Consider the following 138027-nt stretch of genomic DNA (forward strand, 5'->3'; position numbering starts at 1 on the left):
TTGATGGGAAAAAAGTCATTGACAGGAAAGAATCTGCATTTTTATCTCTGTCCCATCATTTTAAGTGGTCCAGCCTGTTTGAATCTACCCTAAGGGAACAATTAACTTCCTTTTAGTTCTCATCCACATACGCATGCCTGCCAAATCCCCATCAGATCCCTGCACGGAAACACACATGCAAGCAAACACACACACACACACACACTCTACAATAGCTCTCTATTCAATTGAGGATTTAATGAAGATGGGACAAAGTTCAAGGAAAAGGTGAGTGTTGTGCATTGATCTGGGAGGCATGCACTGGAGTTGTAGTAACAGAAAATGATCTAATAACCGGTAGATTCACAGAGAAAGAAAATGGAAAAATAGTGTGTTTGAGCTTGCATGCGTGTGAACAGTATGTGACAGTGAAAAAATGATTTAAGCCCACAAGGATGGTTCCAGAGCTACTACCTCCAGAGCAGGTCTTGGTTAAAGACCTCCAGACAGGAAATGATGTCTGTGTACAGCATGCAGAGAACACTGGGAAAAAGCCCCTGAAAGATGAGGGGAGTACTGGGAGAGATTAAAGGAAAGGTGCTAGTGTAGAAAGAGAGAGGTTGTGAGGGGGGGTGGGCTTGTGGTGAAGCGAGGGAGAGGAGGGGGGATGGAACCAGGGAGAGGTGGAGGAGAGGGAAGACAGGAGGGAGACAGGAGGCAACAGAAGGAGAGATGAATATGTAGAGCCGTGTGTGTGTTGTCTCCCCGGCTCCATCTGACTCCACTAATCATGCACATGTGCTGAGCGAGGCAGGAGGAGGAGGAGGAGGAGGAGGAGGAGGAGGAGGAGGAGGAGGGGAGAGGAGGAGGAGAACTGAGGAGGGGGGGTAGAAGAGGATGGAGGAGAAGAGCAGAGCAAGAGAGGGAGTAAATGAAAAGGAGAAAAGAAAAGAGGAGAGAATGAGCAAGACGCACTGGGAAAGCAAACAGGGAGAATCCGGGTGAAAAGATCAGAGGTGAAAGATGGAGGAAGATTGAGAGAAAGAGAAGAGCAGAATGAGGGAGGACTGGAAACTAGTATTTCTGTGAGTAAGGAGAGAAGAGGTAAACCGAATGAGATGCCTCTCTCTGTATCTTAAGTGGTGCATTTACTTTGGACCACTTAAGCTGTCAACAGGCCTGGTGCCCTGTACACTGCTCTGAATCAGAACACTGCACTGATGCTTATCTACATACACCATGTAAACACATCCCTGCACACAGACACGCTTAGCACAAAGCCTTCCTAACAACAAACATGGTACGTTTTCAAACCCCTCATGGTTGAGATTGAAATACTGATGACAAAAAGAAAAAAAAGATCAACGTGGTACGTGAAGGGGCCGCGAGGGGGCCGCTAGTGGAAGACAGAGAGGGAACTGGGAGGGGGAGGGACACCGGGAGAGGAAAAATGCATCTAATAAACACGTCTCTATAGTAACCATGAGGTAAATTGCTTGGTGTGGGAGCGGCAAAGATGGAGAGCGAGGGAGAGAGATGGAGAGAGTGAAAAAGAAAAGCATTTACCATCTCTGCTTGAGTCCAGGACTGTAATTACGGAACAGAGAGGAAAAGAGAGAGAGAAAGGAAAAGAGAGAGAGAGTAAGGGAAGAAAATAAAGAGGTATACACAAAAAAGAACCTCATGCAATGTACCAGAGAAAAGGTAAAGAAGCAATGGCAGAGGAGGGAAGACCATTTTTCAAATAGAACCAGGAAATAAATAGAAGCAGGCTTGATGTTCTAAACTAATTGAGAAAGAAAGAGAACTCCAACAGAGCCAACAGAGTGAAGCAAAAGTGTGTGTGTGTGTGTGTGTGTGTGTGCATGTGTGTGTGCGTGTGTGTGTGTGTGTGTGCATGTGTGTGTGTGTATGTGTGTGCGTGTGTGTGCGTGTGTGTGCATGTGTGTGTGTGTGTGTGTGTGTGTGACAGCGTCCCCCGGGCCTGCATACAGTGACATGGACAGTTGAGCATATTTCTCTGGAGTTTCATCATTTCATCTGCCCTCTGTAAAACAAGACTTTGTCATTTCATATGATCTCTCCATCTTTGAGGTCACTGGAACCCAAGAAAACTGAACTGGAATGAGCATGAGGGGAGTGAGAGAGAGGAGAGGATAATATTGAAAGTTGTGCTACTGCAAAGAAAGGAGAGAATGGGGGTCAGAATGGAGAGAGATACAGGGCTTAGGAGGAGCAGGGAACATGCATATAGCCTGGAGACTGGCAGCTGTATCAAGATAGACGACACAGACCATAAGAGAAGGATTACAGGAAGAAGAGAGAGGCCAGACCAAGTGAATGGGTGTCCATGTGTGTGTGTGTGTGTGTGTGTGTGTTCAGGGTAGTTGTGGTTGATCACAGCTCTGGCGAGTGGCTTGGTGTGGGTCTGTATGTGTGGAGATAACAGGATTAAGAAGCTCCTGACATCACTCCACAACAGTACTGGAGAGAGAGAGAGAGAGAGAGAGAGAGAGAGAGAGAGAGAGAGAGGGAGAGAGAGAGAGAGAGAGTAACACAAATAAAGGATAGGAAGAAGGGTTGAAGCACGAGGGAGAGAAGGAGCAGAGACATGTTGTCAGGGACCTGCTCGCTCTGTTGTTGATCTGGGCGGCCAGGTCACTGCACGCTGAGACACTTTGTGCAATCAAGATGAGATCACAAGACGCTCCTCAGCATCGCTCCTTATTAAGTGTGTCATAATTGTGGGCTCTGAAACAGGGTTGTTCAATTACAGTCCTGTTGGGAAAATCACTTGGTGTTCAACCAGTCTGACATGTGCCACAAGTTGGGTATCACATTGGCCAATCAATGATCTTAATTAAACAATTTAGTGGAAGAGTAACGAGACCCTGCCCACAAGGACCCACGGTCTCCACAGCAACAGAATTACCCCTGCTTGGTGTACAGTACTGAGGAGAGAGAGAGAGAGAGAGAGAGAGAGAGAGAGAGAGAGAGAGAGAGAGAGAGAGAGAGAGAGAGAGAGAGAGAGAGAGAGAGAGAGAGAGAGAGAGAGAGAGAGAGAGAGAGAGAGAGAGAGAGAGAGAGAGGTACAGTGAGTGAGAAAGAGAGAAAGAGAGAGAAAAAAAGGGAGAGAGAGGGAGAGGGGTAGCAAAAGGGAGAGGGGTGGGGAGAGGGAGAGGAGAGAGGAGGGGGAGAGAGGGAGAGGAGAGAGGAGGGGAGAGAGGGAGAGGAGAAAGGAGGAGAGAGGAGAGAGAGGAGGGGAGAGAGGGAGAGGAGGAGAGAGGAGAGAGAGGAGGGGAGAGAGGGAGAGGAGGAGAGAGGAGGGGAGAGAGGGGAGCCCTTGTGTGTCCCAGCATGCTCCTCTGCGATCCCTCCATGTTGCTGAGGGAGCTACATCTCACCAGGGACAAATTAACCACGCAGGACCACAGAGGCATCATGGGAAATTAATGATCTGGACCTCCAGGAAGTGAGCTAATGAGTCCTGGTGACACACACACGCACACACACACACACACACACACACAACACACACATGCACACACACACAAAACACAAAACACACACATGTACACACACACACAAAGAAGGACAGGAACCTCTCAGAGAGGAATTCTCCAGAAGTGCAGTCTGAACTAATAACACTGAGCCTGCCGTGTAACGTTCTGCAGGTGAGGGATGATGCTTGCTCAGAGACGGAGGGTTGTAATCACCCACACACACACACACACCCACACACACAAACACCCCGTATACAGATAATTATACAGGACCGCCGGTGGCTCTCGCCCATGGAGGTAGAGGTGATTACTGTCACCAGCCCATCCCCCTGGGGTGGCTGACTACAACCAGAGAATTAATACTAACACACACACACACACTAACTACACAAGGCTCAGCATAAATGAGGAGGGACAAAATGAAAGCCTCGGTTGTGACAGCCCGAGGGAGGAGACAAGGAAACAGGGACATGGATAAAACATGGTGTTGTCTGGAACCTGCTGCTGGAAACAGTATCCAACCTCACGCTGGGTTGTGTGGTGCATGTGTGTGCATCTTTGGTGTCACTTGTGTGTAAGTGTGTTTGTGTGTACATGTGGGTGTGTGTGGTTTGAGTTAGTCTGTTCACTCAACATCTGCAAGTTATCTGCTAATGCTGTAACACGTGGATGGACAGTCCGGTTCAGTTTGTACAGCAGCAACAGTGTCTTGCTTTGTCTTAAAGAGTGTCTTATTTCATAGTTGGCACATTGTGTGTGCTTGTCTTTTCTTTGGCAAGCTACAACCTATATTATCTCTCATATACATTTATTACAAGTATTTATTATTTTACGACCTTAACTAGTCCGTTAATTTTTGTGCGTCTTGGTCCCGATTGTGTTGCTTGTATCTCTGCGAAGGGTCCGTTTTACGGTTCATACATAATTTAAATTTGTGTGGTCCAAAGTGTTGGCAAACAGTAGCTTAACCCCATAGCTAACTAGCTACCCTTACAAAAAAGAAGTATATTAAAGTATACTATAAGTATACTAAAATATGGATAGTACACTTTTAGTTCACTTTTGATATACTTTTAAGAAGTATGCTTAGAAAATAGTTCACTTTTAATATACTTTTAAGAAGTATTCTTAGAACATAGTTTACTTTTAATATACTTTTAAGTATGCTTTGAAACTAGTTCACTTTTGAATACTGCAAAGTAGCCTGTGTAGTGCACTTTCAGTTCATCAAGTATACTTCCTCAAGTACTTCAAAGTATACTTTGGAATACTCTAAAGTAGCCTGTGTAGTGCACTTTCAGTTCATCAAGTATACTTCCTAAAGTACTTCAAAGTATACTTTGGAATACTCTAAAGTAGCCTGTGTAGTGCACTTTCATTTCATCAAGTATACTTATACAAGTACTTCAAAGTATACTTTGGAATACTTTCAAGTGCACTTTCATTTAATGTAGCTACGTCATCAAGTAAACTTCTATATGTAATTTTACTATTATTTACTAATGTATTAAAATGTTTATGGGCCCCTCAAACGCCTCAGATCTTGAGTCACTTGGTGAGAACGGGGCCCTCATAATAGTTTACTGCAGATTCGTAGCTCTTCACTACGTACTCAATAACGTACTTTTAAGAAGTATGCTTAGAAACAGAAAATTGTATGATTTTTTTCTGGAGTAGGATGGATGTTTTCTATTATTATACAGCAAAAACAGTCAAAATAATTTTTAAGTACATTACAGGTTACATGTTTTAGATCCATCTCATTCTAATTATTCATGTCTATGAAAATCTAATGCATTGCACATTGAATCTTTTTTTGTTACTGAAGCTGTAACCTTAATTACTGCTAAAACATTCTGAAACCCTATACTCTTATACTAATAATTATCAATTGGAGTATTAATGGAAAAAAACGAAAAAGCTACTTGAGAATTTGAAGGTTATACTGTCAAACTGACTGAAGAACGAAATAACGACGTGAAATAATGAAGATAGTGTGGCATATAAAGTATATAAATAAGTACACTGCTAGTATACTTTAAGTAACATGATAATAGTATTCTTTTTATACTAAGTATACTTACTAAATAAACTTGAAGTATACTTCTTTTTTGTAAGGGTAGCCACAGTCACAAACATCACTAACGTCACAACGTCACAAACCTGTGCGCAACTACCTACAACATCACTTCAGTAGCTTGTTACGTTAGCTTCTAGGAGATAGCTAGCTAGCACTTAAAAAAGACAGCTGCAGAAACAAAGTTACTTACCGGCCCGGTGGTCAGGTCTGAAGCTAGGAGCAAAACGGAGCACAGCCGGCTTCTCAAGTGAGCAAAATGGTACATTTAGATCATGGCAAAATACAGATTAAAACTAACCCGTAAAGTAACAAGCCTGGCTTGAAAATGTAAGAAGTAGAAAATACATATATTTTTGGAGAAAAAAAATTGGGAGTGAGTAAAAACGTAAATTACTGATACCAGAAAAATCTACTTAAGTACAGTAATAAAGTATTTATACCAGAAATGGTACCCTGTATGCTGTTTTTTTTTTCTTCATTTTGATCTGTAGGTAGGTATGTAAAATGCAAGATGTAAATCAGTGATTTCCAAAAGATGCAAGGATGATTCAGACCTCAGACCTCACTTCGACACACCTACTGAAAGAGGAACGTTATTCCCCCCAGAATATTCGCTGATTGGTCTAAAGTTTGCCTGGCACCTCCCCCGCCCTAGGCCCTCTCGCCCTCTGCTCCGCCCATCCCAAATCCCAGCGTGTGCGCTTCAGGCAGGACGGGACGCGTTGACAACCACAACTAATAATTTGAAGTATCATGGAGACTGCTTAAACTTTTAATGGGTGAAAAGTTAGTGACTTTGGGTTGCGCCTGTTGCGGGGATACAGCAAGCCACGCAATAAGTTAGCTCAGTCAAAATGTTGGTTTAACTTCCAAAAGTTGATGGTGGGAGTTTTCAAGAATGAAATACGTTGCACCTGAAGTTGCAACGCAGCAAATTAACGTAGGCGATAACTGCTGAACAGGCAATTTTGACTTTACTTCGTGCTCTACCTGTGTATCATAAATGAACACGACGCTGTCCCTGTAGTAGGATACAGCTGTTCCAACGTTTTCGCTTCAATGTGGAAAAGGACTTATTTTATTCGAGAATTTCTAAGCGAGTTGAGTTTGTAAGGATTACACACCAATCGATTCCTGGCCTTTGAACCCGTTTCCAAGTTGTATCACCGCTGTCGGTACAACCGATCCTCCGCACACCCTCTGTGGCTCGTCTGGTCCGCTCCCCCGCCCGTTGCAGTGATGGGTCGCTCTTGGACCTCAAGCTCATTATTCAGAGCCATCGTTTTCCTGCTCAGTGTCGTCTCAGCGTTGGCCAAGAGACACGCAGTCTACTGGAACTCCACTAACGCCAGGTGAGGAGTGTTAAGAACTGCGGATGCTTCTCCTCCGTCTACCAGTATTATGTCAGCTATGCAGCTAGTTCCTTGCATTGTAAACCAAACAACAATTTACTCTCCGTTGACTTGCGCACTGCTGCACATCATGTAGCCTATAGTTAAGCCTGGAACTAGTCTAAAGCCTGTGTAATAAAAAAATAAATAATCAGTATAAAAAATATATGTTCAGCACATGAATGTGTCATGAATGTGCTCAGAAAGAACACCTCTGTCCTTGCAGGAATGTAGTTGTGTTGAAACTTTGACAAGACAGATGTACAACAGCAGGTTAAACAACCAGAGCTGGTCCAAACTTGAACCCACACGTACAGTTGCACGTTAGGTAACCCTGTAGTGTACCTGAACCAGACTTGTTCAATGCTGACACAAAATGTAAGTTAAGTCTGCCTAAGGATATATGCCCACATTTTGGCACAGGATTGGTCATGAATCTGGTCTCTATCTCTGGAGAGTTGTCCAGATCGGGTCATGTGACCAACCTGGGTGGAGCCACGGCCTGGCCAGTGACAGGTGGGCCTAGTGGACTTCCTTGTTAGCATGAACTGGGCAGTTTAATGCTGCTTTCTGTTATCCAGCACCTTAATCATGAGACTTGATCTATGTAAACCATAGTAGTCCTTGTGTTCCCTAACCCAAGCAGGGTGATGTATAGGTCAGACCAGCTCTTGAAGGAAGGACGGGGGGGTTAAAGTGCCCTAGATAGCATCAGCCAACGCAGGTGTATATTACTGAGGTCTAAAGTGCTTACGTGTGTAAACGTTTAGTTGGGTAATGGAAGCATACTCCACTCTTTGTGTGTGTGACTGAGAAAGTGTATGTGAATGGGCATGAGGGAGAGTTTGTGTGTGTGTGTGTGTGTGTGAGAGGGAGAGAGAGAGACACAGAGTGTGTGTGTGTGTGGGAGGGAGAGAGAGAGACACAGAGTGTGTGTGTGTGTGTGTGGGAGGGAGAGAGACACAGTGTGTGTGTGTGTGTGTGGGAGGGAGAGAGAGAGAGAGACACAGAGTGTGTGTGTGTGGGTGTTGTGTAATGGGCTGATTGGGGTTATTAGTCATCCAGAGATGGGCTCACCGCTGATCCAGGTGTTCTTAATTGAAAGGTTCAGTTTTGAGAGCTGGAGGGACAAAACAGGGTCTCCAACACTCTAACCCTAACACCCTAACCCTCTCTCACACTTCCATAAGCTCTGCTACAACCTGAGGCCCAGCCTTGGGTCCCAACCTGCAGTTGAGGATAAAAAAGCAACCATAGACCTTCAACCAAGCACAGTTTAGGTCTAGTAGATGAGATTGTTTTACCAGCAAGCCACTTGCTATTTAGGGCTTAGTCCAGTTCTCTTTCATGACAGAGGTAAAGGATGCAAGTCAGAAGGTTTGGACTGAAGCCAGGGTGGGGGCTGTCAGGGCTCAAACAAACTGTTTCATTGGAATGAGGCCAGGCAGCAGTGTGTCCATGCTGTTCAAGCACAGTCCTGCAGATTGTGCTGAGCATGAACCATGTTAGGGAATCACCAGCCGTCCTTCTGGGGCCCTGGGACAGTCAGCCCTCACACGGCATGTCAGGGAAACACTGGCCGCCACCACCCAATCCCATCAGCGTTTCCGTGGAGGGTAACGCACTGTGACCGGGGGGGCGCTTTGTTCTGCCACACTGCCCAATCAGAAAGCTATTAGTGTGCCCGTGATGGAGCGCCCATACCAGGGTCCCAAAGGGCCAAGACCGGGGCGTACTCTCATTCCTCCCCCTCCCCCTCCCCCTCCCCCTGAACAACCCCTCCCCCTCTCTCTGAACACCCCCTCCTCTCTCTGACCCCCCCTCCCCCTATCTGAGCCCCCTTCCCCCTCGTTTCTCCCTCCCATCATCTCTCCCTCAACTCGCTTCACCCCATCTCTTCTCATTTCTCCCCTTGTCCCTCTCTCACCTCCCTCCCCTCCCTCCCAGGGTAGGATATTGGCTGTGTGATTAGTTTAGGTTCAGTCATTTTCCTGTGGTGGTCCAGGGGAGTCCAGCTCGTTCCCCAGGCCCATAAAGCGGGTGGAGAAGGTGGACTACAGCTCAGCTCTGCCCTGACTGCAGAAACACTGCAGCGTCAGCCCTGATGGGCAGGAGAAACGCAACTCTTTCACCACCTCAGAAGGCTAAGCAGAGATAGAAACCCTGTAACTACAACCCGTAGCTCAGATTTCATCCTAATAATCCAATTTTTTTTTAATTACACAAAACTGCTGATTCCTAATAATCCTGCATTACCTTCCTGTCTTTGCTGGCTATGTTGTGGCTAGCTAGCTGTTGCCTGGCAGTTACCCGGCGTCTGAGAGCTAGCTTTCGGCGGCTAACGCCACACACAGGGCTTAGTTTATCTAGCTTAGCTGTAACACGCTGGCTGAGGACACTGTCATCGCTACCTTTCCTTTGGAAATCAGGATTTATGATTTTAATGAAATAGGTTCAGTGGCGCGTAGAGACCGTAGCCTCGTCGTTACCGCTCCTCAGCGTGTTGAAAAGGTTTTAACGGGCTGGGAGAGAGTTTTACTGGACCTCATTTAGCTCGGCGCAGATTGAAAATCGGAGCACTAAAATGAAGTGAAAGACGTGACGCTGACCGGGTGTTGTACATGTTAAGGTCATACATTACGCATGTGGGGTTTCGGTTTTCATTCAGGCCTGCCTGAGTGCTTTAATTTAGTTTTACTGCTTATTGCGGAGAGTTTATGATTCAGCTCAATCCTGCAATCACCTTGGGGTTTCTCTCCCTGTTGAACTTGCTGGTTTTGATAAGGGTTCATTTAAATAGTCTGTAGTTGTAAACCAAAGAGCATTCAGTGGCGAACTGAATGCTGACTGTACACAGGCCCTCCCTGTCAGTAAAACACTGAGCATACAGTCATGGCCAAAATTACTGGCACTGACAGAAATCAGTGTTTTCCATTCTGCTTCAGTATAGTAGATGGTTTTTCACGTTTCTGTGGCAGGCTATACAGAAAAACAATGACAAGCATTTCACAAGTTTTAAAGGCTTTTAATGGCAAAAACATTCAATATATCTTGAGTCCCTCCTTTCATAGCAATCAGTCTGCTCTTATAATCCAATCAGAATGAGAGTGATTTCACCTGACTAGAACTCGTTCACTTTTCCCCCCAATATGCAGCTGATATGACTCAGTGAATGAAGTTAGCGGCTCATTTAATGCAAGGGCCTAATGATGAAGTTCTTCTTTCTTTTGCCCAATTAGTGTAAAATACATCTGATTACTCGGAATCATCACCATAACAACTAAAGCAGCAAACTTCACGAAATACAAAATCTATGTCACTGCCAATACTTGTGGTCATGACTGTACTTGTGTGCTGGTGGACCCTCCCTGTTCCCTCCCTTCCACCTCCGAGATGTTTTCGTCTGGAAGCCGCTCCACCCAGGTTCTAGAGCAGAGCCGGTAGTGTGAGCTAACTGTGCCCTTGGACACCAGAGTGAAGTGATCCAGCTGGTCCACATTCTTCATGACTTGAGAGATGAACAGAAGCACCAGCTGGATGTTCATCTTGGTAGTTACGCAGCACACTGACTCCATCAGGGCTTAAGAACAGTTTCAGATGATGAATTGTGTGGCCTTAGTTTAGTTTAGTTTTGGGAACCTGGTTGGAAGCTTTCTGCTCTATTCTGGTAGCAGCTTTCTCCCCTGTCTCCACAGCTCCTCTGGTTGGTCTCTCTCTCTCTCTCTCTCTCTCTCTCTCTCTCTCTCTCTCTCTCTCTCTCTCTATGTCTCTCTCTCTCTCTATGTCGCTCTCTCTCTCTCTCTCTCTCTCTCTCTCTCTCTCTCTCTGTGTCTCTCTCCTTGTCTCTCTCTGTCCCTGCAGCAGTGCAGGCTAGCAGAGCTCTTACAGAAGATAACACCTGTTACACACAGAGACATGAGGAACCTCCATGTCTCAGACTCCATCTAGACCCCTCCTTCCTGTGGGACTCTCTCTCTCTCTCTCTCTCTCTCTCTTTCTCTCTTTCTCTCTTTCTCTCTCTCTAACTCAAGTAACTCAAGTTTAGACACGTAACTTATGAGTAACAAATACCAGAGATCCCAACAGTCTCCTTAGTCTCCACCCTCTCTCTCTCTCTCTCTCTCTCTCTCTCTCTCTCTCTCTCTCTCTCTCTCTCTCTCTCTCTCTCTCTCTCTCTCTCACTCCATGTCTCTCTGTTTCTCTCACTCTGTCTCCCTCTCTCCCTCTCTGTCTCTCCCTCTGTGGGGTAAGGCGCTGATGAGGCATGTAGAGACAGAGCAGTAGGAGAGTGTTGGCTCTCTGAATCTTTATTGAAATGATTCATAACAAGTCTTGTGTAATCTGTGCAGCGTGTATGCATGACTTACCTCTGTGCTCTCTCAAACAAATTATCCTGCATAAACACCAAGGATAAGGAAATCATCCCCCTCTCTCTCACACACACGGGGGAGTTGTGATTGCACTTCGAGACAGATTTTTTTTCTCTGTCCCTCTTTTCAGTTTGTGTGAAATTTCACCCCCCTGCGTTTCTCTTTCCTATCTGTCTCCCTCTTCTAATCTTTGTCGTCTCCTGGTAAATGATTAACATGGAGAACCTGTGAACTATAATCAACAAACCCACAGTCAGGTAATTACAACTCTATTCCCTGCACTGCAAACACAACCTAAAGAAAACAATCTCTCTCTATCTCTCTCTCTCTCCCCCCATCTTATTTTCTCCCATTTCTCTCCTGTGCCTCTCTCTCTCTCTTCTTTGTCTCCCTTTCTCTCCTCTGAGTAGATACCCATTGTCTCGTCTGCCGAAATGAAGCACGCTGTTGAAGTTATGTCTCTACAGAGACAAATACAATATGAGTGTCTGCAATAGTTTTTTTATTTGTGTGTGTGCGTGTCTCCAGTAGGTGTTGTTGCTGCGTGTCCTCCTTTCTTTAGGTGAACGATGTGAAGGACTTTCAGTGATTTGTTGGTGAATCAATGTTTGTCACTGTTGTGGCGGCTAAAGTTCATTTCAGTGGAACAATGGCCTTATCGGTAGAGGAGTTTAAATGTGAGTGTGTGTGTGTGTGTGTGCGTGTGTGTGTGTGCCAGAATGGTTTTGTGGGTGTGTGTTCAAGGGAATGTGTGTTTCCTTTAACAAAGGCTGAGTGCCAAACTGCAGTTAACAGGAAACACAAGCCTGTGATTTAACACTAACTAACACACACACACACACACACACAGGAAACACAAGCCTGTGATTTAACCAGCACGTCTTTGTGGCACACAGTCAAATAAATCAAGTTCTGGTCATATTTATTGATAAATATAATATGAGTGATAGTCACACTTAGTAGTGTACTGTAGTTAGTTAACTTCCTCAACAATTTCCCCCTACACTGAGCAGGCATTGTGCCCCTGCTGGACAGAGGGTGTGTGTGTGCGCGCATTGTGTGCCCCCTCACTTGTTTACAAGTGTTGCGTGTGCCCCTGTGTGGGAACGCTTTCTCTTCTAAATGCTTCATTGTTTAGGTTCCTGGGCAGCTCATTTAGGTGTAGCAGGGTGTGGAGGAGAGGAGGAGGTGGGGGAGGAGAGGAGGGGGAGGAGGTGGGGGTGGTTTGAGGGTCGTTTCACCCAGGGAAACCCACTGTTTCTCTGGGAAACAGTGGCTGGTGTTGAACAATCAAATCTCACTTTGTGAACATTACCTGGCCCTGTTCACGATAAAGGTGTGTGTGTGTGTGTGTGTGTGTGTGTGTGTGTGTGTGTGTGTGTGTGTGTGTGTGTGTGTGTGTGTGTGTGGGTGTACAATCAGTAATCACAACAAGGGCCCTGGCAGCTCAATAGGATACTGGTATACTTAGCCTCTCAAAATCTTGTTAGCAAATACTGCACAATAACAAGAAAATATCATCCTACTATTGCTGAGGTGTCTGCTCTCACAGACATGTACATTTATATACACACACACACACACACATTCATTCAGGCAGACACACACACACACACACACACACGCAGGCAGACACACAAAAACACAGACTGTAGAAAATGAGTTTTTAGCAGAGCGAGAGGCCAAGCATTCTGGATGTCTGTATTAGAGCATCTGGTCACGCTGCTAAACGCACTGAGAGAACGAAGGCAGGGGATCAGACTGAGATGTAGAAAGAGGACTGCCTGTCTGCCTGCCTGCCTGCCTGCCTGCCTGCCTGCCTGCCTGCCTGCCTGCCTGCCTGCCTGCCTGCCTGCCTGCCTGCCTGCCTGCCTGCCTGCCTGCCTGCCTGCCTGCCTGCCTGCCTGCCTGCCTGCCTGCCTGTCTGTCTTCTCTATCCTGCTCCTGGTATTCTCCTGGTCAGGCTAGTTAGACGATCAATACCAATTTAACACCTAGATATTATCAGCGGCGGCTCACAGTATCTCCATGCTGCATATGGTCTCACCTCTCTGTCACCGCTGACACACACACGGCACAGTGTAGATACATCAGTATTATGGATTCCTGCAGCTCTAAGTACTGGTGTGTAAATGCAAAAGCTCTGTGGAAACAGATATACTGGAACTGGCAGAGTTCACGTCTGTCGCCATGGACGCTGTCTGGACTGGGCACAAGATGGCAGCGGGGGCGGGAGGGGGGGCGGGGGGCGGGGGGAGGGGTGTGTGGACGTGGAACAGCAGGGCTGCCTGCTAGCTGAGCCACAGGAACAGACTCGGGCTAGGGAACGGTGGTACTGGACTGTAGGACGGGTGGTGTGGGGGGGGGGGGGTCTGATCAGGGTGAGGACAGGAGAGTGTCTGCAGACTGAGGTGAACAACCCAGCCCAGCAACCTGCAGGTGAACAACCCAGCCCTCCACACCCAATCAATGACCCAATCTGACCCACTGTTTAACCACTGTGCTGCTCAACACACACACACACACTGTAGGCAACGCTCCCTTCCTCATCTCAGAAATCCTGCCAAGAGGTAGCCAGGGAATTCCGTCCGACTGAAATTGAATTAGTATGACCCAGGTGGAGCGGGTCACTGTGGGGGGGTTACAGTACAGAACACAACATGGTAGTGCACATGCACTCCAGGGGACTGCAGCAACAATCCCCTGGTCTCAGGAACACCACACCACTTCCTCCAGGCCAGATTACACACCCTCAGCCACGCGTAACCACCACGAAATACTACTGATCATTTTCTTGAGGGAAGGCGGGTTTGGAGCGGGGCGACTGTCATTCAGAACTTGGCTGTGTCGTGATCGTCAGCGGAGATGGTTGCTGTGACAACCCGTGTCCGGTGTGCTCTCTCTGGACTGAGTCCAGACTGCCTTAGTGAAATAGTTCCAGAGGAACGTTCAATGAGATGGACATGTTACTGTGTCGTACAACTTCTAGTTTTGTGAACAGCGGGCACTCTTCATCCTGTTTTGTTCAACCTGAAGTGAGACACTCACACACACACACTCCTGACTGCATAGGCCAGATGATATTTCGGTGACATTCATTAAAGATGCATGCTAAGGCAATATTGCAATCCTCGCCTATTATCCAGAAACAACCAACCAGTCTCAGTGTGTCTTCCAGAGAAAGTTGACACAGGTCATCTTCTCTGCTACTCTGCATCATCAGACTGCAGTATAGCACATCCTGGAGTGTGTATAACAGCATCACATCCTGGAGTGTATAACAGCATCACATCCTGGAGTGTATAACAGCATCACATCCTGGAGTGTGTATAACAGCATCACATCCTGGAGTGTGTATAACAGCATCACATCCTGGAGTGTATAACAGCATCACATCCTGGAGTGTATAACAGCATCACATCCTGGAGTGTATAACAGCATCACCATGGTTCCTGAGATACAGACATGTGGATTCATGGATATCTGAGGCGGGGTCTTGGTGAGGTTTGGCAGTAGTGATGTCGTTCACGCCACGGGTTGGCATAGCCTCTCTGAACGGCTGGAGCCTACTGCTCAGCTCCTACTGCTCAGCCCCTACTGCTCAGCTCCTACTGCTCAGCCCCTACTGCTCAGCCCCTACTGCTCAGCTCCTACTGCTCAGCCCCTACTGCTCAGCTCCTACTGCTCAGCTCCTACTGCTCAGCCCCTACTGCTCAGCCCCTACTGCTCAGCCCCTACTGCTCAGCCCCTACTGCTCAGCTCCTGCTGCTCAGCTTCTACTGCTCAGCCCCTACTGCTCAGCTCCTACTGCTCAGCCCCTACTGCTCAGCTCCTACTGCTCAGCCCCTACTGCTCAGCCCCTACTGCTCAGCTCCTACTGCTCAGCTCCTACTGCTCAGCTCCTACTGCTCAGCTCCTACTGCTCAGCCCCTACTGCTCAGCTCCTACTGCTCAGCCCCTACTGCTCAGCTTCTACTGCTCAGCCCCTACTGCTCAGCTCCTACTGCTCAGCCCCTACTGCTCAGCTCCTACTGCTCAGCCCCTACTGCTCAGCTCCTACTGCTCAGCCCCTACTGCTCAGCTCCTACTGCTCTGCTCCTACTGCTCAGCCCCTACTGCTCAGCTCCTACTGCTCAGCCCCTACTGCTCAGCTCCTACTGCTCAGCCCCTACTGCTCAGCTCCTACTGCTCAGCCCCTGCTGCTCAGCTCCTACTGCTCAGCCCCTACTGCTCAGCTCCTACTGCTCAGCTCCTACTGCTCAGCCCCTACTGCTCAGCTCCTACTGCTCAGCCCCTACTGCTCAGCTCCTACTGCTCAGCCCCTACTGCTCAGCTCCTACTGCTCAGCCCCTACTGCTCAGCCCCTACTGCTCAGCTCCTACTGCTCAGCCCCTACTGCTCAGCTCCTACTGCTCAGCCCCTACTGCTCAGCTCCTACTGCTCAGCTCCTACTGCTCAGCCCCTACTGCTCAGCCCCTACTGCTCAGCCCCTACTGCTCAGCTCCTACTGCTCAGCTCCTACTGCTCAGCTCCTACTGCTCAGCCCCTACTGCTCAGCCCCTACTGCTCAGCCCCTACTGCTCAGCTCCTACTGCTCAGCCCCTACTGCTCAGCCCCTGAGAGGGAAAACTCACTTTGTGTGTGTGTGTGTGTGTGTGTGTGAGAGACAGAGAGAGAGAGAGAGAGAGAGCGAGTGATGGAGAGAGGGAGAGAGAGACACACACTTTTTTCTTGTCACCCACCCACATACCCGCTCGCTCGCACACACAACAGCACAGGCGCACACACACACACACACACACACTCACACACACACACACAATCACCTCCCCCATCCCCCAGAGATGTTAAAGCATTAGACCAGCCATAGACTGAGCAGGAGATGGAGAATGCGTTAGCAGAGGAGGGTAGGAGAGGAGGGTAGGAGAGGAGGGTAGGATAGGGAAAGAGTCAACAGATTTCAACTCCCAAAACGGCAAGGGAAGGCCCCCAGGGAGCGAGGGAGCGAGGCAGCGAGGGAAGAAAGGATGTCAGCAGGTATTACTATCACTGTCAGGGCCTAGCGTACTGAAGCCCCCCACACACACACTCCTGTCTCTCTGACACACAGACACCCCTGTCTCTCTCTCTGACACACACACACCCCTGTCTCTCCCTCTGACACAGACACACACACACACCTGTCTCTCTCTCTCTGACACACACACACACACACACCTGTCTCTCTCTCTCTGACACACACACACACACACACCTGTCTCTCTCTCTCTGACACACACACACACACACCTGTCTCTCTCTCTCTGACACACACACACACACGTCTCTCTCTCTCTGACACACACACACACACCTGTCTCTCTCTCTCTGACACACACACACACACACACACACACACCTGTCTGTGGAGCCTCTGGGGGATGTCAGTGAGAATCACACCCCCCTTTAGGACTGACAGTGTTTCAGCGCATCACTGCGTGTGTGTGTGTGTGTGTGGGGGGGGGGGGGAAGCACACACCTTGGCCTTGTCCCGTGTGTGTGTGTGTGTGTGTGCTCCAAGCCTGTGTGTGGACTGGAGCTGTTTCAACAGACTTCTTGTATGAAATATGAATGGAATGTTGTGTACTTACCCAAACACTACACCCTGTCTCACTAGGCAGCTTGGATTCTTTCAGGTTGAAAATTAGTGATGGTATTGGTACGTTGGGGTGTGTGTGCATTCAACATTTATTTAGGTGTGTTATTTGTGTAGACTGAACCGGTACCACATGAATTTCGAGTTTATTCTGGAAGGTTTTCAGATCCTTTAGTGTTTCTTCTTTCTGCCCTCGCCTCACCTCAGTTCACAATATCCCTCTCTTTCTCTATCTCTTTCTCTCTCCCTCTCTCGTTATCTCTCCCTCTCTCTTTCTCTCTGTCCCTCTCTGTCTCTCTCTCTTTCTCTCTGTCCCTCTCTGTCTCTCTCTCTTTCTGTCTCTTGCTTTATTTCGTTCTCACACTCAGTTCAAAGGGCTTTATTGGCATGAAAACAACAATTGTTCATATTGCCAAAGCAATGGTGGAATTACAGAAATTATCATCAATATAAATCACAGCCTTATATATACCTATATTTCATACCCTCACGTACAGAGAGACATGCACCTCTTCCTTCCCAATCTGCCCGTTACAAGGTTTCATATCCCATCATCTGCCCGTTAGCAGGTTTCATATCCCGGCTGCAGCCGAGTCGTGTGGAGGCTGGAGTCGTGGCGAGGCGCCGTTCTGCTCGCTCCAAATCTCCCCAGTCCTGTTCTCCTCAGTCCTGTTCTCCCCAGTCCTGTTCTCCTCAGTCCTGTTCTCCTCAGTCCTGTTCTCCTCAGTCCTGTTCTCCCCAGTCCTGTTCTCCTCAGTCCTGTTCTCCCCAGTCCTGTTCTCCTCAGTCCTGTTCTCCTCAGTCCTGTTCTCCTCAGTCCTGTTCTCCTCAGTCCTGTTCTCCCCAGTCCTGTTCTCCTCAGTCCTGTTCTCCTCAGTCCTGTTCTCCCCAGTCCTGTTCTCCCCAGTCCTGGCCTTGAAGCCGGAGAACTCATGAATCTCATTTTAGTGTAGTACTCTCCTCTCCTCGTCAAAATACTGCTGGAGAAGCGCTTCCATTAGAATCACACTACTAATCTGCAAGCCCACACAAAATCCGATGTTTTGCCTTACACGTCAGGAAAACCTTATGGAGAGGGGAGAACTCCCATCTGAGCTGCTTATGGATTAACGCTGGGGCGAGGAAGTGAACGTGTGCGTGTGTGTGTGTGCGTGTTCTATTTTGTGTCATTACAGCGAGAATCAGTAGTTACACATTTGTATTTATTCTGAGTACACTAACCACACCTGTACTAAAACACAAACTCCTCCCGGGCAGTTAATCTAAGAATTGCTGTTAATTTCATCTAGTAGCAGTCGGTCATCTCTAATCCCAAAATAGTCTGATCATTTCAGTTCCCTGTGAGTCAGGAGGCTGGAGTCTCTCTCTGCAAACACAACCTAAAGAAAACAATCTCTATCGCTCTCTCTCTCTCTCTCTCTAGTGTCTGTGGTAATGTTGTTCTGTCATTGGTTTAAGTTTATTTCTGTTGTTTGTTTTAGATTTTTGTGGGTCATGATTATGTTTTATGGAGCGTAGTGTAATGTCCAGCCTACCTTATGGCAGTGTTTCTCAATCCTGGTCCTCGGGACCCCCTGCCCTGCATGTTTTAAAAGTTTCCCTCCTCAAACACACCTGATTTAAATTAATGTTTTTTTATCAGGCCCATGTATTTGAATCAGGTGTGTTGGAGCAGGGAAATATCTAAAACATGCAGGGCAGGGGGTCCCGAGGACCGGGATTGAGACCACTGCCTTATGGGACCAATAAAGATGTGTAAATGCTGTCTCTCTGGTGATGGGTCTAGACTGGGCAGAAATGATGTCCAGGTCCTGTTAAAGCTTTTGTGTCAGATTTCTGTCTTCAAACCAAAGTACAAGACAAACGCAGGCCCAGCAGTGCCCTTTCTGCTAGCCCCTACCTCAGCAGGGATTCAGAGAGCAGAGTATCGTTCCTCCACTCAACTCTTACTTCCGTCACTCCTAAAACGTTTGATATTTAATATTATTTGTGAGGTTGAACCAACTTTCTGACCAAGTTTTCTTAATTTGACCATCCACGCTTATTCTTTACCGGGAACAGTCGTAGACAAATGTGTGTGTGTGTGTGTGTGTGCGTGCTATCGAGGGTGGGGGGGGCCTGTGCGTGACTAGAGCAGGACACAGCGTGCTGCCTGGGGGGGCGGGGGCTCCATACCCCCAGTGCACCAGGCGATATGAACCTGACCCATTCTGACGGAGCAAGATGGAGCGAGCGAGGGCAGCGTGGACAGGCTGGGAGGGAGAGAGAGAGGGGCAGGAGCGGAGCGAGAGAAGGGCCAGGGGAGTCTCCTGGGACACCAGAGCAGTGACCGTGAAAGTGCTTAGATAAACAGAGGAGAAAGGAGGAGGGGGGAGGAGTGAGGGAGGAGGGGGGGTGAGAGAACCTTGACGGGGAGGAAATGAGCCCCAGTGAAGATGGAGAGAGGGAGGGAGGGAGGGAGGGAGGGAGGGAGGGAGGGAGGGAGGGAGGGAGGGAGGGAGGGAGGGAGGGAGGGAGGGAGGGGGAGGGAGGGAGGGAGGGAGGGAGGGAGGGAGGGAGGGAGGGAGGGAGGGAGGGAGGGAGGGAGGGAGGGAGGGAGGGAGGGAGGGAGGGAGGGAGGGAGGGAGGGAGGGAGGGAGGGAACATTCTTACTCACGCTGAGAGAGAAAAGAAAGGGAATAACTTTTTAAATAAGCTCACTGAGTGAAACAGGGAAGTTCACTCACTCCTTCCTCCCCCTCTCTCCCTCCTCTTACTCCCCCTCTCTCCCTCCTCTTTCTCTCCTTTTGGCACGTAAATTATTCAGACCTGTCGGCCATACTGGGGCAGGATCCTAGTCGTCTAAACGAGTGTGTGTGTGTGTGTGCGTGCTACCTAAGCCCAAACCATGTGTCTGTTGCTTGGTTCCTACACTAACAACCTCAGAGGCGTCAGACGAGGAAAGGAAAAAGAAGCAGGAAGACACACCTGGGCTGATAACACTGCTTAACTAACCCTGACCTTCGTACCAGAGAGGGAGAGGGAGAAGGAGAGGGAGAGGGGGTAGGTAGTGGAGAGGGGGTAGAGCAGAGGGGTTAGGATGGAGCAGAGGGGGTAGGAAGGAGCAGAGGGGGTGGGAAGGAGGAGAGGGGGTGGGGAGGAGGAGAGGGGGTGGGGAGGAGGAGAGGGGGTGGGGAGGAGGAGAGGGGGTTAGGGAGGAGGAGAGGGGGTGGGGAGGGGGAGAGGGGGTAAAGAGGAAAAGAGGGGGTAAGGAGGAGGAGAGGGGGTATGGAGGAGGAGAGGGGGTGTGGAGGAGGAGAGGGGGTGGGGGAGGAGGAGAGGGGGTTAGGGAGGAGGAGAGGGGGTGTGGAGGGGGAGAGGGGGTAAAGAGGAAAAGAGGGGGTAAGGAGGAGGAGAGGGGGTGTGGAGGAGGAGATGGGGTATGGAGGAGGAGAGGGGGTAGAGCAGAGGGGTCAGGGAGGAGGAGAGGGGTTAGGATGGAGCAGAGGGGGTAGGATGGAGCAGAGGGGTAAGGAGGAGGAGAGGGGGTGTGGAGGAGGAGAGGGGGTGTGGAGGAGGAGAGGGGGTAAGGAGGAGGAGAGGGGTTGGGGAGGAGGAGAGGGGGTGTGGAGGAGGAGAGGGGGTGTGGAGGAGGAGAGGGGGTGTGGAGGAGGAGGACTGAGACAGTGTGCCCCATCAGAAGTGTGACCCAGTTTGTAAATGATGGATTCTCAAAGCCGGCCCTGATTTATTGGTTTTAGCGTATTTGCTTAGCGAGCGCCCTTTTCACCGTGGTGAAGAGTGTCTCTGGGCCTGTGTGTTTGTGTGAGATTATGAGTGTGTGTGTGTGTGTGTCCTCCCTAACCCAGTTTCACAGGTGGGCTTGGATGTGTGTCCAGGGGCACAGCGGAGCAGAGTAGTGCTTGTCACACACTGATGAGCAAACCTGAGTTTGAAACCCCTTCTGCTTGTTTCTGGGATAATGTGTGTGTGTGTGTGTGATGGAGGAAGCTACAACATCAGACGCCAGCCAATTGCATGATGTGATGGACTTTGAATGAGCTCATGCACCACTCAGAAAATGAGCATGTCTAGTACTTGTGCGTACTTCTATGTGCTTGTGTATTTGAAGAACTATAAAATATATAAACGAGGCTATATGCAGGTTTGGCTCCAGCACACCAGTATTTAGGCTCAGAAGCACAGAAAGCCCTCATTACTCTGAGGTCGGGTGAACGGAGGGAGGGAAGGAGGAAAGGATGGATGGATGGATGAGAGGATTGAGGAATGGATGAGTGGGTGGGGCAGAGGCAAGGGCTTGGCTCAAATCCCAGGTCTGGATTGGCTGTCTCCCCGGCAACAGCACGACTGACCTTATTTCACCCCTACATACCCTTTACCCACACACAGACACAGCTCTCATGTGATATGCTGTGTGTTTAGGACAGTGCTGGGAGAGTCTATATTAGCACCTTCTGTCTGGCGTGTGGAGGAATCTTCTAGAAAACGACTGTGCTGTCACATGCAGGGTGCAGGGTGTATTTGACCCTGCAGTATGGAAAGGCCTTCTGACGGAGTGTCCAGAGCACAGAGACAGGGGGTGGGCTTCCAGGCAGCAGGAATATTGGACTAGTTGGGTTGGTTCTCATGGTGACAGCACAGAACTGCACATCCCTGCTGCTACGGCTGACCCCTGCAGAACACACACACACACCCTCACACACGCACCCTCACATACACACCCTCACATACAGGGGCCGGACCCTAACAGGCAGAAAATAGGCTCTGCACTGTCACCAACTCTGTTAGAGATCGCTCACTGCCTGAGGTCTGCAGAAAGGCAGACAGTGATGGTCCAGAGGCTCAAGGTCGTTTAGCATCTCCTGCGGAGTAGAAGTGGAACCAATCGCTTCAGTGAAGCTGTGGACCCTCCCCTGGCCAGCTCGCCTCTCTCTCACACACAAACACACACACACAATCTCAAAACTTCTATATTGCTGTGGGAAGTAGCATCCATGTGTGTGTGTGTGTGTGTGTGTTTGAGTGTGAAAGCAAATAGGATTTCCACATTATGGAGAGAATATGAAAGATTGGAACGCACACACACACACACACACACACACACACACACACACACATGATGCTACTTCGCACAGCAATATTGAAGTGTTTAGCAGCAGGGGAAGGCAGAAGGTCTGGCGTGGGAGGAAATCAGAGTAGGGTCAAAACAGAGATGTACTTCCTGTTATCCCTGAAGGAAGTGTGGGAAGTACCACACAAACTCTGTCACACACACACACACACACGCTAACAGATAGCAGCATTGTGACCCTTTCCTGTAAGAGAGGGGCTGACGGCTGTGTGGCAGTATTAAGGGCCTGAGAGGGGTGAGAGAAGGTCTGAGATGGGACCTGGTGGGGGTGGGCGGTGGGCGGTGGAAGGACTTATCAGCCAGCTGGGGAGGGAGGAGGTGGGGGGCCCAGATGGTTGGAGGTGGGGGGTAAGTCCTTGTTTGTGCGCATGGAGGACAGTAAGAAGCAGGTTAGTCACAACACGTCTGTCTGAGCTAGGGGCACGGTGAGGGGGGCAGATCCAGCCCTTCACATTGTTGTTCAGCAGGGTTACAGAGGGATGGGTGGTGCGAGGAGAGGGAGAGGGAGGGGGAGGGGGGATGAGCGATGGCTGGAGGAAGAAACCAAGCCAGTGAGGCTGTCTGATGAGGTGGTGATTGAGAGAGAGGGCCAGATATAAAATCACTTGAGATCGACAGATCCAGAGGGAAGATGGGTGAGGATGTCGGAAACATTGATGAGACTTTGAGGGCTGATGAGAAGTGATCATTTGGCATTGAATTTTCTGTTTCTCTCAAACTCTCCATGTCTTGGTTTCTCTCTCTCTCTCTGTGTCTCTCTCTGTCTCTCTCTGTCTCTCTCTCTTTGTCTCTGTCTCTCTCTATCTCAGTGGGGCAGGAAGGTTCTTTTTCTCCCCGTGATGGAGGGATGGCCTGTGGAGGGAGAGGTCGTTGAAGCGATGGAGACCTTTAGGAAAGAATGTTCTCTCTCTCTTTTGTTCTTTCCCCCCTCCCTCCCCCCTCCCTCCCCCCTTCATCTCCTCTGTTCTCTCCCTCTTTATTTTTTCTCTCGCTCCCTTTTTACCCCTCTCTGCATGAAGTCTGTGTTGCAGATTTCTCCCACATTATTCACCGGCCCCTCCCCTCCCGCCAGCTCTCTGCTGTGATTGGCTGCCAGAGCTGGGCGATAATTAACATTCTAGGAGTTCACCCCTTTACATCAGAAGATCAGCTCACTCAGTCCAAACCCAGAGGTGCCCCCCCCCCCCCCCATGTGGCCCCGTACAGCTACCCAGAACCCCACAGGCCCTGAGCGTGACGTGTGTGTGTGTGTGTGTGTACAGGGGCTGGGTGTGGAGCGGGCTCATGCAGGGGGCTGTGATCCTGGTTTACATGTTAGCATATCAGGGCTTCACCAGGATGTAAGGAGCTCCACCCTGGGGGGGGTGTCCATCTGGGCCGAGCTACACCCAACCAAGGTGGAGTGTTTCCTGCCTCCTGGGTGGGGCCGAGGGGGGTGGGGCTGTGACCAGCCATGGAAGACTCAGGACTCCACCAAGCCCTCCAACCCCCCAGCCCCTGAGACACACAGCCCCCTCCCTCCTCTGGAACACACGACTGGGCTCAGACTGAAACTCCACAGTGCCCAGGACAGGAAGGGGGCTTTGCTTCCTGCTAGTGTGGAACTAAGTGTGTTACTCCTGCCTGCTCTGGGTTCTCATGCAGCCACGCGTCTGCTGTGCCTGAACAGGAGAGAGCCCTGACTACAACTGTGTGTGTTGTTGGTGTGTGTGTGTGTGTGTGTGTGTGTTGGTATGCAGAGCGAGCAGCAAAAGTGTGTGTGTGTGTGTCTGCTCTGTATTCCTGCCGTTGTGTTGGGGAATTGTTGGTTCTTTAATTATTCTCTCATATTAAGGATCAAAGGTCCTGCCGGAGTCAAGCCCCTGCATGTGATTAACACTACACACACACACACACACACACACACACACACACACACACACACGCTCGCTCTCTTGAATGAGCTTCACGCACAACTTTTCCACAAACACACTCACACACCGCACTAATCAATTTTGCCCAATTTAGGATTTAGAAGTGATTCAGGGTCATTGTCAAACACATGTATCCTTTTAACCACCTTGCATGTGCACCTTGTATGTGGTTTAACGCTGGAAAAACTATATTCTTATATAGCGTACCATATAAATGCAGCGTGTGTGTGTGTGTGTGTGCATGCCCCTTGACACATGCCCTACCCCTCTCCAGTGTTCTGACAAATTGGATCTTCTTCCTGTTTTCCTTTGTGCTTTCTTCCTGATTGGCTGTCCTGACATTGTTCTAGAATGTTCCGGAATGTTCTAGAGTAGTCCCCCAGTGCCCAGCTCTGTCATCTCTGCTTTGCGTGGTGGTCGGCTGGCGAGAGAGGAGGATTCTGGGTATAATTAGGGCGTTCCTCAACCCACCAGGGCATGAGAGGGAGTGGGAGAGACGCTGGGGAGGAGGGAGCCAGGTGGCAGGAGGACAGATGAGACGACCCAGAGAAGGAGAAGGGGATGACACACTGACACTTTCTCTGTAATTGCCTCCAGAGCTCATGGGTTTGACCGAGGTTGGGGGAGAGGAGGGTGTGGGGGTGGAGGGTGTGAGGGGGGGGAGAAGGTGGAGGAGAGGGGGCAGTGAGGGGCAGACTGGAGACCTGAGGAAAGTTGAGGATTCGAAGAAAGAAGAGGTTGTGGAGAGGGGGGGAGAGAGAGGGGTTGTGATGAGTGACCCACTCTCCAGGTGGTGTACCATGTCAACATATCCGTTACCATGTCAACATATCCCTCATCACACACATACATGCACACACACACACCTAAATATATCACCGCCTCTGACTCCAACACAGGTAGAAAAATAACAAAACCGTGGCGAAAACTGCTGTGTGTCTCTGTGTGTGTGTGTGTGTTCATGTCTGTCACTCCGACACATAGAGAAAATGTCATACGGCTACATATGGTTGCCTGAAGGGGCATGAACACACACACACACACACACACACTGTATTGATCACTTATGGCTGTGTTGGTGTGTGTGTGTGTTTGCCCAGCATGTGTTTGTGTCCAGAATGAGTGATCCGGGGTCGATGCTGTTCCCTTCTGTTGATAGATCACCGATATAGTGAGGCAGCTATGGATTAGCAGGCCTGTCTGAAGACTGTTCCACTATCACCTCCCTGTGTTCTACTATCACCTCCCTGTGTTCCACTATCACCTCCCTGTGTTCCACTATCACCTCCCTGTGTTCTACTATCACCTCCCTGTGTTCCACTATCACCTCCCTGTGTTCCACTATCACCTCCCTGTGTTCCACTATCACCTCCCTGTGTTCCACTATCACCTCCCTGTGTTCTACTGTCACCTCCCTGTGTTCCACTATCACCTCCCTGTGTTCCCCTATCACCTCCCTGTGTTCTACTATCACCTCCCTGTGTTCCACTATCACCTCCCTGTGTTCCACTATCACCTCCCTGTGTTCTACTATCACCTCCCTGTGTTCCACTATCACCTCCCTGTGTTCTACTATCACCTCCCTGTGTTCTACTATCACCTCCCTGTGTTCCACTATCACCTCCCTGTGTTCCACTATCACCTCCCTGTGTTCTACTATCACCTCCCTGTGTTCCACTATCACCTCCCTGTGTTCTACTATCACCTCCCTGTGTTCCACTATCACCTCCCTGTGTTCCCCTATCACCTCCCTGTGTTCTACTGTCACCTCCCTGTGTTCCACTATCACCTCCCTGTGTTCCCCTATCACCTCCCTGTGTTCTACTGTCACCTCCCTGTGTTCCCCTATCACCTCCCTGTGTTGTAGTACTTCTACTCTACTCTACTGCACCGTACTCTACTAGTGTCCAATCTTCCCTCCTGTTCATCATGTATTGTCCTCCCTCTTTCCCTTCCTCTCCATCTGTGATACACTCCTCTGTTAATCCCTCTTGTTCTCTCTGTTCTTGTCATGTTTTTCTGTACATTTCCTTCCATCTCCTCTGATGTCCTGTGCATTCTACTTTATTCTTTTTTTCATTTGGTCTTCTTTTCTTTGTCCACCGACTAAACTGAAGCCCAGTCCCTCCCCTCATCTCTCCATGCTAGTCCCCCCCATCTTTCCCTCCTTTATCCTTCACTGGCTCCCTGCCCTCCTCCTCCTGCCCTCCCTCGCTCGGTCGCTCCTCTATAAAGACTCCCACTGACAGACCTGAACTTGAACGAGACAGCCATCCTGTCTTTTCTCCCCCCTCTGTCTCTCCCTCTGTCTGTCCCCCACCACGTCCTCTCTCTCCCTCACCTCTCTCTGTCTCCCCCGCCTCTCTGTGCAGCCTCCCATTCTCCTCTCTCCTGTGCTCAGTGTGGTGGAGAGACCAATTAAAGTCCATCTCTCCTCTCTTTCTACTCCTCTCTTCCTCTCCTCGTCTCTCTCTTCTTACTAAGTTTGTATTCAGACTCTCCAGGGTCACTAATTAAAACATAAACCCCTTGTTCTTCTTCATAACTCTCCCTCTGTTTCTCTCCCTCACCTTTCACTTCTCCCTCTCTCTATCCCCAAATTACAATCTCTGTCTCAACACGTGCTTCAGTCCTCCTTCTGTCTCCTGGATGCCTAAAATGTCACTGTCCTCGATGCTTCTCTCTCCTGTCTCACTGTCCTCGATGCTTGTCTCCTGTCTCACTGTCCTCGATGCTTCTCTCCTGTCTGTCTGTCTGTCTGTCTGTCTGTCTGTCTGTCTGTCTGGGGAGCTGGGACAAAGAAACACTGGACAGGAGCAGTCATGAGGCAGTCGTCTAGACATATGACCTGTGTGTCTCTGTCTCTGTGTGTGTGTGTGTGTGTGTGTGTGTGTGTGTGTGTGTGTCTGTTTTGTTCTCTTGCAGATCCTTAATTAGCATATATGAAGAATTACTGTTGTCCTGTGTCTTCACATTTCTCCCTCCCTCCCTCCCTCCCTCCGTCTCTCTCTCTCTCTCTCTCTCTCTCTCTCTCTCTCTCTCTCTCTCTCGCTCTCTCTCTCTCTCTCTCGCTCTCTCTCTCTCGCTCGCTCGCTTTGCTTGGCAGTGTCACTGTATCGTTTCTGAGTATCAGATCTCAAAACAAATAACACACACACACTGCTACTTCATCATACCTTGGAATCGTTAGGTGGAATATTGATGGGCCATCCATCCATCTCTTCCTGTCTCCCCCCCCTCCAGGCCCGTAGTAAAATAGAGCACCTATAAATCTCACTCCCTCTTTCCCTCCCTTTCTGGGAATCTGACAGAGATTATGTGGGATCGTTCTGATGTGTATTAATCATTAATGTCTCTCTCTCTTCCTCTCTCTCCCCTTTCTTTCTCTCTCTCTCCCCTGTCTCTGTCTCGCTACCGCACACTCTTTATCTTTCCCTCTCTCAGGTTAACAGAAGGCGATCTGTCCATCCAGGTGAATCTGAATGACTACCTGGACATCTACTGTCCCCACTACCCCAGCCAGGAGGGGGGCGCTGCAGGCCAGCCCCAGATGCTGGCGCTGTACCTGGTGGCGGAGGCAGGCTTCCAGGGCTGCGTGGAGACGAGGGGAGCCATCAAGCGCTGGGAGTGTAACTCCCCCCACGCCCCCTTTGGACCGCTGCGCTTTTCAGAGAAGGTCCAGCGCTTCACCCCCTTCTCCCTCGGCTTTGAGTTCCTGCCGGGCCACCACTACTACTACAGCTGTGAGTGTATGTGTGTGTGTGAACGCTTGACTGACACTTTTTATTTATGAAGACTAGGCTTTGAGCGTTCCCAGTAAGCAAGCATGTGTTTTCTATATCCGCGTGTGGGATTATATCAGTGAGATATGTTTTGAAGTCTCTAAACCCGTAGAATTACAGAGACACTCGAAAGGAGAACAGGGTCCCTTTGCTGGCCCCCCGCCCCCCTCAGCCCCTCTCATCTCTTTCCAACCACCAGGGGGAGGAGGAGGGGGGAGGAGGGAGGAGGGGTGGTGGGTCTTTTTGGCCGTAAAATCAGTTGACAGTTTTTCTTTCTTTTTCTACTTCAACTTCTGGTCTACGTCCAGACAAGAAGGAGACACACCCAAACATCAGAGAGGGAACGAATGCGAGTCAGGGGGAAGGGGGGGGGGGGAACAAAGAGGCAAACAAAGGGACACCAAAGAGTTGGTGGAAAAAAATGGAGATCAATAAGGAACGACAGAAGGAAGGAGAGAGAGAAGCAGACGGATGTTGAGGAGAGAGAGAGGGAGGATGAATGGACACAGTCCGATAGTCGAGGGAGGACGAGTGAGAGGAATACACGTTGGACATGGAAAAGAGGGAGCGACCAGAGAAAGGGAGGAGACGGAGGGAAAGAAAGAAAGAATCTTTACATAAATTACTGTTGCAGTCGGCTGGACAATGGTGCATTGTCAAAGCAGGAGAGAGCTCTCTCACACACACGCAAACACACACACAAACACATACACACACATTGGGCCATTGTGGTTGTGCAGTGCCAGGCATGGGAACATAACAATAGTACTCTCCCCCACATTCTGCCACAATGAGCTACGTGTGTATGTGTGTGTGTGTGTAAATACATATGAGTGTGTGTGTGTGTGTGTGTCCCTGTTGAGTCCACAACTGAGATAATGCGTAGAGTAGGCTTGATCCAAATGTGCGTCTGGGCTGATCTGAATGGGCCTGCACCACTGGGGAACGGTAATGGCTTCAGACTAGGGGATGGAACAGGGCTGTTAGAGACTGTAATAGTATTAGCAGTCTCAGACTCACACTAGCAAACAATGTTAAGTCTCCCTGGATGGATTATTATGTCTGAATTGTAGTCCCAAAACTGTAGTCCCATTACCCTAGTCCCTAATCCCTAACTTTAGACAAGGTCTGAACCTAGGTCTGGACTGAGGCACCCAGTCTGGCTACATTTCTTTTACTAATGTTGTATTCAGAGTGTGTTTACCTATTGACTTATTTATTTCTCTCCCTCTCTGTCTCTCTCTCTCTCTGTCTTTCTCTCTCTCTCTCTCTGTCTCTCTGTCTCTCTGTCTCTCTCTCTGTCTCTCTCTCTGTCTCTCTCTCTCTAGCTCTGCCGACAGATGAAGGCCCCCCCCTCCCCTGTATGAAGCTGCGTGTCAGTGTGTGCTGTGAACCCAGTGAGTCTCCTCCTCGCAGGGGTCGTATCCCCTCTTCCTCTTCCCTTCTTCCCCTCTTCCTGTCATCCTTCTCTACACCATCACCCCCCCCCCCTCTCTCTTTTTGAAACTCTTCGTTTTGGGGGCAGTTGCAGGATCTCCATCCGAGTCTTCCTGTGAAGCAGCAGCTCACAGTGCAGCCATGCAGTCATGCAGCAGTCGTTCTAGAGCTGCCGCTCTCACATGCCAACTCATTGTACACACACACCATGTCACCGCTGTCTCACCCTGTGGCTTTATCCAGGGGTTCTTGTCCGGAGACCTCAACAGCTTCAAGATGGTGCTGTCTAAAGACACCTCCTTTCCTCTCCTCCCCCCTTCCCTTCCCATCCCTGCTCTCTCATTCTCTCTCCTGTGTGAATTTGCAGAGTTGATTTAACCCAGGGCCCGCCTGCAGTAATGTTAGTCTTCCGGTTCAGTGAACTGCCCATTCCGGTTGGGAATGTTGCCCGGTCGCTGTGGGAATCCTTGTACAGACAGGGGGGGGGGGAGAGAGACAGAGAGAGGGAGGGAGAGAGAGAGAGGGGTTGAGGGAACGATGTAGAGAGAAAGAGAGAGGGGGAAAGGGAGCGAGTGCGTGCTAGCTCGAGGAAGTGCGTGTCTTTTAGCGACTGTCCCAATTCCCATCAGTTCCCTGTGAAGCCTTCAGGGGTCTGGCCTGCAGCAGTTCCCTGTGAAGCCTTCAGGGGTCTGGCCTGCAGCAGTTCCCCAGCTTAGTGTCAGCTCTGTGGGACGGAGCAGGACAGGAGTTTGATGTCAGTTTGTACTTTGGAAGTACACCTGAGGTAGAGTATTTTTCCGCTTGAGAGAGTAGGATAAGAATTATGAGCGTGTTGTTGAATCTCAAAGCAAACATCCTCAGACTCCAGTCCCCACTCTCTCTTGTTTACACGCGCTCCTGTTGCTCTGTTGGAACTGGAACATCTCAAATGCCAACATTACTCCGGTGAGAGTCGAGGACCAGAATCCCTCCGCTACAGCAACGACGAGGACGGCGTTGTTGCATGTTAATGGTCCCCTTGTCGTTAATTAGAACTACCACAGATACCGTAGATATCAGTTGGGAAAAAGCAACACAATGCTGACCTCTACACAGGGCGTTCTGCCAAGGTCTAGCTCAAACACATTGAGACATGCTAAGCCTTTCCTATCAATGGAAATTACATTCAGAACACACACAAACTCAAACATCAACAAATTAATAGTTTGTGTTCTTTCCTCTGTGTGTTCTACAGTTCCCAGATCAAACCAGGGAAACTCGTCCCTCTTCTTGCACCTCATTCTCTTCATTCTGTCTCTTCTCCTTCCCCCCCTTTTTCTCACCAATGCTAATCCCAACTAAATTTCCAGAATCCTCTTTTCTCTTAGTCTTTTACCCCCCTCTATCTCTCTCTTTCTAGTCTTCTGTCGTTCCTGAAGTGGCACTAATCCTGCCTTCTCTCTGTCTCCTCTCCTCTGCCATCCTGCTTCTTTATGATCTGTCGCTAGCGGAGCAGGACTAATCTAGGCTCTGTCCTCAACAGGCTCTCCCTCCTTCCTGACATCCCCCTGCCTGTCTTTCTCTGTGTCACTCTCTCTTTCCTTCTCCTGTTACTATCCCTCCCTCCCTCCCTATCCTCTCTGATCCCTCTCTGGCAGAGATGTATAAATACTAATAATTAAATAGTAATAATTACTGTACTTAAGTAGATTTTTCTGGTATCAGTACTTTACTTCAACATTTTTCGGAATTGTTTTTACTTTCACTTCTTAATTTTTTCGACATGAATATCAATACTTTCTACTTATATTTCCAAAAATTATAAAAAAATAATAATAATTTGAAAGGTTGCAAAAATATTTTCGGAAAGGTTTTGACCTTTTTTTTTTACCTTTTTCGAAAGGTAAAAAACTAAAATTCCTTTTTTTGTTGGGAAAGTTTGATTAGTTTGACTATTTTTTCAAAAGAAATGTTTGCAAGGTTGCAAAAATATTTCTTTTTTTTTTCACGTAGAAACAATATTTTTTTCTCCTGCTCCCCAACTCTCCCACTGTTTTCGCTGCAGTGTGTGCGTGCTGTTTCTCTGCGGTGTGTGCGTGCTGTTCTGACAATGTGTTTAGATGAGGACGCATGAATCTGAGGGAAGAGAATGAGATGGATGAAAGGAGAGATGAAGGAGAGTTAGGTGATCTCTCTTTCTCTCTCTCTCTGCCTGTCCATTAGTGGTTGTTTAGCGCAGCTGTTGTTGTGTTCCCTGTGGTAACGCCTCACACACACTCTAGTTCCTTCCTGTTGAGGTTCCCTTTTATCTGACAGGCAGCGAGCGTGTGTGTGTGTGTGTGTGTGTGTGTGTGTGTGTGTGAGGGCCTGGTGTTGGTAGCTGTTGTCCTTCAGGTAGAGCAGGTCTCTGCCAGCCTGGTTGGGGATTCTGGGTTTAAACTCCAAACTAAGTCACTGTCCACAGTCTCTCTCTCCATCCCAGTTCTCTTCCTCTACTGCCCAAACAACATCGTAATTAAAGGTAGTTGGGGTACACACACACACACACACGGAGCCACACAGGGTTGCTTGTAGGACATCGGTGACAGAGAGTCCGTCAGGAACGTTGTCTTTGTAGCAAGGTCGTCCAGAATGCAGCACTCCCACAGTCTTGTCTCCAGTGTGACAGTGTGTTTGTCCAACTCAAATTAACCCAAACCACCACGGAGGGCAGAGGAACCAGAACAGCTAGGAAATTGTTTTATCATGTTACTGGTCAGGTAGGACAGTGTTTCTCATGTTACTGGTCAGGTAGGACAGTGTTTCTCATGTTACTGGTCAGGTAGGACAGTGTTTCTCATGTTACTGGTCAGGTAGGACAGTGTTTCTCATGTTACTGGTCAGGTAGGACAGTGTTTCTCATGTTATTGGTCAGGTAGGACAGTGTTTCTCGTGTTACTGGTCAGGTAGGACAGTGTTTCTCGTGTTACTGGTCAGGTAGGACAGTGTTTCTCGTGTTACTGGTCAGGTAGGACAGTGTTTCTCATGTTACTGGTCAGGTAGGACAGTGTTTCTCATGTTACTGGTCAGGTAGGACAGTGTTTCTCGTGTTACTGGTCAGGTAGGACAGTGTTTCTCATGTTACTGGTCAGGTAGGACAGTGTTTCTCATGTTACTGGTCAGGTAGGACAGTGTTTCTCATGTTACTGGTCAGGTAGGACAGTGTTTCTCGTGGCACTGGTCAGGTAGGACAGTGTTTCTCGTGACACTAGACAGGAAGGACAGTGTTTTCACGCTGCACAAGGGAGGCTGTTAACGGGAAATGTGATTGACGGTTCAGTTGTTTCTCTTGACATTCTTCTTTCTAGCTCGTATTAATGACTGGGACAGAGCAGCCTATCTGTGGTCGTCACGACGACCCCCCCCCCCCCCCCCCCCCGGGTCTGACTGACACCACTTCAACAGCATTGCATCAGCAATGACACTCCATCCAAATGTGCATCGCCAGACAGATGGGTGTCACGTTCAAACAGCTCCCCACCCTTCTTCCTGCAGCCCTGGCTTGTGTTCCTCCTCCGCCCCCTCCCTTCACACATCCACCATCCTTTGACGGGAACCTCCTCCCAAGATTCATTTCACTCTTCTTCTTCGTGTCCCCTGTTCATCCGTTCCTCCTTCCCATCCTCTCACTGTGAGGACCTACAATAGACTGACTATTCCCTCCATCTCTCCCTCTCTCCATCCCTCCATCTCTCCATCCCTCTCTCTCTCCCTCTCTCCCTCCCTCCTTCTCTCTTTCCCTCTACCGCTCTCTCTCTTTACCTCTGTCTTTCTCTCTCTGTCTCTCTCCCTCTCTTTCTCTCTCTCTCTCTCCCTCTCTCTTTCCCTGCCTCCCTCTCTCTCTGTCTCTCTGTCTGTCTCTACCTCTCTGTCTGTCTCTCTCTCTCTCTCTCTAATTGAGTCCCTATTTTTCTTTGCTTCCATTTTAGTTTTTGCTCCCGCTGTGAGCAGTCCATTGCGGTCATTTCAGGCTGCGTTACCTCTCTACCTCTCGCCTTTTTTCTACTTCTTTTATTCTTTTTCTCAACTTTTACCCCCCCCCCTTACATTCATACACACTCCAGTTAATACCTTTTGTACTCATTCTGCGCACACTCCTTCGCGCACACACACACACACACTCACAAACGGCTAGTGTAACCCACTTCTCTCTAAGATTACGAACTCGATTTCGAAAGTCTAACTTCATCATCGTAAATACCTTTTTCGCCGTAATTAGTTGAGGGTTTTTTCCGTCGTTTTTTTTTCCTCAGCAATTTCCTTTTCGTTTCCAGTTTACTGCCGAGTGTGAAATGGCGGCGCGGGGAAGGATGTGTGTCTGCAGTTTCTGTCGTCCAGACACACACACAGACACACACGCACATGCACACACAGACACACACACAGTCTCTCTGCACTGCAGGGCTGTGCTGAAAGTCGTGCCACCACCGTGGCCATGACCAAAAACAACAACAGCACTTCAACAAACCTGCAAGCTTCACACACGTGAACTAGCCAAGCCAACTTCCAAAACTCCCAAACACTAAAATGCTGTTCTCCGTCGAATAGTTGAGAAGAAATATTAAAACTGTAGTTATTTAAACTCAAGACTGGGTTTGCAGTATAATACACTACATTAAGCATGTTTGTTACTGTAGGTGTCATTCTACGTTAACAGCAGTTGAAATGGTGTTTACACTCACAGTTGCAGCATGATTACATGAAACGTTTTTGACCTGCAGTCTGTGAACTCTCAAGATCAGAATTTAGAATTGTTTAAATTAATTCTTTTTTTTTTTTTTTTTTGGGGGGGGGGGGCTTGTTTTTGTTTGCTGGCTTTGATGTAAATAGTGTGGTATGTTAAGTTGTGTTCAGTGAATTACCTGATAAAACACCTTTTCCAACTTGCTTATTTGGGTTCTGTTTTATCCGTTCAATTAGGACATGAAAGGAGAGTTGAATCATCGTACTTCTGCAACTTCTTAGCATTTTGGAATTAAATTCTAGATTATGATGCATGGGACATAAGTTTGTACGTTCGTTTTTAATCATTTTCAATCAGGATTAAGTTTTTAAAAGAGAAACAATTTCGCTTGTTATTTTCCATTCTCTTCTTGTTGTGTTTTTCAACAAGAAGAGCCTAGCAGCACACACACACACGCACGCACGCACACACACACACACACACACACACACACACACACACACACACACACACACACCATCTTAGAGGCCTGGACACAGCATGCTATTTAGCGCTTCGTTAACTCTTGGATGGATGTTATTTTAGCAGAACTCAGAGCATTGTGATGGTTGTAACCCTGACCTCTGACCCCTGACCTCTGACCCCTTACCCTGGTGGTTTGGTTGCTCAGCAGACAGATGCCTTCATTATCCTGAGGTTCGGTCTGTTTGAGTCACTGTCAGAGACTTGCAGTTCACATGAGTTTGAATTGGTCCATTTCCCCTCAGCTAATCTCAGTCAATCACTGTGGTTTGAAGATCAGTGCTAGTATTCCAAAGGAGATCAATACCTGTGTGTGTGTGTGTGTGTGTGTTTCCGAGAGGCTCAAGGCCACAGACTGGGTCGATTCCGCGAGCTCACACACACACTTACAGCAGAGAGCCCTCTACGACAGTTCAATCAGCTGACAGTCTGGTGGAAATACAGTTGGGGGTGTTTGGTCTCAAGAAAAGCTTCAACTGAGTAACTGTCACAATTCTGCAGTGTCATCCCTACTTCAGCTCTCTCCATCCCACACTGTCTCTCTGGCCTCTCCCATACTCCCTCCATCCCTCCCTGAATACCTCCTCCATTCCTCCCTGAATATCTCCCCCTCCCTCCCTGAATACCTCCCCCCTCCCTCCCTGAATACCTCCTCCATTCCTCCCTGAATACCTCCTCCCTCCCTCCCTGAATACCTCCTCCCTCCCTCCCTGAATACCTCCTCCCTCCCTCCATCCTTTGTACAGTACTTTAACAGCCAGAGCTCCTTTGCATCTTCAGCCCTCCCGCCCTCTCCACCTCTCCATAACCCCCGTGCCCCTCCTTCATCACCCCATCTCTCTACCTCCATTATTTCCTTTTAGTCAGCCCCCCTCTGAGAGAGTGACACCCAGACACAAACACCGCCCCCCCTCTTTCTCCCTGACCTTTTTTTAAATCCTTTCTTTCCTCTCAGATTTCTGCCCTTGTTCTTCCACCTTGTCTGCTTTCGTTCTCCAGTCCTCTTCTCCGTTTCGCTCTGTCGTCCTGACTTTTGTCGTCTGTTCTCCGGTTTAACTATTTTTCCCCCTCTCCTTCTAATCTCTCTCCCTGTTCCTCCTCTTTATCCTTTACTCTACATTATCTTCCTCTCGCCACACATTTCCTGCTTTTTTTGCATTCGACCTTTAAGAGAATTTGCATCGGGGACATATTTTAGGGTTGTGCAGTCAGTAGTCATTTTTCATGGCACTTGGCTGTGAGAAATGGTAAATACCTTCCTCTGGTCATTTGTCTGTTTTCTGAGGGGTTCTGCAGTGCTGATGTTGTTTGGGGAAAAACGGAAAAAAGCCTAATGTCTCCTTTTCTTACTCTCTTTTCTCTCTCTCGCTCTCTCTCTCTCTCTCAGCAACAGAGGGCTCCAAGCAAGAGCAAGGTACGATGCAGCTTTGGTGTCTGTGTGCGTCTGCCTTATGTGGTTTTGTGTGTCTGCAAGTATGTGCATGTCTGAGAGTGTGTGTGTGTGTGTGTCAATGAAAATTGTTGACCTGCCCGGATTCTGATTCTAATTCCGGACTATGTCTCCTCTCCTCTATGTCTCTCTCTCTCTCTGTCTGTCTCTCTCTGTCTGTCTCTCTCTATGTCTCTCTCTCTCTCTCTCTGTCTCTCTCTATGTCTCTCTCTCTCTGTCTCTCTCTCTCTGTCTCTCTCTCAGGTACCCCAGCCTCTCGCAGCCGAGCGGTGTCTCTGAGGCCAGCTCCTTTCTTCCTCCTCCTCCCCCTCTTCCTCTTGCTGGCTGTTCTGAGAGGCCTCTGTTCTGCGCTGACCTCATTACTGTCCCCCGTGTTTCCTACACATAGCACTGCTTCAGAACCTGTCGCCTCACATCTCCTAGCGGGCCGAGGTCCACCCCTCACACACACACACACACCAGCCTGCTGAGGTCCACCCCTCACACACACACACACACACACACACACACACCAGCCTGCTGAGGTCCACCCCTCACACACACACACACACACACACACACACACCAGCCTGCTGAGGTCCACCCCTCACACACACACACACACACACACACCAGCCTGCTGAGGTCCACCCCTCACACACACACACACACACACACACCAGCCTGCTGAGGTCCACCCCTCACACACACACACACACACACACACCAGCCTGCCGAGGTCCACCCCTCACACACACACACACACCAGCCTGCCGAGGTCCACCCCTCACACACACACACACACCAGCCTGCTGAGGTCCACCCCTCACACACCAGCTGGGGACTAGACGGCAACTCGACGGTCATCACCCTCCGTACTGGTCCATTGATTCTTATCTTAAATCTGACACCGATTCGAGTCTCGGTGATTATTAAGTCACAGAATGATTTGATGATTCGCTATTCATGAAACGATTCCATCTCAAACTTTTAATCAGGCAGGAAATTGAACTGGAAATGGAATTAGGTTTTATATAATTTTTTATGCCATGGTCATTAAAAACAGGATTCATGGATACATACATAGGGCAGAGTCCTGGCCTGAATCATTACCTCATTACCTCAACAGTGCGTCCATTGTTTGAAATGCACTGTTATCTACATCACATCTCATGTCCATTTAAAACTCCTAATTGGATCAACACTTTAAGGGCACAGGTATTTGTTCTTATGTACACGCGTGCACACACACACACACACACACTCATTGCAGGGACACACGTGTAGAAACACAGTTGAGTGCATTTTCTCTGTCCTTTTCTGGAGTGGCACTAATCTTTCTTCTTTCTTCTCTTCCCCTCTTTTTTTCCTGTGTCCATTCCCTCCTCTCTTCCGCCCCTCGTTCCTGATCGGAGCCCCCCCCCCCACTCTAGCACTAATCTACCATCAAAGCTCTCATTCCTCATTTCACACCTATTCTCTTCACCATCAACCTCTCTCCACCAGTCCTCCTCCCCTCCCTCTCTCCCATCTAAACATAAGCACTGAGCCAAAGTGGAGCGACGAAGCCTGACGTGTTGACGTGGCCCTGGGCTGAAGCCCTGGGCTGCATGTCAACAGGACGACATGGAATCCACACACACCGTCTGGTCTCGTCTGACTGATTTGCATCCAAAACGGGTCCAATCACAAACACTTCTACGGCCAATCACAAACACTTCTACGGCTGAATCTGGCTGCTGTATTGCCTGTCGAGAAGGAAAGGAGACCTGGGAATAATCTGGAGTAGTCTGGATTAAATCAAACATATGCGCCCCCTACTTGGATTAAACTGGAGTTTTGACTTGGTCTGGGGTACAGCTGCCCCAGCCTCTTCCTGGTCTGGGGTACAGCTGCCCCAGCCTCCTCCTGGTCTGGTGTACAGCTGCCCCAGCCTCCTCCTGGTCTGGTGTACAGCTGCCCCAGCCTCCTCCTGGTCTGGTGTACAGCTGCCCCAGCCTCTTCCTGGTCTAGGGTACAGCTGCCCCAGCCTCTTCCTGGTCTGGGGTACAGCTGCCCCAGCCTCCTGCTGTTTCTCCATCCAGGTCACAGCCTGAGAAAGGGGGATGTGGGGCGCATGGGCTGAGCCTCGCCTCGCCCCACTGAGCGCGCTCCACACGGACGAGGATGATTGGTTGATGCTGCTGACCAACCCACTGTGCAGGTATTTACTGCAGAGCCCGGGGAGGCCCGCTCCAATGACAGGAGGCTTGGAGCGGGTGTGCTGACAACTATGTGTCATAATTTTTATATAAAAACTGGGAAAAGGCCGAAGTCAGTTTAGGTTTTGTGTAAGGGGTTTTGTGTAAAGTTAGCAGCCCTTATCTGTTTTTTTCCCCCCAAAATGGTTAGAGTGATAATTAAGTCAAATACAGTATATTTTGTACTTGATTGTAAATGATTTGAGACTTGTTCATGTCTACATGGAGTCCTAGGTTTACTTAGTTTTATTTTAATTTGTCACAATTAATGTGTTACTGTGACAAAAAGTTTGAATATCATTGCAGGAAATTTGCATTTAATGCAATCAAAATTACCTCAATTAATTCAAATACTTCATCAATGCAAATGTTTAATTTAGGACAGATATTGTGTACATTTTTCACTTGATTAATAGTCATTTTTATGAAAATGTACACAGTTTTTCATTTTAAATATGAAATGATTAAATAACAATGAATAGCTTATAGTTATATCATGAACAATCTGGAAGGAATGCAGAGTTATAATTGTTTTCCCTAAATAAAACTCAACCTAATTTAGAATACATTTTTACCATTGTGTAAATGTAGATTTTCCCCATTTTAATTATTTGTTGTTTTGTGTCGCCCAATACAAAAATAGTTTGTATAGGGAGAGGATATGTGCCTGTTAACACTTAAGAAACTAGCAATGTGCTTCAATCTTGGTTCTAAATCTATAAATTTGAAGCAGATGTATTCAGTAATGTTTACTGTTATGATCTCAAGTCAGGTGGGAACTAGGGTTTAGAATCTTGTGTCGATCTGGTATTACAGTCAATTAATAGAAAACATTTTGGGTTTAAAAAAAATATATATTTGTTAATTTGTTCCTGTTTTGTTTTCACATTTTAGTGAAGAATGTTCCATCTTCTGTGAAGACACTTGCAGTCTTTTTTTTTTACAAGGCGAGGCTAAATAAATGATTGCAAAATGCCGGTGGTTTTATTCAGTGAGAAAAGTGTTTATTTTCTTCTCAACCTATCATGATTCATAAACCTTCATGTAAATCAGTCCAAATGCATTCAGTACACAAACTGTGTTACTTGTGGAACAGAGCGTCATCATGTACAACTTCACAGGGTTATGGTGATAATAGGACTTGGGACTAGAAGTGACCTTGAGGTTTAAGAGGCCATCTTAACAGGAGAAACCCATCAGAATATTGAGCAAGAGTTTATATTTGATCAACTCTCGCCCGACTAAGACAGGGATATCCCATACGCTCCATTATACCACAGACATCATCACCAGTACAGTATTAGCACAACTATACATAACTAACATTTACATTAACTTGTAACATCAGGACTTAGCATACTGAGCCTGTGTTGATGCACTAGTCCCCTACCATCCTATTAGTTGATGACTGTACAAAACAATGGCTTCCTCTCCACAGATTTCAATATAAACGTATTTTCTGAATTCTTGCTCAAAAAGAAATACATGGATCATTGAAAAATCTACTTTATACAGATTTAGCTGAAGATTGCTAAAATAAAATAAATTGAACATTTATGTAAATAATTCAACAGTCCATACATAAGTCAATGTTATCATAAACATTTACAACAAAGACCCTTCTTGTCCTTCAACACTGGAGACGGGTAATGTACACAATTTCATATATCAAATGTAATCCTATTTACGAGAACACAACAACCCAGAAGGTTCCTATCCTTTCTGTATTGGCCCCTTTAAGCGACAGGCAATAAACATCCCGCACTTCATGCTGTTTACCATCCAAAATGACTAGAGGGCCAGATCTCTGGAGCTCTTTGGGCCTTATAATAGTTTATAATAATACTTCTTTACTTCAGTGTCCCCTGCATGGCCACCGCTACAAAGGAGGACGTTTTCAGACTGAGCCACGTTAACTCTGACCTTCCTTGAATTCATGAAGCACCTTGTTGACACCCATGGATTTTTACAAGACATGCAGATATTTTCTCTGTCTGAAAACAGTGGCCAATTTAACGTTTCCTGGATTCTGCAGGCAATTGGGTTTACGAGAGAGATGGGGAGTTTGTGGTGAAAGGGGAAATTGTGAGAAAGGTTTTTAGAACGTGCTGTTTTCTCATAATTTGGAAGCACTTCCCACAAGATGCAAAAATCTGCAGGGGTGGAAAACATGTTAATTGATGTCTGTGTTAATTAAAATAAAAGTGTGTTTTCTTTTAATCTATTTCACCATTCGTAAAAGAAGCTTCATGTTTACCCTGTAAATAGGACAGAGAGGGATTTGGTGTTTGACATGAGTGGACCAAAGTATCTATTTTGATCAATTTCTACATTATTTCAAAATACTGCTACTTATAAATAACTGCTATTTTCTCATGTTTATATGTCTATACAATATATAATATTTGTTCTTGTCTTGTTTTGGTTTGGTCAATTAAGTGGATACTATTAGATCACTGGCCAAGTTCTCAGACCAGATATTATTTTATCCTATACAAACAACCTGCAGTCGTTTTTTCGGTCTAAGGTTAGCTCTTGACAAGGACTAGACATTATGTATAAAGCAAATGTATAAATGTATATAATATATATAAAATACATTTGTATTAGTTCAGTTTGTTACTGAGTCAGTGTCATATAATTATACTTTTGATGAATCGAGATACCAACCATGAGAGAGACTACAAAGCGACCCAGGATCTTATCGTCCTGAAGTCCGTTTAAGAAAATATATGTAAATACATGACTATAGAGACGTCCCTAGGACACTAAAAGTAAAACTAATTTAAATCTCTTTTTATGTTTGAACACCGAGACTACAAGACACATCTTCCAACAGCAGTCACGCAGAATTCCCAGTGAACTCTCATCAGGTTTAGTAAGAACGTGTTTCCATGGTAGCCTACATTTGCCCTGAGTGAACCTACTGATGTATTGTTTGAAAGGCGTTTCTAAAACCACCGCATGTACTCAGGTACGAGCAGGGGGTCTCGCCGTTATGATGTGAACTCAAAACTGTGACGAACCTGTAACATTTATGAGTCTGCCTTCATGTGAGGAAAACCAAGTCGAGACACAAAGCAGCTCACTCGGTCACACCAAACACTCGCCCTCCTTTCCTTTTCTCCCTCCTTTTTCCTCTCTCATCCACTTTTAATGTATGACACTTTGATACTGAACATCCTATTCCCCTTGTTATGGTTGGTTGACTTGACATGCAGATGGATAATTTGCATAGACTCAAAGGACCCTTTCCTCTCCAGATAATGTCTGACAACTGAGAGAAGATTCACGTGCTCTCTCCGGTATCTCTACCAAGAAACGCGGCTAAATTGCTGTCTCATGCCGTCACCGTCTCGTTTTACTCTGCTGGAGCCAGTCCAGAATTGGATTGGACACATCCAACATTTTAAATACACCATAATTTGCTAAAGCAGCCTTACATCAGGACATGTTTAATGGTAGTTCACTCCAAAATCAGGATCTGTCAGATGTTTCCCCACTTTGCGCGTGGTCTAACGTCAAGCTGAGCCCAATATTATCACACTTGCGATTGAAGATGGACAAAGTGAAAAATAGAGAGTTGCTTGTAAGAAAATATTGATGGGGGAGAAAATGGAAAATAAATCGAGGAGGGGGCAGAGAGAGATGGAGAGAAAGAAGGACACTATGTTCTCAAAGACCCATCAACTTTGCCTGAATAGAAATAGTAAAGATCTCTATCACCTTCTGTCAGAAATATAGGTGGGCCTACATCCATTTCACAACGCTGACACGGGTTTACAAGCATCTGATGAAATAGAACTGGAACTTAAACAGAATTCACATCGTATTCGAGGCAATTTCTTATTGATTCTACCATTCAAACACACCATTACTTTGGCTATGATTATAAAGCTTCTCTTATTGCTTTCCTTATTGTTGTTATTAATAATAATTCCAGCATGCTTCAACAGCGTAACCAGACAAGTTGAGGGCAGTGAGACACCGAGGGCGGAGATGGTAATTGGAGGTGTAACAGTCTGTGAGGCCCGGGGCGGCCTCGTAAGCGACCCGCCTTATTAGATCGGCCGGTATTGATCCACACAGCCTCGGCGTTGACTAATCTCCAGGCGCGGAGAAGGAGATCGATAAACCGAGATTCAATCATCCCTGAAAACAGAAAAGGTAATTTATTGTAATCACGAGGCTGTGGAAAACATGAGAATAACGCGCTCTTGAGGTCACATGACAGAACTGCATCTACTCATGATGCGGCCACCTCGCGAGGATGCAAATTATTTTGTTATCTGTTTTGTCACAAAACAACCTATTAAATAAATACAACCTGACCCTCCAAGCATAGGAAATTAGGTTTAGGAAAAAGAAAACGTGTTAGTTTGTTTGAGTAAACGTATCAATAAAGTATTCTTCTTGACCTTTCTAGCCTACTATAGATCCAGAGGTTTACACTCTTACCTCTAGAGGCAACAGAGGAGGGAGGAAGCGGGGATTATAATTAATTGAAGCTAGCCTAGTGTAGTACTATTGCATATTAGGCCTAGTTTAACATAGGCCTAGCACAACACTGAACAGAGTGTTCACAGCCCCCTCGTTAACTGTGGAGGTAGCGGTGGTTCCTGTGCTGGGTGTCGCACTGGTCCACTTTATGACAGTAACAAAGGATGAGCCAATCAAATCTCGCAACTGATTAATGCTTTATTGCAAACCATAGGATTTGACCTTTGCACTGAGGCACACACACACTAACACTCATAGATTCACATTCACAAACATACACACACACACACTCACTCACACAACATTCAGGCACACACTAACACTCATAGATTCACACACACAGCCTTCTGTCAGTCCGCTCCCCTCTCCTCGTGACCCTTTGCCGTGTCCGGGCACAGGACTCACTGCCTCTGTGGGTTTCTCAGCTTGGTGTTGTGATTGGTTCATTTCCAGATCAGCAGTATTGTGATTGGTTCATTTCCAGATCTGCAGTATTGTGATTGGTTCATTTCCAGATCTGCAGTGGAGGTGAAGCACATCCATGCCCACGGGCAACCTCCGCCTCAGAGCTCTGCTCCAGGAAGTGACATCATATCCTGTTCACGCACGGGAGTTGCGTTCCTCGTCCTCGTTCTCCAGCTGGTAGGCGGGCTTGTAGTGGGCCACGCCCCTGCCGTCCAGCACCTGGAGGGAGGAGTTCCTGCAGGTGTTGTCCATGCTGCCCAGAGACGTGTAGCTGTCAGGAGACAGACAGGCGGGGTTACAGGAAGAGGTCACCACACAGAACAGAACAAAAAAAACACTGTACTCTCACTGTAGTGACCTCACTTCCTCTAGTGACACCCACAGAGCTGCTACATGTGACCCCTGCTACATGTGACCCCTGCTACATGGAGCCCTGCTACATGTGACCCCTGCTACATGTGACCCCTGCTACATGTGACCCCTGCTACATGGAGCCCTGCTACATGTGACCCCTGCTACATGTGACCCCTGCTACATGGAGCCCTGCTACATGTGACCCCTGCTACATGTGACCCCTGCTACATGGAGCCCTGCTACATGTGACCCCTGCTACATGTGACCCCTGCTACATGGAGCCCTGCTACATGTGACCCCTGCTACATGTGACCCCTGCTACATGGAGCCCTGCTACATGTGACCCCTGCTACATGTGACCCCTGCTACATGGAGCCCTGCTACATGTGACCCCTGCTACATGTGACCCCTGCTACATGTGACCCCTGCTACATGTGACCCCTGCTACATGTGACCCCTGCTACATGGAGCCCTGCTACATGTGACCCCTGCTACATGTGACCCCTGCTACATGGAGCCCTGCTACATGTGACCCCTGCTACATGTGACCCCTGCTACATGGAGCCCTGCTACATGGAGCCCTGCTACATGTGATCCCTGCTACATGTGACCCCTGCTACATGGAGCCCTGCTACATGGAGCCCTGCTACATGTGACCCCTGCTACATGGAGCCCTGCTACATGTGACCCCTGCTACATGTGATCCCTGCTACATGTGACCCCTGCTACATGGAGCCCTGCTACATGTGATCCCTGCTACATGTGACCCCTGCTACATGTGATCCCTGCTACATGTGACCCCTGCTACATGTGACCCCTGCTACATGTGACCCCTGCTACATGGAGCCCTGCTACATGTGACCCCTGCTACATGTGACCCCTGCTACATGGAGCCCTGCTACATGTGACCCCTGCTACATGTGACCCCTGCTACATGTGACCCCTGCTACATGTGACCCCTGCTACATGGAGCCCTGGTACATGTGACCCCTGCTACATGGAGCCCTGCTACATGGAGCCCTGGCATCAGAGGGATCTTACCCTTTATCATAGAGAATACAGTATGGTACATAGAGAGTCCTCAGGAACGACCAGATGTCATGATACGTCCAGTCCTGAGAGACACAGAGAGAGACACAGACAGAAAGACAGAGAGAGGCACAGACAGAAAGACAGAGAGAGACACAGACAGAAAGACAGAGAGAGGCACAGACAGAAAGACAGAGAGAGACACAGACAGAAAGACAGAGAGAGGCACAGAGAGAGACACAGACAGAAAGACAGAGAGAGACACAGACAGAAAGACAGAGAGAGGCACAGACAGAAAGACAGAGAGAGGCACAGAGAGAAAGACAGAGAGAGACACAGACAGAAAGACAGAGAGAGGCACAGAGAGAGACACAGACAGAAAGACAGAGAGACACACAGACAGACAGACAGACAGAGAGAGGCACAGACAGAAAGACAGAGAGAGGCACAGAGAGAGACACAGACAGAAAGACAGAGAGAGGCACAGAGAGAGACACAGACAGAAAGACAGAGAGAGGCACAGAGAGAGACACAGACAGAAAGACAGAGAGAGACACAGAGAGAGACACAGACAGAAAGACAGAGAGAGGCACAGAGAGAGAGCGAGATGGGGAACAGATATAAATATTACAAATCCCATTAGCAGAATACGAACACAGCAAAGGAGGTTGACACAACTGGGATGCATTTTTGTGTGTGTGCTATCTCACCAGTAGAGGGTTCACCCTCATGTAGGTGGGCCAGCCAGGGTCAGTGAGGCACATGGGGGTCAGGGTGTGGGAGTAGGGGTCAGTCCTGCGGGTCCCCATCAGCACGGCTCTCAGCTCCGCTCTCCTCTCCTGAACCTCACTCAGAGCCTGCCGAATACTGCCCTCCACTGAGAACAAGTCCAGGTCGTATCTACAGAGAACAGATGCTAAATACTGAGCTGTTTTCTCGTAATATTGATTGTAATACTGCTGAGAGTGAGGGAGGAGCATTGCTAGATAAGGAGCCCCAGCTGAAGGTGGGGAGGTCAGGCTGGAGGGAGGGATGGAGGGAGGGAGGGATGGAGGTCAGGCTGGATGGAGGTCAGGCTGGAGGGAGGGATGGAGGGAGGGAGGTCAGGCTGGAGGGAGGGATGGAGGGATGGAGGGAGGGAGGGATGGAGGGATGGAGGTCAGGCTGGATGGAGGTCAGGCTGGAGGGAGGGATGGAGGGAGGGAGGTCAGGCTGGAGGGAGGGATGGAGGGAGGGCTGGAGGGAGGGATGGAGGGAGGGCGGTCAGACTGGAGGGATGGAGGGGTAGCTCACCTTTTGATGGTGTCTTGGAGAAATCTCTCCATCTCTGGGAACGGAGATACAATGCGAATGTAGAGCGCCTTCACCTTGTCTTTCCCGTCTGGGTAGCGCCTGAGAGAGAGAGAGAGACAGAGAGAGAGACAGACAGGGAGAGAGAGAGAGAGACAGAGAGAGAGACACGGAGAGAGAGAGAGAGAGAGAGAGAGAGAGACAGGGAGAGAGACAGAGAGAGACAGGGAGAGAGAGAGAGACAGAGAGAGAGAGAGAGAGAGAGAGAGAGAGAGACAGGGAGACAGGGAGAGAGAGAGAGACAGAGACAACATTCTTACTCACGCTGTCCGCTCTCGAGCTACGGACAGAACACAGAGGAAGAGAAGAATGACCCCTCCGCACCACTCCTCTGTTCCTTCTGGCCTGTTATCAGTCTACCAACATCACTCCTCTTTAGACTTCTTTGTTTCCTTATCTCTCTCTCGCCTTCTCCTCCTGTCCTCCTTCAGTCCCTTTCCCCGAGACGACCTCGGGCTCACCTTTTCAATGCTGCGTAGTACAAGTGCAACAGTGCTGTGCAGTCCTTGCCTCCGTTGAAACCAACACAGACCTCGTCAGAGGAGTACTGCTCCAGAGCGCCCTCTATGGTCTTCAGGGCAGATGCCACCTTGTCACCCAGTGGGGTACCTGCAGGAGATCACACAGGTGAGGCTCTCAATAGGAAGCCATCATACAGGGTTCCCACACCTTTTGACAATTTGATTTCAATGTCTGTTCCCAGGGCTTGAAAACCTAATTTGCGTGACCAAAACAGCATGTGCATTCTAAACGGTGAGCATAAAAATATGGCGACACAAAGCCAGCCATTTTTGAAAGTCATGAATGACTGAAGGTACAAAAAGCTTATTTAATAACCTTCATTCTATCCTTCCCTCGCCCCCTTCTTCCCTTCCTTCTCCCTCCTCCATCTCTCACCGCTCTTGGCCAGGGTGTACACCTCCTCGGTAGCGATGGACACGGGGTCTGTGACCAGCGGCACCACGCTTCCCTTAGGCAGCTGCTCCAGCAGCTTGGCCCGGGCCTGGTTCACCTCCTCCTGGCTGTCTGAGTCCAGCACCAGTTTGACCCGGTGGTAGTTACTCAGCCAGTCAGGGTAGGAGCCCAGGGCCACCTTCCGACCCAGGCCCATCTGCACCTTGGTCAGAACCGGAGCAATCTGAGTCTCATCTGCATCCACAAACACCTGCAGCACAGAGGAGATGGGGTCACACGTGTCCTACAGCCACCGGGGTCTGCTGGACCCAGGGATTTGAGATGAGATCCAATCCATGGGTATAGTTTCACCTCGTGTGTGTGAAAGGTGGTCCCTGAACCAGCAAACAGGTGCTCCAGACCCTTAAAGGCCCTCTCCAGCAGAGACGGGATTCCGGGGAAGATATAGACGTTACGCACACTAACCTTGGGAGACAGGAAGGAGGACCAGGAAATTACATCATCTCAGAATGATGTTGTGACTCACACAGTGGATGAGGATAGGCTAATAACAGAGTCATGAATATATGAAACCTCATTGTAGAACACCATATATGGTATGTATTTCATACATGTATGTAATCCAGGAGTACTACGGTACACAGGAATGATTTGCTTGACCTGATGTTAGTTTCCTCCAAGAACACAATGACTCTTATTGAGGGACTTTAACTTCTTGTACTCACTGTGAATTATATTATTGTTGCTTGCGTTTCTACAGGTACACTCTTGCACTTTTTGAGGTTCATGTTGTTTAATTGTAACTTGTTTAACTACATGCTCTTATGGTTCTTCCCATTGGCACTTATTTGGTTTCCACAATGTATGCTTCATGTTTTGGTTACCCGCAATGTTTGGGGCTATCTCGTTGTTATGTCAGCGACATATGCACTTTTGTAAAACTCTCTCTTGGAAGTTGCTTTGGATAAACGTGTCTCTGCTAAATGAATACATGTAATGTAATCCAAGTGTACAGTGTGAAATACAGTCAGAATTACGCACTTCTAACCCTTCATCTCCTGCTCTACATCCACTATTTGTACATCGCTCTCAGTAAAACTGCTACTACATAAATCAGGTGTGTTGTGCATTGTAATGCAGAGCCCCCTACCAGCGGGTAGCGTAAGAGCTTTCCAGTCTGAGGATCAGTGCCATAGTTGAGTCTGGAGGAGCGAGGGACCCTGGCCAGCTTCATGGCTGGGCTGTCTTCATCCACCACCCCGAAGAACTCCTGCACCAGCTGGCTCAGCTCCGGGTGTGGGTACAGCTCCTCCTGGAACGCCATGGCAACGCTCTCGAAGGTGACATCGTCGTGGGTGGGGCCGATGCCCCCGGAGGTGAGGAGGTGCGTGTACTGGGCAGAGAGGAGGGACACCTCCTTGGCGATGGTCTCCTGCCGGTCGGGGATGACGGTGATTCGCTCCACAGACACGCCCAGCTTCCTCAACGACCGAGTCAGGAAGGCACTGTTAGTGTCCACTGTGTGACCCTGAGAGAGGGGGGAGAGAGAGAGAGAGAGAGAGAGAGAGAGAGAGAGAGAGAGAGAGAGAGAGAGAGAGAGAGAGAGAGAGAGAGAGAGAGAGAGAGAGAGAGAGAGAGAGAGAGAGAGAGAGAGAGAGAGAGAGAGAGAGAGAGAGAGAGAGAGAGAGAGAGAGAGAGAGAGAGAGAGAGAGAGAGAGAGAGAGAGAGAGAGAGAGAGAGAGAGAGAGAGAGAGAGAGAGAGAGAGAGAGAGAGAGAGAGAGAGAGAGAGAGAGAGAGAGAGAGAGAGAGAGAGAGAGAGAGAGAGAGAGAGAGAGAGAGAGAGAGAGAGAGAGAGAGAGAGAGAGAGAGAGAGAGAGAGAGAGAGAGAGAGAGAGAGAGAGAAGTCAAACCCACAGGATAGTGTTAATTTTGTACAAAGAAAGCGAGTGACACATAGCACTCCCTACACCACCTCTGATCGCACCTTCAGTATCTCGTCTCCAATGATGAGGATGGCCGCGGTGGTAGCGCCCCCCTCAGCCTGGGCTGAGACACTGCAGTCCCTGTGGATCTGAGACATGGTTGCCTTGGTGACCTGAGCCGTCACTCTCCTCACGCGCACCGCTGCTCTACTCAGTCTGGGAAGAGACAGCAGCATCCAGAGCTGCAGGAGCACAGCACTGAGAGACTACTAACAAAATGTGTGTGTGTGAGGGTGTGTGAGTGAGGTGAGAGGGTGTGTGTGAGAGAGAGAGAGAGAGAGAGAGAGAGAGAGAGAGAGAGAGAGAGAGAGAGAGAGAGAGAGAGAGCGGAGCATGCTGCAGTAAAAACATGGATGTTTAAGCTTGATAATGTGGTTAATGAGCAATATTAGACTAATTTGGTAGATTTACTCTGTCCAGCAAACCCTAAGCACGTGTGCATTGTGTCTGTTTAAGTGTGTGTGTCAGCCGATTTATATAAATTGCTCTTACAAGTTGATTTCTATTTACTTTACTATAACACGCTGGTGGCTGCAGTTAGCACGTAACTGATCTAGGAAGGAAAGTATTTCTGTCGGACTACTACAGTTTATTGCGCTGACAAGCTGAAAGGCAGTTCTTGATCACCTTTAGCCCAGACTCGATTTCGCCATGGTCAAGAAACCCGGCTTTTTCTGCTTCCTCCCTTGAACATGACAGTTGCTTAAATCTGACTATTGGCTAGCTACATTTGATATGAAATATATTGCTGGGTTACGCCGTTTCAATAGAGCTGTCAAAGAAGATACTAAGACTACTTTAGGTGGCAACTATGAAGGATTTGATAACGAGTTGCTAGTCAACAAAACGCTTACCCCGGGATCGCGTATGTCCTCGTTATGTATTCGTTAATGAAACGAATGTCACTCACACGCAGAAGAACACAACCCAACCAATCATATACTGCAAAGTGATACTTCAGAATGCACGGAACCAATGAGATTACAGAAGGCGGGTCGTATCACCACGCGCTTTACAAGGCGGAAGTACAGTATGGGTGTTGTGTCGCACTAAAATTGTACCCCAGAATGTATCCTTGTCCGGTGGTGGTGCAGCGTTGTTTAGGAGGATTAGAGACAGCATTATTCTAGTTTAGTATTATTGATGTCACATATGTTTTTGTTGTTGTTAAAGTTACGGAGAAAAGCACAATTATCTGTATCTCTTTTCTCTCGCGCTGCTTCCCTCGCTTACCAGCAGAGGACAGTGTTCCGTTAAAGTAGAATGCCATTTATGTATGCCTTCTGTTCTGTATAAAACTGTATCACGTCAAATAAAGACTTTTTTGCATAAAAAATACGCTAATATAATAAAATATGTAATGCCATATGCTAACATGCTAAACACGTCTAAATAAAACATTTACATTGATTTAGTGGCATGTAATTAACGGGAATCTTTTCCCTTTTCCCCACAATCATGACTGTCGAGCAATGAGCTCACAAGCCAGGTGCAAACTGCGTTTAGCGGCAGAGGCCAGATGACGCTGCCATTTGTTCGCGGAAGTGGCTTCTTTCGTGGCCGTAGAAAGGGGGCGGCGGGGGGAAGAGAGGAAGGAAAAGAAAGAAAAGTTTCAGCCCCATTACTTATTGAGTTCATGTGAATACTAAAAGGTAGCGACCGAGCTGAACCTTCGAACTTGTTCTAGCAGGCTATATGTAGGCTAAATAAAACTTTAGGGACAAATAATAGCTTTTCGACTGGAATAGGGACGGCAGGAACTGGAGGACGAGAGCTGGTAAGTTCCTCGTAAAAGCTGAACCCTTCTGGGGCATGGTCTGGGATGTGTACGGAACGTGTCACCACAGGACAGTTGGATTGTATTATTATGTAGTCTATGTTCTTATTAGAAAATGAACTGTGTTGGCCAACAAAGTTAATAAGCGTGATGTCAGTTTGGGGAAACTCATCGTGTTCCACCGTATCAGTTGTTGCCTGGCTATCATAGCCGAGACGGCACAATGTATCAAGTAACTAAGTTTACATGAACGTTGACGGTGGGTTACAGGCCCGCACACAATCAACTGTGCGCTGTCGTACTGCAGAATACGACTTCAGCAGATTCGCAGTGTTTAACTGTTTTGGAGAGCACAAGTCATAAAGTCCGTACAATAAAATAGGGAACCTATCTATAAACAAAGTAGCATAGGCTGAACACTTAACGGTGACTCTCTATTCCCAGTACCCTGTGTGTACGACAGGAAAGTTATTCACAACAGACTATTGCCTCTAAAAGTCAAACTAGTAATTGGCCATGTGCTAAAGCCTACTAAGTTAATATTGAACAAGCAGTGGCAGTGAATCCCCAGTGGGAAACGACTCTTGGATCCCTGTATGTGCAGCCTACACTATAGTTACTGATTAATGAGGCAGATTTGGTTTGAAGGGGTGTGCAGGCTTCTAAACAGACACCTGATAGACAATTGCCAGACAGACACAGTTACTGACACAGGTACTGACACAGTTACTGACACCATGCCAAACAAAGGGTTCTGCAGGTTTCAGTGGTGCTGTTTCTAAGCAAGAAGGAAGCAGATGAAAGAGAAGCACAACTTCAATTGCACTCAAATAAACTGGCAAACGTCAATTCAAAAGATGGAATGTTGTTGAACAGTCACTCTGCAGCAGAGGCCTATTTTTCATCAACAGAGGTCAAAAGACAGGTTGATCCTTGCGGTACAGGAGGGAGGGAAAAGGCACAGACTGGTTAGAAGTTGAGAGACATAGTGGTGACTGCAGGTGACAACAGGTGTGCTCAGGTAAACAGGGAGACCAGAGGGTGGGGCTTCTGGGTGAGAGAGACAAATCCTGCATTGGGTTTCCCAGTACAGGGCATGGATGGAGAGATAGATGAAAGAGCAGAGCTAGGGGTCTGAAGGATAATGATTTCTCTGAAGGGAATGATCTCTGACTAGCCAGCTTCCCCATCAGGCTGTCACACAAGTCCCACACGTCACTGTGACATGATATGCTGTATGGCCATAAGGCAATATTATCTGTTCTGGTGGGGAAGTTGATGAGAAGAAAAGGGATGGTCTCTGAATGCTGCAAGAGGTGGGTTTGTAAGGACACAAAACACACACACACACACACACAACACACACACAGACACACAACACACACACACACACAACACACACACACACACGACCGATTCATAAATCAATCTATCCATCAAACCAGAGCTCCTCTCTCAATCTGGCGCACAGCAATTCCCTCAAACTCAAACCCTCTCAATCAAAATCCGGTTCAGCCAATTTGATTCCAACCTTATCTGTCACCAGCAGAGCAGGTAAGTGTGGACGGCAGGTGTGTGTGTGTCACTCATAAAGCCCTGAGACAGGCTGGTATCTCTGAAGATCACAAATCAGAAATACTAAGAAAACACTGTTTGAGAGGGAAAGTCTTGATTGGGATCTGTAATTATAGGATTATAAGTGCTCTTGGGTCTTAGCGAAACCCTTCCTGCAGTGTGTGGGTGTGTGTGTGTGGGTGTGTTGGTTAGTGTGTTTCTGTTTTTGCAGCGGAAGCAGCCGGCAGTGGTAGTTATCTGGGTCCTGCTGCGTGGTTGACTTGACCGTGTCTTACAACACCAGAAAACACAGGCTGGCCTCGTGTTCACTTCCTGTCAGGCAGGGAACATGCTGTGCATTGAGCAGGCTCTGTGTAGCATGTAAGAAGTCACATGCACAATCAAGCTGTTTGCTGTTTATGAACCCATGAGGATGAGTGCAGCTAGATGGATAATAAGCAGGTTAGTAATCTTCGAGTAGCTTAGCAGTAAACCATGTGCAAGCATGAATTAGCCATAATCCATAATGTCCTAAACTGGTGCAGTATGGTTGGGTTCCTGAAATGTCCAGATTCTTTTGCAAGGAGGATATGATAGATGAAATGGTCTCTGTACAGGTACATTTATACAGCTACAATTGATTTAGCTTAGGTTCTGTAGGTGGCACCTTGCCTTTAAGTGGCAGCTCAGCCTGTGGAGTGTGGATCTGCCAGTGCCCCAGAGGCCCCTCCATTCACCACGTTATGGTACACCAGAAGAAGGAACTGTTCTCTCCCTGGAGGATGGTTGAACTGTGTCAGGAGAGGTCAGAGAGAGGTCATGGATCCTAGAAGCTGGTTTTACTTAGTTTAACCTTCCCCTGGCCCTCTGTTGTCTGGCCAGTAAGAGCATAGGCCCTGGCCCCTGTAGAGATCATGTTTACCTCTGTCCCTGACTGGACCTGAAGGGGGAAGGTGGACCTCACAGAACCATCCAGGTCCTCTGTTCCCCTGCTCACTGACATGTCCTCCGTGAGTAGGGGAGAACACGGCTGGCCAGCGGCTCCTCGTGACTAACCCTGCCTTGTTCCTGGCTTACCTGCAGGTCTGTTCATGTAGCCAGACGGATGGAGAGAGGGGACTGAGTCATAGGAATGTGTAGCGTAGAGAAATAGGAGAATGTTGAAGAGACTAAAGGACAGGAACAAGAGAGAAGTGGAGGAAGAGCAGCTGTGGTAGTTGGAACAGGATGGGAGAGAGACTGAGAGAGACCCAAAATAGCCCGCTCACATGTTTGCTGAGAGCATGGTAAACGGTTCAAGAGGCTGCACTGCTAAATGAGTAATCTAATGTCCAGGATCACCCACTAATCACATTGATTTAACCCCAATTGAATTCACTCTCTATTTCTGGACCTGTCCCATCACGTTTGGTCTGGCTTGATTGTTATACAGGTCCACTTAGCCTACAGACGTGTTGTTCTACAGCACTGGGCGTCTGTCTTGAGTAATAGGACTGCAGCCAACATAGGTTCACTTGTGGGGGATACGTGTAGCTCAGTGGTTAGAGCAGTTGACTGCAGATCATGAGGTTGCATGATCAGATCCCTCTCTGTACATAGTTTTGGAGAAAAGCATCTGCTAAATAAAAGACACTATTAAGACATGATTATCTGATCTGTCCTGAGGACTGGCCAGATCAGATACTATTACACACTGGGCAAGTTGAGACTGACACACAGCACTGGGAAATCAGTCCTTTCATTCCAGTGTGTTTTTCTAACACTGGAAGATGGTGCACACACACACACACACACACACGCACACGCACACGCACACACACACACACACACACACACGCACACACACACACGCACACACACACACACAGGTCTGTGTACGCACCTGAGACTCGAAAACACACGTCACGTGACTTTCTCCACAGCTGAGCCTGGGAGCCAGGTTGGCGAGGGCGACAGGAACGCTTTGGGTGATGGGCTGTGTGATTATGTACAACGCTCAGTGATTGGTTGAGTGTGTTGATCTGCGCTTTGGTGTTTTTAGGGTTACAGACACAGGCAGGCTGAGGGTTGTCCAATGGAATATGTGGTAAGAACTTGAGATAACACTCAACACACAGTTACACTCAGCAATGTGGGACTCTCGCTGCTTCACTTAACCTGCATGTTAAGTCAATACTTCCTGTTTGCCAGCCCATCCTACCCTGTTAGATACCACCAGTCCATCCTATCCTGTAAGATACTACCAGTCCATCCTACCCTGTTAGATACCACCAGTCCATCCTACCCTGTTAGATACCACCAGTCCATCCTACCCTGTTAGATACCACCAGTCCATCCTACCCTGTTAGATACCACCAGTCCATCCTACCCTGTTAGATACCACCAGTCCATCCTACCCTGTTAGATACTACCAGTCCATCCTACCCTGTTAGATACTACCAGTCCATCCTACCCTGTTAGATACCACCAGTCCATCCTACCCTGTTAGATACCACCAGTCCATCCTACCCTGTTAGATACCACCAGTCTATCCTACCCTGTTAGATACTACCAGTCCATCCTACCCTGTTAGATACCACCAGTCCATCCTACCCTGTTAGATACTACCAGTCCATCCTACCCTGTTAGATACTACCAGTCCATCCTACCCTGTTAGATACTACCAGTCCATCCTACCCTGTTAGATACTACCAGTCCATCCTACCCTGTTAGATAGTACCAGTCCATCCTACCCTGTTAGATACTACCAGTCCATCCTACCCTGTTAGATACTACCAGTCCATCCTACCCTGTTAGATACTACCAGTCCATCCTACCCTGTTAGATACCACCAGTCCATCCTACCCTGTTAGATACTACCAGTCCATCCTACCCTGTTAGATACCACCAGTCCATCCTACCCTGTTAGATACCACCAGTCCATCCTACCCTGTTAGATACTACCAGTCCATCCTACCCTGTTAGATACTACCAGTCCATCCTACCCTGTTAGATACTACCAGTCCATCCTACCCTGTTAGATACTACCAGTCCATCCTACCCTGTTAGATACTACCAGTCCATCCTACCCTGTTAGATACTACCAGTCCATCCTACCCTGTTAGATACTACCAGTCCATCCTACCCTGTTAGATACTACCAGTCCATCCTACCCTGTTAGATACCACCAGTCCATCCTACCCTGTTAGATACTACCAGTCCATCCTATCCTGTTAGATACCACCAGTCCATCCTACCCTGTTAGATACTACCAGTCCATCCTACCCTGTTAGATACTACCAGTCCATCCTACCCTGTTAGATACCACCAGTCCATCCTACCCTGTTAGATACCACCAGTCCATCCTATCCTGTTAGATACCACCAGTCCATCCTACCCTGTTAGATACTACCAGTCCATCCTACCCTGTTAGATACTACCACTCCATCCTACCCTGTTAGATACCACCAGTCCATCCTACCCTGTTAGATACTACCAGTCCATCCTACCCTGTTAAATACCACCAGTCCATCCTATCCTGTTAGATACCACCAGTCCATCCTACCCTGTTAGATACTACCAGTCCATCCTACCCTGTTAGATACCACCAGTCCATCCTACCCTGTTAGATACCACCAGTCCATCCTACCCTGTTAGATACCACCAGTCCATCCTGTCAATCATGCTCCCTCTGGTTAGTATTTCAGGATGTAGACCAAGCCACAAGCACCCCTGTGTAACTGGTCTCTGTCTGTTTAGGGGCTGGTGTGTGTGTGTGTGTGTGGTTAGGGGCTGGTGAGAGAACCTCCTACAGATCTCCTCTGTGGAGCCGTGTTCTGTTGGGTGTGTAAGCCTCACTGGGAGGTTCTCTCTGGGTTCCCCGCTCCTCTGGTGGATCCCACACGGGTACAAGGTTCCTCTCTCTCCTCCACGGGTTCAGCTTGGGTCTGCTGGTCACTAAGAAACACAATCTGGCTTTAATTAAGTTTTCTGTTGTTATTCTTATTGTATTATGACCTATTTTCCCCATCGGCTTGCTGAGTTGATCGAGCGGCGGCTTTGTGCTGTGTGAATGGCAGACGTCCTTATTTCTCTGTTTGCATCAAGGTTATTCACAATGTCCACCAATCAGACTTCATCTGTGTAGGTCAGGAGGGAGGGGGAGGAAGGAAAAGACCCCCCCTCCCTCCCCTGCTTCCTCTGTCTGTCTCTATCCTCCTTTCCTCTGTCTCTCCCTCTTTCTCAGGTTACTAAACAAGAATACGGGAGGAGCTTCTGGGCAGCCTACATGAACTGCTTTCTCCCCATGCTCCCTTCCCCCCCCTCTTCCTCCCTCCCTCCCGCCCCCTTCCTCCCTCTCTTTCCCTATCCCCATGGACTGTGTGCATTAATGTGTGAGCGCACAGAGCGATGCATATACTGTTAAATGATTGAGGCTGCAGAGGAGGAAAGGGAGGGAGGGAGGGAGGGAGGGAGGGAGGGAGGGAGGGAGGGAGGGAGGGAGGGAGGGAGGGAGGGAGGGAGGGAGGGAGGGAGGGAGGGAGGGAGGGAGGGAGGGAGGGAGGGAGGGAGGGAGGGAGGGAGGGAGGGAGGGAGGGAGGGAGGGAGGGAGGGAGGGAGGGAGGGAAAAGAGGAAAGGGGAAAGCAGCAGTAACGTGCTTGTGTGAGCGAGTGAGGCAGAGCCAGAGAAAGAGAGGGAGAGAGCGAGTGAGGCAGAGCCAGAGAAAGAGAGGGAGAGAGCGAGGAGAGCTGCATCACGAGCCAGACAGGAAGGAGGGGAGGACAGTGTGCTCGTGTGACACAGACGGGGGAAGGAAAGGGGAGAGGGAGCGAGACGAGACGAGAGGAGGAGAGGAACACAATGAAGGAGAGCCATTGTTCAGCCCTGCCAGTCTATCCTTTCACTGCCTACTGAGAGGAGACGAAGAAGAGGAAGAGGAGGAGGAGGAGGAAGAGGACAAACAGGAGAGGACAGATGGAGAATATGAGGACCTGATAATGACTTTGAAATTCCAACGCGTGGAAGAGGGGATCCAATAAGGAGCGCGCTTTTAAGGGAGTGGACAGAGAGAGAGAGAGAGAGAGAGAGAGACATAGAGAGAGACAGAGAGAGAGAGAGAGACATAGAGAGACAGAGACAGAGAGACATAGAGAGAGAGACATAGAGAGACAGAGAGAGAGACAGAGAGAGAGACATAGAGAGAGAGAGAGAGAGAGAGAGAGAGAGAGAGAGAGAGGAACAGTTCTGGTGTGAGACATGAGGATGGTGCTGATGTGAATGAGGAGTCCTACGCTGCCCTTCCTGGATAATCAACTCTGCTGTTTGCCCTCAAGAGACTGCTCTTGCTTTTCTACTCATTCCTCATTCATCCTTTCCACAAAGGAGTTTTGAAGAAATAGACTTGACGCTTTCTTTTATACAGAAACACCAACATGGATTTGGTGGAATTGCTCATGTTTTTCTCTCATAATTGTATTTTTATTTCTATAAGTCAACATTTCACATGTTCTTAGTTGATATACATTACTATACAACTATTCTGGTTCTGTTATGCAAACGTCTTAACATCGATGCTGTAGCCTATGGTAGCTATGAGTTATAAGTTATGTATTTCAACATTGTTTGTGACAGGTTACGCAAAAGTATGTGTCTCTGAAGCAATTCTCAGCGCTCCATAGTGGCGGGCGAGTTAACCGACACGGGATGTCAATATTGAGTGGATTTTATAGTTGGCGCGACGTGGACCAAACTTTGATCATTTCCTGAAGGTTATTGATATTTTGAGGAGTTGCTCATTTCAGCCTGCCTGCTTGATGCTCTCGGTTGTGTGGAGCCTCTGATTTAGACCCACTGAGCTCCGGTTTGTGGAAGCAGTTATCTCTTTGTCTGAAGGTTTCTGCTGTTGTCAGGAGTTCTGAATATAGATCCTCCGCAGGCTTCTCTTTTTAAATGTCTGTTGCCATAGCAACCGGCCGCGGCTGCAGCTGTCGTCACGGTTAGAGACAAACGGGCAAACAGACGGAGACTTGTAAAGTTCCTTTTTCTGTTCTTCCCCCCCGGTGCCGTTAAGAACTTGTGTGTTTGTGTGTTCTATGGTCTTAGGTGCTGATTCGCCACTTGTGTGAGGAGGACTGATTTGTGTGTGTGGGTGCTGTGTGTGTTTGTGTGTGTGGGTGCTGTGTGTGTTTGTGTGTGTGGGTGCTGTGTGTGTTTGTGTGTGTGGGTGCTGTGTGTGTTTGTGTGTGTGGGTGCTGTGTGTGTTGATCTGAACACAGCCAAGGGAAACTGAGGTGAGGTATCCGTCTCTCCCTCTGTCTGGCTTGTGCGATGCAGTATTAGCCAAATCCACCGGCAGCAGCCATCCGCACTAGGTATCAGCCTACCGGTGTGCCAGGATTTACATGGCACACGTCACCTACATATCACTCAGTTCTGCTGTGTAACAGTGTACTTCTAAGTAGGACCTGTTTGCTGGTCTTGTTTCTTGTTCATGTTAAGGTGCATATTTATGGATGTGTGTTGTTTTTTTTACCTGTGACTTGTAGACTCAGGATCGCTCCTCTGGTTGAGGGTCAGTTTCTGCTCTCATCTGAACAACACTGTGTCCTATCCCGCAAGCAAAGCTTTCCTACGAGGGGAAAAAGTGCCCTTTCATGGTTGCACACTAACATTCGTTTGTTTCCGTTACTTATTGACAGACAGGCTCTCTTGACCTTTCAACTGTTCGTTGAGCCCGGTGTCTTATCAACGTTTGTGTCTCGTGTGAACGTTGTTGTTCCTGATCTGTATTACCTTAAGTCGTTGTGGTCTCTGTGGACCTGATGCAAATTCCCACTCTCTGCAATTACATTGTTGAGACATTCCTAGCCATAGGTAGTGTCTCAGCTGTCTGCATATAGACGCTGGCTGTCTTCGCTAGGCCTGTCAGCCTGGCTTGGGGGCGTCTTTACTGTGGCTGAAAGGAGGCGGATGACTAGCTAGCTAGCTAGCTGCCGTGGTGGCAGACTTTGTAGACAATCCTTCTGTGGTGCTAGACTTGTGTAGGCGGTGTTCATGTGCTGCTATGCATCGTCCCAAGCATGTTGAGACGTTAGCGCTCTGAACCACCAGCAGCTGCGGTGTTAACTGTGGGCATTGCTCAAGTTTTCACTGGCGTGTTTAGAAGTTTACCTTTCTCTGGTATAAAACTATCAAACATGTGGTGCCAAATGAACATCCTCCCTTGAGTGGGTTTCTTGAAAGGGTGCTTGAACGATTCTGCGGTGTTTGGACCTGAATGCTGACCTGCGACTGGTGCTAACTGCTACTTTTGAAGTCCTGCCCAGAGAGGTAAAGAAGCTGGCCCCTATCAGACTGGTTCTGTTCTTCTCTCAGGTAACTTGTCAGCCCGTCTTGAAATCAGACTGTTGTCAGTGTTGATAAGGGGATAAGAGAGGGGGGGGGGGGGCGAGGGAGAAAAGAAAGCGTGAGAATCGAGGTGTAGTGTTCTGGGTGATCACGGAGCCTCTAAGGAGCCTGCAGTACCATTCAGGGATCCCTACTTGGGAGTTGGACCAATCAGGTCTCATTACCGTCACAACAACCCCGCCAGTGGTCGTCATCAACCAATGACCTACATTCTCCACTGTTACATCACCGGCGTGCTTCCGCAGTGTGTGTCACTGTATCGGACAAAGACTCTCAGACTCAACCTTAACTGATTTTTCTAACTCAACGGTGCTTTATTCTCAATCCCTTCTGACCTAGGCAGCCATACCAGAGAGCAGGGTGTTACTGCCGCTACAGACCCTGTCTGGAACATCCTGCCATTCTACTCTTATCTTCTGCCGTCTAATTAGGTTACTATGAGTAGCCTGTAGGTGCAGATAGGAAGACAGACGGAGAGATAGAGAGACTCTTTCTAAGGCTGAGGCACTCGCACACGGGCCAGCCTGGATAACGGGCGGGGCGACGAGGGAGGGGGAGAGGGGGAGAGAGAGATCATCTGGAAGAGGAGAGAGGAGGTGCTGGAGCGAGAGAGGGAGGAGGCGCTGGAGCGTCAGAGGCAGGCAGAGTACACAGTGTGGAGGAAGAGAGAGGGCTTCCAGGAGAGGAGAGGAGACCGGGAGAAGGACGACAGGAGCTCAGAGAACGGGAGAGAGACGGTCCCTGAGGTGATCTGGATGAAGAGAGGACAAGGGGAGGCAGAGAGAGAGAGAACAAGGGCTCTCCAGAGGGGACAGGAAACCGTCTGGAGAAAGAGAGAGAGGGAGTGATCAAAGTACAAAAGGGACAGGGGAAGTACAGACGAGGGTGAATGAGAGAGACAGTGTCTCCTACCGAGAATCTGTTTCTGCTGTATAGCTCATCTTCAGTAGAACTGTAGTGTGTGTGTGTGTGTGTGTGTGTGTGTGTGTGTGTGTGTGTGTGTGTGGTATTGACCCATCTGAGCAGCATTGGTGTGTGGTTGGGTGTGGGGGTGGCATCACCCTCCTTGGAAGCTAATAGGATTTTTATGAGCTTGTGTCAGGAGAGAGCTGCCAGACTGAGCTACAGCACACACACACACACACACACATATATATACACATATACACATACATATACACACATATATATACACATACATATACACATACATATACACACACATATACACACACACACACACGCAGATTCAAAGCCTAGGGGTTAAGAGTTATGCTCTAACATTTGCTAATACATGTGACGTGAGGTCTCTGGATGCAGTGAGTAGGCTTCACTTGTTTGTGTGTGTACGAGAAAGAGGGAGGGTGTGCAGACACATCACTTGTGTTGATGTGATCTGGTGCTCCAGAGAGTTAGATGTCTCTTGGTGAGAGAGTCCTTTCGAGGAAATGAGCAAAAAACGAAACGAGTACTGTGTAACCATAAGAAGACTCAGCTCAACCTCAGACATGAAACCTGTGTTTTTCCTCAGACCATGAGAAGGTTGTAAAAGGAAACTGAGACTCTTCCATCTGTGTTCCGTGTCCGAGGGAGAGAACCCTGTGTGATGTTCTGCTGTTCCTCTCTGCTCTCCGTGGTTCTCTGCTGGGCGGAGCTGTCGGGGGCTCCTGCTCGTCTGCCTAGGATGAAGGCAGGACAGACCAACACACTCAAGCTGAGAGAGAAACAAAGACCTTCAACAGAGAGACTTTCAACATTGAGGAAAAGCATTTGCTACTCAGACTAAACTATAGTCACCTGTGTGGACTTGTTTCTGAGCAGTCATGGCGTTCGTTCCTCAAACAAAGTACACTCACTTTCGGAGTGAATCTCTAAGCTCAACAGAGGACCCCTCCTCCCCTCTCACCCCACCAGGGTTACCCTCCTCCCTCTCCTCCTCCTCTCTCACGCCAATCTTACCCCCCTCCTCCCCACGGCCGACTGAAGACAGCCCCACCACTCTCTGCTCCTTCTTCCCCAGTATGGGAGCCCTCCGCCTGGGTGTTTCTGCTACCCTGCTCCCAGGCCTGAAGGCCTCCATTAGGCCTGGGCAGGCTCAGCCCTCTGTCCTGGCCCCCAGGGGTGAGAGGTCATGGTCCAGTTCCCCTCCTCCCCTTCCCTCTCTAATTCCCCCCTCTCCACCCCCTCGCCCCCCCCTGCAGGACATGAACCGGCTGGGAGGGGCGTCCAGGCGGGCGCGGGTGGAAGGGGGGCAGCTTGGGGGCGATGAGTGGACCAGACATGGATCCTTCGTCAACAAGCCCAGCCGGGGCTGGCTGCACTCTGACAGTCTGGTCAGCACCTCCGGAGTGGCCTACACCGTACGGGTGAGTGTGTGTGTGTGTGTGTGTGTGTGTGTGTGTGTGTGTGTGTGTGTGTGTGTGTGTGTGTGTGTGTGTGTGTGTGTGTGTGTGTGTGTGTGTGTGTGTGTGTGTGTGTGTGTGTGTGTCCACACTATACATTTAGCTGTGATCAGTCCTGTCTCGGTACAGAATGTGTCTTGTGTGTCCTTGGCTCTTGTTTCTCTCCCATTGGGATTGCTATCCTTGTGTTCCCAGCGTTGCCGTTTGTCTGCCTCACTCTCTATGTCTCTCTGTCTCTCTGTCATTGATTGAACGTCTCTCTGCCATCTATTGTCTTCAGTCTTCCCTCTCCCCCTCCATTCCTCAGCCCTCCTTCGTTAACATGTGCTCCTTCCTGTTTCCTGCGCAGTACATGGGCTGTGTGGAGGTCCTGCAGTCGATGAGGGCGCTGGACTTCAGCACCAGGACACAGGTAACCAGGTAAGCCTGTCCCCAGAACAGCTCCCTCTGCTGGGCACACACAGGAACAGCAGTAACTGTGGCTCCGACTCCTACACAGGAGAGACAGTGCAACTGGCAAGGCAGAGCTCATCAAACACACCTCTCTCTCTCTCTCTCTCTCTCTCTCTCTCTCTCTCTCTCTCTCTCTCTGTCTCTTTCTCTCTCTCTGCCTTTCTTACTCTCTCTGTCTCTCTCGCTTTCTGTCTCTCTCTCTCTCTCTCTCTCTCTGTCTCTTTCTCTCTCTCTGCCTTTCTTACTCTCTCTGTCTCTCTCGCTTTCTCTCTCTCTCTCTCTCTCTCTCTCTCTCTCTCTCTCTCTCTCTCTCTCTCTCTCTCTCTCTCTCTCTCTCTCTCTCTCTCTCTCTCTCTCTCCCTCTGTCTCTCCCTCTGTCTCTCTCTCTCTCCCTCTGTCTCTCCCTCTGTCTCTCTCTCTCTCCCTCTGTCTCTCTCTTCTCTGTTTAAGGAGCGTGTGTTGCTCCTGTCAGCTGCTACACTCCCAGACCCTAAATTAGAATCTTCTGGAATCTTGGTGGTTTCCGTCTGGTTTCCGTAGCGATGTTGGTCTCCATGGCTCAGAAGTGATCTTCCCGTAGTCACATGACGCCAGATCGTATCTAATCTGCTGCACAAGGGTGAAATCCAGGAAATGGTGTGTTTTCATGTGAGAGCATGTTCCACAGACCGAGTGATGAGTCAGACAGATTGAAGTGTGTGTGTGTGTGTGTGTGTTGTTTCAGAGAGGCCATCTCCGTGGTGTGTGACGCCGTGCCTGGAGCTAAAGGAGCTCAACGCAGGAGGAAGGTACAAAGAGTACACACACACACACCGCACATGCACACACACATAGCAGCATTATTTATTGATGTGTTAAGTGTCTGCCAGTGGGAGGGGCTCTTGGTACTGGAGAGAAACTTGATTTTACTGGATGGTCCACTCTGGATGATCAGGAAGCACTCACAGACTCACTCCAGATGATGGTCCATACACTGTGGTCAGTCAGCTGTGGTCAAAACTCTGTGGTCAGCCAGCTGTGGTCAACACGCTGTGGTCAACACTCTGTGGTCAACACTCTGTGGTCAACACGCTGTGGTCAAAACTCTGTGGTCAAAACTCTGTGGTCAGTCAGCTGTGGTCAGTCAGCTGTGGTCAACACTCTGTCTCTGTCTACGTCCGTCTGTCCCATAGGCAGGAGGGGTGGAGGCAGGGCAGACAGCTGCCTCTCCAGACTGCCCCAGTTTGACTCAGATCTGATCTGGAGGGCAGGAGGAGGAGGGCGGCAGGAGGAGGGCAGGAGGAGGAGGGCAGGAGGAGGAGGGCAGGAGGAGGAGAGGAGGGAGAGGAGGAGAGGAGGGAGAGGAGAGGAGGAGAAGGGGGAGCGGGAGGGGAGGAGGGGGAGTGGGCGGGGAGGCAGGCAGGAGGGAGCTGACAGGAGGGAGCTGACAGGAGGGAGCTGACAGGAGGGAGCTGACAGGAGGGAGCTGGCAGGAGGGAGCTGACAGGAGGGAGCTGGCAGGAGGGAGCTGACAGGAGGGAGCTGGCAGGAGGGAGCTGACAGGAGGGAGCTGGCAGGAGGGAGCTGACAGGAGGGAGCTGGCAGGAGGGAGCTGACAGGACCCTGTGCTAGCCATGCCAGTGTGGGGGTAGTGTTGGCTCTGCTCCTGGGGTGTTGGTCATGGTTGGTGCAGCCTGGTCTGCTCCTGGTCTGCTCCTGGTCTGCTCCTGGTCTGCTCCTGGTCTGCTCCTGGTCTGCTCCTGGTCTGCTCCTGGTCTGCTCCTGGTCTGCTCCTGGTCTGCTCCTGGTCTGCTCCTGGTCTGCTCCTGGTCTGGATCAGTTTCTCCCTGCAGCTGTCCTCACACCCACACAGCCCAGACATTCACACACACTCTACTGCAGCACACACACACACACACACACGCCAACCATTCTGTCTCACAAACCTTGTCTTTCTCTCTCTCCACCTCTCCATCCATCTCTCTGTGTCTTGTCCAGCCCTCTCCTCGCTGTCTGTCATCCATCCTAGGGAAGAGTAACCTCCAGTTTGCAGGCATGACCATCACCCTGACAGTGTCAACAAGCAGCCTCAACCTGCTGGCCTCTGACTGCAAACAGGTAGGAAACAGCACCTGGGGCTCTGCACGCGCTCAGACAGCACCTGGGGCTCTGCACGCGCTCAGACAGCACCTGGGGCTCTGCACGCGCTCAGACAGCACCTGGGGCTCTGCACGCGCTCAGACAGCACCTGGGGCTCTGCACGCGCTCAGACAGCACCTGGGGCTCTGCACGCGCTCAGACAGCACCTGGGGCTCTGCACGCGCTCAGACAGCACCTGGGGCTCTGCACGCGCTCAGACAGCACCTGGGGGCTCTGCACATGCTCAGACAGCACCTGGGGCTCTGCACGCGCTCAGATAGCACCTGGGGCTCTGCACGCGCTCAGACAGCACCTGGGGGCTCTGCACGCGCTCAGACAGCACCTGGGGCTCTGCACACGCTCAGACACGACCCTGGCCCCCCTCAGAGCTCTGGTCCCCCCAGTTAGCCAGTTGACCTTAATTGCTTACTGATAACTGTGGGAAGATAAACACACATAAACACACTGTTTACACACACACACACACAGTGCAAGTAGCCTTTACAAATGCTAATGCTATCGATCTGAAACTGGCTTGTTATTGCAGACTCCTAAACTGGTGTTACAGCTGACCTCATTAGTAGTTTTTTTGTTAGTGGAGGAAGTCAAAGCTGCTTAACTCTGCTGCCCAGCAGAGAGAACAGTGTGTTAACACACTTTGTGTCTGGTCTCTCCTCCTCCTCCCTCCATCTCAACTCTGCTATCCACCATCTCTCACATGCTGACACCTCTCTCTCTCATCCTCTCTCTCATCCTCTCTCATCCTCTCTCATCCTCTCTCATCCTCTCTCATCCTCTCTCATCCTCTCTCTCATCCTCTCTCTCATCCTCTCTCTCTCATCCTCTCTCTCTCATCCTCTCTCTCATCCTCTCTCTCATCCTCTCTCTCTCATCCTCTCTCTCTCATCCTCTCTCTCTCATCCTCTCTCATCCTCTCTCATCCTCTCTCTCATCCTCTCTCTCTCATCCTCTCTCTCTCATCCTCTCTCTCATCCTCTCTCTCTCATCCTCTCTCTCTCATCCTCTCTCTCTCATCCTCTCTCTCTCATCCTCTCTCTCATCCTCTCTCTCTCTGTCTCCACAGATCATCGCCAATCATCACATGCAGTCCATATCTTTTGCCTCTGGAGGAGACCCTGTGAGTCACCCACAACACAACTCGTGTCTCTCCCTCCCTCCTTCTCTCTCTGTCTTTCTCTGTCTCTCTCTGTCTTTCTCTGTCTTTCTCAGTCTTTCTCTCTCTCTCTGTCTTTCTCTGTCTTTCTCTGTCTTTCTCTCTCTCTCTGTCTTTCTCAGTCTTTCTCTCTCTCTCTCATCCATCAAAAGGCCACCTTGTTGGGTCCGCCCTCTCTCCTCCCTGCCTGATCAGCCCTTCAGCCTGTCATTATCAGTGCTTATCAGAGTGAGCACATCTATCCCTCGCTTGTTCCCCTCCCTCCTCAGCTCTCCTTTCCTTCCTCTCATCGTTCATCGTAGGCTGATATGACCTCTGACTAAACGGTTTCCTCCTCTTCTCCTCCCCCACCCTTTCAACTTCACCCTCCTTTCAACTTCACCCTCCATCATGTGTCCACCCCCGGGACTCTCCTCCCCCTCCTCCCTCTCTCTTCCCCCTCCTCCCTCTCTCCTCCCCTCCTCCCTCTCTCCTCCCCCTCCTCCCTCTCTCCTCCCCCTCCTCCCTCTCTCCTCCCCCTCCTCCAGGACACAGCAGAGTACGTAGCGTACGTAGCCAAGGATCCAGTCAACCAGAGAGGTGACATTCAACAGCCTTTCATTCTCTCTTAGTCACTGTGTTTTTATCGTCGTTTTTTAATATTTGCCAAAAGGTGTAAAAGTGGGGTTACAACTTTCAACACTCCCTGTTGTCTATCCCCCTCTCTACTTCCTACTTCCTGTCCCCCAGCATGTCACATCCTGGAGTGTCCCGAGGGCCTGGCCCAGGAGGTCATCAGCACCATCGGCCAGGCCTTCGAACTGCGCTTCAAACAATACCTGAAGAACCCCCCCAAACTAGTGACCCCCCACGACCGGATGGCCCCGTTCGACGGCTCTGCCTGGGAGGAGGAGGAGGAGGAGGGGGCCCAGACCCCCGAGGTGCCCCAGACCCCCGAGGTGCCCTACTATAATAACTTCCCTGGGAAGCAGCCACCTCCAGGGGGGCTGGTGGACATGAGGACCCGCCCCGGGGCCACGCTGGTGAGACACACACACACACACACACACAGGGGGTAAAGGTGGTGAGAGAGGATACACAGGCCACTTCATCTGAGACATGACAGGACAGGAACTCCATGGAGCTGATTAAAGCTCATTTCTGTCTATAATCACAACTCACTTCCTCTGATCCTGGGACAGTGCTACCTCACTTCCTCTGATCCTGGGACAGTGCTACCTCACTTCCTCTGATCCGGGGACAGTGCTACCTCACTTCCTCTGATCCTGGGACAGTGCTACCTCACTTCCTCTGATCCTGGGACAGTGTTAACTTACTTCCTCTGATCCTGGGACAGTGCTACCTCACTTCCTCTGATCCTGGGACAGTGCTAACTTACTTCCTCTGATCCTGGGACAGTGCCACCTCACTTCCTTCTGATCCTGGGACAGTGCTACCTCACTTCCTTCTGATTCTGGGACAGTGCTACCTCACTTCCTTCTGATTCTGGGACAGTGCTAACTAGCCAGTTACAGTTACTTTAGTACAGTTAAAGTACAAATACTTTGTTACTGTACTTAAGTAGATTTTTTTTCACACAGAGGGAAGAGAGAAGGCGAACAGAGAAGCCTAAAACAGATAAAATCAGAGCAGACTACAAATAGAGTATAGTAGTCCTCATCAAGTACTCATCAATGATGCGTATGGCAGCCAATCATTGACATCATGTTTTGAATTCAAAAAAGCATTGAATACCTAATATTGAAATTTAAACTTCAATTGTTGGTTTTGAATTCACCTCCTCAAAATTGAAATATGAATTTATTTCAATGTAAAAAAAAAAAAAAAATCAGATCCTCTGAAAAAGGTTTGACCAAAATCTTTCTAAAGGTTTCTTAAAAAAAAAAAAAGAGTTAAAATATAAAAAGTTGCATCATTGATGAGGACTATTGTGCTCTGCTTTAATCTACTCGGTTTTAGGCTTCTCTGTTCTCCTTTCACTGTATGTAGGGAAAAAGGTACGTTATGGATGACACAAAGGGGGAGCGATGTCGACTGAGAATAGAGACGTATTTAGAGACTGATCACCCATGGCCATATATGAGGGACTTTGTGTGTGTAACACTATGTTACTGTAAGTTATACTCAACTTGTCTTTCTGTGTGTCTCTGCAGCCGTATGGACAGAATGACATCCACAAGCAGCCACTGCCGCCCTTACCGGGTGGGTCATTCCCTCCACACACACACACGCACACACACACACACACACACACACACACACACACACACACACACACACACACACACACACACAGTGTGTTGCCTCGTCTGTCAATCGAGTCTCCCCCTCTGTCACGCTGACTCTGCCTTTGGATGTATCTGAGATTCCCCCTCATCTAAATCCATCATCTTCAGTGAGCCAGACGCCTCCTTGAAATGTTCTCTCTGAAACACGCACACGCACGCACACACGCACACGCGCACACGCACACACACGCACGCACACGCACACTTACTCTGCATTGTGTTGAGGAGACCATCTCAGTGGGTGTTTGAGGGCAGCTTCGTCATCAACAGTCTGTCACCCGACATCTGACAGGACTGGCAGGGAAATGTCACAGTCGTGTTTGTCGTGATGCTGCTGCGTCTGTGAGTGGTGTGGAGAGGTAAAGCTGTTGTCTCTGATCTCCAGTGGGAGCCAAGGAGGGAGGGAGGGACCTTTTTGACGATCCCTCGTACGTCAACGTGGACAAGCCCCGCCCCCTAGCAGCTGCAGCCAATGGGAACGCTCACAGAGACGCTTTTGACATGAGTGAGTTCTCCACTGGTGATGGTTACCATAGTGATACTAAGCAGCGTCTATATTATTTCTCTGTGTGGCTGTGTTCAGCCGAGCCGTACCTTGTAACATGTAGCGCATGGAGGTGCTGTGTTCAGGTGTGTCCTCATGTAAAGCTGCTGCTGCTAATCAGTAAGTGTCTCTCAGAGCCGTTTGACGACGCCCTGGGCGTGGCAGGCCCCGGGGCCCCTGCGGCGGGCAGCGTGTCTGCAGCGCCCCCTCTGGTGGAGCAGCTGCAGTACGAGGCCTGGTTCCACGGCAGTCTGAGCCGCCGGCAGGCAGAGAGGATGCTGGGACGCGACGGAGACTTCCTGGTGAGGGAGTCAGGGACCACCCCGGGGCAGTACGTCCTCACCGGCCAGCAGGGGGGGCAGCCCAAACACCTGCTGCTGGTGGACCCTGAGGGAGTGGTGAGTAACCAGGGAGGGGGTGATGGGGGTTATGGGGTGATGGGGGTTATGGGGTGATGGGGGTTAGGGGGTGATGGGGGTTAGGGGGTGATGGGGGTTAGGGGGTGATGGGGGTTAGGGGGTGATGGGGGTGATGAGGGTTAGGGGTAATGGGGGTTAGGGGGTGATGGGGGTTAGGGGGTGATGGGGGTTAGGGGTAATGGGGGTGATGAGGGTTAGGGGGTGATGAGGGTTAGGGGGTGATGGGGGTTAGGGGGTGATGAGGGTTAGGGGGTGATGAGGGTTAGGGGTAATGGGGGTGATGAGGGTTAGGGGGTGATGAGGGTTAGGGGTAATGGAGGTGATGAGGGTTAGGGGGTGATGAGGGTTAGGGGTAATGGGGGTGATGAGGGTTAGGGGTAATGGAGGTGATGAGGGTTAGGGGGTGATGAGGGTTAGGGGTAATGGGGGTGATGAGGGTTAGGGGTAATGGAGGTGATGAGGGTTAGGGGGTGATGAGGGTTAGGGGTAATGGGGGTGATGAGGGTTAGGGGTAATGGAGGTGATGAGGGTTAGGGGGTGATGAGGGTTAGGGGTAATGGGGGTGATGAGGGTTAGGGGTAATGGAGGTGATGAGGGTTAGGGGGTGATGAGGGTTAGGGGTAATGGGGGTGATGAGGGTTAGGGGTAATGGAGGTGATGAGGGTTAGGGGTAATGGGGGTGATGAGGGTTAGGGGTAATGGAGGTGATGAGGGTTAGGGGTAATGGAGGTGATGAGGGTTAGGGGTAATGGGGGTGATGAGGGTTAGGGGTAATGGAGGTGATGAGGGTTAGGGGGTGATGAGGGTTAGGGGTGATGGGGGTTAGGGGGTGATGGGGGTTACGGGGTGATGGGGGTTAGGGGTAATGGGGGTGATGAGGGTTAGGGGGTGATGAGGGTTAGGGGGTGATGGGGGTTAGGGGGTGATGGGGGTTACGGGGTGATGGGGGTTAGGGGTAATGGGGGTGATGAGGGTTAGGGGGTGATGAGGGTTAGGGGGTGATGGGGGTTAGGGGTGATGGGGGTTAGGGGGTGATGGGGGTTAGGGGGTGATGAGGGTTAGGGGTAATGGGGGTGATGAGGGTTAGGGGGTGATGAGGGTTAGGGGTAATGGAGGTGATGAGGGTTAGGGGGTGATGAGGGTTAGGGGTAATGGGGGTGATGAGGGTTAGGGGTAATGGAGGTGATGAGGGTTAGGGGGTGATGAGGGTTAGGGGTAATGGGGGTGATGAGGGTTAGGGGTAATGGAGGTGATGAGGGTTAGGGGGTGATGAGGGTTAGGGGTAATGGGGGTGATGAGGGTTAGGGGTAATGGAGGTGATGAGGGTTAGGGGGTGATGAGGGTTAGGGGTAATGGGGGTGATGAGGGTTAGGGGTAATGGAGGTGATGAGGGTTAGGGGGTGATGAGGGTTAGGGGTAATGGGGGTGATGAGGGTTAGGGGTAATGGAGGTGATGAGGGTTAGGGGTAATGGGGGTGATGAGGGTTAGGGGTAATGGAGGTGATGAGGGTTAGGGGTAATGGAGGTGATGAGGGTTAGGGGTAATGGGGGTGATGAGGGTTAGGGGTAATGGGGGTGATGAGGGTTAGGGGTAATGGAGGTGATGAGGGTTAGGGGGTGATGAGGGTTAGGGGTGATGGAGGTGATGAAGGTTAGGGGGTTCAGTCAGAAGGTTATGAACATGACTGGTAAACGAGGCTCTTGGGACTGGTCAGCTGTAAGTGTTAACTTTCTTTCTCTTTCACCATTTATCTCTCACACACTAATTTCTGTCTGTCTCTCTCTCTGTCTCTCTCTCTCTGTCTCTCTCTCTGTCTCTCTCTGTGTCTCTCTGTCTCTCTCTCTCTCTCTCTCTCTCTCTCTCTCTCTCTCTCTCTCTCTCTCTCTCTCTCTCTCTCTCTCTGTCTCTTTCTCTCTCTGTCTCTTTCTCTCTCTGTCTCTTTCTCTCTCTCTCTCTCTCTCTCTCTCTCTCTCTCTCTGTCTCTCTCTCTCTCTACCCCCTCTCTCTCTCTCTCTCTCTCTCTCTCTCTCTCTCTCTCTCTCTCTGTCTCTCTCTCTCTCTCTCTCTCTCTCTCTCTGTCTCTGTCTCTGTCTCTCTCTCTCTCTCAGGTTCGTACCAAAGACCATCGTTTTGAGAGTGTAAGCCACCTGATCAGCTACCACATGGACAACAGACTGCCCATAGTGTCAGCGGGGAGTGAGGTGTGTCTGCAGCAGCCTGTGGAGCACAGGGCCTGAGCACACACACACACACACACACACGCGCGTGCGCATACACACACCACTGCAGAGAAAGCCAAAATACACGTGTCTCTTTGCCAAATCACCTGCTTGTTGCTGTTGCTTAAACTCCTCTCCTTCTTGGGCGCCACACTGTGACCCCCTCCATCCCTCATCTCTCTCTTCCTCCACTGTCTCTCAACCAGCGAGCAGATGGAACACAATGCAAGTTTTTTACCAGTTAAAAAATACAAAGTACAGTACTGTTGTTAATGAAATCATGCCAATAGCTGCATTGTGAAGCGATGCAGGCAGGAGAGAGGTAGTGGCAGAGCTGCAGCACCAGAGATCTGCAGCAGATCCACACTGGGAGAAGCACTGCTTCTCTGAAGCACTGCTCTCCTTTCCCAGAAGCACTCCAACATGCAAAGCCAGATCACAATCACAAGAATAACAAAGAGATTTTCATCTTAAAGACTTGATGTCATCGGACAATAGCAACGGCCAATCGCAACTCTTGAGGTCAGGCCTCCTGTTGAATATGCAGAAATGTTTTTCGTATCTAATCCAATCAGGATCAATCTAACCCCTCCAGTCCCTCCCCTCTAATCTCCTTTTGAACTGTAACCTCTGGAATGATACCCGGTAATGTCAAGGAGGACACTGTATGCAAAACAGGGGGATCTTTGCCACGACCATCATCTCCTGTCGCCCAAGAGGCAGGTGCTGGAGGGAGCTGTCGTCTGCCAGGTAGCATGAGCCCAGCTCTCACTGAACACTCAGGATCAGGACCGTGCTCTCAGCTGGAGAGCTGTATCCCTCCTCATCTACACTCGCACCCTGCCCTCCTCCACCCCCACCCTGCCCTCCTCCACCCCCACCCCACTCTGCCCTCCTCCACCCCCACCCTGCCCTCCTCCTCCTCCACCCCCACCCTGCCCTCCTCCACCCCACCCTGCCCTCCTCCACCCCCACCCTGCCCTCCTCCACCCCCACCCTGCCCTCCTCCTCCTCCACCCCCACCCTGCCCTCCTCCACCACACCACCACTCCTACACCCCCTCCCTGCTCCTCTCATCATGCCAAAGATGGTGGACTTGATTATCAGGGGCAGAGGAAGCCTTGGAAATGACAAACGTTAATGGCAACTGTACATCTCTTTATCTATATTAATATGTGCTTACAATAGGACTATGCTGTACACCTGTGTACTAAGGGGTGGGGGTAACTAAAGAGCTTCCTGGAGGGGGAGGTGGTGCAATGTCATCTTAGAGATCCAAGCTGATACAAAAATGATGTCATCTTAAAGCGCAGCTGATGTTGACTGCGTACACACCAATCTAGATAGAATGTTCTATCGCTTTTCAGTGGCTGTTGTATCTAGAAGGTGCTGCATTGACAATCTATGGCCTTGCCCTTGCATGGACTGTTAGGAGGAAGTGAGGAGAGAAGTGGGAAACAGGCCCTCCCCCCTCAGAGACCAGCTGAAAAGATTTTAAAGTGTGTTATCAGTCAAAGCAGTGGATTCTCTCCAGAATGCGCTGCCCAGTATGTCATAGTGATGTGTATAGTTGTAGTATAGTATGTTCTGATCACCCAGGGAAAGGCTACCCACTTTCTAAACACTTGTTTCAAAGGAAAGAGAGAGACTGATGGAAAGTGTGGAGACATTGATGACAGGGAGCTTTGGTTGTGTGAATGAAGCGTTTCAGCTAACTCCTGCTGTAGGCTTGGCTCTCTCTCCTTCACCCTTCCTTCCTCTACTGTTTGATGTTTGTTTTCTCTAAATCTTTTAACTGTGCCTTGTTTCTGGGATGCAGTCACCTTATGTACTTATATACAAAAATGCAGTGGACAAACAGGACTTTTACACACCTTCTCAGCTCAACATAAACTCTGCAAAAAGGACCTTGACACCGGTCCAGTGATGGCAATCTGATCCTCGGATGCACATTCTTACCCTCACCACCTGTAAATAACATCTGACTGAATTGGTTCATTTTGTTTTTTCTATTTGTTGTTTTCTGGAATTCAGGTCAAAGTTGTTTTTCAGACAGTCTGGTGAAAGCCAGACACATTACTGTAGGAACTACAGCCAACAAGTCTTGTCAGTGTGCTTAGAATTCAAACCAAACTGTCAAAACAAGGGATATGTTAACCTAAACCTTCATCTCAACCAGGTTTATCTCACACACATGGACAAACACATTATGTACACATAATCTGTGTTCACCCCCCCCCCCCCCCCCACACTCATTGTAGGGACGGTTGGGTTGATTAGACACTCAGTTCAGGTGATCTGTATGTGTGTGGGTGAATGAAAAGCACCCAGCTGGACTCAACATCATTAGTAAAGCATTCTAGCATTATCATTGTTCATCACAGTTGCCTTTGTTGCATGGAAATCCTTTCTAAAATGTTCTATATTGTTGTTGTTGTTGTTGTTGTTGTTGATGATGCTGTTGTATTTTTTAATTTGTGTTTTTGAAGCCAAAGGTTGTTTTAAATTAGCACAAATATTGCTTTTTACTTTTTATGTTTCTATTTGACTACTCTGTTCTTATGGGGAAAATATGTCTGTTTACACCTGTATCTGAAAATATAAGATTGCATTATATAAAACATTGGTGAGTTTGGTTTTAAATACAGTTTCTGTATCTGACTATGGTCTCCTGTGTTTTATTGGTTCAGTTCACCTTCTTTAATACCAAACAGAACATACTTCTCTCACAGCCCAGTGCACACAGGTTCACGTGATTGTGTTAGGGTCACTGCAGCACAGTAAACAGATTTACCAGAAGACCGCAACAATAGAGGGACCAGAACAAAGAGAACTCCAGCTGTAAGTCACGCGTGATGTCAGCGCTACAGGGAGGAGTGTCCGTGTTGCTGCTGTGTGTCACATCAGTGTCCAGTAGCGGCGCTGGATCATTCCTACTTCAATAGTGGGGGGATGCTACAGACACATGGAGGCCTGGACTAGTGTGTTCTGCTGGAGGGTTAAAGCCAGGAAGGGACCGCAGTGGAACAAGCGCCAGGGCCGGAGATCTGTGTGGAAGGGTTGATAACCTGGTGGAACGCGTGGGTTTAAAGCACCTGAGAGGGGTGGGGGCAGAAGGTCGGAGAAACAGCAGTGTGGAGAGAAGGCCCTGGTGAGGATGATGACGCCTCTATGGGAGGTTATAAATGGACGAGCCCTCCTCTGAGCACAGACCCAGTACAGACACGACCTTCACCTCTCCACCAGCCAGCTCATCTGGAACTTCCTCTCCTAACGAGTACACCTGCTTCTCTTCTTCCTCCTGTAAACCTACCCCTACCTTCTCCTCATCGCTCCATCTCCCAGCTGTCCTCCAGCAGAGCCATGCACCCCCAGCGCCCTCTCCCCCAGGCCATGCCCTCCTCGTTTGGGCAGAGCCTGCGTGACATGGCCATGGGCCTCGGCCGGGGCAAGAACTTCCTGGGAGGGAACATCGCCTACGGCTTCATCCAATCCTTCAAGGAGTGCCTGTATTTCCTCCTCTGCTGCTGGTGCATCAAAGAGATCCTGGACTGAGAGAAAGGAGAGAAGAGAGAGGGGCGTTCTCCTTCAACTTTTTACTCTGCTGGTCTGCTTGGCCTGTTTTTCTCCCAGTGGGCATGGCGTGTTAGTCCGGTGGTGTGGGACTGAAGACGGATGGTCGTTGCAGAAAGACGCCACTGCGAACGCTCAACCTTGATCTCCCATCTCCTCATCATGCCTCCTCTGCTGCCCATCTGTCATCTGGACATTAGAGAAGGAAGAGTGCACTGACCGCTGTACTCTGAGATGGCTGTTTACCCAGCTGCGCTCAGCTACGCTCAGCTGCGCTCAGCTGCGCTCAGCTGCGCTCAGCTGCGCTCAGCTGCGCCCAGCTGCGCCCAGCTACGCCCAGCTACGCCCAGCTACGCTCAGCTACGCCCAGCTACGCTCAGCTCTGCTCTCTGTGCACTGAAGACGGCTGTTTACCCAATGTATACTTACTGAACAAGGAACAGTCCTTCTCTCTCCGGGGTCTGGAAGCTGCTCTTCTGTTCCGACCTGTGTAAATGACAAACAGGCCTGGTTGTGATGCACTGCACTGCTGACTGGGTAGAACTGGTGTGGAGATGGAAAGATCTGAGATAAGCAAGGAAGAATATGCAAAGCTGGTTGTTATGGTACAACAATATTTTTTTTTTAAGTTTGACGTTTGAATATGTTCCATGTTGCATTGAGCTCTCATAACTATATTGATTGCAATTTTTCGTTCTAGTGAAAATGTGTAAAATGATAACCATGTGAATCTTATGTTCAGTAAAAGTAAATTCGACTCTGACCACCGATTTGTGTGTACAATTATTTTCCCTGGTGATATGATCTCTTCAACCCGTACTGCGTTACAGCATAGGTTGAATCAGCATTTTCTTATGGAATTGAGTGTTAACTATCGCTGAAGTCACTGTCATGAAACCCAGTGCCTATGTAAGCATACAGTCCATATAGGCTACATGCATACATACATACCCTCTGTCACCTGCGTGTGTCACTCATTCAGCAGGTTTTAATTGAAGAACACGGGACCGCATTTGTATTGGTGGATAGTCGTAGTGGGCGGGACCGCGGGGAGTGACGCGAGCCTGGAAGTGAGAGCGTGGGTAGTCCTGTTAGTGTGAATTCAAAGCGACCGTCCTGAAGTTCTCAAGTGGAATGGAAAGATCCATTTAATTGGCGATAAGTGGTTGACAAACAATCGTGAATTTGTGAAAAGACGCAACTTCAGGTAAGTGTTACATATCATTACAACGTAGCAGCAAAGCCATCAAACATGACGACACATTGAAAGTTTTCTTCATAGTTTTCTCACGCTTGGACGTAAACTTTATCCTTATTTCCGGTCAAAGGGTCGTTAGTTTACTAAAAGTAGCCTAAACTATCAGGGTTTTCCTTCTTAACATGCCGTTTAAATATTATACAGTATTGTGCTGGTTGTCTCCAGTTTTAGGCTGTTCCATCCGTTTGTATTTTTTTCCATTGTGGGGTGATGTTATGACAGTTCAGATCCTGATAAAAGCCGCGCACGCCTCTTGGGTCAACATGGAACATGAATACAAATATCGGCTCGGGGTAATATTGAGACGGTATGCATATTAGGTGATGAGCCGAGATTATATAGTTTGAAGTTCAGTTCACACAGAATGGCCTACTGACATCAGTGTAGTCGCCGTCCTGACCAATTTAGGTCATTTTCTCTTCGAAGAGAAAGAGATTGTAGACTCCAAGCACAAACGACAAACCGGTGACCACGTTACGTTATAATGCAGTTTATACAAGTTGAGAAGAACATTGCACATCGTTACTTATTAGGAACATTAAAAGGGTTCTCTACCTTCGCGTTTGTCTGTGGAACATTTGTCAGCTCGTGGAGCTGAGGTCAACAGTGAGATTCTCGGTATGGCTGCCAAAACTAATGGACGTAGGATAAGCTCGAACCTACTTTTCAGTCCAGAAATGTTCTCAAGCAAGGAAATCTTGCTTTTAGGGTGTTCAGTGTCTGCGGTTCATTTCTTATGTAGTCTATAAGACATCTTAAAAATTGTGTTTATATGTCTGCGTATTTTCTGTTCCATTATAGGCATTGGCACACCATCGCTCTCTTTCTCTCTCTCTTTCTCTCTCTCTTAGTCTTCTCATCTGTGCTATATATAACTAGTATCTATTTTTAAGTCATTCCACTATATACTCCACAATGCTCCTTGGGCCCAGGGCTACATTCACCAGCCCTCCGCTGGGAAGAACACGTTTAGAAGACCTAAATTGCTGTGCTGGAAGATAATTGAGTTTATGGAGTGAAGTGTGTCATTATACAGCCACACTTCAGAAGTGGCATGAAAGTAATGGTTAGCTAAACTCTCATTGGACAGAAGCTAATGCACACTCTTGTAGATTAACTTCAAACTACGTTAGAGATACATTTATCCAGATGAAGGTTATTGTTTTTCAGTATGGTGAGTCTTTATGCTTTGTGTGTGTGTTGCTGGTGAGGGACCAGTCTCTGCTCTGTTAGTCTCTGCTCTGTTAGTCTCTGCTCTGTTAGTCTCTGCTCTGTTAGTCTCTGCTCTGTTAGTCTCTGCTCTGTTAGTCTCTGCTCTGTTAGTCTCTGCTCTGTTAGTCTCTGCTCTGTTAGTCTCTGCTCTGTTAGTCTCTGCTTGTTGCTTCAGTGAGTTGATATGGCAGCACAGCGCCAGCTGTAGAACTACACTGGGTAAAAGGGACACAAGTCATTAGTGTTTTAATCGGGTTAGAATGCAGCATAATTAGACATTATCGTTTGTGTACAACACTCAATAATGTTTTTTCAAAGACGTAACACGAATCAGTTAATCTACACAATACATTCAACAGGAATACCATAACTAATCCTAACCGTAAGCCTACCTACCAACCAGCACACTTGTTAGCAGAATATTCTCTTACTCTTCTGGATCTAAAATGGGTACAGTCTTGGTTACCCCTGTTTCTGCCAAAACATTTCCCAGCCAGTCAAGCCTCAGGCCACACACACCCCAACTACTAATGAAGGACTGAATGCTCATTGGGGAAGTTTACTTCCTGTTCACACACACACACACACACACACACAGCAGGCATCATCTGTATCTCCCTCTCTCTCACACACACACACACACACACACACACACACACACACACACACACACACAGTCACACTCGTGGTTTACCTTAGTGAGAAGCCTGTCCTAGACAAGCCTATTCAAATGCAGTGCCTGTGCAAACAGGGCACGTACATGTCTTGGAACGGCTGAATGAGGAGTAGGATTGTAGCACATGGAGATAAACAACACTGTACAATAGGCCAGTCCTGAATCACCTCTGCACTGTTTCAGCACTGTAACCTATCACCTCTGCACTGTTTCAGCACTGTAACCTATCACCTCTGCACTGTTTCAGCACTGTAACCTATCACCTCTGCACTGTTTCAGCACTGTAACCTATCACCTCTGCACTGTTTCAGCACTGTAACCTATCACCTCTGCACTGTTTCAGCACTGTAACCTATCACCTCTGCACTGTTTCAGCACTGTAACCTCTCTACTCATCCTGGAAGCAGTGAGTTATTGGTGCTCATTTGTTACTTCCTGTGAAATAAGTCTCACACACCCGAAGCCCACCATGCTTACCAACACTTCTCTCAGCCTGTCAGGTTTCTGGAGGCGCCTCCAGGAGCAGCGTCTGGATGTGGTGTGTTTAGACCCAGGTTAATGCTGCTGTGTTGCAGGTGCTGGACAGAGCCACTAGGGGGCAATGTCTGACAGCAGCAGTGCCAACAGCAACAGCTGGACCCTCCTCGCAACAGAGGTAATGTCTGGGGGATGAGCAAGAACAAAGCAAAACTCAAGCTTAGAAGTCCAATCAAAATAAGAAGCAGGTATAAGTCTATTTTAGTATACATTTCTGCCTGGTTATTGGTTACGTGTGTGTGTGTGTGTGTGTGTGTGTGTGTGTGTGTTAGGAGAATGTTGCTGAAACCCTGAGGCCTGTAGCAGAGGGGATAGAGAACCAAACAGACATACTTGATCCTGCTACAGTGGAGCCTACAGGTATGTACCTCCACAACACTCACAGTGAGCTCAGCTGTCAGGAAGTGTGTATCCTCAGCGTGTGTGTGTGTGTGTGCGTAGGAGAGCGGGGAGATGGGAAGGGTGCTGTGCCTGCGGAGAGGGAGCGGTCTGAGGAGAGCTGGCAGGTACTGCACCACGACTTCCTGTAATCACACCCAGCCTAGAATAGCTTTTCTAGAAAAAAACAACTCTGAATAATACCTGTTTCCTGTCTTTGTCCAGGCACCACAGGAAGTGACAGGATCACAGGAAGTAGATCTTGAGAGAGTGGAGGATGCTATCTCTCATGTGCAGCACAACACCTCTGATGCTACCGACATCCCCAACCTGACCCCTGACCCTGCCCACGACTCCCACATGACCCCTGACCCAACCTCTGTCAAAAACGACCACCTTCCCTCCTCCCTAGAAATCCCTGCCCCCTCCCACCCTGATGTCAACGCGGCCAGCCAATTAGCAGGCTCCTCTGAGGGCCAAGCCCATCCCAGCCCTGACCCTGATTCGTTCTCTGAATCCTACACCCATATCAGCCCATCTGTGGAGGACGGCCCTGGTTTTCTGCTCACTGAGACCCTGGGAGCAGAGGAAGAGGTGAAGCTTATACAGGAAGGAGAAGCTGTCCATCAGCTTAATGGGGAGGGGCTTGAGCAGGAAGAGGAGGAGTCTGAGCTGTCTCAGAGAGTGACTGAGGATGGGAAACAGGCAGGTGAGAAGATCACACCAAACCATCCGTGTTACAGTTCCAGCTGAGTGATGTTTGAAGGGACAGCACCTTTAATCGTACAGTATGTGCCTCTTAAGCTACCCAAGTCTTAGGATAACACTGTATGCGTGTCTGTGTGTGTGTTTGTGTGTGTTGAAGACTAAAGGGTGTGTATGTTTGTGTTTGAAGTGAAGTTGGTGGACCAGCTGGTCAGGGACTTGTTCCATATCTGGGCAAGGAAGTTGTCAGGACAGGTTGTGTCCGGTACGAGCATGTCAGCACGATGTGACCAGAGTAAAGCTGCACGTGTCCTGCTGATCAGGAGTCCTCCCTGCCGACAGGACGACCTTTGACCTCTAGCCTGTTGGTGCTTGTGTTCTTTGACCTGTGCTGTGATCGCAGCCAGCCTTACTAAACACAGGAAAGGGGAGCTTCCAAATGACATGACATGTATTCATTTAGCAGAGACCCTTTTATCCAAAGCGACTTCCAAGAGAGAGCTTTACAAAAGTGCATAGGTCACTGATCATAACAACAAGATAGCCCCAAAAATTGCGGGTAACCAAAACATGAAGCATACATTGTAAAAATTAAATAAGTCCCAAAGGGAAGAACCATAAGAGCATGTAGTTAAACAAAATACAATTAAACACCAAAATACTCCGATAGCGCCGTTTGTTGGGGGGTCTGACGGACTCCAATGTGCCAAACAGGGTTTGTGCCGCTGCACCTCAGGGAAGCATTAGCGCTCCTTAAGAGGTCTCCTTTCTCGATTGGTTGAGTTGCGCTTGTGGAGGCCAGGTCAGCTGACTAGCCCAGGTGCTGGGCTGAGCAGTCTGCTGCTGCTGGGCTGAGCAGTCTGCTGCTGGGCTGAGCAGTGTGGTGCTGCTGGGCTGAGCAGTGTGGTGCTGCTGGGCTGAGCAGTGTGCTGCTGCTGGGCTGAGCAGTCTGCTGCTGCTGGGCTGAGCAGTGTGCTGCTGCTGGGCTGAGCAGTCTGCTGCTGGGCTGAGCAGTGTGCTGCTGCTGGGCTGAGCAGTGTGCTGCTGCTGGGCTGAGCAGTGTGCTGCTGCTGGGCTGAGCAGTCTGCTGCTGGGCTGAGCAGTCTGCTGCTGCTGGGCTGAGCAGTCTGCTGCTGGGCTGAGCAGTGTGCTGCTGCTGGGCTGAGCAGTGTGCTGCTGCTGGGCTGAGCAGTCTGCTGCTGGGCTGAGCAGTCTGCTGCTGCTGGGCTGAGCAGTCTGCTGCTGGGCTGAGCAGTCTGCTGCTGCTGGGCTGAGCAGTCTGCTGCTGCTGGGCTGAGCAGTCTGCTGCTGCTGGGCTGAGCAGTCTGCTGCTGGGCTGAGCAGTCTGCTGCTGCTGGGCTGAGCAGTCTGCTGCTGCTGGGCTGAGCAGTCTGCTGCTGCTGGGCTGAGCAGTCTGCTGCTGCTGGGCTGAGCAGTCTGCTGCTGCTGGGCTGAGCAGTCTGACTCCACCTGGACTGCTAAAGCTACTGCAGCTAATACACCCTCTCCACACACACAGCCGCAAGTGTGTGTGTGTGTGTGTGTGTGTGTGTGTGTGTGTGTGTCTCGATGTTCATGACAAAGGGATACTTCACCTCTAACTGGGTTTATAAATACCTGAAAAACAGACAGAGGACAGAATGTTTAGTTTTAAACGACCCTGTCCCTGCCCTCTCAGTGTGGGTGAACTATCCCTTTTAAATAGCAAGAGAGAGAAGGGGGGGGGGTTATACCTTAAGTCTGATTCTCTGTCTTCCTCTTGATCCCCCAGTACCATCTGAAGTCGGGGAGGAGTGGCCAGGTGACTGGAGGGAGGAGTCATCTGGGGTGAGGAGGAGGAGGGGCTCTCTCCTGGCAGCTCTGGAGCGGATTGGACGGAGGGATGAGGAAGAGGAGGAGCCTGAAGCCTTCCATCTGCCTCAGAGGGAGGAGGAGACCGGCTTCTCTCTGAACAAGTGCATCCTGGGAGCCATCATCTTGCTAGGGCTCGGAACCATCTTCTTCTCAGGTAGACCACGCCTCGGTTACAGTCGTCATGCCAACCCCATGTCTTCCTGTATCTACGGGGCGTGGCCCCTTGTATGACCTGTGCTCTCCTGTTTATCACCTGTGTCCACGTCAGACTGTAAACCTTGACAGACTTTTACAAATGTATTATTTTGATTCATCGGATTTCAGACCTAAAGTTGGCTGTTGCACACGACAGTGATGGGTATTTCCGGAATAAGTATAGTCTGACATTATTGGTCGATTTTTTTTTAAGCGAGAAGCCGGAACAATCTCTGAGTGTAGGGCTAAGAGAGCAGTAACTAAGGGTTAACACAACCTATTCTGGTTATCAAAAGTCACATTTCTAAGTTCACCAGAAGTTCTATACCTGGCCTATATTTCATCTGGAAATACACACTATCGTGTGCATATAGCCAATATAGCCCATATTAGGTCTGAAATCCGATTGATCAAAATAAGTCATCTATTTGCAATAGTCTTTCAAGGTTTACTGTCAGAGACACATGGATCACTGTCGTGTGCATAGCCAATTGTCATTTTGGGAAAATCACACAAACTCTTCATAAAAAAATAAAAATAAAAAAAATAAAAAAAACTTTGTGTGAGAGAGCTAACATAACTGCTAGCTAGCAGAAGTTGTTGACCTGGTTTATGGAATATATGCAGGCATTACTCCAGCATAGTGAGGTAGGTTTAGATCAAGCAGTTTCTTAGTGTCCCAGGTAAAGGTGTGTCTGAGACTGAGGAGGTGTATTTTACCTACAGGTGTCTTCATGGACCTGGATGAGGGTAGGTAGTGTGTGTGTGTGTCTTCTACTGGCTATTTGCATGCTTGTGTGCTCGCTCAAATGAGGATGTTTTGCATGTGATACTGCCTGATACCGAGGCCGATTACTTCCTGATGTGACTTTGCACTTTGACAGCAAACCTCAAACACATACTTTTTCTTCTGTACTTGGTTGTGATGCAACAGATTCTGTCACCAATTGTAGCTCTATGTTGGTGTGTGTGCTCTTGTGCAGGTGTGTGTGTGTGTGTGGAGGTGTGTGTCCTTGTGCAGGTGTTGGTGTGTGTTGTAGTGTGAGAAGAGGCCTTTTAGCAGGAGCGTTAGCCTTAACCTTATTGGATGTCAGAATGTGATGCACAAGGATTTACCAAGCCTGCCTCGTGTGTCGTGTGTCGTCCAGCTCGGTCGTCACTGTGTGACGGTGCCTGTCTGTGCTGAGCCCTAACCAGTGCCACACTGTGATGATGCACTGTGACATGAGTTTCTGATTTTCCACCCAGAGGGAGAGTATGATGTCAGAGAGATGAGAGACGCAGAGGTCACCGGGAAACATGTAAGAGGCTCCCTTCCTCTCCTGCCATCGCCTTTAACCCTGTTTCTGTCTGGTCCCCTTACCTCCCTTTGGCCCTCAACGTGTGCGTGTGTGTGCGTGCACGTGTGTGTGTCGTCATCACAGGAATGGTTGAACCCTGAGGTCCCTCCTCCGCCTGTAGATGTTGACAACCCAGAGCTCCTGAATAAACCATGTGAAGAGAACCAGCACATCTCTGTGCTGCAAGCCCAACTGCAGGTAGCCCAGGAGGGGCTTACACACGTGTGTGTGTGTGTGTCTGGCTCATGTCGCTGGGGATGTGCAGTGTTCTCATGAGGTCCTCTCTGTTCTTTTTAATCAGGCACAGAAAGAGGAGCTAAAAGTAGCCCAGGGACAAGCAGCCGAGGGAGCGAAGGAGCGAGTGAGGAGGGAGGAGGTGGAGAAGGAGAATGGTAGGCTGAAGAAAGACGCGTTGTCTCTCCCCGTGCTTCTGAAAGAGAACGAGAAGATGAAGAGAGACCTGGCATCTGTTCCCGCCCTACAGAGAGAAGTAGAAAGACTCAGAGCCACAGTGACTGAACTAAAACACATCCCAGGTACTGAGGGAGAGAGGGAGGAGTAGGCAGGGAGGGAGGGAGGGAGGAGGAGTGATGCTGAGGACTGCTGAGGACTGGTGGTGCCGTGGGCTAGACCAGGAATTCTGCATGACAAACCAGGGATTTTAAGAGGAGAGGTTGTATAGTTACGGAAGACAATCAGAAGGGGCTTTATTCACCATGTAAGTTAACACAAACAAGGAATGTTCTGTGGCAGGAAGGTGCATGAAGAGTTAGCTTGACAAGGAACATTTCTCTCTGTTTCCTACTTTTCAACAATGGCTTCCTTCTGGAGTAAGTGATGTTTTGCTCCTTCCACAGCCTGTGACACCACCCCACCGCCAGTTACTCCTGCTGCAGCGCCCCCACCTGGCCCGGTGGAGGACGGCAGCCTGAAAACAGACAGCCCTGCAGAGGAGGAGGTCAGGACCTTGAGGGTGGGAGAGGGGAAGGAGAAGAAGAAGAAAGAGTGGAAGAAGGATGAGCCTGGGCAGGGAGAACAAGGAAAGGAAAGATGGAAGGAGCAGGGGGAGAAGAAACTGAGGGAAGGTGGGAAAGAAGACTGGAAACCAGAAAAGGAGTGGAAAAAAGGAAAACGTGATAAGGAGAGTGACGGTCAGGGCGGGAAGAAAAGGGAGGAGAAGAAAGGGTGGAAAGGGAAAGAAGAGAAAACAGGGGAGTGGAAGAAAGAGAGAGAAAGCAGAGGGGATGAGGGGAAGCCATGGAAGAACAAGGAAGAGAGGAAGGAAGGGAGAGGAAAGAATGAGAGAAAAGACTGGAAGAAGGGCGAGAATGCGGGTGACGGGAAGGAGTGGAAGGGCAAGAGTGAGATAAAAGAAAAGAAAGCAGGGAAGCGGTATGTTGATGGGAACGAGGGCGAGCATGAGGGGAAGGGAGGGGAAGACTGGAGACACCAGGAGGACTGGGGGGAAAGACACCAAGACAAAGGAGAGAAAAAACAGTGGAAGGGCGACAAAGATTGGAAAAAGAAAGACGGCGGTAGAGAATGGAAGGGTGAGGAGAAGCAGAGATCTTGGCAAGGGAAGGAGAAGGAGTGGCCTAGAGAGGGAGACAGGAAGAAGGAGTGGCCTAGAGAGGGAGACAGGAAGAAGGAGTGGCCTAGAGAGGGAGACAGGAAGAAAGAGAGACTGGAGGAGAGCTGGAGACAGGAGCGAGGAAGTCACCACAGAGGCAAAGACGAGCACAAACAGGACAAGCATGAGAAGAGGCCCCATGGCTTCACAGAGAGAGAGGGAGGGAAGGAGAGTCTGCGGCACAGCCCTGGGGAGAAAGGCCTGCCTCCCACCCACCGCAGCCCCCCCCTGGAGCAACCCAACTACTGGCTCCTGCAGCGAGAACGCCTTCAGCACAACCCCAGCCCTCAAGCCAAGTGCACCTCGGTGGAGACCTGCGCCCAGGCGGAGGGGCTGCTCCCGGTTCCCTTGCCAGAGTTTGAGGCCCTTCTCCTGGGTTACCTGGCCAAGGCAGAAGGGGTGGGGGTGGAGGCCTCCAGGAGAGAGGAGCTGAGGAAGCTGGCCACAGAGTTCTTCAAGGACGGAGTGTTCGCCCACGACCACATGAGCTTCAGGGATTTTGTGGAGGATCTTGGAGACATCTTGGAAGACATGGTGGATGGAGAGGAGGATGAGGATGAAGAAGAGGGGGGGATAGAAGAAGAGATGGATGGCTTTGATGATGAGGCTATGAGGAAGTTTGCCGTGCTGGACGGAGGAGAGAAAGTGGAGAAAAAGAGAGACGAGAGGATGAAGGAGGCTGGAAGAAGTCACGGGTGATGGACAGAGAGAAACAGGAAGTGTGGAGGAAGGATGGAGGAGATGCGTCGCTCAGAGGGAACACGCAGATTACACACACACACACAGACACACACACACACACACACACACTATTCTTTCTCTGCACTGTTTTGCTTATTTCTTCCCTCTCCTCCTCTCTTTTCATCATGCTTCATATTAGCTCAGGTACCACAGCAGGCAGATTTACATTTGAAGGTTTGAATGTCTTAAACGAGAATATACGTCTTCCTCTGGCCTCCAGAAGGGTTCAGGGAAGTGGGGAGGAGAGAAGTGGAGAGGGTGTCCGTGTGTTTGTTCAGAGGGAGCTTCGCAGACACGCCTAGTCAGGAGGGCTTAGGAAGGTGTTCAGGACCAGAGAAGAGGTGAGAGAGCTGAAACGTCTTCATCCTGTTAGGGACCCGACACCAGGCCTTGCTCACAGGCCCACTCCCTTAACCCCTGCTGTTTGTTCCCTATTTGCCCACATCTAGTATACCTTCTTTATGTGTTGCCAGTATAGCAGATGCTGTAGTCATGTTACATGTTACATGTTACACACATGCGCACACACACACATTGAAGTCATGAACCCATGAATAGAAGAGCAGTTTTCCTCAACCTTAGTTACACCTTGTATGGTCAAGTTCTGGTTCTTCATAGAAGACCTTCTGACAGGGCCTGAGACCAGATGGGCTTGGGAGAAACTTCTCTCCATCTGGTCTGTCAAATTAAAAAATATTTTCCTCTGTTTGATACCATGCACTGCATTACTTAACCAAGCAAGGCTTACCATTCTCTAGCTTGACTCATGTTAACCTATTTATCTTTAAAGTTGTTTATATGAAAGGTGGTTTGTCATTAATGGTTTGTTGTACTTAAGGAGCCCAGTACTAGATGAGTCACTACTACTGAAAAGATGGAGTTAATAAAATGTTTATAATGAGGGTAGGTCTTTATATCCATGCACTGTAAAGGTTTCTAGGGTACGTAGTGCACTGAAACTCCACACACATCAGAAATGTAGCTAACTTATTACCGGTACTTTAAAGATATAGAAATGTCTGTGAAGGTACAATATTTTTTGTATTGTTTGGTTTGTTAGAACTATAATTTGTCATTTGTGTATAATTTTTTTTTGTCTGAATTTGATGAAACACTAAAATGTCAAACATTTAATATAGAAGACCATCATGGCACATATGCAAGACATTTGCGCATTTATGTTTGTCAGTAAAGCACCCTAAAGCCTGGTTGATATGAAAAGGCCACATAGAAAAATCAGCTTCAATGCCCTTTGAAGTCATTAAATATGGGCGTAGTGGCAAGAATGTAGATGACACTGTATGTTGGGTGCGTTTCATTTCATTATGTTTATGATGCAAATAATTCAATAAATTCAGCTTGTCCCTATGATGAGGAATTTGTGTTGCATTTAGTTTTTTCTTAGTAGATTATTTGTCTCAATGAATTTGCTTTATATTGTGTCTTGAATCTTGTTACTAATTAAACACACTATTTCATGCTGTACTTGTGAAAGTTGACTTGTACAACACCAACAGCCCTGTTGACTGTTACTCAGGCCTGCTGCAGCAGTTATTTTAATCGTAGATCTGAACACTTGGGTGAGCAGTTGATAAACACACGTTCTCAGTTCCCCTAACCCTAATGAGCACCTAGCATCTCCGGCTAGTTCATCACTGTTCTAATCTAGACCTCAGCTATATGTGTGAGTGCGTTAGAGAGAGAGAGAGAGGTGTGTACTATTTACAGCTTGTATGTTCATGCGTACAGACCAGACAGATCCAGCCAGAGACTAGAAGAGGTGAGTCCTCACGCGTCATCCAAACACATGTTGAGAATCTGTATTATAATGTCAAAGCGATGAGGAATAGTAACGACTCTTTAGTGTGTTTCTGTGTGTTGTAGGCCCCTCACTATGGCTGGTGTTTGTTGGGTGCCTCGCCCGTGTGTGTGTGTGAGTGTGTGTGTGCTGCTGTTCGTGTGTGTGGAGGCACTGATCAGTAAGCACTGCGACATGTACGAAGAGGATGCGTACGTCCAGCCTGACAAAGTCCAGACCTTATCTTGTGACCAGAAGCCAGGACTGGGCCCCTATACTGAGTGTAGCGGGGTCACAGACTTCAGGTGGGTCCAAGTTCCCCTACGTGTGTTTGAGGGGAAAAGGGGGTGTAGAAGGTATAGGTCCCCATCTCAGACCCATTAAGACTTCACTAACATGAATCATTTTCTTTGTCACTTTGTAAGAAAATATATATCATTTGTTTTTATAAAGTTTTTTTTATATTTGCTGTATGTGTCTTCAGGTCAGACTTGAAGGAGGTGTTCCCGGTCACCCGCTCACTGTGCGTGGGCAGTATGTCCCCGTCCCTTCCTGCCAACAGCTTCTCTCATCTCCCTGCCCTGGTGATGCTGAAGGTGGACAGTGATCACCTGCTGCAGGTAACTCCTGGAGCCTCCTGTGTGCTTCACCAGACCTGCTGCACATCACACTGACCAGCACTCTACATGGCTCACATGCACGTTCTACTGGCTACATTCCATCCTTTAGATGATGTTGTGTAGGCAGGTCCAGATTCAGAGCATCGTGGTGCATGTCCTTGTTCTCAGGTGTCTGCGAAGGCCTTCTCTGGCCTGTCCAAACTCCGCATCCTGCACTTCTACGTCTCCTCCACATGGGATTGTCTGAATGCCAACTTGGAGAAGGGGCTCTTCCAGGGCCTGGCCCATCTAGAGCAGCTGTTCCTGAAGAAGGTGTGTTTGTCCTTTGCCCCCCCGGACCTGCTGGGCCCCCTGCTGGGGCTCCAGAGCCTGCAGGTGTCCAACGCAGGAGTGACTCAGCTGGGAGACCTCTTCTGTCTGCTTCCCCCTGGGATGATGAACCTGGACAAGATATCTCTACAATACAACAATGTGAAAGACATTCAGTACAAAGGTTGTGAAACCAGGTAAGATGTGATGCAGTGGTCCACTGTTGTACATTCCAACCCCGCTAGATGCAGGGGGGTGGTATTTACTGTAAATAAAGACATTTATCAAATGTAACCAGCCCTCTCCCACTTTGTCTAGCTCTGGATCGGATCCTTGGCCCATGGAGATCCTGAGCAGGGTCCGCACTCTAGATCTGACGTCCAACCCTGTTGAATACATGGGAACAAACCCCCTGGAGATGTTCCAGAATCTGTCCTGTTTTTCTCTGAGCTTGAAGACCCACGGCCTGGAGCTTCTCAGCAGGTCTGGTGTTGGGAGGGTGCAGAAGATGATCCTAGATAGCTACGTTGATGCCACCAGCTTCTCCTTCAGCCTAGCTGAGCTGTGCTCCCAGTTGTCTCATCACAGAGTGAAGTCCGTAGAACTAGCCAGGGTCACACTCACTGGCGTCACTGCCAACGCCATGAGCAGGTTGGTGTTCCACGCACATGTACCTGTTCAGAAACATCCCCTGTAGATCATTCTTCATCCTTAAACCAAAATGACAAGATGTACATCAATTTGTGCTTCTGCTAGTCAAGCAGATGTTTCATATAGGTTAATGTTCTTAGCATCCAGGCTAATGTTCTTATTATACAGGCTAATGTTCTTAGCATCCTGACTCGTATTGTCCCCTGCTCATCTTGGGTGTGAAGGTGCTGGTCTGGGCTGAGAGAGCTGTCCGTGAGCTCTTCCACTGTCAAAGACCTGGATCTGGACTTCTGGACCCCAGCAGCAGGCCTCCAAGGCCTGACTATGACCATTATCAAGCTGAGCAACGCCTCGTTCTGCACGGCCGGGGGGCGTGCTGTGTGGAACCTCACCTCTCTCATCCTATCACAAACCCACCTGACTGCCATCAGTCCGGAACAGGTGACACTCCACACGTCCAGCCGTGTCACCGCTCAGCTAAACTTCAGTACGTGTTTTACTGAATGTTTTATTGTTTATCTTTGCTTTTTGAATGTATGTCCAGTTCTCCTGCATGCCTTTCTTGGAGAAACTGGACCTGACCAAAAACCGCATCACCTCTCTGCCCCCGCGGGCCTTCAACGGCATCCCCGGCCTCAAGTTCCTCAGCCTGGCTGACAACAAGCTTACCCAGCTGGGACCACACGACTTGGAAGAACTCCCTGCTCTGGAGGTGAAGGATTAAAGGGCCTGTGTCTGTATGTGTGCTTGTCTGTGCACTTTTTCCATTGCATCCCCAGAGCTAACGTGTTACTGTGGATTCTTGTGGCGGCTAGGTACTTTATCTGGGGGACAACAAGTTTGAGGCCGTAGAGGAAGGAGTGTTCAGGAAGCAGTCTGCCCTCCAGGAACTGACCCTGGGGAAGATTGACGTCATGTACAAGCTGTTCCTCAGCCAGCTCTTCTACTCCTACCCACCCAGGCTTCGCAGGCTCGTCATCGACGTAGGGCCAGGGACCAACCTGTACGTCCACAACTTCCTTGCCCCGAAAGTGCCCATGGTCCTGGAGCTGCGAGGCAAGGCCCTGAGTGTCTATCATGACACCTGTGCCAACAACTTGTTCTCCGTAGTCCGAGAGCTAACGGTGGGTCCATACCTCTTCTTGAAGGGTTAGATCCAGCCTTTACGGAAAAGTCACGTGTGCCAGTGAAGGCACTGCCTTCACTTTGGACTATTTATGGTTTGTGTTTTTTGTCCACTGATTGTGGCCTTCTAGTCATCAATTGCATTTCCTTCCCATGAAGGTGGGCGATGGAGCAACCTTCCTCTGCATTCATGAGTTCATGGCACCCTACTTCCCTAACCTGGAGTCTTTTGTTTATTCTGCAAACCCTGAGAGGTTTTTAATCAACTACTCTACCATCAATCAGCTGTGGAAGCTTAAGAGGCTCAAACTGACCAACCTGAACTTCAACAACCACACAGACTCCAGCCGGATCTTCAGGAACTTGACCCAGCTCAGGAGTCTTGTACTGATCAACTGCAGATTCAACTTCCTCACCAAGGCATGTCAAAAAAAAAAAAAAAAAAAGGACTCATCGGTCCTTTCTGTCTGTTGGCCGATCCACTCTACCTATCAATCCTTCCATTCCTCCACCTTCCATTCCTCCACCCATCTTTCCATCTAAGCTTCCTGTCTTCCCTGTCCCCCTCCAGAGCATGTTTATGGATCTGTTGTCTCTGCGTATGCTGAGGCTGTACAGTGAGAGTCCTCTGATTCTGCTGGAGGATGCCTTCCGGCCACTGGTCTCTCTCTCCACGCTTGTCTTCGATTACGTTGACTTCCGCTGTGAATGCTCCAATAACTGGTTGCTGGAGTGGGCTGAAAACTCCCCCCATGTTCAGGTACTTTCAACACTTCTGGTTTTCACAAAACATTAAAAAAAAAAAAATCACAAAACATTTTGAAAAATGTTTTCACAAAACATTTTGATAAAAAGTTTAGAAACCTTTTCAAGACACGACACAAAAACGTTTCTGGTTTTTGCCCTCTCTGACTGACTGTCAGGTGGTAATTGTGTAAGGTAAGGTGAGGTGTGTAAGGTACTCCTGGTTCTGTTTGACTGATTGATTCCTTTAACAGGTGGTATCCCTGCAGCACCAGCTCTGTATCTGGCGCTACCAGCGACTCAACTTCCTGTCCACTATGGAGCGCCTCTGCCAGACCAACGTTGACTTCCTGTTTTACATCTCCACGGCGATGGCCACGGTCATCCTCCTGCTCTTGGCGTTTGGATACCGCTTCCTCCGCTGGCCCTGCATGCTTCTGTTCCTCCGCCTGCGAGGTTGGGTGGAGCGCAGCCTGGGACGGAGGTGGTGGAGGAGGAGGGGGAACAGAGGGGGGATAGAGGAGAGGGTGGAGGAGGAGGTTCGCTACGATGCCTTTGTGTCCTTCAGCAGTTTGGACGAGGCCTGGGTGATGGGACAGATGGCTCCCAGGCTGGAGCAAGATGGAGAACCCCAGATCAGGCTGTGTCTGCACAACCGAGACTTTGAGGTAAGCTCCAGTGTGTCTTCTTAGGGGGAGAGTTCTCTTCTGAGATTTCTCGAAAGACATAAACACTTTGCCTCTCTTCTTGTGTGTGTGTTGTGTGCGCACGCAGGTGGGAAAAGGTATCGTGGACAACATAGCGGAGAGCATCTACAGCAGCAGGCGCACAGTGTGCGTGGTGAGCAGGCGCTACCTGCGCAGCGACTGGTGCAGCCTGGAGATGAAGATGGCCACACATCGCCTGCTCTCCGAGCACAGCCACAAGCTCATCCTCATCTTCCTGGAGCACATCTCCCCCTTCGAGCTCTCTGCTTTCCACAGGTGAGCCGCACACCCAAACTCTCACACACATTTCAGACACTGCCACGTTTCCAGGTTTTGTTCCATGTTTTTGGGTGCAGACTGGCCAAGCTGGTGAGGACCAGAACGTATCTGGACTGGCCTGAAGATGAGACGGAGAGGGTGACCTTCTGGGAGCGCTTACGCCGAAACATCTCAGAGAGAGATCCAGATGAACTGGTGAGACACAAGCAGATCACTCACCTTTTCTTAGTAAAATTACTCTTGAAATAAAAAGAGGAAGAGAGCATTGAAATGGAAGTTTCCTCTTTTCAGCCCACTGCGGTGTCATTATCTAAATTTAATGTGAACAAAATGATGACTAAAACTTTAAGACAAGGGCTGGAAATATCTTCCCTCCAATACTTTATTTGTCTGACATCTACTGTATCTTTCCACGCTCTCACCGCTTCCATGTAATGAGTAACTGTGGGATAACAATCGGTAAACATGCTTCAATCCAAAGCACCCAGCACTGCACCTAAAGCCACTTACTACAGGTTGTGTCGTAACACAAAACAGAGTGGACATTTTTATGCTTTACCTGGTTCATTGCGATTTGATTTGTGTTTCACTATGTTTTAGGCTTTCATCTGGTTGTCTTGATTGTTTTTGTCCTTATTAGAGGGTCTTGAACTGCGCGTGTTTGTTTTGCAGCACCAGCCACACTCCTGAACTCACATCCTGACTGACGTTGATCTGCAGTTAACTGAAGATGCTTTCTCAGAGATCCGACATGTTGTTCTAGGCCTTAGAAACCACCTTCTGCATGTGGGCAGGACAGAGCACATGCAGCTATCCAAGGTTCTGACTCAGTCACACATCCATGTTTCCCATGGCAAAGCTTCTCTCATACAACAGTTGTGCTTGCAAATCTACTATTGGCTACTCCTTGAAAGAAATTGTATTGTTTAGAAAAGTTTTAGTTTTGGTAGATTTCCGTGTGATTTACGAATGGTTCTAAATGCAATATATATATATATTTCCTAATTCTCACAGTTTGGTGTGAATAATAGCTTACAGTTTAATGTGAACGTGAGAGGCAGGAACTCTGCCTGCTGCGCCTTTAGGGATTCAGCCAAGTCGAAGCTGTGTGTGCGCGTGCGCACCGATGACATGAGTTAGTTTTGTTTTTGTTCCTATGCAAATCTTAACAACCATCTCTATGCTAGTTAGGGTTAGGTTTTCTGTATCAAACATTAAAACGGAATTTCATGTCTTATCATGTCTTTTTGTCATGTCAATTTTTGCAAGTGATGGAATTTAGTTTGATTTGAACCTCAAACTGTGATTATGTAAATATACTTATTTCAATTCATGCATGTTTATAAATATTTGAAAATGATTTAGTTATCTGCAAACTATTTATAAATGTTTTATGAAGGAAAGTTAGAATAAAATGTAACCTCAGAAAGAGGGATGATGTGATGGAACAACTACTGGTGCGTGTCCGAATGTTTCTCTCAGTAGGGTAACTTAGCTTACACTGTCACCAGCTTAACCATGGAAAGGACAACAGACAAGGAAACACTGAAAAGCTCAAAGTGTGCACACAGGAAGAAAAGGGGTGAATGATTGATTCCGTCCCTCTCCCTCCTCCACACGGAGGCTATAAGAGAAGAGAGGGAGAGTGAAGGAGCAGAGGCTGACTGAACACGTTGTCCCCTTCTCAGACAGCGTCCAGGTGAGAGCCATGCTTCCCTCGAGCTCTTCGTCTTCTCTTATCAGGACCCTTCCATCCCTTTTGGAAATAGGAACATCCCATCACTGTGACCTACTGTGCTTGCACCCTCCGCAAGTTGTATCTACAGTAGCAGGAGTTAAAATGTTTTGTGAAAACTTTAACATGCTGTTGTGTTTCTGTAGATCCTCCTAGCAGCTCCAGGTGTGTCCGGTCTTCTCCTGGTCCTGGTCTTCCCCTGGTCCTGGTCTTCCCCTGGTCCTGGTCTTCCCCTGGTCCTGGTCTTCCCCTGGTCCTGGTCTTCCCCTGGTCCTGCTCCTGGTCCTACTCCTGGTCGTGTGTCTCTGAGATGGAGGCTGCCATTGCGGTGCTTGTGGCCCAGTTCAAGGCCTTTGCCGGGGATGACGGCTCCACAGACACCCTCAGCAAGGGAGAGTTCCAGAATCTTGTCACATCACAGCTGCCCAACTTGGTCAAGGTAAGTACCCAGTAACAGTAAGATGCTAAGTTAGAAGGGAAGTCCAAGCTGCTGCGCATGGCAGATGGTAGTGGGGACTCCAGCAAATGACACTCAAATCTATACATCTGTAAACGTACACACGTTTAGACCTGCCTTGTTGGATGTTGTCATACTCAGAGTAACGAAGAACCAGGTACATCTGCATCTTTACAGTATTAGGCACACTGACCACGCCGGAAGGCTACAGTTTCCATATCAAACTGTTTGCAAACTGTTGTTTTGCCTGTCAAGCTGTAGTCCTCAACATGGACACTAGATGGAGACAGATGTATGACAGCGGTATTTCTCAACGTCACATTCTGCTTGCCAAAGTCTCATCCCTGGGTTTGGTTGTCAAGCATGAAGCGCCCTCCTTTTCTCCACTATCCTCCACTAGAAGGGATTTGGACCTACATAATAACCATAATAGCTGACAATGGTCTCCTGCTGATTCTAGCCGTGTGGTGACTCCCCTTGACTGACCTCCACCATTACTTGTGGTGGTGTTAGTCAGCAGGAAGGAAGCGGTGATAGAGTATTGAAATGCTGCCCCTGTGCCTCTCCTCCTCCTCAGAACTCTGGAGACCCGGCCGTCATCGAGCAGCTCATGGGCTCTCTGGATCAGAACGATGATGGAGAACTCACCTTCCTGGAGTTCTGGAAGCTAGTTGGCCATCTGGCCAATCAGCACGGAGGCTTCAGCAGATAACCACTCTGAAGTGTGACGTTCTGTCTGTTGCCACTTCGCTGTGTGCCTTTCGAGATGATTAATTACCATCTTAATTATCGACTTGGGAATATCACAATCATTGTAGATGCTGGTGGAAACTGTGTCATGGATTGTCAAGCTGTGATCCTTGTTTAAATATGTCCTCACTCACCCTTCCCCTCTCTCTCTCATTTCTACCATTACTCATTTTCCTTCTCAGCAAGAATTACCTCCCTGTTTTGACAGAATAATTATCTTTACACAATACTGTCGTTGTATAGAACCAGCCAGACTAGAACTAATCCTATTTCACAACACACAAACACATTCACACAGGTACACACTAACAAGACCAGTGTTGTGTAATACTGTTGTGCTGGACTATGACAGCATTGTCTGTGTAAAGAGAGAATCTTGGTGTGTATGCCGAAGGTATTCTGGGCTCCAGTGGAAAGCAGGCTGCTTGTCGTGTACGAGACCTGTGAGGTGGAAACAGACATGGTGGGACAGACATTCATGTATGATCAGTGTGTGTGTGTGTGTGTGTGTGTGTGTGTGTGTTCTCATCATGTTACTCAGCTTGCACCTGTCTCTTACTAACAGGTCTTTGTATGAAACATGTCTCTCCTGTCATATTAATCAGTTGTCTGAGTACCAACCAGGATAGGAATGGTTTCTATTTAAATAAACAGGGTGTGGCTGAGATATAGTCTGCTAAATAAGCTCTCTCTTTGTGTCCTGTATGTATACACACCTTAAAACGTGTTCACACCTGTCCGTTAGGGCACTCGTACACTAGCACCGTGGATAGACTTGACTACTCTGCTATGCTGGGCAATGTAGCATGTGCGTTCTTCTGCTGTCCAACAGAAACAAAACAGACACCGTCTAGACATTAATTCATGTAAAGTGTGTCTTTTACTCTTCTCAAATACAGAGCAGTTTTGGTAACGTCGCTGAAACACTTCCCGGTACAGCGGCTCCATTCCAAAGACGTTGTTCATCCCCCTCCTTTCCCTGACACACGCCCTACTACAAAAAAGGTTGTCTGAAGGAAATCGAATTGCGGAAGCGAGATCATTTTGCTGGTTTATCAAGTCTGCGCTCTTAAGAAAAGGGAGAGGAGAAATCTACTAACGAAAGCTGATATTGTGCACACTAGTGACTTTTTCTTATTAATTAAGGTGAGGTAACTGTCCACTTTTTTTTTTACAATTGTTCTCAACTCGTGTAATGATCTAACTTCTCCCTGCACTTGAGTTTATTTGCTTACTACTTTATTGTACTGATGGATACAAATGGCTCTTTCCGCAAAACTAATAATCATGTATGTCAGTTATGGGTAGTTTCTTCCTAAAGGTCATTAATTTTAAATAGGCCTAACTTGCGGGCGACTCTATTGTGATTACCTAGCCTTTTGGCCGCAGGTATCGGATTGTCCTTGTCGGTAACCCAATCCTCAATCCCTTTACACTTCAGAAGACACCAGAGTCCTCGCCTTTATTTATTCATGTTCTCCATGTCAGCCTTACCTCGGGACCACTCAACAAATCGTACGGATTAGTTAGGCTAAATGTAAACCCGGGAGACGCAGGCGCCCCCCCGCCGATCCCATTCACACAAGAAATACAGCAGGCAGCCCGGTAGTCGTTCAGGGTAATCCGCTAGCGTCAAAACACGGGAATCGGTACATCGGCTGCCAGGGCAGCTCGTTCACCGCTCTTATCAGCATGTATTATTAAAGTCATGATAAGACTCCGGTAGCGCGAGTCGAATGGCAGCCCAGGTGTATGTAATGGCACGGGAGGGAAGTGACTTGTCCCAGCTGTTCGAGGCGATGACAGATATGTTGGTTTTAGAGCACGATGGTACAGGCTGAGGAAGCGAGGTAGTCACACCTAGTGCAGGATTGAAAGTTCACCATTCCACCGCTAGACCCTGCTGGACCCCTTCAAAAGATGAGTGTCTTTTGGATAAAATATGTGGGCCAGGTGAGCAGAGAAACCCAGGATTATTCCCGGTAGGAGGGGGAGACAAACACTGAAGTGCTACACAACTGACATATTTTGTAGGACTACACCGGATAGCGGTCATATTCCCAGACTTGTAGCCTGAAGACGAGGTGCGATCAAGGCCCTGTCCTGAAGCCACATTGTAAATGGAAGTCGACATTGACAAAGCTGTAGCAGATCATTATATGTATGTCTTATATAAATAGGCAGCTTTGCCAGTAGTCGATGTCATGCTTCTTTGGTGTTCTTTTGTGGGTATTTGCAGGCACAGCCTACCCAGGAGAAGAAGTGTTCCAGTTCAGTGAAGAGATCATGGCAGCTGAAAATAAACCCACAGGTGAAATGCAAATTCCACACATCCACCTACTCCCTGTGGTCTTAGGTTCTAAAGAACACGGGTAACTGTTCATTTCTCTGGTTTCCATAAACCCACGGGTACCAGTGGGTACCAGTCCAGGTATGGACGACTCCATGCTTGTTAGGTCCCTACTCCTACAACCCTTCTATTCTCTGCCTCTTGAAAGCCAAGCTTTCTATATGCAACTGTAATTCTAGACTCCCAAGCCTTGATAAAAGTTCAGCTCTCCTTCTTCCTGTCCTGGTTCTGTCTGGAAGCCCCTTGTGGCCTGTGGACTGGTCCTGGGTTTATCTAAGCCTGGTTTGGTTTCACCTCCTGATAATTACAGCCCCTGTTTATCTCCACAGTCACCAGCACAGACGGTAATGGAGTCATGTCCCTGTCAATCTTTTTGATGTAGTGCCAACAAGGCCACACCGTGACACACACACCTGCGGTGTCTTCCCTGGCTGAAGGGTTAATCATGTAGTGGCGCTCAGGACCTGCTGCTGGCTTAGGAGACTCACTGACTGTAAAGACACATCAAATAATCATGAGAACCTTGATGATGACAGGTGCTGTGTATGAGGTGTTGTTTTTAAAGGGTGTGTGTGTGTGTGTGTGTGTAGGGGGGGGGGCTGCTTCTCTACATGTGTGTGTTACAGGGGGTAGGGTTAGCTGCTGTATATGAAACTGAATCCATGACTCTGATGCCGGCCCACAGCTCTTGCATGCCCAGTAATTAGGTTAATGCAATACCTGAGAGAGACAGAGAGAGAGACAGAGAGAGAGAAAGAGAGAGAGAGAGACAGAGACAGAGACAGAGACAGAGACAGAGAGAGAGAGAGAGAGAGACTACCGAGGTTTGGCCTTCGTGTCAGATGGGAGATTTACCTTACTCTAGAATTACCTTGAGGTCATCTGAACATCACCCTACGTCATCCCCACTGTGATCCTGACCTCAGCCACGACAGCCACAGGACATAGGACACGCCCACAGGACATAGGACACGCCCACATGCTAACTACGGGCTCACTGTTTATCATTAGGATAGCTCAGTGCTAAATCAGGAGATCACAGGATCAAATTCTTCCCAGTAAATGTAAAACTCCCTCCTACAGAAATAAACTATTATTATTCAAACTCGACACCATATATACGACACGTATTAACAAAGGGCTGGAATGTCCAGGGGCACTAACATGGTCATATCACAGCATGTCCAGGGGCACTAACATGGTCATATCACAGCATGTCCAGGGGCACTAACATGGCCCTGCTACAAGCCACAGAGGATTAGGTATCCCCCACCAGAGGTCACAGCTTCCAGTGTTTCCCTCAGTCTCCCCCAGCCTCTTCTCTCCATCAGTTGACTTTAAACACCCTCCCTCATCCCTCCATCATCTCTCTGTTTATCTTCTTGTCCCTATGGGCGAGGTCTCCTCTGTTATCATCCCCTCCTCCCCAGAGGTAGCCCCTCAGTTTGGGTCTGTCTGGACGTCGACTGGACCTGTCCTTCATTAACGGTTAGCAGCATCTGAGGTCCACCTCTCTTTTCCTTCCGGCAGAAATGGAGTCAGCTATCAGGACCGTGGTGGGGACGTTCGCTAAGTCCACTGGGGGGAAGCCCAGCCTGGGGGGCAAAGCCTTCGATGGCCTGGTGAAGAAACAGCTGGGCCAGATATTAGCTGTGAGCCTCCCTCTCTCTCCCCTCTCTCCCCCCGCTCTCTCCCCTCTCTCCTCCCTCCCCCTCTCTCCTCCCTCCCCCTCTCTCCTCCCTCTCTCGCCCCACTTTCCCCCCTGCTCCTCAAACCAGAAGTGCTCTGGAGTTCTGAAAGTTTTCCACATCACAACTGTGCATGCTCACATCCCTCTCACATCCCCTCTCACATCCCTCACATCCCCTCTCACATCCCCTCTCACATCCCCTCTCACATCCCCTCTCACATCCCCTCTCACATCCCTCACATCCCCTCTCACATCCCCTCTCACATCCCTCACATCCCCTCTCACATCCCCTCTCACATCCCTCTCACATCCCCTCTCACATCCCCTCTCACATCCCTCACATCCCCTCTCACATCCCCTCTCACATCCCTCTCACATCCCTCACATCCCCTCTCACATCCCCTCTCACATCCCCTCTCACATCCCTCACATCCCCTCTCACATCCCCTCTCACATCCCCTCTCACATCCCCTCTCACATCCCCTCTCACATCCCCTCTCACATCCCCTCTCACATCCCTCACATCCCCTCTCACATCCCCTCTCACATCCCTCTCACATCCCTCACATCCCCTCTCACATCCCTCACATCCCTCTCACATCCCTCACATCCCCTCTCACATCCCTCTCACATCCCTCTCACATCCCTCACATCCCCTCTCACATCCCCTCTCACATCCCTCTCACATCCCTCTCACATCCCTCACATCCCCTCTCACATCCCTCTCACATCCCTCTCACATCCCTCTCACATCCCTCTCACATCCCTCTCACATCCCTCACATCCCTCTCACATCTTCAAATCTACACAGTCCAGCTAGAATTTTCTTTCACACATCCCTTGCACATGTATTATAGATCGATGCTGCATGTTTGATCTCCGTCTCTCTTCCCCTCCCCCTTCTTCTCCCAGGGTACAAATAGTTCCTCTGCTTTGAAAGAAATGCGAATGGGATTGGACGAAAACAGTGACGGGAAGGTCAGCTTCCCGGAATACCTCACTCTGATTGGCTACCTGGCCAAAAACTTAAGCCAGCAAAGGATGGGAGACAATACCAATGTTGCTTCCTAGACCGTCTTGGGGATCCATCACTGTGGAGCCGGACAGCACTCCTACTGTGCATGTCAGTCTCTGCCTAACTAACCAATGCTCAGTTTACACTACACATAATGCACATACACATCCTGTAAAACACATACACTACACACACTAAACACATACACTACACCTAATATTCATATACTTCCTGTAAAACACATGTATGAAACAAACATGCCATCTTTGGGGAGCCATCGTGTTCTGACGCCTGTGCAGGTGTGGTCTGGGTCATCCATGACACGTTCATGTCTACACTGAGAAACACAATACAACCAGTATGCAGACCAGTCACTGTTCAAAAACATTGACCAATAAAGTTTTCATATTCAAAACAGCTCCACCTGTTTTGACCATTTCTATACAGCATACACATGACAAATTGATAAAGAGTCTTTAAATGAGGTGACCTTTTTTTCTTCCAGTTCGAACTTTGTTCTTAGAAGAGGGAGTTAACAGAACGGGTTCCAAACTCACATCTGTCTTAAGAGCCATGAAGCCAGTGGCTTGTTTTGGGTTCAGGACTCGGCCAGGCCTGGGAGGGGTTAAGGTCATCTCCCTGGCCTCACCTGCCCCCCCCCCCCCCCCCTCATACCCAGGGCCTCCCAGCAGGGCCTCTGAATATGGTCATGTGCCACGGTCACCCTCCGATCACTGGAACACATCAGCATATTGAAACCAGACACTGACACATACACTCCCCTTTCTGTTGGAACCTGCGGACTGCAATGATACACACACACAGTATACACATGGTGCCCTCCCTCCCTCCCTCCACACACACACAGTATACACATGGTGCCCTCCCTCCCTCCACACACACAGTATACACATGGTGCCCTCCCTCCCTCCACACACACAGTATACACATGGTGCCCTCCCTCCCTCCCTCCACACACACAGTATACACATGGTGCCCTCCCTCCCTCCCTCCACACACACCACCACACTGCAACTCTATATCCAGCCCCGGTCGGATGAACAAGGGGATGCACTCAGAACTTCCTTGGGTGTATCGGCAGATAACTGTATACTGTTACTGTGTACATCTTAACAGAGGCGTCATGTGACACAGTCTGTGAGTCTGTCTGTCATGTAGGACTGCTTCAGCGTTGCCTTCCTGTTTCCATGTGTTTGTTGTAGGTTTTCATTTTGTCCAACAGTTTCCTTATTTTATCTGTTTGTATTTAGTGTGTGTGTGGGGGAGAGCAAAAGAGAGCTTGCCTGACATGTGTGTGCGTGTGTGCGTGTGTGTGTGTGTGCGTGTGCATGTGTGTTGACTTCATCCAGATAATCCAACACAAATCCCTGTGACACTGTATCAGGTATGATCTTACCTTTTACAGGGTCAGACACACACACACACACACACGTGCACGTTCAGGCAAACACACTGCATGCATGGAGGTTCTGTGTGTGTGTCTCCTGCAGCTCATCCCAGATCTCCTCCTGGGCTCCATACTGCCCCGCTCCTGCTAGGCTGCTCCACTGTGACAGAGTAAGTGATACGTTCTACGCACCAGTGCTTTGTTGTAGCCAGGACAAGCCTCGCAAACGAGAGTGGGAACTTCATAGGGAGACAGAAAATGACCCTCTGACTCTCCCCTCTTTCAGCTCCTCTCCCTGTCTGTTGCTAAGGAGCTCCATGGCAACTTTCGTTCTCATGATCCTGATTATAGTCTGGTTTTTACACGATGCCAAACCAGCCAAACCAGAGAGTGCCTCTGTGTCAAAAGCCAAGGTATTTCTCCTAAATAAGAGATTGACATATTACCTCATATTCTCTCTTTCTCCTCTTTCTTGACTGTTAAAACACTGTTCTGTCACATCTACTGTAAAAGTGAATAACAGGTGAGGAGGGCCTATACCAAGGTTCCAGGATTGGTAGCGTTGGTGCGGAGGGGGGGGGGGGGGGGTTGGTGAGGTGTCAACTGGGTTGCAGATATCCACAGCGTAAACAGATATGAGGAGAGGAGATGGGGGGGATGGGAGGGAGGTAAGGAGTAACAGGTGGAAAGAGGGAGGGATGCTGAGAGAGGAGGAGGAGGGGAGAGAGGGAGTGGGTGGAGAGAGACAAGTATTTAAGATGCTGTTGGTCACGTCCTCCGCACCAGTCTTTGTTAGTGGTTTTCTGTCCCAGCAGCACAGCCAGCAGCACTCATCCTTCACTCAGGTAAGAAAGAGAGGATGACAGAGGGATGGAGTGTGAGGGGGGATGGTGATCATATCCAGAGCTAGACCTACTCTGAATGAAAGCTCCTTAAGAAACAGCACCATGGCTGCTAATAGTAGCAAACGGAAGCTTTTAGACAGCTGTGGGTTCTCTAGAGCTACAACAAGATTGCTCCTTATTCTATCTGTGTTGAGGAGGTCTGTTTGGCTGCATGTTCCGGCTCTTTGCATACTCTGTCTGGATCTCTCACGTTCTGTCCTCTTTCCTCCACATCCCTCTCTCCTCCTGCTCACAAGAACTAGAGGTCCTACTGGAGGTTCACGGTGACCCTCTAACCGTGATCTCCTGGGTAACACCTGTCTCCTGGGTAACACCTGTCTCCTGGGTAACACCTGTTTCCTGTCCATCCAGGAGGAGCAGAAGAGGCCAGCTCGGGTTGCCCTCTCCACCTCCTCCTCCCACTCCCCCTCTCCCTCTCCCTCCTCCTCCTCCTTTTCTCCTCCTCCTCCTCCCCCCTCCTCTTCTCCTTCTCCACCCCCTCCTCCTCTTCCTCCTCCCAGCTCCTCACCCTGAACTGGTCTGGAGGTTTCACCAGTTTAGAGTTTCACTCTCATCAGCTCATGTATCCTGTCTGCTCCTGCTTCCCTTCAGAGAGCAGGTCTGGGGTCAGCTTCACCATCTAACTGACTTATCTGAAACATTAGTGGATGAATGAGGAGGTGACCTTATGTCAGTGACTGGGAGTCACTCCTACTAGGAGACTGCTTAGTGCATGGATGGATGTGTGTCTGTATGTGTGTGAGGGTGTGTGTGTATGTGTGTGAGGGTGTGTGTGTAGTGTGTGTGAGGGCGGGTTGACTGAGCCATGGACAGATACCCCTGCACACTGTCAACACAGACAACAGCAGTGAGTGTGTGACTGTCTCTCCTGTTCTGCAGCATGTCGATGCCCAACTCTGAGAACTCGTCTACCCTGGAGAACGCCATGCAGCTGATGATCCAGACGTTCCACAAGTACTCCGGCAACGAGGGGGACAAGTACACGCTGAGCCGAGCTGAGCTGAAGGAGATGCTCACCCAGGAGCTGGGGAACTACCTCGGGGTGAGCAGCCGTCTGCCGGCTCATCTGACTCACCTAGACACACACACACACACACACACACACACACACTCGCCACATCTCTCTCTTTTTCTCACTCTCACACACATGCAGTACAAACAGTACGTGTGTGTGTGTGTGTGTGTGTGTGTGTGTGTGTGTGTGCAGAATGCCCAGGATAAAGAGGCAGTGGACAAGGTAATGGGAGACTTGGATTCAAACAACGACGGCGAGGTGGACTTCACTGAGTTCATCATCCTGGTCGGAGCGCTGACCGTCGCCTGCAACGACTTCTTCCTAGAGTACAACGATAAGGGAGAGAAGAAGTGAACACACACTCACACACCGGCACACACAAACACACACACTGACACAAGTAAACACAAACACACACGATATTGAACACATCAGTGGAAGAAGTTGAGAGGGTGATGGAGAGAAGTATATTGTCCTTTAGCCCTGCCTTGGCTTGTTACTACCACCACACACACACACACACACACACACACACACACACACACACACACACTCACTCACATGCACACACACACCTGAGGAGAGTACACTAGACTGTAGTGTATTTGTGTGGGCTGTCTTATCAAACCAAACTGTCATTATTCCAGAGTGAAAATATGGAGTTGACATCATCATCAATAACAGTTATTGTTGAACATGTGAATATACGATATTAAATGTCTCTCTTGCTTTTCATTCATTTTGTAACTTCTTTTTCTTAATTCGTGGTTAAACTGTTCCTCCTCGATAAAATAAACATGACGTTTAATCAAACGTTGGTTTGAGGACTGTTTTGATCTCGTGTGTCTGGTCTGAGCGCATCGCTGAGCTGGTGTCCTGGTAGGTCTCGTGTTCAGATCCAGGATCAGCTGCTGCTCCACTGAGTGTCTCATCCTGAGGGCACGTCAGGCTCGGGACAGAACCGTGATCAGTGACAAATACTGTCGTAGGCGTTTTAACGTCCCCTGCTGACAGTACATACCTCGGCCACTAGATGGCGGTAAAGAAAAACACGTTGACGTGAGGTCGACAGCTCTGCGTTACTGCCAGGAAAAACTGAGAAAAACCTTCCTGTCTTTATGGTCGGGACTTTTTTTAATCCAGAATAGGAATAAATGATAAAAGGAAAAAAGGGCCACAAGATATTTAAAATGTCCACATTACCTGATCATTACCTTGCATTAACGGCCAGACCCACTCTAACTGCTTCCCAAAGGTATTGAAACTTCAAAAGATGGTTTGGGGCAGTTATTTCATCAATTCATACTAATCTGGAGCCATTTTCTCCGATTTAGAGTCATCATAGAGCCATTACAACAGAGGTCACCATTTCTGATGGCCGTCAGAATGTGTGACCCACAAAAAAATAACAATAAAATAATATTTTTTTGGAATGTTTGTTCCCACTCTAACTGCTTCCCAAAGGTATTAAAACTTCGAAAGATCGTTTGGGGTAGTTATTTCATCAATTCATACTGATCTGGAGCCATTTTCTCCGATTTAGAGTCATCATAGAGCCATTACCACAGAGGTCACCATTTCTGACGGCTGTCAGAATGTGTGACCCACAAGAAAATAACAATAAAATAATATTTTATAACACATCTTCAGTGAGGCAGTGCAGGGATTGGTCGCTATTATGCTACTGTAGTCAACAAGATGCACCTGTTGTTTATTGACCTACTTTGAACTGTCATGTCCTTTTAAATTCAAATATTTTGAACTGTAATCCTCCAAACATAAACCTATTGAATACTGTCAGTGAAATGTGTAATACATTTTAATATTAAAATGTTATCCAATTAACTATTACTGAATGATTTTCCACGAAAAAAGTAATTCTGTGTCAGAAAATATGCAACCAACAGCCAAAATTCACCTATATACAATATTGGATGGATGGACTAACAGTACAGAATGTGTGGGAATTTCAGCAGCATTAATGCATCAATGCATGTATGTGTGATTGTTTTAGAAAAACACAGCAGAAACAGTCTTGAACTGAACCTACAACCTTTATTGGACTGGATGAGATATTCATGGGAGCAGAGAGGGGGGGGGGGGGTGAAAGATGGGGTGGATTCAAGGATAGGGGGAGAGAAGGGGGAGGGGGAGCCCAGGATAGCTAATAGATGCAAGAGAAACAAACCAACAACCCTCTTGCACTTGTCAGTTTCTCAGGTCTGTGATGGGCTTCTCACACCAGCAGGTGATCCTGGGTGAGTCTGACTCATCCTACCCCAGCCCCCTGCCCCCAGCCCCCTGCCCCCTGCCCCCTGCCCCCTGCCCCCTGCCCCCAGCCCCCAGCCCCCAGCCCCCAGCCCCCTGCCCCCAGCCCCCAGCCCCCAGCCCCCTGCTCCCATCCACCTGCCCCCAGCCCCTGGGGCCCAGCTAGGCTTCAGAAATCCACAAACGAACAAAGGGGCCCCAGATCAGGGTGGAGCAAGATCATTGTTACTAACCATCTGGAGGTGAATCCTCCTCTCCCCCTCTCTCTCTCCCCCTCTCCCTCTACCCCTCTCTCTCTCCCCCTCTCCCCCTCTCCCTCTACCCCTCTCTCTCTCCCCCTCTCCCTGTCCCCCTCTCCCTCTACCCCTCTCTCTCTCCCCCTCTCCCTCTCCCCCTCTCCCTCTACCCCTCTCTCTCTCCTCCTCTCCCTGTCCCCCTCTCCCTCTACCCCTCTCTCTCTCCCCCTCTCCCTCTCCCCCTCTCCCTCTCCTCCTCTCTCTCTCTACCCCTCTCCCTCTCCTCCTGTCCTTGTCCTTCTCTCTCTCTACCCCTCGCTTTCTCTCTCTCTACCCCTCGCTTTCTCTCTCTCTACCCCTCGCTTTCTCTCTCTCTACCCCTCGCTTTCTCTCTCTCTACCCCTCGCTTTCTCTCTCTCTACCCCTCGCTTTCTCTCTCCCCTCCTCTCGTTGTCTCTCCTCTTCTGTCTCTCTCTGAGTAGGGATGATGGTGTGGAGGAAGAGGGATGAGGAGGAGATGGACTGAGAGTGGAGGAGAGGAAAACGACTGGTACACTGAGGCGGTAAGTAGGTAGGTCGTTATTCTAATTAGAATTAATGCCTGAACTGCATATACCCATGGACGGATGGAGCGAGGAAGAGAGGGAGGGAGGATGGATGGAGCGAGGAAGAGAGGGAGGGAGGATGGATGGAGCGAGGAAGAGAGGGAGGGAGGATGGATGGAGCAAGGAAGAGAGGGAGGGAGGATGGATGGAGCGAGGAAGAGAGGGAGGGAGGAAGGGGGCGGGAGTCAGCCAGGGAAGTACGCTCTCTGGCACATTGCATCCGACAGATGTGATAATGCACTGTGCCCACACACACACACACACACACTCAATCCCACAAATCATCTGATAAAAGAAACACAAGAGTCCATTATTATGATAACTAGACACCCTGCGTGCTAACATGTTTGTTATAATCGTTTTCAAAAAGGGTTAATCCAGGATTGGGCAGACTGATAGGAGGGGGGGGGCAGAGAAGACATGGTAGAGGAGAGGGAACAGACAGAGAGGAGAACCCGTGAGACCCTGTCTTACTCTGATACTAAATCACAGCAATGACAGATACAAACTAAACAAAATTGTGCAATTACACATCAATACACACATGAGCCTCTTTCTCACAAGAAAAAGCGTTTATCAGTCCATCATCCGCAGTGTGTTTATCTGCAGATTGCTGTGTTGTCTTGGCTCTGTGTCTCTGAGTCTGACTGCAGAGCTCACTGTGTCCTCCATGTTGGGTCAACATGTCAGTTGCCTCTGGGCTGGCTGAATCTACACTGCCAGCACTGCAACTGGAACCTTTGGCTCAAACTGCTGCACTACCTTGAGCAGACACAAGCCCACACGGATATCTTCCCCCCTGCTCCCATTACTCTCATCTAATCAGTGTTCTACCTCACTTTGTCTGACCTATCTACTATGTGTGTCTCTCTCTCTCCCTCTCTCTCTCCCTCTCTCTCTCTATATATATATAGATTCTCTATATATATACTTCACGTCTACACATGTTGTGTTCATGTTTACGTCACAGGCTGAGTTGTACAGTTACCATCACATTCTGGTTTAATCTATAGAATCAAACAATACTTCACTGCACCAGAACCTCTCTAGTAGGTTAAGGCCCCTTAAGGGCAAACACATAGAGAAATCCTAATAATATATACTCAACGCTATACTGTGGTAATCTGCTATACGCTGTGATATAATATACTGTCGTATCAGCTCATGGAATAAGGTGTTTTTGGAGAAGACATATATGAACCTTTAAACCCATTCCTGCAGCTTGTTTCTGATTGGCTCACATTTGGTGATCAATCAATCAATTGGTGATGTCTGTGGCGGTTGGAGGCGGGCCACATGTGAATGGGCCAGTTAGAGGAGAGGGGCTCTGAGCGTCGGCCAGTTGAAGGAGAGGGGCTCTGAGCGACTTCCTGCTCAGTCCTCTTCTCTCCAGAAGAAGAAAAAAAGCTGATATTTTTATTTTTTTTGCAAAATAGTTAATATAAAGGTAACAGGCTGCTAGCCTCTTCCAGTCCCAAATACATGACCCATGTTCCCCCTGTCCTGCTGAGCTGATTGGTCGGGGGAGCTGTCCGTCAGGGCTGCTGGGTGCCTGTGATTGGTCAGCCCGACGTGCTGGTGATGGTCTTGGCGGTGTAGTTCTGGAAGAGGGGCTGAAGGAACATTCCCACGGTTCCGAACACACACACGAACACAAAGATCCACAGGAACAGACGATCGATCACCATGGCAACGTACTTCCAGTCCTCGCTCACCTGTGGGTCGGCCAGAGGAGGGAAGGAGAGGGAGGGTCAGGAGAGTACTGGTTACACAACCTCCTCCTCTCTCTCTCTCTCTCTCTCTCTCTCTCTCTCTCTCTCTCTCTCTCTCTCTCTCTCTCTCTCTCTCTCTCTCTCTCTCTCTCTCTCTCTCTCTCTCTCTCTCTCTCTCTCTCTCTCTCTCTCTCTCTCTCTCTCTCTCCCTCTGTGGTTCCCCCTCTCACCTACTCATAGAGAGGCCACAGGTTAATATGAACAGAGACTGACTTCAGCCACAGAGCTCTGATGAGGTCTGACATGGGAGGAGGGGGGGGAGAACTGCGATAGGGAGAGAAGGAGGGCTTAAAACCGGTCGGCATGGCGACGAGGCGGTAACTATGGAGATCATGGACAGAATTACGCTGGGCTGCGCAGGTTCTTTCATTTCATCAAGAGGAGGAGAGAGAGAGAGACAGAGAGAGACAAAGAGAGACAGAGAGAGCCAAAGAGAGACAGAGAGAGCCAAAGAGAGACAGAGAGAGCCAAAGAGAGACAGAGAGAGCCAAAGAGAGAGAGAGAGAGAGAGAGAGAGAGAGAGAGAGAGAGAGAGAGAGAGAGAGAGAGAGAGAGAGAGAGAGAGAGAGACAGAGACAGAGACAGAGACAGAGACAGAGAGAGAGAGAGAGAGAGAGAGAGAGAGAGAGAGAGAGAGAGAGAGAGAGAGAGAGAGAGAGAGAGAGAGAGAGAGAGAGAGAGAGAGAGAGAGAGAGAGAGAGAGAGAGAGAGGGAGAGAGACAGTGTTCCCCTCAGGATGCCCAGAGGAGAAGAGAAAGGCTGCCTCCTTCCCTACTATTGTCAGACGTAGAGAGACCCTGTAGGGAGACCCTGTAGGGAGACCCTGTAGAGTCTCACCCTGTCCGTCACAGGGCCTCCTAGAACAGGCTGGGCTGTCTCTCTTACTCTGCTGTCTCTCTTACTCTGCTGTCTCTCTTACTCTGCTGTCTCTCTTATTCCTGCTCTGCCAGTCAACTTCGTTTCTCACGTGGAAGTTCTAAATAACTCTACCGGTGCTGTGTAGGGTGCTGTGTACGGAGGTGTGTAGAGTGCTGTGTAGGGCGCTGTGTAGGGTGCTGTGCAGGGTGCTGTGCAGAGTGCTGTGTAGGGTGCTGTGTAGGGTGCTGTGCAGGGTGCTGTGCAGGGTGCTGTGCAGAGTGCTGTGTAGGGTGCTGTGTAGGGTGCTGTGCAGGGTGCTGTGTAGGGTGCTGTGCAGGGTGCTGTGTAGGGTGCTGTGCAGGGTGCTGTGTAGGGTGCTGTGTAGGGTGCTGTGAGAAGGTGCGTGATGTTGCTGGTGAGCACAGATACTCACACTCTGGTCGTCGTCTTCACTCTTCATGTGATTGGCAATGAAGCGGACCCCATCCACAGCCTCCTCAAAGCCAGGACAGGCCTGCCCCAGCAGGGCCTGTGTCAGGGCGGGGCCTGGCCCCCCAGCCTGCTTCCCCCGGGGGGGGTTCCCTGCCCCCCCCTCCCGCCCCTCTCTCAGCCCGTTCAGCCCATCCAGCGACCCCCCTCCCGCGGCGCCCCCCAGCTCCCCCCCAAACTGCTTGACGGAGGCCCGGTTCACGTAGCAGGTGCAGGGATCGCTGTTCTCCTTGCCAAACACCCCGGCACCCCCCCCTCCCGCCCCCCCCTTCAGCCCCAGCCCCACCATCAGCCCCCCGGCCTCGCCCCCCCGCTCCCCCTCCCTCTCCTGGGCTCTGCGGCGCTGGCGAAGCCGCTGACGCTCACAGGTGTTCCTGGGCTGGCGCATGAAGAGCAGAGCGGGGAGCTTGTTGAGAAACACCAGCTTCACCCAGGGAGGCATGGTGTGGGTGGTGGGGGAGCGGTGGTGCACGTTCAGCACGCACACACTGGTCACGATGGAGAAGGTCACCAGCACCATGGTGAACATCAGGTACTTCCCCACCAAGGGCACGTCCAGAGAGGTGGGCGGGACGATCTTGGAGATCAGGAGCAGGAACACGGTGAGGGCCAGCAGGACAGAGATGCACAGGGTCATCTTCTCCCCGCAGTCGGAGGGCAGGTAGAACACCAGGATGGCCAGGGAGGTGATGAGGACGCAGGGGATGATCAGGTTGATGGTGTAGAACAGCGGCTTCCTCCTGATCACAAAGTCGTAGGTGATGTCTACGTAGGTGGGGTCTGCCGGGTTCTCGTTGCGGCGGCCGGGCAGGGCGATGATGTCCCACTCCCCGCTGGGCGTGAAGTCGTCCATGCTGGCCACGTCAGTGCGCAGCACCAGGTCGATCTCGGTGCGGTCGTACGTCCAGGAGCGGAAGCGCAGGGTGCAGTTCTGCTGGTCGAAGGGGAAGTGCTTCACCTCGATCTTGCAGGCTGACTTGTAGATGGCCGGGGGCAGCCAGAAGATGCTGCCGTCGTGAGAGACCACGGCGTTGGAGTAGAACGACACCTCGTACATCCCGTCAGCGCTGGGAGGGGGGGTAGGAGAAGGAGAGATCATACAGCCTTATAGGTTCCTTGTCTACATACCTCCATTTTCCCTTTTCCTTATGTTCCAGTATTCTACCCCAGGCTCATTATAGACACACATCACTCTGACAGGGACAGTGAGGACTAGGGCTGAAGATTAGTCTTCAGTTACAGTCAGCTAGATAAGGTGTCACACACACACACGCAGCAACACACACACACACGCAGCAACACACACACGCAGCGTAATGAAGACAGAAGGTCAACTAGGAGCAGGTGTGACGGGCGTCAGGGAGCTCCGGTAACACACGGCTTCCACGCAGCTTCCACATGGCTTCCACACGGCTTCCACACGGCTTCCACACGGCTTCCACAAGGCTTCCACACACACAGATGAAGAGCAGCAAACACGCGTCTGAACGCACACGCCTTGGACAGGTAACACGGACAGGAGTGACATGCCTCGGGTCAGGTAGGAGACATGAGGTCAGAGGTCAGGTAGGAGACATGAGGTCAGAGGTCAGGTAGGAGACATGAGGTCAGAGGTCAGGTAGGGGACATGAGGTCAGAGAGACGGAGGGTCACCAGAAGCATTCAGGATCTAGGGTTAGATGTCGGTGTGTGTGTGTTTGTGTGAGTATCTTAAGAGGTTCACATCTGAAGAAGTGTGTGTGCGAGAGGGCACAGGTAAGACTTGGTGTGGGTGGAGGTGTGTGTAGCAGAGGTTGGGGTTTGTGTGAGGTGGGGTGAACATGGGGGCGTGGCGGGGGAACAGAGGCTGTCAGCCGCAGGTCTTCAGCTGCTCATCTTCTCAGGGATATTTAGTCAGGCGGAGATGGAAGGAAACAAGAGAAGGTCAGACGGATGGCAGGGAGCTGATGAGATAGTTTACATGAAACCCAGACGCACTTTTTCCATGTACATGGTCTGACCTGGAAGCTGTTTACATCACTCACTGTCCAGCATGATGGATGTCTGGCAAAACAAGGATCTGCCTTATAGGCTGGGCCTCTCCTCTCCTATAGGCTGGGTCTTCAGGTCACTCACTGCTCTGCCCTCACTCTGGGGGAGTAGAGCTGCTTCACTCACTGCTCTGCCCTCACCACGGGGGAGGGAGGAGATGGGGTGTGTGTAGGGGGAGTCATGGGGCGTAGTTGACAGTAGCATATCCATTCATGCGTGATGGACATGCGTCTTTCACTCAGCGAGCTGTCAGACTCGAGGGACAGCGAAGGGGACAGGTCACTATAGCGACAGGCACGGGGTAGCCAGTGTGGGCAGAGCCACAACACACGCAGGGATGAATCTCTGGAACAGCCTCAAGGATCGGACGAAAACACAGCTTTAGCAGCTGATATAACATACTATAAACTCATATATATACCTGTTTGTGTTCACTGCGGTGTTTTAGTGTTTGAAGAAGCTGTCTGAGTTTGTGTGTGTGCCTGTGTGTGTTTGTGTGCACGTTTGTGTGTGTGTATGTGTGAGAGGAGGGAAAGTGACTCACTTGTTGTACAGCACGACGTCAGGCAGCCAGATGTGTTTGGAAGGCAGCCTGACCTTCAGCATTCCATCAAAGTCCTCCGGGGCCCACGTCAGACGATAGTCCTGCCACTCCTGCACCAATCACAACACACACAGCTCACACATGGAATCCCTTAGACCAATCACAACACACACAGCTCACACATGGAATCCCTTAGACCAATCACAACACACACAGCCTAGACAGGAAGTTTCTGGGCCAGGCCAAGAGAGACTTCTGTCTGTCTCTGTCTCTCTGTCAGCTTGAATACCCCAGAGTTGATCTGATGGGCCATGGAGAGCTCAGCCTGGTGATGCTCACTGCGATGATGCCCTGCATCAGTGAAGGCAACATAGAGGCACTGCACACAGCCCACACACCGCGGCCGTTAAAACACATTTAATCATAAACTCCCACCCATTCACCCTGATTAAAATCTCTCTGGAAAGGTGTCTGTGTGCGTTTGTGTGTGTGTGAGTGTGTGTGTGTGTGTGTGTGTAAACTTAAACCCTGTAATGCACATGGACTGTATTGTGGGGTCTTTCCTGCAGTGTTCTCTGAGCTATGCAAGGCAGTTAGGGGCGGAGTCATGATGACCCTGATCAAGACCAGTGGTGGAATGTAACAAAGTATTTTTACTTTGTTACTGTACTTAAGTACATTTTTACGCGTCTGTACTTTACTTAAGTAAGAATCATCGTGCATACTTTTTACTTTTACTCCATTACCTTTTGCAGCTATTATCTATACTTTTACTCCACTACATTTCTACAATATGTGTCGTTACTTGTTACATTTTATGGACACGGTTTCGCCAAAATGTTGCCAACACAAAAATATGGACGTAATGTATATGAATACGTTCGAGTTCAAAGGCCCCAAGAATGAGAAACAGCCATGACAGAATGACTCGTGGAGGTTTCAATGCATTTCCTATCTCCCTCAAAAAAGGAGTTGCTAGCCTTCAAGAATTTGCCTTCAAATTTAAAGAAGCATGTCGAGGTAAGCGGAGTTCTTGCTATGCTAAGTTAATGTCCCTGACTTTTGAATATTAGCACAATAAGTACACCAACCTTTCCAATAAACACATGTTGTTGCTTATAATAATTATTAGTAGTGACATCTGTAGAGGCATAAGTATTACCAGTAGCTATGTCTGCATTCTTTATCAGCCTGGACACTGAGAGACAGCCCATTGCCTGAGTACTTTTACTTAAAGTTAATTTAAAAGTAAGTGCTTTTTACTTTTAATGAAGTAGGATTGTTGATTGTTTCCTGGGCACTTGTACATTTACTATACTTCAGTACTTCCTCCAGCGTTGATGATGACTCCTCTGTGAGGAGGAGTCATCGCCATGTCGGCACCATGGCGATGATGGGTTATTATGGCCTGTTGTAGGGGAGCATCTCTGTCTGCCCAGACGCCCTTGGATCCTTCACATGAAGGATAAAACCCTGATGCCTTCTCATCACCCACTGACACGCCGTAAATATCAGACTCTCTTTCAAACTTTCCTCACTTGGCTCTCTGCTGCATCTCTCACACAGCACACACCATAAATAATGCTTGTTGTTTTTTGGAAGAGAGAAAAAGTTGCACATTTTGTCCATACCCAGGTTGCCAGCTGGGTCATCCAGCCCCACATATAACATCCACAGCTGTGTAAGTGTGTGTGTGTGTGTGTGTGTACCTGCCTGGTCAGCTATACAAAGCCCCAGCTGTGGACAACCAGAGCCAGAACATTTAGAGTAAAGAGGAGGTCATGACCCTCTCTGCCCCCATCACCTCCACCCCCATCACCTCCACCCCCCATCACCCCCATCACCTCCACCCCCCATCACCCCCCATCACCTCCACCCCCCATCACCTCCACCCCCTCCACCCCCACCACCCCCCATCACCTCCACCCCCCATCACCCCCATCACCTCCACCCCCCATCACCCCCCATCACCTCCACCCCCTCCACCCCCACCACCCCCCATCACCTCCACCCCCCATCACCCCCCATCACCTCCACCCCCTCCACCCCCACCACCCCCCATCACCTCCACCCCCCATCACCCCCATCACCTCCACCCCCCACCACCCCCCATCACCTCCACCCCCCATCACCTCCACCCCCCATCACCCCCATCACCCACATCACCTCCACCCCCCATCACCCCCCATCACCTCCACCCTACATCACCCCCATCGCCTCCACCCCCCACTACCCCCCATCGCCTCCAGAAAATGAGACAGTGTAGAAAGGGGGGATGAAGAGTGCAACTCACCTGTGTCAACCAGACGTTGGTGGTCATGATCTGCTCTCTCTCATGCTGCGGACACACAAGGAGAGACAGACAGACAGACAGACAGTCAGTCAGTCAGAAAGTCAGACAGACAGTCAGACAGTCAGACAGACAGACACAGACACAGACACAGACACAGACACAGACACAGACACAGACACAGACACAGACACAGACACAGACACAGACACAGACACAGACAGTCTATCTCACCACGCTGATAAGCTGAGCTAATGAAACCATAAGTTGGACGGTCACCAACTCAGAGCCATTAGTCGCCGGTCGGATCAGCTTGTTATAGTGGGCGGGGTTTAACAGATGCTCCACCAACCGCTCCTCGGTGTCCGCCCCAAGGCTGACTGTAAAGACCAATGAAAATCAGGTATTAGAAAGGCACTCCTGCACTGACAGACAAGCTTCGTTTTAGCGGCTAACAACTTCCAGTCGCTTGCAGCTACGCTTGTTCTCTCACCCAAAATGAGTTTGGGTGGTCTTCCCAAAATGACAATTAACGATGTACATATGATCCTATGTTGCTGCCCTTCAAGCGAGAGGGAAAATAGGGTTCAAATTGTAGCCTACGTTTCAAGATACATCAACTATTACAAAGAAGGTAAGGTTTATCTAACCCACAGTAAACGTAGCTAGTTACAGTAGCAGTAACATTAGCTACGCTGTCTAGTTAACGATTTGTGGCTACATTATAATGTCATGTGATTGTCAGCTTGCTTGCTAGTCATTAATGTTAACCTCTTAAGAATCCTTTTGAAAGGTGAGACTCTGAAGTTATTTCCCCTGTTGTCAGGACCCCTGTCAGTCCTACTGGTGCTGAGTAATAGAAGCTTGAACACTAGGAAAGTGAAAGTTTTTATTTCCACCTGGATTTTGTTCTGTATACAGAGGCCTGAAGAGGCCTAGAGGTGGAAGGTTTTAACTGGAAGACTAAATTGGACCACGGCATGAAGCCTTATCTAATTCAAGTCAAAAGTCAAATATAATACCACAATATATTCATATTTGACACGTTTTTCTAAGAATACATACAGGCATTTTCTTTTTGACTCCAAAAGTACCATTGGTAACCAAGGTCAAATACAGGATTTTTTTTTCATAATTGTTATCTCTAATGAAAGGTGGTACTTAGAACTATCATATATTGTAGCTAAATCCCCCATTAGTATTGCTGAAACACAAAACCTGAAGTATGAGCACATTGGAGTGCTTTATCTGATTCACCAGGAAGAACTCTGCTTTGTCAGACATTTTGCGCTTGGACTTTTATTTTTAATGTTTCAAAGATTGCCAACATAGGGAGTATCAGTGTCTGCAGAATGTCATTGGCCGGATTCCCAGATTTGTTAAGAAGCTCTTAACGCTAAGAGCTTCTTAGGAGCGTTTCTAAGAATGCTCTAGAACAATCTTAGAACGCTCCTAAGAAGCTCTTAGTGTTAAGAGTCTGGGAAACCCAGCCATTGTCTATAAGGCTAACAAGCTAATTTGAGAGCCAGATGAAGCCACTTTGAGTTGTTAGCAAAGAAAGAGAGGGAGGAGGGAGCGGGGGGGCAGGACGCACAGATACTGGGAGCCAACTGGTTGGCTTTAGAAGGCTGTGGACAGGGCATGGAAGCTCCTATTGGGTCAAATGAGGTGTCAATTGAAAAGTCAGAGTGCAGTGGACATTTTAAGACCATGGTATCGTGAATATTCAGAATATATTTTATATATATATATATATAACTTCTAGACCTGGCCTATTTTTTCCTGGCAATACAGGGTTTGTTTTTAATCATTCAGTCAACAAGCTACATCCAGTAAACATTCTGCCCAGCCTGCATAGCACACTCACTGTGTCCACACATACAGTATCTGTGTATCAGAACACACTGTGTCCACACATACAGTATCTGTGTATCAGATCATTTAGTTGGTTTCTCTGTCATGTTCCTCTTCCAGGTGACTGGAGCATGCTGCTAACACATGCTAACTGTGCGAGCGTGGAGCATACTGACTGCATTACTCATCTCCTGCAGGAGAGCCATCCACTCAGCTGAGAGGAGCTGGCATGGTACGCATGAGTCAAGCAGTATGACAATCTCCCCCCACTAGCCTTCTCTGTCTCTCTCACTCTGTCTCCCTCTCTTTACCTCTCTCTTTCTCAGGCTTTCTATCTCTTACCAACGTCACTCTTTCTTTTAACTTCTTAACTGTCGGCCGTTGTGTTCCTCTTTTCTCTTCCCTCCCTCTGCTGCCTGGTAGCTGTCCTGTGTGTGGAAGTGCTGGGCTGGGCAGAGCAGGGCAAGGCAAGGCAGGGCAGAGATGGGCAGGGCAGGGCATGACAGAGCAGAGCTGGGCAGAGATGGGCAGGGCAGGGCAGGGTAGAGCTGGGCAGAGATGGACAGGGCAGGGCAGAGCAGAGCTGGGCAGAGATGGACAGGGCAGGGCAGGGTAGAGCTGGGCAGAACTAGGCTGGGCAAAGCTGGGCTGAGCTAATCTCTGTTTACCCACTTGTGTTAATCTCTCAGTATCTTTCTTGTACATGCTCCCTTCCTGCTGATCTCTCTCTCTCCCTCCCTCCTTCCCCCCCCCCCCTCTCTCTCTCTTCCTCTCTCTCTCTCCTCCTCCCCCCCCCCTCTCTTTCTCTCTTCCTCTCTCTCTCTCCCTCCCCCCCCCCCTCTCTCTCTCCTCCTCTCTCTCTCCCTCCTTCCCCCTGTCTCACTCTGGGAGCTGCATGCTGTTCAGCGAGCAGGAATGATGGCTTTAGTCGCTGGATCAATGAAGACTCTAATCATGCCCCATAACCCCTCCTCCCCCACACACACTCCCCTCCATCCCCCCCCCTCTCTCTCTCTCTCTCTCTCTCTCCCTCTCTCCATCTCTCCTTGACGTGTCTCTGCTGGTGCTGCTTCTCTCTCCTCATGGCTGCTGTCATCATACCCTGGTGACAGACTGCGTGTGTGTGTGTACTCCCTGTCATGTGATGTTAACTCTGCGTCCGTTCGTGTGTGCTCTGTCAATGTCCGATGTGTATTTATGGATGCTTTGGCTTGATGTGTTGTATGCGTTTGTAAGAGTGTGTGTGTGTGTGTGTGCCGCCTCGTAAATAATGTGCATAGTCCTCAAACAAAACAGTGTCCATCCGATCAATGCTCATCACCACGGTAACACAGCTACATCTCAGCATGTTGTCACTTCCCATACTGGTGCGGGTCCTCTAACTAACACGCTTATCTCTCCTCCTCCTCCTATCTCCACCTGCTACCCTTCATCCAGCTAGCTCTCACTCAATCCAACACACTCCTCTGGATACGGATTTCATCCGGGGGGTGAAGAGAGTGAGGGGGGTGGAGTTAGGCCATGCTCTGTGAGACCTGGTAAAGCCAGGTGTTTACCCATCACTGCAGAGGGTTTTGAGGTATTCTGTGGTTCAGTGTGTGTGGTTCAGTGTGTGGTTCGGTGTGTGTGGTTCAGCGTGTGTGGTTCAGTGTGTGGTTCAGTGTGTGTGGTTCAGTGTGTGTGGTTCACTGTGTGGTTCAGTGTGTGTGGTTCAGCGTGTGGTTCAGTGTCTGTGGTTCAGTGTGTGTGGTTCAGAGTGTGTGGTTCAGTGTGTGTGGTTCAGTGTGTGTGGTTCAGCGTGTGGTTCAGTGTGTGTGGTTCAGCGTGTAGTTCAGTGTGTGTGGTTCAGAGTGTGTGGTTCAGTGTGTGGTTCACTGTGTGGTTCAGTGTGTGTGGTTCAATGTGTGTGGTTCAGCGTGTGGTTCAGCGTGTGGTTCAGTGTGTGTGGTTCAGTGTGTGGTTCAGTGTGTGGGGTTCAGTGTGTGTGGTTCAGTGTGGGGTTCAGTGTGTGGGGTTCAGTGTGTGTGGTTCAGAGTGTGTGGTTCAGTGTGTGGTTCACTGTGTGGTTCAGTGTGTGTGGTTCAGTGTGTGTGTGGTTCAGTGTGTGTGTGGTTCAGTGTGTGTGGTTCAGTGTGTGTGGTTCAGTGTGTCATGTGCAGCTTGCGAGGCACCAGCAGACCCACAGGCGTCAGATCAGTCGACAGGAGCTGATGGATGGACCCAATGTTAAAAGGCAAGCACACACACACACACACACACACTACCAGAGGGGTGAGAGGGGACAAAGAGGCAGAAGAGCCAGCACTCTGCAGCTAAATTGAATCATCCAGTTTGGAGTATTATAGCCCTGATCTATATTTACAGTGGAGCAGGGAGATGGAGGGTAGAGGGGTGTGACTAGACCCTCTCTGTTTCTGCCTAGAGAGGGTTTTGGCCACGGCTGTAACCTTTTATGCTAAAATATTTTAGACAATCGATAAGAGTGAACTACCAGAAGAGGCTGGAAGGCACCGGGCCAGACCTGACTCAGAGGTGTTAGTATTGATCTGCTCTCAGACCAGCCACAGTCACACAGAGAGCTGAAACAAGCCATCACAGCCCAGACCAGCTAATCCCTTTCAGAGCCGGACATTCTGGTTGACGCTCCCAGCCCCCCAGCCAGCCCCCCAGCCAGCCCTAGAGCCCCCCAGCCCCCAGCCCTCCAGCCAGCCTCCAGTCCATGAGGTACTGTCACTATAGCTGCATGACAGACACTTACTGCTACCTTTACTACCCATTACATTCAAAAGCTAAAACATCCCTCACAGCAGAGCGTTCGAAGGAGAGAGGAAGAGAGGGAGAGAGAGAGAGAGAGAGAGAGAGAGAGAGAGAGAGAGAGAGAGAGAGAGAGAGAGAGAGAGCTGATCCTTATTGTAGCTGTCTGACTGACTGCGACCCCAAAGTACATTGCAGTGACTTCACATCTATTATGTAATGCTGGTGATTTAGTTGCACATACACACTCCTAATATCCTCTATCAGATTTACCATACTGTTTATTTGAAATGTAAAACAGGCCACCAAAGGCCAATCATTTGGGCCCAGTTTCCCACACATGGATTAAGCTTAGTCTTAAACTAACAGCAAAATTGAATGAAGATCTCCACTGAGAAAGTGTTTAAGCTAGGACGAGACCTGGCCCCTAAGACGAGACCTGGCCCCTAGGACGAGACCTGGTCCCTAGGACGAGACCTGGCCCCTAGGACGAGACCTGGCCCCTAGGACGAGACCTGGCCCCTAGGACGAGACCTGGCCCCTAGGATGAGACCTGGCCCCTAGGATGAGACCTGGCCCCTAGGACGAGACCTGGCCCCTAGGATGAGACCTGGCCCCTAGGATGAGACCTGGCCCCTAGGATGAGACCTGGCCCCTAGGATGAGACCTGGCCCGTGTCTGGGAACTGGGCCTTGGTGTTGAAACACAACAATGAGCACCCATCACAACACGGACTCAAGTTGAAATATGGTTCTGAAATAAAGTTACCTTTGTTGTTGGTTCAGGGGCAACACACCAGTACTTTGAGCAAATCATCTTTGCTTTTCTTTCATAAACCATGCTGGGATAAAGTAGAGAATTGGGACTTTTAACTTCCCATATCTGCTTCTTTTCCTCTACTTACGATTCTATTAAACTGCAGAGCACTTTAGCACACACAAATCTCTCGTGCTTTACTGTAGGTACAGACACACACACTCTCACACACACACACACACACACACACTCATGACCGTGTGCACACACACCATACTGTTAGGGTTGGACTGTACACGCATGACAGCTTAAAAGGTGAACAGCTCCTTCTACAAAAGTGTTTAACACTCAACAGAGCGGTCGTGAAACTTAAACACACCACACACACAGTAAGAACAGAACTACAGCTTAGTGTTCCAAGTTAATGAGTAGAGGTAGTAAATCTGAGCTCAGAACACTGTAAGTAGGGTTGACTGGCGTGTACTTTGTAGACCTGCTGGTACAGTACAAGTCCTGCCCCCCCTCACCCTCACAACACCCTCCCCTCACCCTCACCTCCCTCACCCTCACAACACCCTCCCCTCACCCTAACCCTCACCCTCACCCTTCCCTCACCCTCACAACACCCTCACCTCCCTCACCCTCACAACACCCTCACCTCACCCTCACCTCCCTCACCCTCACAACACCCTCCCCTCACCCTCACCTCCCTCACCCTCACAACACCCTCCCCTCACCCTCACCTCGCCACTCCGCACTGGGCAAACAACAGCTACCATTATGATAACACAACACCAACAGCCTGGGAATATTCCTCAAAAAGGTGTTGAAATGTCCTTGAGTGTCCTTGCATAGCCACTTACTATGTGCACATCCCACTCACAGCAAGTGTGTGTGTGTGTGCTGTAGGTTTGTGTGTGTGTGTATGCTGTAGGTTTGTGTGTGCGCGCATGCTGTAGGTTTGTGTGTGTGTGTGTGTGTGCTGTAGGTTTGTGTGTGTGTGTATGCTGTAGGTTTGTGTGCGCGCATGCTGTAGATATCTGTGAAGAGTTTGTGTTTGGATATTTGGGTGTAATGATGTAGAGCTGTATATAGAACAGAAGTTTAGCTTCACCACACAACCACACCATGTTCTGTCACCCTGCACTATTTACGGTAGCTGTCGCCATTAGGCATGTGTTCTGGTGTCACTGTGTTTGTCTGGGGGGGGGGGGTAATGACAGGATAATAGTGAGGTACTGAACACTTGATCGCAATACAGCAATGTATTTAGTTGACTGTGTGCGTATGTGTGCATGTATGTTTGTGTGCGTGTCTTTGTATGTTTGTGTGTATGTGTGTGTTTGTCTAAGATTATAAATGGTTGGTTAGCTCAGCCTCTCTCCTGTCACTCGTATTGATTGGATGGAAATATTAACACTCCTATAACTCAGTCAATCAGCTGGTGTGTACAGCTTCCCTCTGGGCCAATCCGTGTCGAGCAGACATTAACTCCAAATTAGAGCACAGCTAATGAAGCAAAAGAACTAAACACCAGCCAGCAGCACACACTTACCCTTAAGACTACACACACCTAATTTACAACTACTAAATACTGTGCCAGTTGGAAACACTCCTGGCTATAGGGATTGATTTCCCCACTTGTTTAAGCAGCTCTAAACTTGGCTGAGAGGTCAAGTTAAACACTAAACAAGTTGAGGATGAATGTACAGTTATGTTGACGTGCCTTCAGCAGAGGCCAGGACCTCAGCGTGGCTCTTGATGAGGGTGTCTGTCTTGTGTGTGTGAGTGTGTTTGTTGGTGTGTCTGTTAGTGAGTGCATGTGGTGCGAGTGTGTGTGTGTGTGTGACTGGCATAACCTTGGCTCTGGCATACAAAATGAGGAGATTTTGGGGCATCGTGAATCTGATGGACAGCACAGAACAAGGCTGTAGTAGCTATCTGAAGAATGACATCGTCTTGAGTAGACTTTCACTTAAGCTCTGAAACCAATCAATAAATACTTCTTTTTTTTTATAACAAGCAAACTAAAACATCTTGATATGATTGAACTCGTCCACTTAGCAGGATGTGGGTGCAGAATCACACCCCCTGCAAAGATCTTATTGAATAATTTAATATATGCATCTGTCTGCTGCAACATCAAAATGTATTCAGCGTTGGCTACAATGTGAGTGCCTTGCTGTTATGCGCACAGTGAAACAATAGGCTATTCCGACATCATTCATTTTTCACTGCCGTTAAATGGAAGACGGTGACACAGCAATGAAACAGTCATTACCTCGATGCCTCTCCCTCCATTTAACTATGTATCTCTCGTACTTGGCTTTCAAATTTATCTTTTCAACTGTGAAGTGGCTAACGCATGGATATTTTAGCCCTGTGGCAAAGCCGCACAAAAGCGCAATGTTCGCGGCTCCAATGGCCAAGTCACTCACCTCTCACAATGGCGAAGAGGCATAGCGGCAAGGTCCAAGCTCTCATCGCTCCTGTGATGCGTGCGTGCGTGTGCGCTCCGAACCTAAAGGTGCTCGCTCGGGTGGCGATTGGCGACCGCCTCGAACACACGCAGTGTTCTTTCCCGTTAAAATCCGTTATCAAATCTTCACTCGGTACTTGACAAAGTGACGTCAGATCTTCTGGTTCCAGACATAGTTTTCCGGTAGGCAGAGAAAGATTCTTGGCGGATCCAGGTATGCTGCCGAACCAAGCGGTGTTGACTGTCCGTGTTGTGCTGAGCGATGCGACGATAGAGGGAGGGGGAGGAGGAGAGCTGTACCTCCGAGGCTTCTCTAACTAACCAGTAGGCAATCCTAGTTTTCAGTCACATAATATAGTATGTATAGGCTATCTCTTCCCATCGATGACAAATAAATGAGTATAGACTAATGGTTACATCTTTTCAGAAAGGTTTATAGGATTTTTTTGTTCCCAATTTTAGACAGTGTATATGCTTACAGGTTTGATACACAATACACAAGTCTCATCAGAACTATATATTCCAGATTAATAGCGGACAGTGAGTGTAAAATGCCATGTTTGATTATTATTTGAGTCTACCTTAAATGTAATCACCTGCGCGTGCCGAGGCTTTCCAGAAGCATCACGCTGAGCGAGCAGAGGCTGCGGTGTTACAGTGCGTGTGCCTTAGTGCTTCTAAGGGGATGTGTGTGTGTGTGTATAAATCAGTCAAGTCATCACATTGCGCCTGTGACAGGACTGACAGGGGCTCACGAACACATCTGTGCCCGTCAGAGTATATCGCTGTCTGTCTCTCTATGCTATTTTGTCATTCACTTACCTCTCTCTCTCTCTCTCTCTCTCTCTCTCTCTCTCTCTCTCTCTCTCTCTCTCTCTCTCTCTCTCTCTCTCTCTCTCTCTCTCTTCTCTCTCTCTATTCCCTCCCTGACTCCCAAAACCCAGCTCTCTCCCTAAATCTTCCTCCCCCCAACACAGATTCTCTCCACATCTCAACCAGTGGTTTTCTAGAGAGCTGACAGGGTTCTGAAGTCTTACAGTCATTACTCCGTGAATAATTCTAGCCCCCAGGAAGCTGCAAGGTTTCCACCCCTCCTCTACTCCCTCCTCTTTCCTCTCATTTCCTCTCCCCTTCAATGACCCACACTCCCCTCCTCTTCTCTCTATCTCTCTCTGTCAGTGCTCTGCAGTTCTGCCCCCCACACCTTCTCCCCCAGACTGGCTCTGAAGCGACCTCCAGTCCACCTTCAGACAGTTAGAGGAAGCTGAGGGAGGAGAGGAGGGGGGAGAGGAGGGGGGAGAGGAGAGGAGGAAGGAGAAAAGGGGGGGAGAGGAGGGGGAGAGGAGGAAAGAGAGGAGGGGGAGAGGAGGGGGAGAGGAGGGAGGAGAGGAGGGGGAAGAGGAGGGAGGAGAGGAGGAAAGAGAGGATCGGGGAGAGGAGGGGGAGAGGAGGAAAGAGAGGAGGGGGGAGAGGAGGGAGGAGAGGAGGGGGGAGAGGAGGGAGGAGAGGAGGAGGGAGAGGAGGGGGAGAGGAGGGAGGAGAGGAGGAAAGAGAGGAGGGGGAGAGGAGGGGGAGAGGAGGAAAGAGAGGAGGGGGGAGAGGAGGGAGGAGAGGAGGGGGAGAGGAGGGAGGAGAGGAGGAGGGAGAGGAGGGGGAGAGGAGGGAGGAGAGGAGGGGGAGAGGAGGGAGGAGAGGAGGAAGGAGAGGAGGAAGGAGAGGAGGGGGAGAGGAGGGAGGAGAGGAGGGGGAGAGGAGGGAGGAGAGGAGGAAGGAGAGGAGGGGGGAGAGGAGGGAGGAGAGGAGGAGACCTGCAAGGGGGAGAGGAGGAGGGGTCACAGTAGAACGAGGGAAAACAGCATCATCTGGGTAACAGGTCATCCTGCTCTGATGCTGCTAGATACAAACATTCCAGTCCAATCTGCCGGGCAGTTCTGCTGGTTCTGAGAGAGGGAAGGAGGGCCGTGTTGTAGCAGAGGGGGGATGATTTGGTGAGAATGAGCCATGGATGATGAAGGGAGAGGGATTTGGGGCAAGGAGAGAGGAGGGAGTAGGGAGAGGAGAGAGGGGGAGAAGAGGGAGAGGAGGGAGGGGGAGAAGAGGGAGAGGAGGGAGGAGGGAGGAGGGAGGAGGGAGGAGGGAGGAGGGAGGAGGGAGGAGGGAGGAGGGAGGAGGGCGGAGGGAGGAGGGAGGAGGGCGGAGGGAGGAGGGAGGAGGGCGGAGGGAGGAGGGAGGAGGGCGGAGGGAGAGGGGGAGAGGAGAGGAGAGAAAGAAGGGAGGAGCGTAGGAGGAGGAAGAGTAGACAAAGTAAACAGTGCAGGATGGAGAAAGGAGACGGTTGCTGTGACGACAGATAGGAAACACTGTGAGCTGTGTCTTGACGTCTATTTTCATCTCTGAGACTCAAGCATGCAGCACATGCGCACACACACACACAGAGTCCTGTTGTAATGACTTCCCTTCGCACACTTGGTCCCTCCCTCTCTCTCTCTCTCTCTCTCTCTCTCGCTCTCTCTCTCTCTCTCTCTCTCTCTCTCTCTCTCTCTCTCTCTCTCTCTCTCTCTCCCTCCCTCCCTCCCTCCCTCCCTCCCTCCCTCCCTCCCTCCCTCCCTCCCTCCCTCCCTCCCTCTCTCTCTCTCTCTCTCTCTCTCTCTCTCTCTCTCTCTCCTGCAGTGAATGACCTGACAGTGCTCCTCCTGTACTGAGTCTCTCTCTGAATTATTTAAAAGCTGGGACCCCCACAAGTGCTCTTCTTTTCCTCTCTCCCCCTCACGCTCCCTCCTTCTCTCTGTCATTCTCTCTCTCCCTCTCTCTGTCATTCTCTCTCTCCCTCTCTCTGTCATTCTCTCTCTCCCTCTCTCTGTCATTCTCTCTCTCCATCTCTTCTCCCTTCCGGCTGCCAGCCAGGCCTTCCCTGACGTGTGCATCATCAACGCGATGACCAAATACGGTGGACTGATGAGACAAGAATTGTCTCAGGGTTAGGGTTAGCAGGACCTCCTGTGGAGAGAGGGGCTGCTGGACAGACAGCAGGACCTCCTGTGGAGAGAGGGGCTGCTGGACAGACAGCAGGACCTCCTGTGGAGAGAGAGAGGGGCTGCTGGACAGACAGCAGGACCTCCTGTGGAGAGAGAGAGGGGCTGCTGGACAGACAGCAGGACCTCCTGTGGAGAGAGAGAGGGGCTGCTGGACAGACAGCAGGACTTCCTGTGGAGAGAGAGAGGGGCTGCTGGACAGACAGCAGGACCTCCTGTGGAGAGAGAGAGGGGCTGCTGGACAGACAGCAGGACTTCCTGTGGAGAGAGAGAGGGGCTGCTGGACAGACAGCAGGATCCAGTAAAAGCTGAGAGTCGGACACTTCAGCCTCTAGCTTGTTGTGACCTAGTTAGTGATTTAAAAGGAGACTATTGAGGAATGCTGGACAGACAGATGGAGGGAAAGATAGAGAAAGAGAGAGTGAGAACAAAGGAGGGGACTAGCTTCAGGCTGTTGGTCGTGTAAAGTTTCCTTTTCATGAAAGTGTCTTTGATGAATGTTAGTACTGGAGGTCAGAGTTTGTGAGGATTTTTCTGTCTGTTTTTCATTCACAAACAGGCAACAGTGGAGGGCAGCGTAGCTGCTAGCATGGCCAGTTATTCTTAGCCCTTTCTGTGATGCAGTGTGTTTTCCTCCTCCCATGCCTCTCGCTCTCCTCCCTCTCTCTTTTCCCTGTAGATATGGCCCTACCTCACTCTAACTAATCACCATGGCAACCTGGTAATCCCTTATCTAGCAGAAAAAGCATGCACACGAGCACACATGACATCACACAGTGCCATCCAACTAACTACACACAATCACACAACAGATTTGTTCATGTACGCACAATGATTGTTTTTGTGTTCTTCAACAACATACTAGGGGTAAATGGGCTGCATTTATACCTTAGCGGCACTCGAAGCGCTTTACATGTTTTGCCTCATTCATCCATGCTGCTGATTCAACCAACTGCCATGCAAGGTGCTGCCCTGCCCATCTGGGGCACCTTGGGGTTCAGAGTCTTGCTCAAGGACACTATGGCACATGACCTCTGGACCAGACGACCCTCCTTCCCCCTGAGCCCAGACGTCCAGGGGCTGCACGCTGCAGTCACATCTGCAGGTCCGCATGTCTGGAGAAATGTGTGGTTCTATTAATAAGCACGTCTATCTTTCTTTGTTTGCGTGCCCATGCGCTTTTGCGCGTGTTTGTGCGAGTGTGTGTGTGTGTGTGTGCATGTTTATGTATGTGTGGACATATGTGTGTTAGTCATTGTGTGCAGGGCTGTGTCTAACCCTCATTGATGTCACACTCAGGTCAACGGCTTGGCAGCTTAGAGAGGACATATGTGACTCCATCTTTGTGTGAGAGGATGTGTGTGTTTAAGTGTGTCTTTGTGATACAGTTTTAAGGTATTGATGTATTAATTTATTGATATACAATGATTTCCGAGATAATATATGTTCTTTATTTATTACAGAAAACCCCCAATACACACTCAGGTGACATGTTCCACCAGCACTGCTCTGTTGGACGAGCAGGCACTATTCAGCAGTGGTAACGTTTGTTGGATGAAACAGTTGAATCTGTTAACTAAAGCCAAACCCTTAAATCAGAGAGTCTTTCTGCTGATGGAAAGTGGCAGATCTTCCGGACACATCGATAGATTGATTGACATCTGTAATTGGCTGACTGAAAACACTCAAACCAGCAGTGGTGACCAGGTTAACTAGTAGATCTGCTGCTGACACGTGGTCCATAACTAAGAGATCCTTCAGGCTGATCATCTCTTCACTCAGTATTATTCAGTATAAAACACGACATTCTTAATTTCTCCGACACATGTACACCGACTGGATGGTGGCCGGGGTTGGGGTTAGGGTTGACGAGAGGCGACTGTGAGGACGGTAGACTCAGTAGAATCTCTGTTTCTCTGCTCACAAAACACACGGTGTTTAACACTATGGTGGTGTGTAACACACTGAAGTGTGTAACATCTGTTGAAGTGAGTGTCGGAACACAACAATGTGAGTTGTGAAAAGTCAAAGAGCTGTGAATGGTAGGATTGTTTTCCTCTGCACTATAAATACAGCCAGTGTGTTTGTGTGTGTTTGCATTACTGCATGCTTTACGAAGGGAAACAGGTTGTGCTGTGTGTGTTCTTGGTCCGAGCAGTGTGGGGTTTTCACCACTAGGTGGTGCATTTGTGAGTCACAAGTTGCCAGTGTACAATCAGTTGTACAGTCATACTGCAGGAGAGAATCAACCCCAGACTGGATATCTACCGGTATTTACTCACAAAAATATGTGTGTGTGTGTGTCCGCCTGGCCTTCTGTTTGGTTTATGTGGGCTACGTGTGTTCCTCGACTTGTGACACTTCTGTGTGTGTGTGTGTGTGTGTTCAGTGTGGTCTTGGGACAGGATACTGCAGAGTCATGTGTTCAGCCCCAGTGAAGGGCAGCCTGTGAGAGCGGTAGTGGTGCACTACTTCAGGGATGCTGGTGAAGACACAGCTGCTCTGGTCCAGGGTGTAGCCCTGCCCCTTGCTGCTCCTGGTCTGGGCCACGATGATGTGCACGCAACCCTGGCTGGTCCTGCACACCAATCAAACGCACCAGAACATAGGGAAGTGAGTGGTTGTTGGAACAGAATTACACACCAATAGCAAAGCTAGTCTGAATCATTTCAGATCTTCTTTGTCTTTCTCATTCATTCTTTTCAAGTTATCTCCCTTTTCTCTCATTCTCTCTTTCTCTTTCTCTCCTTCTTTCTTTCTCTCCTAAACATGCTGCTTGCCTCCGTCTCTGGGTGTGCGTAGTGGGGTTAACCATGTAGACTTTACTTACAACCAAACTGTTATAGCACACACGCACACTCAAACACACGCAAACAGACAATGACACACCGACTCACTTCAGAGCAATGGAGTACTTGCTGGTCCCTGATTCGCTGTCCCGGACCAGGAAGCTGGCCTCCCTGCAGCGCTGCAGCTGAGACTCTGCCTGGAGGCGAGTCACACTGCCATGGTACCAGCTGGGGGGGGGGGAGGAGTTAAGATCTAGAGCTCAGAGGACAGTAATGGACAGGACTACACCACTGGTGTCATGGAGGATAGATGGGGGGAGCATGTCACATGTACTCTGAAAGGAACGCTGAGAGAGAGAGAGAGAGAGAGAGAGTGTGTGAGAGAAAGAGAGAGAGTGTGTGTGTGAGAGAGAGAAAGAGAGAGTGTGTGTGTGTGTGTGGAGGAGAAAGAGAGGGGGATGAGGGAAATAAGTGATTCTAAATGGAGGGGGGGGGGGTGAGGGACATGAGATGATTCAAGGTGCTGTTGACAGTGACCACAGGGTAGAGCCAGACTGCTGTCTGGTGAACTGCTGTAGGACACAACACAACACACTGAGCTGTGTCTACACATCATGCTAGGAGCCTCCTGCACGCCTCCACACACACACAGTACACACACACAGTACACACACACACCTTCACACGCACACAGTACACACACACACCTTCACACACACACCTTCACACACACACCTTCACACACACACAGTACACACACACAGCAAATGAATGAAAAGAGAAGCTGATGGTGTGGGAGTGTGACTGTGGAGAATGTTCTTGAGCGTTTAAAGAGACTTCTCTGGCCTGCTGTCCCTCACACCTCTCTCTCTGCTCTCTCTCCTCTCTGGCTTGTGTTTCTATGGCCTCATTGAGCTCTTTTGTGTTTCCCTCACCTCTGTTTCTCCAGGGGAAGGGTGCGGTCCACCCTCACTGCCTCCACCTCCAGAGCAGGACAGGGGGGCGTGGGACAGGGGGAGGTGGGAGATGGGGGGGAGAGTTTGATGGCGCTGGTGGAAGAGGGGGAGGGAGGGGACAGTTTGAGGGTGGGGAAGGAAGGGGGAGGGGAGGACAGGGGAGAAAGTTTAAGGATGGGAGAGGAGGGGAAGAAGGGAGAGGGGGAGGATGGCGAGAGGGAAGAAGAGATGAGGGTTTTCTGCTTCCAGGTCTTCAGTTTGGGGTTGTGTTGGAGCTGAGGGCGGCCGGGCAGAGCAGAGTCTTCCTTACTGGGGGAACAGTCCACCCCCTCGAACTGAGCTGGAGGGAACCGGACAGACGAGGAAACAGTATGATCAGGTCTCACACAACATCCCTATGTGGTTTGGTATTTTGCTCACTACCCTTTCTCTCACCCTCCCCTTCCCTCCCTCTCTCTCCCTCACCCCCTCCCCCCTCTCTCTACCTGACAGGGCTCTCCCCTCCCTCCCTCCCTCCCTCCCTCCCTCCCTCCCTCCCTCCCTCCCTCCCTCCCTCCCTCCCTCCCTCCCTCCCTCCCTCCCTCCCTCCCTCCCTCCCTCCCTCCCTCCCTCTCTACCTGACAGGGCTCTCCCCCCTCCCCTCCCCTCCCCTCCCCTCCCTCCCTCCCTCCCTCCCTCCCTCCCTCCCTCCCTCCCTCCCTCCCTCCCTCCCTCCCTCCCTCCCTCCCTCCCTCCCTCCCTCCCTCCCTCCCTCCCTCCCTCCCCTCCCCTCCCCTCCCCTCCCCTCCCCTCCCCTCCCCTCCCCTCCCCTCCCCTCCCCTCCCCTCCCTCCCCTCCCTCCCTCCCTCCCTCCCTCCCTCCCTCCCTCCCTCCCTCCCTCCCTCCCGCTCTACCTGACAGGGCCCTGACGATGTCCTCCTTCCTCCACTCCCAGGGCAGTTCGTACTCCCCAGTGGGGCGGGCGTCGGACTCGGGCCGCGTGACAGGGATCCACACCCCCCCAGCGTCGCCCTCCGGCCCTCCCTCGTAGGGCGTGTCGTAGATGTTAGGAGGCGCGGGGCTCCGCCCCTCCCCCTGGCCTCGGTCCAGGAGCACACACACCTTCAGCAGGTCCTTGGAGCCGCGCCTACGAACCTCTGACAGGGCCCAAACACAAAGCTTCAACGAGGGAAACCCAGTCAACACACACGAGACAGGAAGACTTCAGTCATAGAGAAGAAAGCATAAGATCTAATTACAGAGAGTTACATCTGTCTTCCCTGGGTGCCCCTAGCATACAGGTATCACTACTGTCTTCCCTGGGTGCCCCTAGAATACAGGTATCACTACTCTGTCTTCCCAAGCTTTGTTTTTTGGGTTCCATGACACCCCTCACGCACACTCTGTATGAAGATTGTGTGTTTGTATCTCTCATCTCCACAGAGGATATCTTATGTTATTGCATGCCGAGTACAGTATTTCTTTGCAGTCTGTCAGGTAGCCTGTGTGTCTGCACTATTGTGTGACCAAACAATGGAGCTACGAAAAGAAAGGTCAACACAGTCCCTGATTGGCCTGCTGACTAGACCACTTCCTGAATGCTGGGAAGTGATTGGGCGAGACCGGGGGAAAGAGGAGTGTATGTTGGGGTGAGGGTGAGGGGGTCTTTGTGTTCTGTTCACACGTAAGGGGCCATGTAGTATAATATGAGTGTGCTGGGGCACAGATACTGGGTCCTGCTTCCTATCTAGAGAATGGGACACAGGAAACAGAAGCAGGAGACAGGAAGTAGGAAGAGGAAGCTGCGCCCTTTGTCCCAGCACAACACTGTTTCCATAGCAACCGCCAGTAGAAGGGGAAATCGTGATGTGGTCCAGTTGTGATCCAAGCCTCTTTAAACACACACTCTCAAACCGGACTGGCCAATGTCTTTTTAAGATCTTGAAAAGCAACATAATGTTCCCCAGCCCAAGCACTGGAGGGGTGGAGTGAAATGACCTCTGACCCCAGTATGACCTCACCTGTGATGATGACCTGGGCATCGTAAGGCTCCATGTATCCATCATCCTCTCCCGCTCTCTCCGCCTCCCTCTGCTCGCGCGTCTGCTCTGCGTCGTACGGGTCTGCGTAGTTCTGGATGATCAGCTGCAAAACAGACATGAGCCATGCACAGGATGGCCTGCTTAGTGCCAGTAGGGCTAGGGCTAGGGCTAGGGCTAGGGCTAGGGCTAGGGCTAGGGCTAGGGCTAGGGCTAGGGCTAGGGCTAGGGCTAGGGCTAGGGCTAGGGCTAGGGCTAGGGCTAGGGCTAGGGCTGTCTTTGTGAGAAACAACAGGGGCACAGGCCTGCCTATGAGAGAAGGTCTCATGTTACATAACTCTATGAACAAAGCCTTTACCAGGAGTCAAGTGTGTGTGTGTGTGTGTGTGTGCATGTGTGTGTGTGTGTGTGCAATTGTTTGGGTGAGTGTATAGGGCAGACAACAGCTTAATCACAGTTTTTGCAACAACGCGTAGGTGTAGCACCAAGCAAACTTTCTAACTCACCGTCGCTGTCTTGATTTCGGTTCTATCCCTCTCGTTCTCAGGCATCCCCTGTTGATCTGAGCCGCTGACTGCGAGGGGCTTGTCCTGCTTGTCCACTTTAATCATCCTGCTGATGTACGCGTGCGCCAAACTGGACGTCCTCAGCGGTCGATTCTCATCTGGTCCTCCCGTCTCGGTCTTGGAACTCTTGCGGTTCTTACCGGGGATGAGATTGTCCCAGACTGTCCCGCTGTTGCATGTGCCGCTACGACCCAGTTCAAACGCCGAGTTTTTTCTAGTTCTCCCTGACAGTAAAGAACCGACTCCTCCGGAGCCATCCTTACGCTGGTTTCCCTTCAGGCTGTCGCGGGTTATCCCAGGTTTTGGTCGCGTTTGGGGACCTGATTCAGAGGCGGAGCGCACACGTTCGGCCCCGTTCCGCAGGTTGATAGGGAAATCCCTGAACCACTTTGCCATGTTTGATAATACTAAGACACTAGTTGGTGAATTCAATTGATACCTAAAACGGTTCCACGTTTACAAAATGTAGGCCTATGCTATATTTAAGTTGTATAGCTTTAGTGCGAGGACACTGATTTTACGCACGGGTACACTTAACTCTGTTACCGGTCACGAGGTTGACGTTGATCAAGTAGAGCATTCAAAACTGGAGCAATATTCTGAATTAATAGATGATGTGGATAGGACAGACTGAAATACAAATTCCAAACCTTAACCCATCTGTCATTCTTTCAAGGGCTTCTTTCCGCGAGCCTCGCCAGTCTTGCTATAGGCCTACCCACAGCCAACTACCCTCGGAGTTTAAAAAGTAGTCTTTGGAGCGCGTAAACTCGGAAGAACAGAAAGATTTTCTTTGCACTCACTGAAGATCCCATTCCCGGAGCTTGTTAACGGTGCGACTTCCAAGCGAAATGTGAGAATAGCTTTGAGGTTGATTCAGTGCGTGCCAGAGGGAGGAGGTTGGACCGGGGGGACTGGGTGTGTTGAATAACAAAGGAATGGTCATATTTCATAAATGCACATTGAAACCTGGTAAATGACTGTGACCCATGTGTGCTCAGAGACAACACAATGACCCTGAGAATCAGGCAGGGATGACACCTGATACATCCAAGCACAAATCTGAATCCAGGTCTCCATTTTTAAGCTAATATAAACTTCATGAATTTGCAGTATGATAGGCTATAAAGTTATTATCACCACACAATCTTCCAGTTTTTGAGTCGCTGGATATGTTGCTGGAAATCTGTATTTTCTTTTTATAACAAATGTCAGTGTCCGGGGCTCAGAAACTGAAGTGCTCTGGAAATATTAGTGAAGACATAGTGCCCCCTACAGGACCTTCTGTGGAACAACACACCAGTTTGGATTATACGGTGAATACACAGTGCATTTATTTTATTTTTTTCGTTAATAAAGGAAACAAAGGAATACGATATCCATAGATATTCTGTATCGGGGAAAGGTTGCAGTGGGAAGCCCACCATTACCTGAGCGGCTGACCCTTGTATAAACACTTGTATTCACCTCATTTAGAAATGAAACCTACCTGTGCGGTAATGGTTTCTAGTAAGGATAAACCCCGGCATGCCAATCAGAGCTAAAAACTGTTACCACCACTGTTTTCCATAAGTCTACAGCGCTGTTACTTTATCATAAACTGACAGAAAATCCCACCAATACTGAAAGCGGGCGCTCCGCGTTGATCCGCCCATGAAATTAGCCTAACCTATCACGTTATGCCCTTGGCTGGGCTGGGCGGGACAACGTTTCTGACCGCATCGGCCACAAAGGTAACAGGTTGCAGTCCCATAACCAACTTAGCTGTCCGCGGATTGTACATATCTAAAACTATTTTCTGGCTATAACGGTTGGTGACTAGCTACCTAGTTTGTTTACATTCAGGAGAAACTATACAAAAATACTGGATAAACTGAAAAAGAAAAAGTACTACTTTGACCCAAGAATAGCAGGTACGTTTGAATGTTAATAGTCCAGCACAAAGATGTCACAGACACTGACTGAGACAGCGGACTGGCTAACGTTAGCTAGCATGTCCGCTTTACAGCTTGATCAGATTTTCGCATTTGGCACAGTATCTCTAGCTGTTTTAATTATAAACTATACACTTTTATCTTTTAAAACGCTAGTCAAACAGCTAGTTACCCAGCTAAATGTTTAGTTGAAAGATCAACATGGAGTTGGGTCCTTATCAGCTATGTATGTTGACTATGCCAATGTGTTGCGTTTTGCTGGCGAACATTGAACTACTGCAGGTTAGCTACTTTCTCATTCTTTTCCGGTAAACGGTCCGCTAACGACCAAGCTACCGTCACATGTAGGTCTAAGCAGGTGTATCGTTACGTTAGCTAGCGTATCTCTACTCGCAATGGTACTTGATAGCAGGTGACCCACCTCTGCTGAGACACATTTGCAACGTCCTTACACTTTCTTTGTGCTTTAATTCAAACACTTGTCATTTGGCGACAATTGTCAGGCTGTGAATTCAGTTACACTTGTTTAATTGGAGGGCTGCTTCTGACCCGTACAGTTTGGTCTGATCGCGTCTACAGTACTAGCTGGTACGGTTGACGCAGCCGGGGAAGAATTCGAGACCAGAGGTCGAATCAGCCCTCCTTCCAGAGAATTGACTTTGTTAAATGTGTAAATACTGAACGCGTCAAACCTGGATCATTCGTATTACACTAGTGCAGAAGTGCGACAGGCAAGACGTGTTGGAGAATCTTAGCTCGAGGGTACTTGTTTAAGATGTGAGACCTTTAACTGACTACGAGACTGATACAGGTACTTTAAGGAAGAGCATCTGTGTGTGTAATGTTTACTGCGCAACATGCTGTGGAATGTGGAGGGCTGTAATTGTGTGCTGTTTGTGAACTATTTGGCAACACCGAAGCCCCCCTTTGTGAAGCCAGTGAGAGCCGTTAGAGTTAGACAGAGGAAGAACTGGCTGTTTGTCTGAGTGTGAAAGAGAAAAAGTGCTGAGTTGTGAGAGGGATGGGAAGGAGGGAAGGGGTCTGGTTTAAGTCAAGAATGTAATGGAGAGCCAGAAGTGCTGAATGGGGAATGACTGTCTATTCACAACAGACAGAGAAGAGAGAAACCATAGCAGCTAGCTGTCTCCTGGGTATCTGGGTTATGGTGTGATAACATTGTTTAGCAATGACATCCAAAAATAATGAATTTGTCTAAAATCCTAGAGTTATCCTACACAAAGACACAAAGATTGACTTCTTTTGATATTTTTTTCTTTTCCCACTCAAGTTTTGGGCACAAACGGCAGTGGTGCAAAGCTTCTTCTGATAAAGTCTTCTGTGGCTTTCCTCCCCTCCAGTCTCTCTTCCACTAATTCTGTTCTGTCCCTGAGAGCAAAGCGGATTCCATTCAATTTGCTGAACGAAAATTCAATTTAAGAGCACAGCCAGAGGGCTGGCGCTGCTAAGACTGGGGGTTGAGGTGGACTGTCTCTGTGCAGGGCTGTGGTTACTGGCTCTGTGCATGGCTGTGGTTACTGGCTCTGTGCAGGGCTGTGGTTACTGTCTCTGTGCAGGGCTGTGGTTACTGGCTCTGTGCAGGGCTGTGGTTACTGGCTCTGTGCAGGGCTGTGGTTACTGGCTCTGTGCAGGGCTGTGGTTACTGGCTCTGTGCAGGGCTGTGGTTACTGTCTCTGTGCAGGGCTGTGGTTACTGTCTCTGTGCAGGGCTGTGGTTACTGGCTCTGTGCAGGGCTGTGGTTACTGTTTCTGTGCAGGGCTGTGGTTACTGGCTCTGTGCAGGGCTGTGGTTACTGTCTCTGTGCAGGGCTGTGGTTACTGTCTCTGTGCAGGGCTGTGGTTACTGGCTCTGTGCAGGGCTGTGGTTACTGGCTCTGTGCAGGCTGTGGTTACTGTCTCTGTGCAGGGCTGTGGTTACTGGCTCTGTGCAGGGCTGTGGTTACTGGCTCTGTGCAGGGCTGTGGTTACTGGCTCTGTGCAGGGCTGTGGTTACTGTCTCTGTGCAGGGCTGTGGTTACTGGCTCTGTGCAGGGCTGTGGTTACTGTTTCTGTGCAGGGCTGTGGTTACTGGCTCTGTGCAGGGCTGTGGTTACTGTCTCTGTGCAGGGCTGTGGTTACTGTCTCTGTGCAGGGCTGTGGTTACTGTCTCTGTGCAGGGCTGTGGTTACTGTCTCTGTGCAGGGCTGTGGTTACTGGCTCTGTGCAGGGCTGTGGTTACTGGCTCTGTGCAGGCTGTGGTTACTGGCTCTGTGCAGGCTGTGGTTACTGTCTCTGTGCAGGGCTGTGGTTACTGTCTCTGTGCAGGGCTGTGGTTACTGTCTCTGTGCAGGGCTGTGGTTACTGGCTCTGTGCAGGCTGTGGTTACTGGCTCTGTGCAGGCTGTGGTTACTGGCTCTGTGCAGGCTGTGGTTACTGTCTCTGTGCAGGGCTGTGGTTACTGTCTCTGTGCAGGGCTGTGGTTACTGGCTCTGTGCAGGCTGTGGTTACTGTCTCTGTGCAGGGCTGTGGTTACTGTCTCTGTGCAGGCTGTGGTTACTGGATGGACTCAGCCTGAGTGTTGAGTTCAGACGGAGAGGGGGCACAGGCTGAGGTTAGCTTCAGCCTGGACAGAGGAGGGTGGAGTCTGAAAGGGACACCTGGATGACAGGCAGAGGGTGAAGGAATGAGAGACAGGCTGGAAGGGAGGGCATGGGAGGGGATTTGAATTCCCAGGATTGCTGCCCTTGTTTTCTGCTCCACATCATCTGCACAATAGGATAGACCCTAAGCCCCCCTCACACACACATACACACACACACACACACACACACACACAAACACACACGCACACACACACACACAGTCTCTGTCTAGGAGCTAGACTGGCGTGCTGATGCATGTTGACCTACTCAGTGACACGCTGACACAATGAAGGGCTGTTCTGACTGAGAAGTGGGTGACCCAGCAGCTCCTCTTGTGAATGCTGGGGCTCTTGTGGAGGCTGGGGCTCTTGTGGAGGCTGGGGCTCTTGTGAAGGCTGGGGCTCTTGTGGAGGCTGGGGCTCTTGTGGAGGCTGGGGCTCTTGTGGAGGCTGGGGCTCTTGTGGAGGCTGGGGCTCTTGTGGAGGCTGGGGCTCTTGTGGAGGCTGGGGCTCTTGTGGAGGCTGGGGCTCTTGTGGAGGCTGGGGCTCTTGTGGAGGCTGGGGCTCATGACAATGAGAGACAGGCAGACTGCTCTGTGCTTTTAAAAGAACTTGCATGGAAGGCTGTGTCTGTTATTATTGACTTAATCATAAGAGATGTGCTATTGTGTGTGTGTGTCTGTCTGTGTGTGTGTGTGTGTGTGTGTGAGAGAGAGAGAGAGAACAGGGTTTCTGTTGAAAGTGTGTGTACTCGTTCATGTGTGTTAACGTGCTGTGACAGGGTACTTCCCTTACAGCACACAGTCTGTGTGCCTGTCTACCTCGTCACATATCTGAGGACACGACCCCCCCCCACACACACACACACACACACCAGCTAGCATGACATAGACAACCCTGGTCAAACTAGCATGAGATAACCCTGGTTAAACTAGCATGAGATAACCCTGGTTAAACTAGCATGAGATAACCCTGGTCAAACTAGCATGAGATAACCCTGGTTAAACTAGCATGAGATAACCCTGGTCAAACTAGCATGAGATAACCCTGGTCAAACTAGCATGAGGTAACCCTGGTTAAACTAGCATGACATCGATAGCCGAGCATGTCCCTGGTATATCAACAGTAGACACACAATCTGAATCTGTGATAGATTGGACTTGACCACACTGTCTTGTTCTTCTCAATTTGACCTGTGAGCATAGTGACCTGTGACCTGTGAGGATAGTGACCTGTGAGCATAGTGACCTGTGACCTGTGAGGATAGTGACCTGTGAGGATAGTGACCTGTGACCTGTGAGCATAGTGACCTGTGACCTGTGAGGATAGTGACCTGTGAGGATAGGGTCACTCTGCCTGTGAGGATAGGGTCACTCTGCCTGTGAGTAGTAAATGACGTCTCTGTTTATCTCCTCAGTTGAGCACGTCCTGTTCCAGCCTGCTGTGGTTTCTCTCCCTCATAAAGCCCTGTGCAGAGCTAGTGGAGGGTTGGGATTTAGGGGACACAGCACCCAAGCAATGGTCTACTCACTCACTGGCTGTGTTTTATGATAAGTGTGTTTGGCTGGGTGTGTGTGTGTCACAGGGTGTGTGTGGGAGAGTGTGTCAGAGTGTGTGTCAGGGTCAGAATCCTGAGGTATGTGTGGGAGCAGGGCTGTGTGTGTGTGTCAGGGTGTGTGTGTCAGGGTGTGTGTGTCAGGGTCAGAATCCTGAGGTGTGTGTGGGGCTGGTTCCTGGTCCACAGGAACCAGAGACCTTTAGTTTTATCACCATGCAGCACGTCATTTATCAGGGAAACTGGCCGACTCTTCCTTTCCTGTTCTCACACACCATAGGGAAGGAACCAAGTACAAATACTTCATTAGTGTACATAAGTCAAAAAAAGGTTTGAAAAAAATATTGAAAGGTTTTCTTTTCAAAAAGAAGGTTTGAAAATATTTCTTTGAAAGGTTGAAAAAAAATATTTTAAAAAAAAGTTTTGAAAGTTGGAAAAAATATGTCCCTATGAGATGTCCCTGTCAAAAATGATGGGCTGGGGGGGAGGGCTGGGGGCAGGGCTGGGGGGAGGCTGGGGGCAGGGCTGGGGGAGGGCTGGGGGGAGGGTGGGGGGAGGGCTGGGGGAGGGCTGGGGGGAGGGTGGGGGGAGGCTAGGGGCAGGGCTGGGGGCAGGGCTGGGGGCAGGGCTGGGGGGAGGCTGGGGGCAGGGTGGGGGGAGGCTGGGGGCAGGGCTGGGGGCAGGGTGGGGGGAGGCTGGGGGCAGGGCGGGGGGCAGGGTGGGGGGAGGCTGGGGGCAGGGCGGGGGGCAGGGTGGGGGGAGGCTGGGGGCAGGGCTGGGGGGAGGGTGGGGGGAGGCTGGGGGCAGGGTGGGGGGAGGCTGGGGGGAGGGCTGGGGGCAGGGCTGGGGGGAGGCTGGGGGCAGGGTGGGGGGAGGCTGGGGGCAGGGCTGGGGGCAGGGT

At 49.5% G+C, this 138027-nt stretch overlaps 12 protein-coding genes across 22 annotated transcripts in view; 9 read left to right on the forward strand and 3 right to left on the reverse strand.

Moving 5' to 3' along the window:
* Positions 1 to 6269: 6269 nt before the first annotated feature.
* On the forward strand, positions 6270 to 39089 carry efna4 (ephrin A4). The gene is made up of 5 exons (XM_084668986.1): positions 6270 to 6914; positions 27447 to 27745; positions 29113 to 29181; positions 35833 to 35859; positions 36139 to 39089. The coding sequence occupies exons 1-5, from the start codon at positions 6802 to 6804 to the stop codon at positions 36363 to 36365; spliced, it is 735 nt and encodes a 244-aa protein (XP_084525112.1). The 5' UTR covers positions 6270 to 6801; the 3' UTR covers positions 36366 to 39089.
* A 3705-nt stretch (positions 39090 to 42794) lies between these two features.
* On the reverse strand, positions 42795 to 49644 carry flad1 (flavin adenine dinucleotide synthetase 1). Of its 2 annotated transcripts, none has more exons than XM_084668987.1 (10): positions 49565 to 49644; positions 48713 to 48892; positions 47878 to 48255; positions 47079 to 47192; positions 46710 to 46977; positions 46274 to 46421; positions 45756 to 45854; positions 45173 to 45362; positions 44475 to 44548; positions 42795 to 43350 (listed from the first exon to the last, which is right to left on the reverse strand). In XM_084668987.1, the coding sequence occupies exons 2-10, from the start codon at positions 48884 to 48886 to the stop codon at positions 43215 to 43217; spliced, it is 1581 nt and encodes a 526-aa protein (XP_084525113.1). In that variant the 5' UTR covers positions 48887 to 48892; positions 49565 to 49644; the 3' UTR covers positions 42795 to 43214. The 2 variants fall into 2 exon arrangements, with proteins under 2 accessions (XP_084525113.1, XP_084525114.1); XM_084668988.1 differs by lacking the exon at positions 49565 to 49644 and adding an exon at positions 49338 to 49349.
* An 11001-nt stretch (positions 49645 to 60645) lies between these two features.
* shc1 (SHC (Src homology 2 domain containing) transforming protein 1) lies at positions 60646 to 71920 on the forward strand. The gene is made up of 11 exons (XM_084668989.1): positions 60646 to 61794; positions 62180 to 62250; positions 63008 to 63071; positions 64261 to 64380; positions 65486 to 65539; positions 66103 to 66154; positions 66305 to 66597; positions 67729 to 67777; positions 68249 to 68368; positions 68543 to 68805; positions 70936 to 71920. The coding sequence occupies exons 1-11, from the start codon at positions 61252 to 61254 to the stop codon at positions 71062 to 71064; spliced, it is 1758 nt and encodes a 585-aa protein (XP_084525115.1). The 5' UTR covers positions 60646 to 61251; the 3' UTR covers positions 71065 to 71920.
* Positions 71921 to 74409: 2489 nt separating this feature from the next.
* lenep (lens epithelial protein) lies at positions 74410 to 74667 on the forward strand. The gene has a single exon (XM_084671369.1). The coding sequence runs from the start codon at positions 74410 to 74412 to the stop codon at positions 74599 to 74601; it is 192 nt and encodes a 63-aa protein (XP_084527495.1). The 3' UTR covers positions 74602 to 74667.
* A 1024-nt stretch (positions 74668 to 75691) lies between these two features.
* pbxip1b (pre-B-cell leukemia homeobox interacting protein 1b) lies at positions 75692 to 86523 on the forward strand. Of its 8 annotated transcripts, XM_084668992.1 has the most exons (13): positions 75692 to 75826; positions 78141 to 78171; positions 78258 to 78420; positions 78575 to 78662; positions 78744 to 78808; positions 78906 to 79389; positions 79576 to 79650; positions 81157 to 81393; positions 82161 to 82184; positions 82683 to 82735; positions 82859 to 82972; positions 83076 to 83310; positions 83632 to 86523. In XM_084668992.1, the coding sequence occupies exons 3-13, from the start codon at positions 78367 to 78369 to the stop codon at positions 85101 to 85103; spliced, it is 2901 nt and encodes a 966-aa protein (XP_084525118.1). In that variant the 5' UTR covers positions 75692 to 75826; positions 78141 to 78171; positions 78258 to 78366; the 3' UTR covers positions 85104 to 86523. The 8 variants fall into 8 exon arrangements, with proteins under 8 accessions (XP_084525118.1, XP_084525119.1, XP_084525117.1 ...); XM_084668993.1 differs by lacking the exon at positions 78141 to 78171; XM_084668991.1 differs by lacking the exon at positions 78141 to 78171 and having other exon boundaries at positions 78341 to 78420.
* A 516-nt stretch (positions 86524 to 87039) lies between these two features.
* LOC146301666 (toll-like receptor 12) lies at positions 87040 to 92615 on the forward strand. The gene is made up of 13 exons (XM_084668999.1): positions 87040 to 87248; positions 87428 to 87575; positions 87744 to 88069; positions 88191 to 88523; positions 88748 to 88964; positions 89068 to 89235; positions 89339 to 89647; positions 89808 to 90068; positions 90220 to 90408; positions 90647 to 91060; positions 91167 to 91375; positions 91456 to 91573; positions 92051 to 92615. The coding sequence occupies exons 1-13, from the start codon at positions 87040 to 87042 to the stop codon at positions 92066 to 92068; spliced, it is 2919 nt and encodes a 972-aa protein (XP_084525125.1). The 3' UTR covers positions 92069 to 92615.
* Positions 92616 to 93048: 433 nt separating this feature from the next.
* Positions 93049 to 94904, forward strand: LOC146301667 (protein S100-A13-like). Its single transcript, XM_084669002.1, has 3 exons — positions 93049 to 93077; positions 93260 to 93552; positions 94148 to 94904. The coding sequence occupies exons 2-3, from the start codon at positions 93424 to 93426 to the stop codon at positions 94280 to 94282; spliced, it is 264 nt and encodes an 87-aa protein (XP_084525128.1). The 5' UTR covers positions 93049 to 93077; positions 93260 to 93423; the 3' UTR covers positions 94283 to 94904.
* Positions 94905 to 95316: 412 nt separating this feature from the next.
* LOC146301668 (protein S100-A13) lies at positions 95317 to 99792 on the forward strand. The gene is made up of 4 exons (XM_084669001.1): positions 95317 to 95466; positions 96560 to 96631; positions 98201 to 98322; positions 99273 to 99792. The coding sequence occupies exons 2-4, from the start codon at positions 96607 to 96609 to the stop codon at positions 99429 to 99431; spliced, it is 306 nt and encodes a 101-aa protein (XP_084525127.1). The 5' UTR covers positions 95317 to 95466; positions 96560 to 96606; the 3' UTR covers positions 99432 to 99792.
* Positions 99793 to 100547: 755 nt separating this feature from the next.
* s100t (S100 calcium binding protein T) lies at positions 100548 to 103499 on the forward strand. Of its 3 annotated transcripts, XM_084671383.1 has the most exons (4): positions 100548 to 100953; positions 101070 to 101196; positions 102568 to 102730; positions 102896 to 103499. In XM_084671383.1, exons 2-4 carry the CDS (start codon positions 101150 to 101152, stop codon positions 103055 to 103057), a joined length of 372 nt encoding a protein of 123 aa, XP_084527509.1. In that variant the 5' UTR covers positions 100548 to 100953; positions 101070 to 101149; the 3' UTR covers positions 103058 to 103499. The 3 variants fall into 3 exon arrangements, with proteins under 3 accessions (XP_084527509.1, XP_084527526.1, XP_084527518.1); XM_084671400.1 differs by lacking the exons at positions 100548 to 100953; positions 101070 to 101196 and adding an exon at positions 101585 to 101628; XM_084671392.1 differs by lacking the exons at positions 100548 to 100953; positions 101070 to 101196 and adding an exon at positions 101860 to 102286.
* Positions 103500 to 105509: 2010 nt separating this feature from the next.
* Positions 105510 to 114183, reverse strand: chrnb2 (cholinergic receptor, nicotinic, beta 2; the record flags this gene model as incomplete). The annotated part of the gene is made up of 5 exons (XM_084671413.1): positions 105510 to 107527; positions 108876 to 109998; positions 111507 to 111616; positions 113800 to 113844; positions 114031 to 114183. Coding segments are annotated over 5 exons (1584 nt in total), but the record flags the coding sequence as incomplete, so codon positions are not given.
* An 11916-nt stretch (positions 114184 to 126099) lies between these two features.
* Positions 126100 to 131872, reverse strand: she (Src homology 2 domain containing E). Its single transcript, XM_084669004.1, has 6 exons — positions 130941 to 131872; positions 130417 to 130540; positions 129310 to 129552; positions 128396 to 128756; positions 127569 to 127688; positions 126100 to 127249 (listed from the first exon to the last, which is right to left on the reverse strand). The coding sequence occupies exons 1-6, from the start codon at positions 131394 to 131396 to the stop codon at positions 127057 to 127059; spliced, it is 1497 nt and encodes a 498-aa protein (XP_084525130.1). The 5' UTR covers positions 131397 to 131872; the 3' UTR covers positions 126100 to 127056.
* Positions 131873 to 132715: 843 nt separating this feature from the next.
* Positions 132716 to 138027, forward strand: part of cgna (cingulin a) — a 20997-nt gene continuing 15685 nt past the window's right edge. Inside the window, 1 exon segment of the mRNA XM_084669005.1 lies at positions 132716 to 132913. The gene's annotated coding sequence lies outside the window, so the exon portion shown is untranslated.

The sequence above is a fragment of the Hypomesus nipponensis genome, chromosome 2 (assembly GCF_054491055.1).
Source record: "Hypomesus nipponensis isolate SF chromosome 2, ASM5449105v1, whole genome shotgun sequence".
Classification (NCBI taxonomy): Eukaryota; Metazoa; Chordata; class Actinopteri; order Osmeriformes; family Osmeridae; genus Hypomesus; species Hypomesus nipponensis.

Excerpts from the sequence above, each read along its gene's own strand:
- efna4 (XM_084668986.1), top strand. The coding sequence starts at position 6,802 with ATGGGTCGCTCTTGGACCTCAAGCTCATTATTCAGAGCCATCGTTTTC. Across the intron at positions 27,746-29,112 it reads CCACCACTACTACTACAGCT|CTCTGCCGACAGATGAAGGC; the intron begins GTGAGTGTATGT and ends CTCTCTCTCTAG. Across the intron at positions 29,182-35,832 it reads CAGTGTGTGCTGTGAACCCA|CAACAGAGGGCTCCAAGCAA; the intron begins GTGAGTCTCCTC and ends TCTCTCTCTCAG.
- flad1 (XM_084668987.1), bottom strand. The coding sequence starts at position 48,886 with ATGCTGCTGTCTCTTCCCAGACTGAGTAGAGCAGCGGTGCGCGTGAGG. Across the intron at positions 48,256-48,712 it reads TTGGAGACGAGATACTGAAG|GGTCACACAGTGGACACTAA; the intron begins GTGCGATCAGAG and ends CCCCTCTCTCAG. Across the intron at positions 47,193-47,877 it reads AGCTCTTACGCTACCCGCTG|GTTAGTGTGCGTAACGTCTA; the intron begins GTAGGGGGCTCT and ends CTGTCTCCCAAG.
- shc1 (XM_084668989.1), top strand. The coding sequence starts at position 61,252 with ATGGCGTTCGTTCCTCAAACAAAGTACACTCACTTTCGGAGTGAATCT. Across the intron at positions 64,381-65,485 it reads TGGCCTCTGACTGCAAACAG|ATCATCGCCAATCATCACAT; the intron begins GTAGGAAACAGC and ends CTGTCTCCACAG. Across the intron at positions 65,540-66,102 it reads TTGCCTCTGGAGGAGACCCT|GACACAGCAGAGTACGTAGC; the intron begins GTGAGTCACCCA and ends CCCCTCCTCCAG.
- lenep (XM_084671369.1), top strand. The coding sequence starts at position 74,410 with ATGCACCCCCAGCGCCCTCTCCCCCAGGCCATGCCCTCCTCGTTTGGG.
- pbxip1b (XM_084668992.1), top strand. The coding sequence starts at position 78,367 with ATGTCTGACAGCAGCAGTGCCAACAGCAACAGCTGGACCCTCCTCGCA. Across the intron at positions 79,651-81,156 it reads GTCAGGACAGGTTGTGTCCG|TACCATCTGAAGTCGGGGAG; the intron begins GTACGAGCATGT and ends TTGATCCCCCAG. Across the intron at positions 82,736-82,858 it reads CAGAGGTCACCGGGAAACAT|GAATGGTTGAACCCTGAGGT; the intron begins GTAAGAGGCTCC and ends TCGTCATCACAG.
- LOC146301666 (XM_084668999.1), top strand. The coding sequence starts at position 87,040 with ATGGCTGGTGTTTGTTGGGTGCCTCGCCCGTGTGTGTGTGTGAGTGTG. Across the intron at positions 89,648-89,807 it reads CCGTAGTCCGAGAGCTAACG|GTGGGCGATGGAGCAACCTT; the intron begins GTGGGTCCATAC and ends CTTCCCATGAAG. Across the intron at positions 90,069-90,219 it reads GATTCAACTTCCTCACCAAG|AGCATGTTTATGGATCTGTT; the intron begins GCATGTCAAAAA and ends GTCCCCCTCCAG.
- LOC146301667 (XM_084669002.1), top strand. The coding sequence starts at position 93,424 with ATGGAGGCTGCCATTGCGGTGCTTGTGGCCCAGTTCAAGGCCTTTGCC. Across the intron at positions 93,553-94,147 it reads AGCTGCCCAACTTGGTCAAG|AACTCTGGAGACCCGGCCGT; the intron begins GTAAGTACCCAG and ends CCTCCTCCTCAG.
- LOC146301668 (XM_084669001.1), top strand. The coding sequence starts at position 96,607 with ATGGCAGCTGAAAATAAACCCACAG. Across the intron at positions 96,632-98,200 it reads AGCTGAAAATAAACCCACAG|AAATGGAGTCAGCTATCAGG; the intron begins GTGAAATGCAAA and ends TCCTTCCGGCAG. Across the intron at positions 98,323-99,272 it reads AGCTGGGCCAGATATTAGCT|GGTACAAATAGTTCCTCTGC; the intron begins GTGAGCCTCCCT and ends TTCTTCTCCCAG.
- s100t (XM_084671383.1), top strand. The coding sequence starts at position 101,150 with ATGCCAAACCAGCCAAACCAGAGAGTGCCTCTGTGTCAAAAGCCAAG. Across the intron at positions 101,197-102,567 it reads CCTCTGTGTCAAAAGCCAAG|CATGTCGATGCCCAACTCTG; the intron begins GTATTTCTCCTA and ends CCTGTTCTGCAG. Across the intron at positions 102,731-102,895 it reads AGCTGGGGAACTACCTCGGG|AATGCCCAGGATAAAGAGGC; the intron begins GTGAGCAGCCGT and ends GTGTGTGTGCAG.
- she (XM_084669004.1), bottom strand. The coding sequence starts at position 131,396 with ATGGCAAAGTGGTTCAGGGATTTCCCTATCAACCTGCGGAACGGGGCC. Across the intron at positions 128,757-129,309 it reads CATCGTCAGGGCCCTGTCAG|CTCAGTTCGAGGGGGTGGAC; the intron begins GTAGAGCGGGAG and ends GGTTCCCTCCAG. Across the intron at positions 127,250-127,568 it reads AAGTACTCCATTGCTCTGAA|GACCAGCCAGGGTTGCGTGC; the intron begins GTGAGTCGGTGT and ends ATTGGTGTGCAG.